We start from the raw sequence: 144,179 nt of genomic DNA on the forward strand, positions 1-144,179 counted from the left end.
CCTGATCTCTCCCCTTCCCTTCCTGCCGTCCCTACCCCTTTGAAACTTTTCTTCATATTTCAAATTATCCATTATTCGTTTTAATCATTTTAATCCTTAATTACACTTTCAGTTTCTCACACTAGAGAAACTATTCAGTATTTACACATGTGTGTCCTATTTATTTCACTTAAGAGGATGGCCTCAATATGCATCCATTTAGCTATAAATGTCTCTAGTTTCTCATTCTTTATGTCTGAGTAGTACTCCATTTTATTAAAAAAAAAAAAAAACACATCTTCTTTATCCAGTTGATGGGCACTTGGGTCGTTTCCAAGCTTTAGCTATTACAAACTGTGTCGCTATAAACATGGGTGCACATATATCACTGTGGTATGATTCTTTTAATTCTTTTGGGAAATACCCAGCAGGGAGATAGCTGGGTCAAATGGGACCTCTAAGCCTACTTCTTTGAGGCATCTCCATATTGATTTCCACAGTGGTTGCACCAATTTGCACTCCCAACAACAATGGAGAAGGGTTCCTTTCTCCCCACACCCCAACCAGCATTTGTTATTGGATGATTTCTTGATAGCAGCCATTCTTTCTGGGGTGAGGTGGAATCTCGGTGTTGCTTTCGTCTGCATCTCTCAAATAACCAGTGATGTTGAACATTTTTTTCATATATTTATTTGCTGCTTTTACTTCTTTGTCTGAGAAATGTCTGTTCATTTCAGATGCCCACTTTTGAATTGGCTCTTTGAATTTGGGAGTTCTGATTTTTTTCAGTTCTTTATATTTCTAGTAGTCCTTTATCTAAGGTGCAGCTGCTGAAAATTTTTTCCCACATTGTAGGTTGTCTCTTAGCTCTGCTGATGGTTTCTCTTGCAATGCAGAAGCTTTTTAATAAGAAGAGATCCCAGTTGTTGATTCTTTGTGCTAGTTCCCGTGCTACTGAGATTTTGTTCATAATGTATTTTCCTATGCCAATGTCTTCAAGAGTTCTACCTAACTTATCTCCAGCAAATTTAATGTTTCTGTCTTAATATTTAGATCTTTAATCCACTTCAACCTTAGTTTAGTGGATGGTGATAGGTATGCGTCTAGTCTTAATCTTTGGCAGGTTGAAATCCAGTTTTTCCAACACCATTTATTAAATAGGGTACCTTTCCTACAATGAGGATGGTTGGCTCCTTTGTCAAAAATGAGGTGGCTGAGTATATCTGTAGTTGTTTCTGTGTCTTCTAATCTATTCCACTGATCCTCGGGTCTGTTTCTTTGCCAGTACCATGCTGTTTTTATCTCAGTAGATTTATAGCATAGTTTCAAGTTGGGGATTGTAATACCCCCAGCCGTGTCTCTGTTGCCTCAAATTTCTTTTGCTATTCTAGGCATCTTCTGGTTCCAAATGAATTTTTGGATTGTTTTCTCTAGCTCTGTGAAATATATTGATGGAATTTCAATTGGGAATGTATTAAATCTATATAGTAATTTTGGAACTATGGCCATTTTCACTATACTGATTCTTCCTACCCAGGAACAAGGGATGTCTTTTCATTTTCTTATATCCTCCTTGATCTCCTTTTTCAGAGTGCTGTACTTTTCAGTGTAAAGATCTTCTGCTTCCTTTGATAGATTGATTCCTAGATATTTCATTTTTTTGGATGCTATTGTAAAAGGAATTGTTTGCCTAATTTCTCTCTCAGTGAGTCTATTATTTGTATATAAAAAGGCTATTTTTTTTTGAGTGTTGACCTTATATCCAGCTACTCTGCTTTATCTGTCAATTAACTCTAGAAGTCTTTTGCAGAGTATTTTGGGTATTCTATGTAAAGTATCATATCATCAGCAAATAATGACAGTCTAACTTCTTCTTTTCCTATCTTTATTCTTTTTATTTCTTTCTCTTTTCTAATTGCTATGGCTAATGTTTCCAGAACAATATTGAACAGGAGTGATGATAGTGGGCATCCTTGTCTTGGTCCTAATTTTAGCCTGAAAGTTCTCAGTTTTTGACCATTTAGTATGATGTTGGCTGTTGGTTTTTCATAGATAGTCTTAATCAGGTTGAGATAAAGACCTTCTATTCCAATTATATGTAGAGTTTTTATCATGGATGGGTGTTGGATTTTGTCAAATGCCTTTTCTGCATCTATTGAAATGATCATATGGTTTTTATCCTTGACTCTGTTAATATGGTGTATTACATTTATTGATTTATGAATGTTGAACCATCCTTGCATCCCTGGGATAAATCCAACTTTGTCAGGGTGTATGATCTTCTTGATGATCCTTTGTATTCTATTTGCCAGTATCATGTTGAGGATTTTTGCATCTATGTTCATTACAGAAATTCCCCTGTAGTTCTCTTTTTGGATTGTGCCTTTCCCTGGTTTTGGAATCAAAGTAATACTTACTTCCAGGAATTAATTTGGAAGACTTGCTTCCCTTTCCATTTCCTTGATGAGTTTATAGAGTAATGGCGATAGTGCTTCTTTAAATGTCTTGTAGAATTCAGCAGTGAAGCCATCAGGACCTGGGATTTTCTTTGTTGATAAATTTTTTATTTCATTTTCAATTTCGCTTATTGTAATTGGGGTGTTTAGAATTTCTATATCTTCTTCATTTAATTTTGGCAATTCATATGTATCTAGGAATCTGTCCATTTCTTCTGTGTTTTCCATTTTATTAGAGTACAGGCTCTTGAAGTAGGTATTGATGATGCTCTTGATTTCTGCTAGGTCTGTTCTGACTTCACCTTTTTCATTCTTAATTGCATGGATTTGAGCCTTTTCTTTCCTTTTTTTGATAAAGTTGATGAAGGGTTTGTTGATTTTATTTATTCTTTTGAAAAACTATCTCTTTGATTCATTGATTTTTTTGTGTCATTCTCTTAGTCTCCATTGCATTGATTTCTGCTCTGATCTTTATAATTTCTTCTCTTGTATGAGCTTTTGGTTTGTTATACTCTTCTTTTTCTAGGAACTTGAAGTTCTGCATTAGGGTATTTATTTGAGTTCTATCTGTTTCCCTAATATGGGCGTTAACTGCTATAAATTTCTCACGTAGAACTGCTTTCATTGTGTCCCATAGATTCCTGTATGTTGTACTGGCATTATCATTTATTTGTGGAAACTGTCTAATTTCTTCTTTAATTTTCTCAGTGACTCATTGGTTGTTCAGGAGGGTGTTGTTTAATTTCCATCTGTTTATGGGAGTTTTGGGGTTTCTTATGTCATTGATCTCCAATTTTATTGCACTATGGTCTGATAATATACAGGGGGTAACTTCAATTCTTTTACATTTACTTAGACATGTTCTATGAGCTAGCATGTGGACTATTTTGGAGAATGACCTGTGTGCAGCCAAAAAGAATGTGTATTCTGTTTTGTGGGGTGGAACACTCTGTAAACATCTATTAAGTCCATTTGTTCAATAGCTTGGTTCACTTCTAGAATTTTGTTGTTAATTTTTTGTCTAAATGATCTGTCTATTAGTGACAGTGGGGTATTGAGGTCCCCTAATACAATTGTATTAGTGATTATTTGGTTTTTTGTGTCCATTAATATTTGTTTTGTACAATTGGGGGCATTAATATTTTGTGCATATATATTTATGTTTGTCATCTCTTCCTCTTGGACTGTTCCCTTCACAAGAATGTAGTGACTATCTTTGTCTCTCTTAATTACTTTTGGTTTGAAGTCTACTTTGCAAATAAAATTGCTACCCCTGCTTTTTTCTGGGTTCCTGTGGCATGGAGAACTATTTTCCATCCTTTTACTTTCAGTGTATGTATTTCTTTTTGAGTTAGGTGTGTTCCTTGTATACAGCATATCATTGGATTTTGCTTCTTAATCCATTCTGTCCATCTATTTCTTTTGATTGGTAAATTGAGATCATTAACATTGATAGTTATAATTGATAGAAATTGAATCATCTTTGTCATGATGTTTTACTATTGTTGGCTCTTTTATTTCTTATTTTTTCCCCTTTCCCTTTAGGTTCTTACCTTGCCTGGTGGCTTCCCTCTGTTGGGTCTTTTGGAGTTGTGACCTTCATTGTCTTTTTCTAGGACATTGCTTAGAATTGTTTGGAGTGCTGGTTGGCTGTTCATGAAATTTCTCAGGTGTTCTTTGTCATGGAAGTATCTAATTTCCCCATTGATTTTGAAAGATAATTTTGCAGGATACAACAGTCTAGGTTGGAAGTTATTTGCTTTTAAGGCTTGAAGTACTTCACTCCAGGCTCTCCTTGATTTGAGGGTTTGTGTTGAAAAATCTGCCATGATTCTGATGGGCTTTCCTTTGTAGGTGATTTGTTTCTTTTCTCCAACTGCCTGTAGGATTTTGTTCTTCTGTTGGGTTTCTGGGATCTTGACTATTATATCTCTAGGCATAGATTTTTTTTTTAATCATAGCTAGTTGGAGTTCTATATTCCTCATTCATCTGTAAGTCCACTTCTCCACCTCTGGCTGGGAAGTTTTCTACCATTACTTCTGTAACAGTTTTTTTTGTCAATTGTACTTTCTCCTGTTTTTTCGTGGACTCCTATCAGTCTTATGTTATTCTTCTTTCCATCATCTAGTAGCTGCTGGGTTGATTTCTCATGATCCCTTACTATTTTTAAGAAATCTGTTTTCATGGTCCTTAACTGCAATACTGTCTTCTATACATGATATTCTACCTTCAGATTCCCTTAATGTGCTATGCATGCTTTCAATGGATTTTTTAATCTCCTGAATATCTGCTTGAATCTGTTTCATGGATGCCATCTCTTTCTTATGCTGGGCATTCATGACTTCCAGCATGTTTCTGAGCTCATCTATTTTTTTAATCTCTTTCTGTTCTAGAGCCTCTAATTATGTCTTTCACTCTGCTCACCATCTCTGTAGTTATCTGGGAGATTATTTCTGCTTTGAATTTTTCTACAGCCTCATTCTTCTGTTTTGTTACTTCCTGTGCTATCAGTTCAGGGTGTCCAGGTGGTTGATTATCAGACTTTTCCACCTTGTGTCCCTCAGAATTTTCCTTTTGTGGGGTGGAAGTCTGAATTTGTGACTTGCTTAAATGTCTTCTAATTTTTGTTTTTGTTACTGTCCTTGGTTTAGTTCCTGGGTTGATACTTTGAAGTTACTTATTGTAAGTATCTTTGTTGATGTATTTAGAACCCTTATGGAATGATTGCTTCTCAGAGGTGTCTTCCAGGTATAGCTGGTCTTTAGGTTTTGAATCTCTAATAGCTCTGAGGCTATCTCATTTTCATTATACCAGGAAGGACATTTGATCAACAGTTAGCCCATGTGATACAATCAACAACACAGTAGCATCAAGTACCTTTTAGAAAATGAATATTTGTGGTGGTTATTAACCTATCACCTTTAACTGTCTGAGTTAAATCAAGAACAAGAACCAATCCAACATATGTTTATAGTGAATAAACTATTCAATGTAGCAATTTTCCCCTTCTGGATGGGGAGTTAGAAGGAGTTGGAGAGGTAGGAATAGGTAGAGGGATAAGGGAAGGTTAGCAGTGAGGCCAGAGGGCACAGGCGAGAGAGGGAGAGAGAAGAAAAGAAAAATAAAGAAGAAATACAAATTAGGCCCAGAACAGGAACACAAAGGGAGATGAAGAACAATGTGCAACAGCAAGGGAGTGACTGAGAGAGAAAGAGAGAAAGAAAAGAGAAAAAGAAGAAAAGGGAAAAAGAAAAAATTTAAAAGAGTAGAAAAAGAAGAGAAAAAAATAAAAAATAAGAGCAAAAATAAAATAGTGGTAATTTTGAAAATAACAAATAAAAGATAAAAATGAAGGGCCTCCTTCAGGGTATATATCTGCTGTCACAATAAACAACGTGGGCAGCAGTGTGCAGTTATAAGTCAATGAGTCTCAGCAAGCCAGTCACAGACCTGTGAGATTCAGGCAGCTTTCTGGCTACAAGTCCGAAGTTGAGCTCCCTGTTCTCCTGCAGGGTTAAACCCTACAAGATTCTGTTACAGGTTCCAGCTGCCTTTCCCCTGCAAATAGTCCCGGTTCAAATGGGAGGTGATGATCCCTCCAACTTACCAAGTACGATGGTCTGGTGTGCCTTTATTGCAGAGATTCTCTTCACTTCTCCAGTGGGCTTCAGTTTTCATCGGGGAGCCTGTGAGAGGCCCTCTTTCTGTTGTTCACTTCTGCAGCTCAGGACAATGACTTTTATGTCCCCCTGTGCCTCTGAAGTGTGGAACCAGATAGCTGCACAGCCAAGAGGCCAGAGGCAGGGAGTAGGGTGAGGCTGTTGTTGCAGGCGCCCACGTGGCTAAGCCGGTGGCTGGTGGGTGAGCCCGGAGGGGTCTCAAAGTCTCATGGATGCAAGTGGGTGGGGCAAGCCGGGCCTGAGTTGTGTTTCTAATGGAAGAATAATTTTACTTTTCTTTTAGAGTTCTCATATAGAAATATACAAGGATTATTGTATATTTTGATGTATAATGATATTCTTAATTGATATAAAAGTTGTGGAAATAAATAGCAGGCTGTTTGTATCTGAAACAGGAACAAAGATATAAAACCAGATATTATTCCTACATGGGGTGTTTACAGAAATACTGGTAGCACGGAATTATTGAGTTTATACATTTTTTCCAAAATACTCATTTTCTTATTTATCATGATAATTTTTCATTGCATGTATTTCTATCCTATGTCTTTAAATAGATGTCCTGCTGGTTTTTATCAAGTCGTTTATCATATAGGACTCTTCTATATGTTCTGTGAACAACATACAGATATTTAAATGTTAATACATACCATTATGTGCACATTACAGTGTTTCTTGACTCAGTATTAGAAACCTTTTTATTATTATCGCACATCCTATTTTAATATTATTTCCTTCATCATTTTTGTTTCATTAAATGCTGTTATTTTCAATCAATATTTCTTGATCTCAACATATCCATGCTATGGCATATTTCTGTTAAAAATGATGACATTGTGACAAGTGATAAGACAAATATAATTGGGGGGATTGCTCTTCTCCACTCTAATATTGAGAATTTCCTCTCATAAGTAATGACAAAAGTTAATTTTGTCATTCTTAGGCAGTGTTAAATTATAAAATATCTTCTCATACTTAATTATTGGAATCCAATGTTTAGAAAAAAATTACACTTTAACAACAATTTCCCCCAATATTTTATATAATGATTCAGCAGAAATAAGAACTATTTAGTTGGTAAAATGTTTGTTAAACTGTGACTGTGGCATTGATTTACCTGCTTTTGTGAAATCAGTGCCTTAGGGGAAAGATACAATATGATGGCTGCCACCAGGTCAAGTGACATTTTGGAATCTATGAGGGGTCTCCTCATTTACAAAATAGTTTAGACAAGATAAGATTTCCCCAAAGGCTTCATGGAATGCTATTAACATGAAATGGAACGAAAAGCAGTGTTTTCTACTGTCTAATATGCTTTGGATAAATGAAGCTCTTTCTGGTAGTTCACATTTAACATAGCATAACATATTATGAGTTCAATAATTTGGCCCCAGACCGTGTATGTGGGAAAAAACAAGATCAGATACCTATTTCACATTACACACAAAATTGAATTGCAAGTAGATTAAAAATCTGCATGTAAAAAACAAATACTTTATACTCCAAAAATATATATGAAAATACTTTTTCTTATCTTAGGGTAGAACAAATTCTTAAGCTATTAAAGCATAATTATAAAAAAGACATAATTATAACTTCTTTTAAAAAGGCTGATAAAGTTGATATTAGAATTTCTACTCAGTCTTTCATATAAGATTACAGAATAGAGAACAGAAAAAAAAATTAAACAACTAAAATTTTTATAATTGACAAAGATTAATATTTAGATTTAAGAGCAATTAATAACTATGAAAACATCAAACAGCATCAATCAATAATTATGAAAACAACAAGCAAAGAAGTAGACAGATACTTCACAGAAGAGATCAGAATTGATGATTAATTGTTTAAAAAATGCAAAACTTGTGGTGGGGGATTTAGCTCAGTGGTGTCGCCACCTGCCTCACAAGCGCAAAGTCCTGAGTTCCATCCCTGGTACCCCCAAATACACAACCTCACCAGTAAACAGGAAAATGTTGGTAAACCAAAATGAGATACCATTTCACTTCGATCATATCAGTGAAGATTAAAATGTTTTCAAGTGCCCAAAATTGATGAGAATGTGGAGAAATATAAGCAGTAAGGAGCAGCTTGACATTATCAAATAATTGATTCAATCCATCAGTGTTCATAAATAGATATGCACAAGAATGTTACTTATACCATTTAAAATATAGCAAAATCCTAGAAACAACCTAACTGTCCATCTAAAGGAAAATAAGTAGACTGTGGTATATTTATGCAATGGAATATTACACAACAGTTAAAGTGAGTGAAACATAGCTTCATGGTCAAATACAAAAACAATGTGGAACAAAAAAGTTTCAGAAGGGCACCAAAAGTATATATACTTTTTACTTAAAATTAGTATGAAATTTTTTAAATAGTATATTTTTAGGTACATTCAGGCTATATTGTAAAAGTAGGCATGGGAGAAATAGCAAATTCAGATTTACAGTTATTCTGCAAGACACTGAAATGTTATTAAGGAAGAACAACACAGGTAGACTCAATTCTATCCGTACTGTTTTAGTGCTTAAAAATACCTGAGGCAAATATGGCAACATTGTAACATTTGATCAGGCTGCCTGGAGAATATATGGGTGTTACGCTATTCTAATTTTTTTTTTTTTTTTTTTGGTACCGGGGATAGAACTTGGGTCCTTGCGCTTGCACAGCAGGCGGCGAAACCACTGAGCTAAATCCCCAGCCCCAATTTTTTTTTATTATATAATCAAATAATTTTTTAAAAATTAGAAAAAACGGTAAAATCTGCTCTGTAGAAATCAAAACAGTAATGAGTGGCTGACCTAGCTAGCGAATACTTACGTGGATCTCAAGGCTAAGACATCACTGACTCTACTTCCTTTTCCGCAATTCTAATTGGATCTTCTTTCAAACACCCCTGCGTTTTGCAGCACCCATCCTTGGCTTCCAACCTCACTTGTTTACTGATCCCTTTTCTTTTACAAATTTTTACAAACCTTTAAAACTTCAGCATCTGATCCTTAGTCCGAGTTTTGAGTGCTGAATAATCCTTGACAGAACCATCCCTACCTTCTTCCCTGGATATGAATAGGCACTGGTGTCTCAAATTGTGAAATATTTCGCTGCAGCTAAAGTGAATGTACTATAACCATAGATCTCAGCACAGATATATCAAAACATAATGGGGAGCAAGAGAAGCAATTGCTTTTCTCACAAATGGTGCATATTGCTCCCCTGATGTAGAGGCTGCCCACACCTGGGCCCCAGCTGGAAGTGGGCATGGCCTTTCCAAAGCTGAAGCAGGGGCAGACTATGAAACAACTCAGGTAAACCTTCTGCTCTAATGTTTATTGAAAAAACATAAATAGAATATGAAATTATACCTCAGCTAGGTTTTAGCATAGTAAAAAATTATATATATGGGCCAAGACTGGAAGCCAATAGAGGAATGAAAATAGATTTTTTAAAAATGCATCAGGACAATTTTCTCTCCTTGCCTTTGCATTCCATCGATACTATTATGTTGTGTGTTTGTGTAACAAGTTATTTTAAAATGTTAAAAAAAAAAAAACACAGGTGGCCAAGCAGATAGAATCAGTCTATAATCGTTCTGATAATGAACAGTGAGTTTTCTCAGAGTTGATAATGGGCTTCAATTCTGCTGTCAAACAGTAGTTTATCTGCAATTCCAGGACAACCATTTCCTAATGATCACATGCTCTGGAAGAAGAATGACAGAGAGAGAGAGAGAGAGAGAGAGAGTGCACTGTGAATTACACAGTTGTCTGATATTTTAATTACAGCTTGCTTTTCAAAGCCTTTTGCAGATTAATTACTTCGTTTGCATTGTAGGAATGGTGAACAAAGGTTACAAGTATTTCAAAAGCAGTTGGTATGTGAATACACTGCTTACCCAAACATATTGGAGTGTTAAGATTCATTTTGGTAGAATGATCATAGGCCAAACAATGCTGGAATCTGAAGGTAATGAACAATTTCTGGGCAGGACTATGATGACTCATCAGGATGATATAGGTTTTGGCAATCACAAGTCCTGAGGTCCAGTCCTAGTTCTGCTCCTCTGATCCTGGGTATTTGAGAGCATGTTATTTGATTCCTTTACTTTCTAGCTTTCTCTTTGGTTATTTAGTTATGCAGGGCTGGCAATGCTTACGTGATGGAGTGGATGTGAACATGAATTGAGATAATGCATATAGAACAGCTAGCTAGAGACCCAGCCTCTAATAGATGCTCAATAAAGAGCAGCTTTTTATTTTTCACTTAGCTCATTTTCCCTGAGCTCTGTTATATGTAGTTCCTAACTAAGTAAATAGATAAACCATTTCCAAGTATGCTTATAGGTAGAATATCATTGATAGGCAATGTAATGGCCATGTAAGTAGCAGGTCTGGTGAGTGCTGTTATTTGAGCAGCAACCACAAAAGTGGATTTACATTACAGCCCAACCCTCTCTTCCATGAGTTTCTTTTTTTCCACCCAGGATAAAGCCATAACTATGTATCCATATCACTCAGTGATGAACTGAGACCATCACAGCATACAGTTCTTTTAATCAGCTGGTAAATCAGTCCTAAACTGACAGTTTGTCAAATGTTTTTCATAGTAAAAGTGTAAAAGCAAAGTATAACAAAATAAAAAAAGATGCAAAGGAAAGCAATCTACTACAAAGACCATGTAAGTCCAGCCCATTGTTATAAAGCAGAATCCATAGGGTTGAGATGAAAGATCTGAAGGATCAATGGGATTTGGGGCTGTCAACCAGAAGAAACCACCTGTTGTCCCTGCCGAAAGCATCAGAAGACCACTTGGTTATCACCCTTACTTTCTTCTTCCTAGCATCCATGCCTGTTTATCCACAAATGCTGCTTTACGGTCAAGGAAGTAAAGGGGGAAAGGAAGGATGGACAAGTAATGCTTGTATCAGTCAGTGCTTACTAGAGGAATAGATTAAATGCAAGATATACAAATATATAAAAATTTACAAGACAGGCTTACAACGGCCACCCACAGTCAGATGTGGAAGAATACAAAGGACTGTCTGCACACTGGATTCTGAAGGATCCAGTCAAAGGCCTGGAGCTCACTGTAGTGTCCTGTGCCAGTCCATATCCGGAGGGCAAGGGTCTGCACTGAAAGCCAGGAGACCAAACAGAAGAAAACAGAAGTGAGCCTCCCTTCTTCATTTCCCTTCTACACAGTTCAGGGGACAAGCCTCCCTAGGGTGAGCCTTCTGTTTTCAGTAAATTCCCTCAGCTACACCCAGAACTATGCTGAATCAATTAGGTTGGGCGTTTCTTACTCAAATTGACACAACCAGTTCACTATCATAATGCTGATCTGAGTTTAGAAAAATATCTGAAGGACAAGGCAGCTGTCTCCACAGATGCATAACACCCTGGAGGCTGCCCCTGTCCTTGGGAATATTCCAAACGCTTTTTCTGTCAGGATATCCCTCCAGTAGGATGCAGGATTATCTAAAGATTCCATATAAGCAAACTTTCCCCTTACCCCAGGTGCTACATTTTCCTGTTTCTGACTGAACTTTGCTCATTTTTACTTAAAAAAAAATACAATAGATCTCACACTAAAGTTCTTATTTTCCTCTAGAGTATTTTTCTTCCATTTATGTGAGGAACAGTGCCCAGAAAATATTTTGAGAATGAAATTATACTAAGCCTGAAATAACTTACAGAGCCGCAACCTTTTGGGGCATGATTTCATATTACTCATTTTAAATAACTGCTGGTGTCTGGGATTGCTATAGATATTTGTCCTGTTGTGTCATTGTGGGACATCTGAAAAATATTTTACCGGTGCTGGCAAAGGAAAGATGTGTGATGGAGATGAGGTGATGGAAAGTGGACAGCGAGGCCCAGCCCCTCTGAGCTCTAGCACTTACCCGAGGGTAGTCATTGCACATGCACCCACAGCCCCCGATCTCTCTCCTGGCAAACAGGGGTATGATATTCTTCCATTTTGTCACTATGGTTGTCATGAATATTTTTAAGAAATCTATATGGAGGTGTTTTAAGAGAAAATATAAAGGTACCCATAAGTCATTACTATTTTCAGTTTTCAAGTTTCATTTGGGAACTTCTATTAAATTTCTGTTCTCCACAGCTGTCCTCTCCCACTTGCCTCTACAAGACTAAAATCATTTAAAGAGTGTTGTGGACTGAATTGTGGTTCCCCCTAACATGAATATGTGGAAACTCTAGCCCCTTGTGTGACTATATCTGGAGATTAGGGTTTGAAGGAAGTAATGGAGGTTAAATGGAGTCATAAGGGTGGGACTGGGGTCCTTCTACTGATGACTGAGGAGATCTCTCTCTCCCACACAGAAAAGAGGCCTCAGAAGGGGACAGGAAGGAGGGCCTCAGAAAACCAAAAGCAAAAAGGGTTCTCTTAGATACTTTCTCATTGTTGAGACATACTACCTGACACCCACAACTCTGAGGAGGAAAGGTTCATGCTTGTTCACACTCTGTGGAGGCTTCAGTCCATACTCAGATGGCTCCAAGGCAGGGCAGCATGGCACAAGGGGCATGGCACACCTCTATGGGCCAATCACTTCCCCATCACCCCACTCGGGAGCACATGAGGCTTTGGGGGGAACATCTAGACATACATCATAACAAAAGCCCTCCCCAGAAGCTGTGCTCTGCCAGCACCTCCACCTTGAGCTTCTGGTCTCCAGAACTGTGAGAAAATAAATGTCTATTGTTTAAGCCATCCAGTCTATGGTTTCTTGTTTAGGAAACCTGAGGTGACTAATACAGAAGAAAATAGGAGATGGAAGTATCTGTGTCCTCCACTGGGCCTCAGGATGTCATTCTCTCACCCTCAGGCCACCTCTACCACAATGTTTCTAAAAGATTATTGGTAAAAGCTAGAGACCCCAGACTCCTCTTCCTTTGTTGTCTTTGTACCACAGCTCTAACAAAGGCAGCCTAAAAACAAACAAGCAAACAAAAAAGGGACCTAATTTTCAGATTGTCATTATTATGCGCATCTTCTCACAGGAGTTGGGAGTCAAATAAAATACTAAACTCAAGGATACTCTTGTATCTATATCCATTGGCTTTATTAATGTAACTCCCTGGCTTGAAAAAAGCAGTCAAGGGCCTCACTGAGAAAGTCCTAAGGCATCTGGATTCTTCAGAGCTAGTTCAAACTTCGAGGTGACTGCTAGTCCTGTACCATGGTTGCTCTTATACTATGGAAAGGTTTCCCCAGCCAATCTGAATGTTTGGTTTTTGTTTTGGCTGAGATTGGAAGTGACACTAGTGTTCAATGATAGAAGACACTGTTAAAATTTTAAATTTTCATTTTATTTCTATGTTTATTAATTCATTTCCCATTGTCCAGATGTATCCAACTGTATTTTACACCCTATTACACCAACACTTGATCTCCTATAACTGCTGACCACGTGGTCATCCTTCCACACATCATGAACATGTTTTGGATCAGAAATAAAATAACAATATTTCTAATAACTCACTGAAATCTATGCATTTACTCTTGATTTTTTTTTTTTCAAGGGAGAGTGGGACATGTTGACATAAATCCCCCAGCAGGTTATTTTGTAAGTCTTAGCATGGTCCGTGCAGTTATCCAGATCAAAGAAAACATCCATTCCATTCCACCTCCATCTCCCTGGCCACGTACCAGCCCTCAAATCAGTGTGACAGAAAGAGAACTTCAGATCAGCACCATAGAAAGGATGCCCTTTTGTGTCTGTCAGAGCTGTTTCCCCTTTCTCTCCTCAGCTGTGCTTTTCCACCTGCAGGAAATGCCCTCTACTTCCTGAAACAAAGCAGGCAGTATGTGAGAAGTCCAAATGTAGCTGCTGTAGCCATAAAGTCAGAATCTGGTAGGCCTGCTGTGAGTGCTGGGTACCTGGGGCCTGACCAAATGGTAGTCCTGTCTTTCCCTCTGCCTTCTGGGCTAGGTCCACATGGCTTGGCAGGCTGCCTCAACTTCCTGCTGGAACACGAGCCTGTTGCCAAGTCACAGCCCTCTGGACAGAGGCCCTACCTACAGCCTGGCTCCTCAAAGATCTTTCCCCAGGGAGGAGAAATATGCTCTATGTTCTGTCTTGTATTCCTTCCTTGCTGTTGAAGCTCACTGACTTTCCAGCCACTGGTGAAGCTTCTGTCTGAACACAGACATCCAGAGGAGAATCGCTGCACTGGAAAGATAAGCATCATGTCTGTGGTGGGCAAAAGGTGACTGCCAATAGTCCCTGTTGATCTGTCAACAGGAGTAGAATAGGAGCAGAAGATTCTCACCCCAAAACATTTTATAACCCAAATCTGTGAAAAATACCATACCCATGAGGAATCTAAGGTTCAAGGGGAAGTCTAGGGCAAGACTAAATGAATCATTCAGTATGCATTAATTTATTCAATAAATGCTCATCAAAGACCTAGTATGTACAAGATGGGCACTGTTGTGATTTCATTCATATTTGAGAAAATTTTCCAGTTTAAAGTAAGTCCCACCCCTTATATAACAAATCTCTGCCTATCAAACACAAGGTGGTCACAGCCCTGAGGGCACTCCAGGAACCCTTTGTGAAAACAGTGTAAGAAGAGCAGAGAGATGGGTCTTCCTTCTACCATCTACAGGAGCCACTTCTGGTATCTAATTGGAGGCCCGAGTCCTTTCCTAACCTTCTTCAGGGGTTTCTGCACTCCATGGTTCATGGATTTTCAACAGGAAATGCATGGGAGGGCAAACTCATACCTGGTAGAAGAGACGGAAAAGGTCTGAGGGAAAATTATGAAACCTTAGGAAAAAAATTCTTTGAACATCAGCTAAATTCCTTGAATGTCAGCTAGTGAAATCTTTGATAACAATATTTCAGAAGCTCTGAAATCATCCAGGCTCATAGTGAATGCCTTTCTGGCAATTCTTAAATTGAGGATTTTCCTGTTAATCCCCATGCCATAGACGAAACACCAGATTTCATGAAGACTTAGAGTAATAATCCTCAAACAAGACTGAAAAATTACACAGTCATGAGAAAATGGAGGCTGGCCAAGTGCGTTATTACTGGAGCAGGGCTTATGCTTGATTATAGTAAAACAGCCCCTGCACACTTTCGTGTCTGTTTGTCCAGTTCTCACACTATTGGTCCCCAAAGACTCCTTTGACTTGTGAAATGATTGCTACAAAAAAGAGGAGGAGAGCCTGAGGCCTCATCAATTTCCTCTGAAATGACTAGAACTGTTTTCTCATTGACCTCTGGTTTCCATTCAGACAGTGTGTAAGTTATTTTCTGTGTATTATTTTAATTTCACTGCAATGACTGGTTCATAGAAGCAACAATAAAGATGCTTCCTCTCAAAAAATTATGCAAATATGTATGTGTGAATATGTATGTATGTACAAGTTCATGTGTCCTCAAAGATAAATAAATATATTCATTAGCATTTATATTAGTTTATATTCAGTCTATAACAAAACTTTTGAATAATAACAAACATTTTTGAGCACACCAATTCCAGATGTCTTCTTAATTGCTTAATCATAATAACTGTCTAAGGCAGGTTCTGTTACTATACCCATTTTACAGACTAGGACATTAAACCTTAGAAGAGTAAAGTAACATATTTACAATGCTGCCATTGGCAAGTGAAAGAGACACTCAGAAATTGCCTTTGCGTTTGGAAATGTATGCAGCCTGCTTAAATGAAGGTATACATTCTTACATCAATTTTGTTGTTTTTTTTCATCTTGAGGGAAACAAGAAGTATTCTCTACTTGTTTGTAAACATTGCATGCATAATAAGATGCAGTTTAATACATACTTTAATATGATTGTGATGATGATCACATTGGGCGGCAGGAACGGATATATTTTCCTGGTAACTTAGATGTTTATCTGATATATTCCATTATACCAGAGAATAGCCAGAAAATAGCAATAGAGACCAGAGCTAGATTTCATCATTTGCAAAACAGCAGTACTCTGACTTTAATAATTTTAAGTACTAGAGTTGAATAAATGAATAAAATGAATAAAAATGGTGTTATCATACATTCTGCTTGTGCTGTCATGACCTCAGTTCCTGTTCTCATAACTAGGTTGTCACATTACCTTACGTCTGCATTTCTACCTTTTACTCATTTTACATAACGCTAATGCTAACAATCAGGAAAGTAGAAGAAAGTGTACATTGGACACCCTTCCCTCTGGCTGTGTCCTATGCAAAGAAAATATGTTTGAGTCTTTATCTAAGTTTTGAATTGATAATAAAAGGTATTACTGTGGTTGACAGGAATTTTCCCTACATACAATGTTAAAAATGGTAGGGGGCTATTTCATAACTACACTATAAACCACCATCCTGCCCTGGGTCTTCCATGTCCTTTGCTTTGCCTGCATGAGATTCTTCTTTTTAGGCACATAAATTGTCAGAATTTACAATTATTTTCAAAGATGAACTCCTACTATATAATCTGCCTGAAGAAGAAAATTCTGGACGGTGTAAAAAGGATCCTAAGCCATCATCTTTATGAAATTCTAAAATTTCCCCTGGATGTTTTTAAAATTATATTTCAAGAAGATAAGAAAAATGAGAAAAATGGAACATCTGCTCAGTGAAACTTTGGGCAGAAAAAGATGAACTCATAGATTAAGCCAATTGACCATAGGCAATTTCTCTTGGCTTTCTTTAATGATTTAGAATTAGTGTTTCCATCTCTTCATTGAGCGATTTTGGTGCCTTCGATTTGCATTACTTTTGGAAGAGGAAAGTTAGTTAATTAAAATCATAAGCCTAGATGAGTTGGGTCCTCGTTCCATGCTGATAGTGATATTGGTATTTCATTGAGTTTCAGTCTTTCTACTAGTGAGAAAGTGACTATTATGTCTTTGAAATATTCCCAATTACTTTCTTATGAGGAATTCAGCTAAAAGAGGGATTTTTTTTTTGTCTATTTGTTTTTAAATGACAAAATTTTCATACTAATAAGAAAAAGTAATCATATTTCTGGATATGTTAACATAAAATCCATAAAACAAATGTTTTGGTAAAATATGTCTTTTCGGCACTGACTTATCTGGCAAGTAAAAGTGTTTACCTGAGAAACAAAAACTTTTGTTGAAGAAACTTCGGGTATTCTACAATTGATTGATTACAGAAATTAAGAAAGTTGTAGAGCTAAGAATGAGAATCCATTTCTCTCTACAAATTGAGAGATGTTTAAGTACTTCATTTAAATTATTTTAATATTTGTAGTTGCATTACCCACTATCCCTGCCCCTCAGTAGTGATCCCCACTCGTGAATCTGTTAAGTGTCTGTTTGCTATGATTTGGATCCTAAATATCTCCTAAAGGGCCATGTGCTAAAGGCTTGGTTGTCAGTCTGTGTTGCTGCTGGGAGATGATGGAAACTTAAAGAGGTGGAGCCTAGTGGAAGGAAGTTAGATCATTGGTGGAGTGCCCTTGAAAAGGACATTGGGATGCTGGCCTTTTCCTCTTACTTCCTTTGTATGTTAAATGTCAGCTGCCATGGGTGACAGCTGTGCTCTACCATGTGTTGCCATCACGATGCTCTGGCATACTAATGGCCCAAAAACAATGGAGCCAACTGACCATGTACTGAAATATATGAAACTGTGAGCCAAAATAAACTTTTTTTTTTTTGAGACAGAGTCTCACTATGTAGCTCAGACTGGCCTTGAACTTACTATGCAGCCCAGGTTGGCCACAAACTCATGGTGATCCTCCTGCCTCATTCTCCCAAATGCTAGGATTATAGGTGTGCATCACCAGGCCTGGAACCTCTTCTTATTTTAAGTTGGTTTTCTGAGATATTTTGTTACAGAAAGAGAAACCTGACTAACACAGCAAATAGAAATCTTGCTAGAATATTGACACTTGACCTCTGGAAGAAAAACAAGATTAAACAAATTTGAATGTCTATGTATCCGAGTTTTCTGATTTTAGTGAATTTAATAAATATAGTCCAAAAATATTCTTAAGTCATAATAGGCTATATTTAATTTTCTCCACTTTCAAACTAGGAGCACAACAAGAAAGTATTAATCATAATAATAACAACCCAAACTTCTACAAAATCTTTTTCTGTTTATTTACTCCAGAAGAAGACAAAACTTCCATGAATGACAACACAGAGGTAAAACAAAGGAGACATTTTAAGATTCATTGAGACTACAGCTTATGCAGTGGAAATAACATTTCAGGAGTACTGGACTTGCATGCTAGCTCCATTATTTAACAGGGCAATGAGCCTGCTTGTTCTCGGTGTTTCATCTGCAAAATAGGTGTATAGTGCCTGTCCTAGCTACCACCACCTTACAGGACTGCTATTTCACAAGAGTCATCATGACTAGAGGTGAGTACTGGTTAGGGTTCTCTAGCAGAAAAGAATCAAGTATACACATGAATGACAGGTTTACAGGAACAGAGGTGGGGTAAGCCACAATGGCCATCTGCACCCCGGAGAGCTAGAAGATCCAGTACCTGCTCAGTTCATGAAACTGGAAGCAGTAGAAAAAGAGAGATCAAGAGTGCAGTGCCAGTTTGAACCTGAAAGCCTGGAAGCTCTCTGGAAAGTCTCTACTATGAGTCCATGTTGGAAGGCTGAGGACACTGGAGTCTGATATCCATAGGTAATGGCAGGAGTGAAATACACTCCTGTTGAAGAAGAATGGAGCTTTTCAAAAGCAAGCCAACCTCCTTTTTCTTCCCCTTTGATTCCCTCTGTACTGAACCCTTGCTGTGGTGGTACCACCCACAGTCAGGATGGGTCTTCCTGAGTTTGCTGGTCATCTCTGGAAACACCCACAGACATACTCAGAAGTGTGTTTTAGTGATCTACTACGAGTTTCACAACTGAGTGAAGTTGACAATCATCATTAGTGGTCACAAAGTGCTTTATAAATATGAAGGTATCCCAGGTTATTTTATTATTATCATTCTTTTTAGGCTATTACTATTTTGGTGATGGTGATGTTATTATTGATGTTTCTAAAATGACAGCTTCTCAGGAGAACCACTTCCATTTTTGCTGAGATTCCAGAGACAATAACCAATGCTATTCAAGTAATCTTTTTGTCATATAATTAGGTCTGCATAGAATGTTAGGTAATCAATAGTCTCTATTCTTTGATCCTGACTAAATGAATTATCAAAGAATTCTAAATAGTCAGTGAACCTGACTCTCTTTAAAAATCTCAAGTATTTCATCACTTCTCACTAGAGTGACTTCCCAAACCACGGAAGGGCAGAGACAGGCGAGTCCATAAAGGAATCAAAAAGGTATCTTTGGGTTAAATCTCTATGAAGAATTGTTAAAATTTTTTGCAAGCATATTTTAAACTATTATATTTCTATCATACTTGTTATTGCAGGTCTTGCAATGTAATAATTTAGGAATGTAAAATAGGGTAGATGGATAGAAGGAAGGATGGATGGGTATATCAAGAGGAGAGCAATGGCAGGAGAAGAGACAGTGTATAGAGATATATAAATTTAAAAATATGTGCTTCCAATAGAGAGTGTAACAATTCAGGAAAATATGCAAAAGGAAAAAAAGTACTCCTAATTCAAATATCTAGAAACAGTAAATATAAATGTTCTCTAGCATTTATTAATGTTCCTCATAGTATTTTATGCATAATTTTTTACTTTACAAAATTGTGTTAACTATGCTATGGGTTGAATGTGTCCCCACAAAATTCATACGTTGAAATCCTAACCCCAAATGGTGATATTAGGAGGTAGGGCCTTCTGTGAAAAGATTAGCTCATGGGGAGGAAAGGCATAAATGGTATTAGAGCTCTTATAAAAATAGACACAACCCTCATATTCTCCTTCTACTCTGTGAGGACATAGCAAGAAGTTATCACCTATAAGCCAGAAAGTAGACTCTTAGCTCATGCCAATCCTCTGGGTCCCTGGATTGTGGACATCTTGCCTTTAAAAGAGTTAAAAATAATCTTTTACCATTTAGAAGCTGTCTAGCTTATGGTATTTTGTTACAGCAGCTTCAACAAAGACAATATACAAGTATTAGATATTAAACTCAAGTTTGTCAGTATATTATTATATAATACAGTATATAATTTTTATATAATACAGTGTATAATTTTTTAAAGTATATAATTTGATAATTAAAAAAAAATATTGTTCTGTAGCCATGACCCCTACCAAGATGTAGAACAAGGGCGGAGGGTATTCCTCAGTGGTGCTGCCCCTGCCTGGCAAGTGCAATGTCCTAAGTTCAATCTCTGGTACTGGGGTGGGGGGGGGGGTATGTAGAACATTTGCATAACTCCAAATGCTTTCTTGTGCCCCTTTGCAATGAGTCCTCTTTAACTCAAGCCATAGGCTAACACTGATCTGTTTTTTGATGCCGTACATCAGTTTTAACTGTTTCAGAAATTCATACATGGAAACATGTATGAGTATGTATTGTTTTGTGTCTGGCTTTCATTAACTAAGCATAATGTTTTGAAGGTTTATTCATACATAAGTCATTTGTTCTTTTTGTTGTTGAACATTATATGAACCTGCAACAGCTTTTGATCTAGTCATCTTCTGAGGAACATTTGGATTTGTTTTAAAATAAGCTATTATGAACATTTTTAAAGCATAAACAACATTTAAGTGTTTTCTAATATAAAACAGCAATATTTATCAATTATTAAAACATATTCAGAAATAGAATTTTAAATATTTGCCTAATTTTCATTCAATGGATATACTATAATTTAATTAAACACTCTTTATATTTGTACATGTAAGTTGTTTCTCAATGTTTTCATTGATAAATAATGGTGCAAGAAACATCTTCCTGTACTTTGGGTGCCAGTAAAGTTTTTCAGAACAGTACAAACTGAAGTGATCACCAAAATATTTAAATAAAGTGCTCAATAATGTTCTTTTCATTCTTTGATCTATAATATACATGAAAACATTGGACATTCTACAAGGATAATTAAAAATGCTTCCAAAATTCTAAATGCTTTCTAAAGAGTTCCTCTCTTACTGGCCTTTTTTCTTTTTCTCTTTTTACTAAGAGCTTCTAAGGAGTGTGAGCTTTGTTTGCTGTTTTGTGTCTTGATGAACAGAGGAAGCAATACATTTCTATTCTTTTGGATTAATTATAAGGAAAGAAAATGCGCAGTGAGGCCAAATGTGTAGGTGTTCAGCATTGTTTTTTCTTAAGTTTGGGAAATGTGCTTATGCAACATAGTAGTCAAGCCCCATATCAAAGAAGCAAAATTTAGAATAATAGAACAAAAATGAAAATCCTTTTCAGGAGCCAAAAAAAAAAAATCAAAACAAAGCTTCAAAGGTAGAACCTATAGATAGAACTGCTGGGAGCTGCAACATTTAAAATACACCTAAGTTTGTGCTAATTGAAAAACTCATATTCACAACCTGAGCAGTCTCTAAACAACCAATGTACTGACTCTGTGTTCTGATCTAAATGTGGTTCCCTATAACATTTTTCTGAGCAAAAGTGCACTGATCAGTTGCCATATTTTACCTTAAAGTAAATGATAATACTTAAGATATTTTAAATTTTACCTCATGCATGTATGTAATGTTCTTCGATTTACCCCTGTCTTTTCTATACCAAAAGGTGGATTACTGAAATACTTCAAACCCTTCAATTCTTTGCAATTGTTGTGATCATACATATTCTTGAGAGTTGTATATTTGCATATCTTGTCTTTCTTTCAGGGATTGTTTGACACATCACTGTATTTTTGTCTGTCCAATCCACATCTCTCTTCAGAATATGGTTTCTCACTAATGCCAGGTAAGCGAATCTGGTATGACAAATACATTCAGTGATGCTAACAAATCTTTGCTGAGTCCCATCCTCAGGCTTTGATAATAAGGACAGCATTATAATGAGATGTGGTTGTGTTAGATGGGAAATAGGAGTTGAGGTGCTTTTGAGACCCAAGTTCTCAGTTTTGTAGTAAAGAATTGAATGCTCAGGGTTTGGAATTGGAAAGACCTAAATTTACCTAGATTCTGGTCTTAAAAATTTTACAGGTTTTTAGAGCCCATTTTTAGGATAGTTTTGTGCCAATCATGTCTGGTAGAGAGGCATAATCTTTCCCTCAAAGAAAACTTCTCCCCTTACCTCCATGTGCTTCTCAGAACCCATGGAAAGTATGTGTGTGTGTGGTTATGCTTACATGTGTGTAACATAAATGTGTGCAAATATATGTGGGTATAAATACATAACAAGCACATACTTGTACATTAATATATATGTAATATTAATATATTAAAATATATATTCTTGACAATTATTTCTAGACTATATCATGTCTGGTGCCTTCTGGTTGCACAGCACTGTTTTATTTTTCAAACTATTTTATAGGCACTTAATCAGATTCTGGAAATTTTGCCTATAACTTGAGTTGAAATTTACCTCAAAGAGAGCAGTAGTTTGGTGATCTCCTCCTAAAATTTGAAAAGATCTGTTCATTATTCCAATTGACATCTTTTATTGATAAAGTGCCCCATAAAGCTTTCATGGGTTATGAATCCATCAATAATTGTGTGATTATAAAGCCTAGAAAGGTGGCAAGTTCTGAAACCAACTTTCTATACAGGGATAGCTAGAGAGATGGATGGATGGATGGATGGATGGATGGATGGATGGATAGGTGGGTGAATGGATGGGGAGGTAATAGGCAGATATAAACAGAGAGATACATGGACACACACGGACACACACACACACACACACACACACACACACATATGAATAATGGCCCAAATGTGGAACAAAATCTCTAGTTTGACAAATGCCTTAGTGTAGGTGGTTTGGGGATTCTGTTACATTAACTTAGTTATGGATCAGGAAATTGTGATGGTTAGTTTTAGCTGTGAACTGTACTAAGTTATACACAGATAACTGGTAAAGCACTATTTCTGAGTCTGTCAGTGAGGGTGTTTCCAAAAGAGAACACTTTTGAATTAGTGGATTAAGTAAGGAAGATCTACTTTCACCCATGTGGATGGATACCATACAATCATCTGAAGGCTCAATTAGAACAATTCATTTCCTCTCTCTCTCTCTCTCTCTCTCTCTCTCTCTCTCTCTCTTTCTCTCTTTCTCTCTCCCCTATAGTTGCCTATAGTTGGACGTTCATCTTCTTTTGCCCTTGGACATCAGAACTCTAGGACATTTGGGCTTTCTAGGATTTGTACCAACAGTCCCTCAACACCCTCTCCCCCCTGCAGCTTCCCAGCCTTTGGCCTTAGACTGAGAATACTCTATCAACTCTTGTAGTTCCTATCTTTTGGACTTAGATTGAGTGAAGCTCCCAGCTTCTCTGATTCTCCAGCTTGCAGACAGTGTCCTGTGTGATCCATCAGCATCCACAATCACATGAGCCCATACACTGAAAAAAATCCCTTTTCATTTGTCTTCATATCTGCCTCCTATAGTTCCTGCTTCTCTGGAGAACCCTGACACAGAAATTATACTAAAATTTTGCCCTTCATTTAAATGAATATTAACTGAGAAAATTTTTCATATTAGAAGACAAGCCATTTATACTTGGATCTCTAAAACAAATCTCCATTTTCAGAGATGTAACCCAAATTTTCATCATTTGAATCAAAGTATTCTAAGAGGTATATTTAATATAATTTGCCAATTTTCAATAAACTTTTATTCTCACAAGTTTATTTGTTGCTTCACAAGAATTTTTTTCCACTAAGTTTATTGTTACATTTTAGGTATACAATCCATTTACATTCATCATTTTGCTTCACAAAATTATATGACAATAAAATCCTTCTTTAAAAAATCTTCCCTAGCTACTTGTTCTTAGTCCTTAATCTTCTAGGACAGCTGTAGCCAAATACTGTGGACTGATTTTCTTAGTAAAGCTCACATTTCTCACAGTTCTGGAGGTTGGAGTGTCCAAGATCAGGGTGCCAGCAAAATCATACTCTTAGTGAAAGCTCTCCTCCTGACTTGCAGATGGCTGCCTTCCTGCCATATCCTCACATCACAGAGAGGAAGCTCTGGTATTTCTTCCTCATCTTGAAGGGGCACTAATTTATCACAGGAGCCCAAGCCTACACCCAACTAACTTTCAAAGGCCCTACCGCTTAGTTCCTTAATCATGGGGATTAGGGTTTCATGTATGGATTTGGGGGAATATATTCAGTCCACAACTTCATCTATGGTCTGAATGTTTGCCCCACCCCGCCATTCATGCACTGAAATCTGATCCCTAATGTTCTAACAAGAGAAAGTGGAGCTTGGGGGAAGTGATTAGAAATGAGGGCTTTTCTCAACTTAAATGAATTTAAGAAACTCAGAAGTAGGAATGAAGTTTATTGGCTTTTCTAATTGAGAAACTCAAGGATCCAAGGTCTGACTACATGTAAGGATTCAAATATTGACCCTAGGCCTAGGGCTCTTTCCATTTCTTAGCTCTCAAGATCTCAGTAAGGCTGGGGATTTAGTTCAGTGGTGCCTCCGCCTGCCTCGAAAGCTCAAGGTCCTGAATTTGATCCCAGGTACCAAAAAAAAAGAAAAGATCTCAGCATCATCTCTGAGAATCACTACCTACACTACCTATACAATGACCTCACAAAACATTCTACTGAACCATGAGGGCCAAGAGGCCATGATATTCTGATTGGGCAGGAGTGAATCATGTGCCTGCCCCAGAAACCATGGGTGGAATCCATCCTACTGGGATCACATGACCTAGGAGTCGGGTCTTGTTCCCTAGAAAAGATAAGAACTTTCTTTTTATAAAGACAGGGAGAATGAATATCATGGTAATGGTTCTCTATGGCTAATTTGTGGCTACAACCTCAGGTAGGCACAGTGCATTGAGACTTCAGGCTCCAGAATCAAACCAAACTATACCACTCTTGGTTCTGACACTTGCTAGTTGTGGGGCTTCAGGCAAGTTACTTAATCTCTCTCTATATGCATCTATAGGAGGGAAATAGTAACTGAACTTAGCTCATAGATTTCTGATGAAGATTATGTGAGATCATACCTGGCAAACATAACTGACTACTAAATATTTAAAGGAGGTAATAGAATTGAAAAGGATAGACAATTTAGAGACAAAATGAACTTTATCCCAGAAAAATCAGAAATTCCCTTTTTAAATCAATGATAGAAGGTAGATGCAAAACCCCAACTAAAGTCATCTGGTGGTAGAAAACATTCTATGTTTACTAAGATGTTTCAAAACTTTCATAAACATTTTCAGTCCTTCATTAAAGAATTTCTTGGGCCGGGGATTTAGCTCAGTGGTTTCACTGCCTGTTGCGCAAGTGCAAGGACCCGAGTTCGATCACCTGTACCAAAAAAAAAAAAAAGAATTTCTCAGTGGTCCTAGGACTTTAGATGGATAACTTCTATTTAGCTTTTGAATCTTTACTAAGGTATAGCCATAATTTTATTTCTTTGTGGTCATCTATAAATGCAGGGTACATACTTATATATTTTGATGGGGAAGAAGGGGAAATATTCAGAACTTACATAAAAGATTGAAGTAAAATCTAATACAAAACCAGGATTGCTAACAAAGCACAGAGATGCCAAAACTGCATGGATAAGTGATTTTGAAAACCATCAAATAGACATTCACAAGGTCAACCAAAATGCAGTGTGTCTGAGAGTAGTGAGTGATTTTAGTCCAATAGTTATTAAAATCCCTGAGAGAAAATATCTCTCTTCTACTGGCTGCCTTCATTTATGGGAGCATATCATTTTATAGATAAATTTCATATTGCCTCTAATTGTCTGGCTTAACTATAAATGCTTTAAATTTTTCCAAAACATTCTTGACAGGCCAGAAGGGAAATCTAGCTGGTGGCTGGAGTCACTTGGGGTCAGTGACAAAGATAAAGGTAGAGCAAGGAAACTAGGAAAACAAAAGGTAAGGAGCTGCAATCCAGAGACCTCCCCTGACTTTATTCATTCTTTCACAACACAAGCAATCTGAAATTTCTATGAAATTTTTACATACAAAAGAGAACAATTTGATAGTATCCCGAAGTCACATGGTATGTGATTATACAGTCTTTTGTATTCAGGCTTTAATTTGCATTATTGATTGCAATGATTTCTGAATCAACTCTGCACCAAAACACCTAGAGGAAAAATCCAGTTGACTCTCTGTGTAGTAGTGTAGTCAAGAGTCACACACTTGCACAACCAAGTATACTTCTCAAAAACCCGTGCAAACACTGCCCACACGGACTTCACATGGAGTAGTTGGCCAGTCTAAAATTGATCACTTCTCCCTTAGCCTAGGGCCTTTATAGATAATAAAGAACTAGTTGAAGTAGTTTTAACCTTTAAGACACACTACCTTTAATTCTGAAGAATGATTATGAAGTTCTTAAAGCACATGGGCTTTTATATCAGACAAATATGAATTCAGCCTCTGATTTGCCACATGACAGCCATGATGTTGTAAAGTTAGTGAATCATTGCAAACTCCGGGATCTTCATCTGTACAGTGAGGATTTTTTAAAAATCTGGTTTTGAGGACTAAATGGCCTATCACCTGTAAAGTGCTCAGCACAGCATCTGACACACTGCAAGTGCATAGTGTACTTAGCCAAAGATATTTGCCTTGCATGGATGTTGAAATTTAGTTTTGTTTGCTTTTGATTCGAAAGGCTTGGATCACTGAATGGTCATTGAACAGCAGATCAAATATTTTCATCTTCAACTCCCATAGCTCATGTAGCTGTGAAGTACAGGGACTGGTTCATTTACCATTTTGTCCCCTGTGCCTTGCATATGGCTGGGACAAAGTACATGGGGAATAAATAGGTGTTGAACTACACTTAATCTGTGTGTGTATCAGATGCTCCCTTGTGGTTAGATGTGACTTTCCACAGTCAACCTTGGTCAGAGTTCAGCAATGCTCTTCAGCCCAGAAAGAAAATCTGCCTATCTGGACATTGGTAAAAATGGATGTTTTGGGCTATGGATTTAGCTCAGTGGTTCTGCCACCTGCCCCGCAAGCGCAAGGTCCTGAGTCCAATCCCCAGTACCAAATAAAAGGATGTTTTCCTGGAGATTTTAGCCGAGGACCAAAATTGGATTTCTTTTCAGACCTCCCCGATCCATTTTGGTTTTAAATCTTATTAGACTCTTGTTTCCAACAAGGCCCCTCCAAGTATACTCTCTTTTTTAGAACCTTCTCACAAGACTACTTTCTCTACCTAGTCCAGCTTCTATCTGACATCCACACTGTGTAATACTCTAAGAGAAATATGCAAAAGACATTCCGTATTTTGGCTTCTGACTTCTCTGGATGGGATACTACAGAAAACAATTGTTATTTCCCTTTACACCTACTTTTCCCTTTCCCTGTAAAAATTATATTCCATCATCTATTTATTTGTGTGACACCAAACTGTAAGCAGTGGGAACACAAAGACTGTGAGTAAGTGTGCCACTGAAGCATCAACCCTGAATACTACAGGCACTCTGCAAAGGCTTATTTGCAATGCACATCACCATAGGGTAAATCAATTTTCTGTCTCATGAGCAGTATGTAATTAACTACTAATATGCTCTATGTCTAGTGATTTTGCCTCACATATCCACGTGTATGTTTATGTGAGTACGTGTGTTATTTTGCTCAGATTTACATTAAAGACTCTTAAGATATTCAATAATCAAAAGCTTGATCAAATTCTGTGATAATTTAGCTAATGAATAGATATTATATCTGATTCCAGATGTTGAATCAAAAACATTTAGGATAGCCTGATCAAAGAAGAACAGTGTTGGTAATAACAACAAAGAAATACTAGTTCTTCTGGAGAAAAAAAAAAAATAATAATGGCATGCCAATTTTCGTTAGATTCAAACAAAGAAGCTTAGAGATATTCAGTCTGATATTTTAATTTTATTTCCTTCATTCACGTTGTCAGTCCTTTTGTTTTCTTGTATTTTAAGTCTCAATCATATCTGTTCTCCTCTCTTGTCCAGTGGCCAAGTCCCCTGATCCTATTTCTTATTCTCTTCCTGTGTTCATTTCCTCCACTTGCTAACTTGATTTATCTTTCTTGCCTGGTATCAGTTTCTAACCTTTTCCCTTATTTTCCTCTGACTTCTTCTTATCCCCCAGCTAATCTCTTGACCTTTTGGTAATCTCTTTTCTTTTTACATTATCTTGTTGTTGAGCTGCCCTTATCTGCTTAGCCCACAGTCAAGTTCAGGGGGACATTCAATCTGAAAAGGCTTCCGCCTATAAATGGATTACCAGTTGTCTCAAAGGCTCCTCAACATACCTGGAAAAGAGCATTTCAGTTTCCGACACCTTTCCTTTCCACCACAGAGAGCCTCTACTTTCTCTCCTCTTCCCCACTTTCCTACCTGCTCATTGTTTTGAATTCTTCAGGCAGAATTTCTAAGTAAAAGAGGCACAGTGGTTAACTCCAGTTTTATCTAATCTTTTATCTTTTACTCTCCACTTCCCCTCTAGCCTCTGTTTTAGGGCTTTTAAGAGTGAGGGGCATGTTGGCACAGGCCTACCTGCATCTTTCAGTTTTAAATTGATATTCTAAAAAGCCTAACCACCTCCAAGGCAAATGTTTCCCAAGTTTCAATTTAGTTTTCATTAGAAACTGGCCAGCCCCGTGCCAGCCTGCCTGCCCATTTCAACAAGGCCTCTCTAGGGATCATGCTGCTGCAAGCTGAAACATCTATATGCAAATGAGCCTTTCTGTATTCGCTATCAGTTACCACAGAAATTTTCCATTCCTTCAAACCTATTTAAAAACCCAGAAAAACACAGAAGAAAGAAAGAAAGGAATCTCTTTAACAGAGGCAGAAACCTTGAAGAAAGAGTGGAGGGCTGGCTCGCACCCAGGCAAGGTCCCTGTCCACTGCACTTCCACCTTTCAACAGCTGCCAGAGATGGACGCTCCCCTCCCCACTGAATTTTGCCTGATTATACTTCAATTTAAATTTATCCAAAAAACATAGTGGGGCATTACAGAAACAGGGAAGCTTTTCTTGAGGTAAAAACGTAAGGAAGATCTAATCAGGTCTAAAGTCAGTAAGTGAAAAGTTCAGTAATTTTAAAAATGTAGAATTAACTCTCTTATTTGCACAAACAGAGGCTGAAAGCATTGTGGTGTGATGCAAACACAGCTATTACTAGGTGTTAACTTCTTTATCTATGAATGAGGGACAACTAGTGGTTTGTAACTTATTAGAAAGTCTCTAACTTTTAAAAATTATTTAGTATGTTGAAACAATTTCAAACTTCAAAGTTATATGACTAATACTAAAAATCCTCATTCTTCTTCTATAGTTCACTTATATTTCACATTTTGTCTTATCTGCTTTATCATTGCCTTCAACTACCTATCTCTCTATCATCTATCTGTTATGTTTCTCATCTGTCCCTCTATAATTTTTTCTGAATCACTTGATAGAAGTTGCATACATAGTGCCACTTTACCCCTAGATACTTCAGTACAGTTTAAATTTTTTCCCTGATTCATGTGTGAATACTCTATTGCAAAATATTTATTATCTTAGATTAAGATCCCAAGGAAAAAAATACATTTACTGATTCCCTGTAAAAGAGAGAGAAAATATATATATCAGGAAAAACAATGTCTTTTTCCTGTGACCAAGAACTCAAACCTGATGTTGACTCCTTAATCCTGTTTTCTGATTTGAAGCTGAGCATAATAGTGAATACCATTTAACGTTGGCTTACTTGGTTCCAAGTAATTGTAAATGCTACTTCAGGTGGCTGTGCAATAGAGCTCAAATTAGACATTATTAAGTAGACACATAAACAGAGGGTGGAGAGCAATGTGTTGTTTTAGATAAGCCAATCAGAAAAGGCTTTTCTGACAAAATGACAGCTAAATGAAGAATTTTAGTCCTGCTGGGAAAAAAATAGTCCCTATTGCCACAGGGACTTTGCACGTAGTTAGGAACAGCATGTAGCAGTTAGAAACTCAGCCTCATAAGTCCAAAGAAAAGAGTGGTTCATTTCTCATCCGTAGGGAAAGTGCACAGATAGGCAGTTCTGAAACTTTTCATTTACTCTACAATCATTTTAGAACTTGGTCTCCCCTGCTTTCATTATTGTTTCGTAGCATTGGTTTCACCCCTAAGGTTACCTTTTTGTCTAAGATAGCTGCTGGCTCTCCAGCTTTTCTGTTTGTATTCTCAACAGGAAATAAAAAGAAAGATAAAAATGTACTATTTTCCTAAGGAGCACCTTAAGTCAGCTGTTGTCTTTTAAATTTTCCCAAAAACTTTACATCTTATTAGGCAGAGTAAGCTTACAAGTATGGGCTTTAGTTGAGGATTTCTACCCAAAATAAAAGCAGGATTGAATTAGCAGAGAATGGATGAGTAATTAGTTTTTGACTCAGGGTTGCAAAAACATTTGAATTTTGTCTTAATATGAATTGTTCCAAAACTGGGCTTGAGACTTGTTTATTTGGTGACTCGGGAAGTGAAGAAGTTGGAAAATGAAAACACTTGCCAGATTTAGCAAATTAAAAAAATAGAATTCCCATTCTGTTTAAAGTTCAAATAAACAAGTCCTAGTATATCTTAAACATTGCATGAGAAATACTTTTTTTTACTAATAAAGTAATTCGTTGTTCATCTAAAATTCAAAATGACTTGTGTCATCTGTAATTTTATCTGACAACATTAGAAGGGGAAAAGTCAATGAAAGGTGCAAAACTGAAGGGTTTATCAAGAAGGTCGATGGATGATCTTACTTGCTGGCCATCTTCTTAGAAATTGTATGAATGGTCCTTAGAAGTGAGCTACAGAAAGCTTGAAGCCCAGGGCCTTTAGCCATTTAGCTCCTATGAGGATTGCCTCTGGGGACTGCATTAATTTCTTAGTACTCCTGAGTGTTTCTAGGTGGTGTGACGCACACCCTCAGCACAGAAGCAGAGTGAAGCATGTACTTAAAGTAGGAAGTTTTCCATAGTGTACCTGAAACCGCCCTACCATCCGCAGGTGCAGGGGAAATCAGAGGTGAGCATGCATCAAGGCGTCAAGAAAGTTACGGGAGTTTCTTTCTACTGGCTCCCTTGCTCTTCTTTTGTATTCATAAAACATTTGTGATTGTCATAGGGCTTCTTGATGATCTGGGAAGGGGGTGGTAGAGGCCTGAGGCCTCCAGGCCTGTCATCTATGGCCTTCAGTGTGTAGAAATCATGGACAGTCTGCCCTATACCATGGCTGTGGAGGCTTAGTTGGAGTATCTGCTCCTGAGATCTGTACCCACTTTCAGTGTGCTGAAGTTTATGTGTGTGGCCCAGTAAGATAGGCCTACCTGCTATTACAAAAAAATGATATCTCCTGATGCCTCTCAAGATAGTTGGCTTCCTACTCACAGTCCAACCTTGCAGAATATTTTGGCGGTCCTTAGTTACATTTCCTCTGTTCTGGATTTTTAAATAAGCCATCATTTTCCAGATGAACAAAGCAGATTTCTGGTAAGGACACTCTTTCCCCAAATCCTTTTTCTTGTGAATTATTATGAAAGGCTTTGACTTGGACTTTAAACTCCAAGTCATTCTTGTCTTAACTAAAAGAACTTGGTTATTATCTAATCCCTCATACTCATGAAGTGTGAGGAAAGGCAGAGACGCTCACATTAGTGGTTTGTCTCACAGCAGAGGCAGAGCACATGTGAGGCTGCTTTGTTTCAGAGCTGTGTCTAATGTTAATAGCTACACCAAATTGGCCTGGGCCCTGGTGTGAAAGCAAAGAACTGCGTGCTCTTGGGATGGATACCTCAGAAACCTTACTCAGCCTTGCTCTGAAACACAGATATACTTGCATTTTCCTTTTTGAAATCGCAATTAGAATACATGCTAGCCTGAATCTTCATAAAGCAGGGTTGCTTTTCCTGCCTTATTTACCTGGTTTCCTGCACTCCATATAAATTCTACCCAGACTACTCCTAATAATCTCTGAACCAGAAGCCCTCTCTCAGGTTCTGCTTCCACGAGTCTGACTGGAGCCTGGAGAGCAAGACAGGCTTCAAGATAGAGCATAAGAGAGAAATGATTCAGAATTTTTAAAAAGTATTATTTTCACTAGAGAACCAGGTTTAAAAGAGATAATTCAACATGTACATAGTAGTGTTTCCCATCATTTAAACTATAAATATAGATACCTGTTTGCTAAACACTCAGTTTAGCTTTAACTCTTAGTGGCTGAAGAATGAAAGGATTAGTAAGCTACCAGCTTCTATGTAACTTCTCAGATACTACAACCTTTAAACTAGAGTCTAACAGCATGTCCATCTTCTTGGTGTGTTTCACTGGTATACAAACCTCACTGGCTGATTTTAATTACAATCTTAGATTTTTATAGCTGGAACAAACTTTAGGGATCATTTAGTCAAATTCTCTTAGGTTATAAACAAAAGGAAGCCAACAAAATCCAATTATTCCCCAGGGTCATGAAGCTACCAAACAGCAGAACTAGAATGGTAATCCATTCTCAGGGGCACCAACCCAACTTTATTTCTACTGATCCACATGATCTAGTTTTCACCAAACTCTATATATTTCAGATGAAGGAAAAGAGTATCCAACTTTTCTACTCATTACTCATTGAGTCATATCAGTGGGCTTGTAAATGACTTACATTAGTACTTGCTTTGGTGCAGTAATGAGTTTGTAATGCTAATTTATAAAACCACCCTCTTTTCTTATTTTTTCTCTGTGTAAGTTTCATCCAATTGTTTCAAATAACAATATACAAGTAACTGTCTATCAGAGAAAAGAGCTCAAAGGAAGAGCTATTGAATACTATATTATTTTATTTAAAATACAGCTAGAATTCATCTGGATGGTACCAAATGGGTACATTCCTAATAAGACTGATGTTGTCTCTAAATGGAATTAGTGATATATCATTGCTGTGTACACCTGTTGTCTTTTGCCTTGTGAAATGAAATTCTGTGAATAAAAGAAATCTCACAGAACTCAGCCATTTCCACGTGATCTAACAAAATCACTGTTTTCTTAGTGTTATTTATAGCTATGTGAGCAAACTGACCCATATGCCCATTAGGTTGGTGGTCAAACACCAGCAACTCTGCCTGTCTGAAAGATTACTTACAGAAAGCCACTGGACATTTGTTTCTTATTGAATTTCTTCATGTGTGTTTGGAACAAAAGTAAGACATCCTAAATGAAACATTTCTCTCCTAAATGATATAATTTGGCTAGTGGGAGTTTGCATTAGATTCCTTTCTGTAATGAACAATTCTACAGGAAAGCAAAGGCTATTTTTCTCTCAGCTATCCAAGGATAATGATACAGTAATCTCTTCCCTATTCAGCGACGGCCATGTCTCGCTGATATTTAGGATGCTCTTGTTTACTACCACTGAGCAAGGGGAAAGAAGTGGTAAAGGATGTAACAACTGAGAAAGTTTCCTTTACCTTTTTAAGTACCTGGAAAAGATAGCCTTCAACAGCTTTGTTTTTTGGCCTGGTTGTTTTGGTAGTTCCTCTGATGGACAATTTGAACCCCATATTAGTGCGAAGATGTTTTGTTATTATCTTCACACCTCCTAAATGATCTCACATTATTAATATGCAACCCCCTCAGTTTCCTGGCCTACATCTCAATCATCCACAGACACATACAGAACTGTGCTTCGCTAATCTCCTAGGCATTTTTAATCCATTCAAATTGATATATCACGATTAATGGTTACACCAATCAAGATGACAATATAGCTTAACTGTCACATTATACACCTTATAAGCTTGATACCTGTTGTGGTTTATATCTAGATATCCCTCAAGGGCTTCATGCATTTATAGATAGGGCTGTGGGAAGAGGATTAGACCTTCAGAGAACTATGGCTGACTGACTGTTAGGAGTTAGGGTCTGGTTGGGGGAGGAAATTCAGTGGGGTGTGAGTGGAAGGGGATATTTCCCTCCCTGGGTCCCTTATCTCTTTTTCTTGGTCACCATGATGTGACCAGCTTTACTCTGCCCAGGGTCTTATAATTTTGCACCCTTAAGCCTTTAATAGGCAGGGTCTTGCTGATTCCTGGGGTGTTCTTCTCCCAGTCCAAAGTACTTGGTTTCTTTTTAATGATAATAGTCTCTTCATAAACCATAGCAGGAGTATTTACTATGAGGCTGCAGCTGTAGTGTCAGAGTAGTCATAGCTATTCTTATTGCCTCTTCCCAGATGCCTTTCTTTGTTCTTTCTGGATTCCAAATAATAGGGGAATATTAAAGATACAGCATTTTTCAGTATGTAATTAGGAGCCCCTCCTTCCTTCAGTGGGAGGAATCTGAGTTCACTTGAGAAGGAATGAGAGATGCCTGTGAAAGCATTGCAAGAGAGTTCTCAGGAGCATGGATTGTTAGACCTTGGCCAGTCTTTGAAACCTACTAATTTGAGTTCATGGAGCTTGTTCATTCCTGACTGTGTGGCCTTTGGTAAGTTACCAAACCTTTCTGTTTCTGAGTTTATTTTTCTATACAGTAAAACAATTCCTTTGCAAAATTGTAATGACGATTCAGTGAGACAAGTTTTCACAGTGAGGCAGTTTTCTCAGTGAGACTCTTCATATTATTTGGCCTCCAGCAGTCATAGGACCACAAGACATGAAAAGCCAACTTCAAGAGGAAGTCGAAAGACTCCTGGTTTTACCTCTACTTTTACACTGAGCCACAGAATGATAATTAGATTTCTGAAAGCAATTTCCCTTGGGGCTGGTGTTAATAAATGCAGCCAGGACAGAAGAGATAATGGATCCTCCCTCCTCACTGGCTCTTAAACTCTTATAGGCCATAACTTTATAAATATGCTCCTGACAAAAATGCACAAAATTTGCCTACAATTTCAGGGAATATACAGACTTCCAGAAATCATCCATAGGGCTTCAAAAGGAGCGGAGAACTCCTGCATGGAGAGCCATTAATGGTAAAACAGGTCACTCAGCTCTTCTCTCTGATGGAAATATACACTGTTTTGTTTTTTTTCTTTCTTTTCCTTTTATGTTTTAAAGTTTTCTCTTTAGAAAAACATTTTAGCGAGGTCAAAGTGCCTGAGACCACTTTAATCTCTGACAACCTTAGGGGCATCTGCCTTTCTCTGTCCTGACCCTGGGACATGGCTCCCTTATCAGCTGTCCCAGAGAGTAGCAAGACTGTGGTCCTCAGGCCACAGCTCTGCAGCCTGCTCAGATGCATTGCACACTCTGATAACCTGTAACCTTTGTTATTCCATGGATCCTGCACCATGGGTCATTACCTCGAGTCTCCAGAATGTCAGGAAGAGGGTGGAGCTGGCAGCACTTCCTTTGTGGTATTGCTGGATGGTACAACTACTGTCCAGGGAGTCTATTCCACTGGGGGACAGAGAGCCAATTTCATTGGAAATTTCTCACAAAAAGAATGTGGTATAAGTAAATATCAGTCTATGGAACAACACTGGGCAAAATCTCACTTATACACTTCCTTCCTTGAGACCAATATTAAAGTTAAGAATTTTGTTTCACAACAGTGAGGGATATTTCACAGTTCTTTATTGTTCTAATTCCGGTAAATTCCATTTCAGCTTTCCATTTGCCAAGATTGGTCAGAGGAGTCTGGTTTTCAAAGATTTCACCCTCAGAATTAGATTGTAGAAAATCCCCTGGGGATTTATATGTCCCAAGATATTGGAAAGTATCTTGGCCCAGAGGCTGTGTGGCCTCCACAGAAACCCATACCACCCATTAAAAGGCAGGCTGGACACCTGCCCTGTCCTGGTGCCCACTGAGATCTGGCAGCTTTGTGCTTAATGATTTTGCAGTGATTGAGAAACAGAAGGCTAGTCTCTTTTTCTTGGTGTGGGGAAGGAGTATAGAGGGGAACAATATCCTTTCTGGGTTCTCAGTGTGTCTGCAGAAGCAAACATGCAAAACAAAATAAGACTCCCTGGTACATATGTAGCAAGTTTTTGGGTCACCTTATTAGGAGGACTACTGCCAATGTGGCAAGTAGTTATTCCCTTTCACTCCAGACTTCACACAATTGTTCTGAGGTTGTTTGGAGCACTGCTGACACTAGAACACAAGGGAATGAGAGTCTGATTATCAAGGACCTAAAGGGAAAAAATCTGGAGAAATGAGAGGAGTGGCTGCAACCAGTTGGCATTTGGAAGATTCCATCACTCCAGTAATATTAACACATTTGTTTGGATTACACAAAAAGTTTATTCTTTCCATTCCCCGTACCATATGATTATTTATAATAATATTTTTAAATGACTTACACTTGGCAGCTTTTGTATTTTTTGACCATGTGATTATTTATAATAAAATTTTAAAATGACTTACACTTGGCAGCTTATGTATTTTTTATTATCTTTCAGGTGGGCCACTAATGTGTAGAAAGTAAATTTACTACTAAATAAATGCTCTTCAGAAGTGACAAGTCACAAATGTATGCAGAAAAATGTTGTGTTACAGCAGAGATTATGACTGCTATGATTACTGTGGTGTCCTATAGTTTACCTAATATTTCTTTTAACTTTTCATTTGACAGCTGAGCAAAAGAAAGGAGAAAGCGTGATATATGTCAGATATCAAGCAGGAACGGTACAACCTGGCGGACTGAAAAGTGAGAGTCGGCTCTCCTTAGTTCTAATGACAGTTTCACTTGACAATAGCCCCAATGTCTCAGTTTTTCCATCCTGGGAAGATTGATGACAGAGAAGCTCTGCCATATCCTGGGAGCAAGTCTGAAATATCAGTGGCTCCTCTTTCCTTAACATGTCTCTTCCCATTTCCTTCCAGTTTCCCTTGAGTGATCACCAATGAAGAACCCTAAAAGGCAGGGGAAGCATGCTATGGGGAGAAGGCATCATTACTTTTCTTTCTTTCACACTTGCATTCTGTTTTACCTCTTTCATTTCCTTCCTTTTCTGTAACCATCCTTTTCTTTGCCCTGTGTGTCTCACAGTTACTCCCTCACAGATAAAGTCAGTGTCACACTTTATTTTCTGTTGTTACACACACAATCTTATGGTAGCCTCTCCCCTTATTTCCCAGTGGTATGCTTCCTGCTATCATTTTATTTTTATACAAGGAAGCTTGGAATGTGGTGGCATAAATAAGGATGTGGAGCTCTTTGTCACAAATTAGCATTTACTGAGTGAATAGTAAGTGTGTGCATTTGCTTCCTAAGGTTGCTGTAACAAATTACCACAAACCTGAAACTTAAAGCAACGAAAATTTATTCTCTTAGGGTTCCGGAGTCCAGAAGTCTGAAATCACTCACTGCCTCTGGATGTCCGGGGGAAACATCTTCCTTTGCCTCTTCAGGCTTCTGCAGTTTTCTCCGTTCTCTGGGATACATCCCTCCAGTCTCTGTCTTCACACGGACATCTCCTATTCTCTCCGAGTCTGTGTGTCCATCATGAGGACACTTGTCTTTGTATTTAAGCGCCCCCCCACACCCAGATAATTCGGAATGATCTTATTTTGAGGTCCTTATATTTTCCAGACCCCTTTTCTAAATAAAGTCATATTTGCAGTTTTAAAACATGGACAGATCTTTCTGTGGAGCCATCATTCAATCCACAACAGTGAGTTTAACATTCATAAAAATCCACCAGGCAGGCAACAGACATTCTAGTTTACAGACTAGAAAACTAGTGTCCATAGTAGGTAAGTAACTCTGTAAGAAACTGTGTACCCAGAATTCAAATTCAAGTCAGTTTAACATCAGAGCTTACTAAACTATATCTGAAAAATACACCAGTTATTTCCTCTGTGGTGTTTCTTATGGCATCCAAAGGCAGTCTCTTAGTCACTTTCCTGTTGGCTGAGACAAATACCTGACTTAAAGGGGGAGCCCACAACTTAAAGGGGTAGAGGGTTATTTGGGCTTATCTCTCAGTCCTTGTGTGGTTTACCAGCTCCAGAAGGGGCATGCAGAAGGGTCTGACAGAAGAAAGCTGCTCGTGGCATGGCCGACAGGAAACAGAGAAGTAATGGAGGAGCTGGGAAGGGAGATGTACCCTCCAAAGTAATGCTCCCAGTGACCCACCTCCTCCACCAGCTATAATGCCCCCCAATCCAATCACCATCCAAACATATAAACATTTGGGGACTGTCTTATATCTAAACCATAGCAGCCAGATACAAAATCACCTCAACAAATTGGAGATATCAATATTTCTAATAAATACAAAGTGTTATTTAGTCTAATATATATTTGTTTAACTTCTGTTATAATGGACTTTTCAGATACAGTTTAGTATATTAAAAAAAAAATCCAAGTATTTAACTTGGGAAAGGTCTCTTTGAAAAGTAAAAGTGTCATGAAAATAAATATTAAATTTCTGACATAAGACTAGAAGGGGGAGAAAAAGTAACTGGGCCTCTTCATTTTCATACATTTAAAAAATTTGGGGGTCATGATCTCAAATGTATTATCTGCTAAATGGAATTTAGAAATCAAAAGATTTCAGCCAACCAACTCAATTTTTCTTTGTTAAAGGAAAGCACACTAACAATGTTTTTCAGCATGCAACCCAATATTTCCAGTGACCTTCTGAACATTTCCACAGGGATATCTTTGCATCATTTTAAATTTAGCACTAGCACTATTTTTCTTCCAACACTGCTATTTTAATTTTTTCCAGTTCTTGTTATCATGCTTCCATTTACCAAGCTAAAAATTCTTTAACTTACTGAATTTTATTTCTCTTTTCTTCAGGGTATTTTATGTGCATTCATTTATTCCTCAAGTGTTTTGAATTATTTCCTCTGGGGCAACCACTGTGCTGTGACTAGAGATACAAAGCTGTAAAAAGGCAAACACAAGCATGTTCTTATTATTTAGCAGCACATGACTACAAATGTGACTCTTGATATAAAAGGTTGGTGAAAGTTGTGCACAGGCATGAGTCCTTGGAGAATGAAATGGCCCTCTCTGCTTTGCTCTGGTTAGGGTCCTTATCATACCTGGCTTTCATGAGGCAAACGCTCTGCCTTGAGTCTGCTTCCCCTAATCCATGCTGAAGGCTTCTCCCTGCCTAAAAGTCCTATACCTCCACTAACCTTATGCTACTCCTCTCTTGAGAGCTCCCAATTACACTTCAGTGCTTACACAGTGCTCTTTTATGTGGCACTTGAAACATTCCTTCTTGTGAACCCAACTCAGTTCCATTATGAGCAGAATTCTTGGGAAAATCAAGAAAGACTTTTTGTGTCCCCCCTAACATCAAGAGCTTGGCATTACTCTATGATAAGTCCTAATGGCCTCATGGAACTTTTACAAAAACCACTCTTCTGTCCTAAGGTGTTGAGCTCTAATCCTGGAACATTTGTTGTAATAATTTTTCCCTAGACCATTCAGTCTTTCCTCTCTTCTGTCTCTCTAATTTCCATCTATACTTCAAACATTACTCTGAAACCTCCCTAATCCCCAAAGCTTTCTCGCTTTCCCCTTTAATTCTGGCACTCATTGACATACCTTTGGCTGAAGGAATCCAACTAGTTTCTATCTATGATGTTATTTTTCTCTGTATGCATTTTTGCTTTGTCTCCACAATGAGACCATGGGCTTCTGAGGAGTGCTAGTACTGCAATCAGTGTTTCTTTGTCTGCAACACCTTCTGCTGAGTGAGCAGTCAGTGTTCCATATAATCATAGTTTTAAGGCTGAGGTGTGAACATAATGAGGCCCAGTGATGTAAAGGATACACAGCTAGTTATACTCATATCAAAAGCTATATATCTCATATGAGTGGATAATGCTCATTTTCCTAAACTGATGCATGAATGCAATTAGTAAATTAACAAGTAATGGATGGATGAGTGCAATAAGGAGAAAAGAAAGTTTCACTTTTGTGAAGGCAGCTCAGCCAGTGCTGAACTCTTTCAGACCCAACGTCATGCCATTGACCTGAGGATGTTGTGGCCACTACTGCTGCATAGTTTGAACCTCTGCTAGTCAGTTTGAGTTCCATTACCCATCTTGGTATCACTGCTGACATTGTTGACTCCTCTCACCTGCTGCCCACCTTTCATTCACACACTGACCTACTCTTGGATATAACTAGGGCAAAGAGACTCTCAAAGCATAAATCCAAAGTGTCAGCTCTACTTTCCATGCTTGAGATTTTTGGTGCAGCAATGTGGGAAGATGCAAGCGCACCCAATGTGTGAGCTAGGCTGTCCGGGGAGACAAAGAAGACACAAGGAAGGTCATCTTGCTATAACTTTTTCCTTCCACACAGACAGGGCTGGTTCCAGTGTTTCCCTAGACTTCTGAGCTGTCAATCAGGAATTCAAAGGCAGGACAGGGGCAACTCAGTAAATCAAGGCCAACTCCATTGTTATCTATCTACTGATAATAACAAAAGCATTTCATTCTTCAGCTCCTCAGAATGGAATTTTGTGGGGGCTGTGAAAAAATTAAAAGTGTGAAAATTTTTAATGAGTACAATTATTGAATCATCAGTCACATAGCCCATCTGCTTCTGAGCTTTCCAGTGACTAGTGAAATTCTAAAATACTGCACTGAATTTTCACATTCCTGTAATCACATAAATGTTCTTTAAGGAATGGCTAATGATATTCATATATCATGCCCATTTCTTCCATAATTCAGCATTCTCCTTTTGTCTGTTTCATTTTATTAGTTACCAATTTCCCATTCTGACATCAGCTTAGTGGGAATTTTCTGGCAACTGCACGGGCAGGAGGCAGCCTAGGGACATAAAGTACTATACTGTGGAATATTTATTCATAGAGATAAACTAGTGCAAAATTTCTCTCAAAGGTCCTGTTTTGCCTGGAGTTTTGAGAGGAGAATGAATTTGGTGTCAAAGTGAACAGAGATGGCTCATTTTAAAAATCTTTTCCCAGAGATGATTACTGAGTGAAGAGATGAAGCAATGGAGCCGTGTTGGAGAGAAGCCTGAGTATTCTAGTGTGACTCAAATGTCCTTGCAAACTCAAGCGATGGATGGGAAGGAAGAAGAGGGAGGTCAAGGAAGGTGGCTGTGATCAACAAATGGTGTATGGAACTGTGGAACTGGGGTCCATCAAGCTTGTTAAAAGTTCAATTGTACTCCTCAGTGAAGCATTGAATTCCTAATCCCTAGGTCCTATGAATGTGGCCTTGTTTAGAAACAGGGTGCATGCAGATGTAATCAAGTTGAGATGAAGATATTAGGGTAGGTTCTTAATCCAATGTGACTGGTGTCTGTATAAGACGGGGAAATGGCCATGTGAAGATATAGACACACAGAAGCAGCACTGTGTGACAAGAGAAGCAGAGACTGAAGTACTACGACTACAGACGAACAAAATCCCAAGACTATAAGAAGCTTGAAAAGGCAAGGAAGGGTCCACTGGGGACATATAGCACATTTTCTATATCTGTTCATCCTTTGATAGATACAAGTTGCTTCCATGTACAATGAAATACAATTAGTCCTTAAAAAGAAGGAAATTCTATCTTTAGTAACAACACAGATGAGCCTGGAGGACATTATGCTAAGTACAGTAAGCTAAGCCAGGCACAGAAAGACAAATATCACATGGTTTCACCTTTGTGGAATCTGAAAACGTTGAACTCATAGAAGTAGGTAACAGTTATGCAAGGCTGGGCAAGGAACGTGGATAGAGAAAGAGATTCGAGTCAAAGAATATAAAGTTTGAGTTCTACAGGAGAAATCAGTCTTAGCAATCAATGATAGTTTATTGTGTATGCAAAGAGGTAAAAGAACAGACCTTAAATGTTTTCACTACAAAAAATTTATACTATGAGGTGATCGATATGTTAATTAGCTTGAGTTAATCACTCAGCAATGGAAACATACACCAAAACATCACATTGTACCTCATTAATATATACAATTATTATTTGCCAATTGAAACTTTTTAAAAAAAATTTTTATAAAAGACAAGGGAAGGATGTTCCTCTAGAGGCTTCTGAGGAATCATGGTCCTGTGGACCCTTGATTTCAAACTTGTGACCTCCAGGGCAGTGTTAGGGCACTCGTTTGTAGCACTTCGCTGTAGCAGCCCTAGGGAACTAATAGAAGGCACAGAGGTATTTGCCGTGATTTTGACCTCTCCGTATCACACATCCATCAAGCACTTGCCCTTCTGTGCCTCATTCTGGGTGCAGCACTGCAAAGCGATGAAGGCGTCCTGGTGCCTTTACTCTGCTCTAAAGGTTAAAGGCACACAGGGTGCCACTTCTCTCAGCCTGGAACATGAATATCTTCTAGTTTTTTATTTGTCCTTGCATTGCTTTTCAGGAATATTTACTGGCTTCGTGCATGATATTATCACCTGAGAATACCTCCCCAATTGAGATAATAGACTTGAAAAGTCTGGAAAAAATCAGCAATAAAGACACAATAGTTAGGGTATCTATGGCAAGCTAGGGTCCTCAGAGAACACAAAGTGCTAAACTGACTACATTCTGTCTGCTTAGTCAAAGATGCTTGTCTCATCACTGAACTACAGCACAAGGGAACTCAGTCTGCATGGGGCTCCTATTCCTGTTCCGCCACTTTCTTGATGTACATTTAGAAAATAACTTCACCTCTTCATGACACAAGTTTTTGCATCTACATTTACCTCAAAACCAAACTTTATCTTAACAACAACAAAAACTTAGCCAATCCATACACATTGGTTAGAATAATATTTGTCCCATAGCAAATGGTCCAAAGGTGTTATCTATTATTTTACATGTAAGTAGCATTGAGATCACAGAAATGCATCTGTGTAACATAGGAATAAGTAAACCAATTTTCTAGAATAAGATGCTTTACTGGGACTAGAAATATTTTTGTTATGTTAATTCATCTTGCTACTCATCAGAGATTCTCATGAGATGGTAGGAACACAACACAAATTAAAAAGTAGAGTTATTCATTATACAACGATTTCATGATACAATACATTTTTTTTGTAATATCTATTAACCCAACAGAGTCTGGAAAGAAAAAAACTGAGGGGAGAAGAAAGGGATAAGAAAGCAAACAAGCTTAATGGAGGAGTGTGTGGATGGGTCTGTACACTGTGCGAATGCATGTGTCTGCATTTTGTATTCAGGGAGTTGGGAATGAGAAGATGGACTATCATAAAGAGGTGGATGCAGATTCATTGTTCCCTTCCCTATCTGGAACTTAGCTAATTCCATTTCTCTCTGTACAGGAATAACCAGAAAACCAATAGATTGTACCTACTTTAAAAAATCATGCTATTATTTACACAGAGTGAATTGAACCAATTTTAAAATGCAGCTCAATATTTTTAAATATCTAAGTAATAAATTGACAGGTCATGATATATAACATTTATAATATTCCAGAAAATTCTCTTTTGCCCTTTTTAACTTAGTAATACCTTAGAGGAAGTTGCCTAAACATAACTGCCGTCATATGTATGAAATCATAAGCTATATACTCTCATGTCTAGCTTCTTCAGTGCTGAGATTTATTCATTTTGTTTCATGTATAAGTACCTTTTATTCCTTTTTAATGCTGAGAAGAACGCTATGGTATAATATATTAAAATTGATTATTGGGCCTGGGATTTAGCTCAGCGATTCCACCACTTGCTTCGCAAGTGCAAGGTCCCAAGTTCACTCCTCGGTTACCGCCCCCTCCAAAAAAAAATTGATTATCTATTCAACCGTTCATGGAAATTTGAGTTGGATCCTATTTTCGTGGTTCCAAACCCAAATAAATGGGGTTAATTCAATGTTCTTCAATCTTTATTTTATCAATAGAACCATTTCCTCAGTTGAATTCTTATTTGTAACGTAATTAACTTCTACAGAAAAAAACCTTTAGAATATGGAAACACAAATTCAACTTTCAGTTCAGCTTTCCTCACTCCTTTCTTACTCTAAATCTGGTATCTGGTAAGGCATCTCTCAAGAGAATAGAGTTAAGTAAAGATTAAAGAAGTAAAAATAAATTGTTTCATTATTTAAACACATCCCGTTATATCTGTTTAGGACCCAAACATTAGTAAAAAATTATGTTACACACTATTTCAAAACCTCAACAGCTCTGTAAGGAGTCATTTCCTGAAGGAGCAGCCCCCATGCACAGGTGAGAACTCAGGCACAAGTGAAGGTTTCATGGCAGGTAACGCAGCTAGATTACCTAAGCACTCTTTCTACCTAGGCTGATGCTGATGGAAGAGCCGAGAGTCAAAACCAGGCTTCCTAGGTCCCAGTCCAATTCTTTGCTCTCTGAAAATTACCTAAAAACTGACACCTGCTCATGTTACAGACTGCACATCCGCACGGCTCCTTGAGTGCTCAGAAACATGTAGATTTTTGTCAGTCTTTGTTCTGCTGTTTGACTTTAATTCAATAATTATTCAAAAAGCATTTATTTAGTGCCCATTAAGAGTAAGATACTATCTGGAGATATTAAGGTATCTGTGAATATAAACCAGACTCTTGGAGTTACTTGTACGTGTTAGTTTCAGGAATCTAATCATACTTATGAAAAACACCCCAATTCCTGCATTCATCTTGGGATGGTGGGGATTCTCATTTTTCTATTCAGTGATGGAAACAATGGTTTATCTGCTGTCCCATACTACCCTCCATTGTCCAGTCTGAGAACACAATGGGAATTGCTTAGCCTATTAGGATTTCCTATGAAGGTAACTCTACCTCTTTCATTGGAAATTATTCAAAAGTATAACTATTTAAAATACATTTCTATGTGGAACTTCCTTATCCCAGATCAGCCTTTCACTCAATAGTGATCAGGTGACTGCATCTTCAGATAAATTTCAGATTCTTTCATCTCCTCTCATAATGAAAGCTGGCAGTGAGTTCCCACTTTTGGCTCATCACTGAAGTAATGATTTGTGATGGTTTCAAGTATCCTGATTTTGTAGAAAGACTACACATGAATGGCTTTCCCCAAATCATCACCCTGTGTAAAGATATCTGGGCTCCAGGCAGTGGTCAATGAACACTTAAGCTTTTTATTTTTGTTGTTTTACTTTTTCTCCCATTGTGCTTGTTTTGTCCTTTGAGGCCTTTTCCAGGAAGGAGACTGACAATGTCCCAACATGTCCAGGTGCTCATGCAAACTTACCCCAAGGTCAGTTTTGGGATAGATGAGAATCAGTATGGAGCTTTTCTTTTTCCCTGGCTTTGCAATGAGAAGCTCAGGAAGTAGCAGCTTAGCACAGTTACTATTTGAGAATAAGTTTGTTAAAAGGTTTGATGCCTTTAAAAAGAACAGGAAAAAGACAAACATATAAGAAGAGAATGCAAAAGTCCCCTGGGTTACCAATGGCTATAGAGCCAGCACTGCAAATGAGCCCTGAAATCTAAATTGATTTAGAAATAGAAGAAACGGCAGTATGCAGTGTCATTGTACAATAAGTGCCACTGCTTAGTGCTCTAGTTTGTTTTTTTATGTATTTATGCAAGTACATTGGGTGTCCATCTGGTTCTTTTAATCTATCCAGTTATATGCTTGGGCATGTTCTCTGCTTAATATCCTTCTTCCCAGACCTCAGGAAATGCATGAACAAATACTGACTTTGGAGAAAAAGAATTTTTGCTGATTAGACAACAAAGCAAGAATGTTAAACCCAGCAGGGGATTTCTATTTGTCTGCCAGGGAAGGGCTGAGTGTTTGCTTTTGGAACATATGGGGCCTACTTGGTCCTGAAGTTTGACCTGCTAAACTCCCATAAAACAACACAAAGCCCTAGGAGGCCAACCTCTGGTCCCTAAATGTGGGAGCCTTGCAATTCCATAAGAAGCAACATTTTCCATCTACAAGTGAGGGTGCCACCATCTCAGACAGTTCTGTGCAGGCCCCTGGCATGCACCCCAAAGTAAATGGCATCACTTAGGAGAACTAGAGAAAGGTGTTAGACAGAAATGATCCAAAGCACCATCTAATATCAGTTGTTTGCTCTCAGTTTCTAGATCAATTTTTAGCTTATCCAGGAAACATCTAGGGATGGGTAACTTGGAAGAAGAAGCAGTTTAGACCGGGGAAGAACGTGGGCTCTGGAGTTCACCACTTGTCCTAATCTCAGCTCTGCTGGTGACTAGCTATAGAACCACCAGCCTTGGGTGTGCACCAAATCCCACAATGCCTTCATTTCCTTAATGAAAACAATGGTGGTCACTGTATATTGTTGCAGTATTAAGTAGTTATATATGCCAAACATGTAGTAAACTCACCATGCATATTAGACACTTTTATTGTTCTTATGCAGTGAAGACATGTATATAAGTAATTATTGAAAACGTTTCAATGCCTCTTTTCTATTAATAGAAAAAAAAAAAAGGTAAGGGGGTAAAAAGGATTATCTGTTTCTTTCCAAGAGTGGATCACTCTGCAAGCACTGCATTTACTTTGAGCAATCAGGCATAAGTGCAGCCTCTTCATTTACTGAAGTAAATTAAAAAGAATGCTTATTTCATGCCAAGAATCCATTTTTGCTTTTTGTGGGATTGATATCATCCAAGAATTTTTTTAAATGTACTGTACCTATGAACAAGTTTTATAACCCACTGTGAGGAGAGCGATCCCATCTGTCTGACTCATTTCGTCGCTTTGCCCTCAAAATGAGCATAGCACAGAGTAGCTTCACTATAAATATTTTCAATTAAATAAACAAATTTATATTTCTTCTATGCTTTGCCCACTCCATTCATAGATACACACCCGTGTACAACACCCCCACACACAAACATACACACACTTGATCTTTCTCTACCTTATCTTCTCAAATCCATCATTTTATTCCTCAAAGCTTAAAAATTGGTCTTCCAAAACGCCTTTTCTTATTTCCCTATTCAAAGAATGCTAAACACTTGAACACTCGTGTGCTTTTTCTGTGTCACTCTTCTGATTTCCCATGTTCACAATTATGCTTGGAAATACCACATATCGCATAATCTATGAGGTCAGGCACTGATTTTATCTTACACAGTGGCTACCACTCAAAATACTTTCATTAAAACTAAGCCAATGTTTAAAATAAGCATATTTATGGGGCTGGGGATTTAGCTCAGTGGTTCTGCAGCCTGCCTTAGGAGCTCAAGTTCCTGAGTTTGATCCCTGATACAAAAACAAAACAAAACAAAAAAACTCACATTTCCTGAAGAACATAGGCAATTTTACTATTTACTTGTCATTTTAAGCTTTTCCAATACTAATCCTACTTACGTTTCAAATTGTGACAATAGGCCCTTTCCTTAGGAGATTTTCTGTGTGCATTGTTCAGAATGTGTTCCATCATCAAGCATTAGAAATGCTGGATGGTGAAGTCAGAGAAGCCATGAGTTCACCACTGGATTGCATGGCTGAACTTGGTCAGTAGCTGCTACATTTACAAGGTCCCAGCAAGCAGCAGCCTTGCTCTGCTCCCTCCCCTCCCCAGAGGGTGTGGCTCAGCCTCAGCAGCACTGCTAAAGAGTCTGGTTAAGCTTCCTCCTTCAGGGATGAAATTTGATCCTGTCACTTCCAATTCTTGTTGGAAGCAGGCCAGGTGTAAATTATAAATAAATTGATTAATGCAATCAGATTAGTTTAGCAATTACTGATTATAGCAATGCATTTTTAAAAGTCATTTAGGGAAAGCAATGAGATTTGATGGAAGGAATTTTATAATAGGATTTTCAAAACATAAATTGAGTCCTGATTCTATCACCAACAGGTTGGCTATTCACTCAGGTTATTCTCTTCTTTAGTCTTGGCCTCCCTATCTGAAAAATGTAGGAGGAAAAATTACTCTATAGGGACATCAAATGGCAGGTACCCTGAGAAATGTCATCTCTTTCAATTCTCACAAAGTGATAGCATTATTATTATATTACTGATAAGGAAGTTGCCTCTTGGAGATGTTACAATGCATACTCAATAGCAGCTACCATGAATGAAGTTAGAATTTGAATCCAGGTCTACTAAACCCTAAACCATAGAATTTCTTTTCACAAATCTCTGCTATATTTCCATTCTCCACACTATAAGGTGGTTAGTCTTTACTCTGCCGAGGTGCATCTGCATTCTTCCCTAGCAATACCACGGGCTCCTCTACTTCCTATCACTGCTGTAACAAATTACTTCAAATGCAGTAGCTTACAACAACATGCATTTCTTACCTTAGAGTTCTGAAGATGAGAGGTCCAAAATGGGACTCACTAGACTAACATTAAAATGTGTTCTTTTCCAGAGGCTGTAGAGGAGATTGTTTTCTTTCCTTTTCCAGTTTCTAGAGAGACCAGTGCCTGGAGCTATGACCAGTGCCACTTCTGCACCTTCAAAGCCAGCCAATTGGTTCAACCTTGGATGTATCTTATTACAGACTTGCCTGCTTCCTTCTTCTGCCTATAAGGACTCTTGTGAATAAATTCAGTCTCCCTGGCTAAGACAGGATAATATTTTTATTTTAGAGTCATCAGTCATCCTCCTTCTAGGCATACGGTTTAGGGACTAAGAGGTAAACACTTTCAGGAGGCTGGTACTCTGCCTGTGACAACTCTCCAGAGGAAGAGCTGGTGCATAGACAGTGTTGGTAACTCAGCATCTAACCACATCCCGGGTACTGTGATGTTCTGGGAACTTGCACAGAGTGTTCTAGTTCAGAGTGTGGCCCCTGGAGACATAAGCCTGGGTTCAAGTCCCAAATCTGCTTCTAGTTGTGTGACCTCAAGCCAATTACCTCTTGATGCTTCTACTTCTTCATCTATAAAGGGGGCAAATGAGAGTAGTAAGAACAAAGACAAGTTAAGGAACCCTTATGTAACATGGTTGGGATCAGAAATGTTTTAATTTTTTTTTTGCATTTTTGAATATTTGCATATATACCATGAGATATTGTCAGGATAAGATCTAAGTGTAAACTCAAAATTCACTTATGTTTCATATATACCATATATGCGTAGCCTGAAGATAGCTTTATACAATATTTTTAGCAATTCTGTGCATGAAGCAAAGTCTCATAATGTGAAATTTTCCACGTGTGCTTCATAAAAACCCTCAAAAGTTTCAGATTTTGGAGGATTTCGGATTTCATACCTTTGGATTAGGGATGCCCAACCCATTCTTATCTGGTGCTTACCACATGACAGGCATTGTTCTAAATCTTCTTATATGTATTTGCTCGTTTATTGCCCAGGACCATCCCCTGAGGTAGTCTCTATTACTTTTTTTTATCAATATATACATACATATATATATATATATATATATATATATATATATATATATATAAAGGAACCGAGATGGTAAGTGGCTTCTCCAAGTTCATGTAACTAATAGAAGCATAATTAGGGTTTTACCAAACAATACCGATTCAAAGTGCTACGTGCCACCTCAAAAATTGGGCAATCATTGCAAGGATTATATGTGTTAATATTTGTTTAGTTTTTAGAATTGCACCTGAATGTTTTAGATCTTAAATGTTAAATTATTACTGCTAATAGTAGTATTCTATTTTTTAAAAACTGTTAAATTGTATATACTTTACGAGAGAAATTTATTGTTAGGTCATCTTCTTCATATCTTTCCCCACATGCTCATCACTTCATTTCTGACCTTTCTGCCTCCATATTCAAAGTTCTAGGCTGTTTTCAAGCCATTTTTCCAGATGTCCCATTACATCAACTCACAAATAAATTCAAAATTTTATTCCTGAATCAAACCTTTTTAGGGAGCCTTAAATGCTAACAAGCTTTCCCCCCACCTCAATCCTGCCTGTCTTTAGGACTGCATTAATTCTTACTCTAAACCAAGGTTCTCTCCAATCCACAAAGCCCATTTCTTCATAACAGATCCCTCTCCTCTCCTGAGTAATGAGCACTTTCTCTCTCCTTACTTTGGTAAAGAAATTCTTCTAACTCTGTCATAAATGGAGAATTGAACTCAAACTCTCAAGGCTGCTGTTGAATGTCTGACAGAACTATTAGCTGGCTATAGACCTTGGATTAAGTATTAGTTTAGCATCCTGATACATAAAATGAAGTATCATTCTTGAAGGAAAATTATTTAAGAATAAAAGGAGAAAATGCATATGAAATTGATAGAGAAAAGTAACATATTTTTCAAATTTCTATAGCATGAATATCAACTCACACGAACAGTGTCAACAGATGCTGGCCACAGTTGCGCCTAAACGTGGTAAACTATAGTTTTAGGGTATAATCTTGGAAACAGTGTATAAAAGTGACAAATCCATCATTATGATCACTTCCTTTCTCTAGTGCTCCAATATAGAAAGACAGAAATAGAGTACAAATTTAGATCCAGGAATTAATTTCTCTGAGCCTCACTTTATGACCCTTAGTAATTGTACCTTCCAGAGTGTTCAGAAGGACTAAATAACATAATATATGTGGATAGCTGCTGTAATGATTGGAACTAGATGCTCCCCTAAAGCCTCGTGAACTCACAAGGGGTGCTTTGGGGAGGTGATTGGATCATGAAGGTGTGATACTCATCAGTTGATTAGCCTACTGGTGAGCTTATAGCTGACTTGCTGTTAGGAAATGGGATCTGGTCAGAACAGGTGACACCACCCCACACCCTGGGGGCATGACCTGGAAGGGTTTATCTCCTTCTCACTCCTCCCATCACTCTCTGCTTCCAGCTGCTATGCCATGGGTTGCTTCTCCTTTTCCATGCCCCTCTGCCATGTTGCCCTGCCTTGGAGCCAGCGGATTACCGACTGAATCCTCCACAAACTGTGACTCAAAATAAACCTTTCCTCCTTAGAGTTGTCGGTGTCAGGTGCTGTGCCTCAGAGATGAGAAAGTAACTAAGACAGCTGCCAAATCTAGAATTTAAGTACTTGCTAAAATGTCCTTTGTCCATGGCCATCATCATATTCTTCTTCTTCTTTGTCTTCATTATCATTATCATCATCATCATCATCATCATCGTCATCGTTTATATCAGAAATATGTAAGGATAAAATAAATATGTTCCCCTTAGCATACAGCCCCAACTGCAGTCTTACCAAATATTTTTTCTTATGACAGGATCTTGCTCTGTAGTCCAGGGCCTCAAAGTCACAGCAATCCTCCTGCCTCAGACTCTGGAGTGCTGGGATTATAGGCATGCGCCACCACTCCTGGCTTGTCTTAACAAATCTTTTGCCATGGGTCACTCTTGTGTTCAGGCCTTTCTGTGACTTAAAAGTCTTTGTCTATAGAGAGGATAATAGAGAAGAAATATGTTTTATCTAGACAATGGGCATTTCAAAATTCTATCAGAATTAGCTTTGCAATAAATTCTCCACAGTTTACCAGATTATCTAAGTCTCAGTTAGTATTTCCTAGTCTTGAAGTCATTGTTCTTCAGAAGTAACTCTGAGACATAAACAAAGAAAATCATAAGGAAATAGAGAGACGTACCAGATTAATGTTGGAAAGCCTTGAGAAATATCTAGTGCTACAACATAAATGAAACTGTATAATCTCCAGCTTCATGGAGTTTATCATACAAAATTTTTATCCATTCATCCATCCATGTATTCATCTATTCATTTGTTTGTTTGCTTTTTGTTATGAAATTAGTCAGCTCTTGCACCCATGGGGGTCCCTAGAGAAGCTATAAGGGTATTTAGATGGAGTTCTTGTCTGTCAAGGGCTCAGAGTCTTGTTGCCACATGACCTGATCATGATGTCATCAGACTAAATGAGTAACATTTGTCTATTTATGAAGTGAGAAATACCTAAAGAAGATACAGCCCCATCAAAACTGTTTACAGATCTCTTGGCAACATCATTCATTCATTTACATATTTCTTTGTTCAGTGATGACATACTCCATGCTGGCATTGCATTGCACTGATAGTCTTTGGCCATACAGGAAGATCAGAACCCTTCCAGTGATGATGCCACAAACATTTTGACAGGAAATTAATATTAGTGAAATGTATGCAAAGTTTCTACTGAGGCTGTGGATGAGTAAGAAAAAGAGGTAAGTTCATTCAAGATAGAAATAATAGAGTATGTAAAGATATAAGAAAATAGGAAATATAAGAAGGAAAATAAGACTACTAGGGAATGATGCTGGAGGAATATAGGTTGGAGCCTCTCTCTGTCTCTCTCTCTCATATTTACTAGTATTTGATACTCACTAGTCAAACACTACAGTAAGGATTAATGCCTTGATCTTCCTAATGCCATTTGCCCTTCCTAGAGGAATGAGCTTGTTGGTGTGAGTGTACATTTCAAGGTTCCTAAAGATTTCCTAAATCAGTGATTTTTAAACCAGGAATGATTTTGCAATATAAGAGCTATCTGACAATGTCTGGAGACACTTTGACATCACTATTTCAGGGAGATTGCTCGTGGCATCTAGATAGCTCCCTACCACATAGAATTATCCTGCCCAAAATGCTAATAGTGCTAGGGTTAACACATTTTGACCTAGCTATCAATTCCTCTTAAAGCTAGCAAAATATAAAAATACTAAGTTACCTGGCATATATTATGAATCTGTGCTATATTAAAAAATAAAGACAGGGATGGGGATTTAGCTCAGTGGTTCTGGACTCTCAAGTGTGAAAGGTCCCTAGTTCGATCTCTGGTACCAAAAAAAAAGACAGAAAGAAACATGGAAACTCCTAGACTAGAAAGAGTGCACCAAAATGCTACTCTTGACTTCTCAAAACTAACAAAAAAGAGCGAAGGGCAGTAGAACAAGGAGTTTGTAATTATAGCACTTCTGAGTTGGAAGCAAGAGCAAAGCCATCCAAAGAAAAGTATAATTTAGTGCCTAATCAATTAGCTGATTGGATTCTGCATGGTTGAAATGGATCACAGCAGTGAACTGGGGCACAGGCTTGAGCAACCATTGGTCATATATGAGGCTGGATTAGTGGGGGTGCGTCAAATATTTAAAAGCATCTGTAATTAATTTAATGAATTACAACAATGGGGCAGATATAAAACTCCTTAACACAAGGACAATCTGGCAAATAATTGCCATCTCACCCTGTTGTGTGTGTGGATTGCAGTACATATGGCTCTGCACCAGGGGTAGCAGAGCAGTGAGAGATTCCAACACCATATGTGTGAAAATCCTGCACCTTGCAGAGAGTGAAGGGGCAGGGAAAGCTTGTCCTTGAATTCTGGACCTTTATGGCCATTTTCCTCTTGGCTCAATATCAGATTTTGCCTGCTCCATATGGTATTTTTAACTTATTGTATTTCACCTTTAATGCAATCTTCTTGGGGGTTTTAATTGCTTATTTCCAATACTAATTTCCATTCCTGTGAATACAGAGGAAGTAGATTTGCTTCCCTTTCAATAATACAAAAAGAAAACAATTATGAAAACTACTCAGCATGAATAGTATTTAGTTTTCCAATGAAAGGTCTGCATTGTGTCAAATTTATGCACATATGCATGTCTTTAAAATTCTGTATTGAGATATCTGGGGGTTGGTTGGAAGGAAATGCACTATTTAAAGCTAAGCTACTATTGTTATTTACCTGATAGTTTGGGACCTGTGGATTTGGATGGGACAATATATTTTTTTTTAACCATCAGAAAAACTTTAATTATTTTTCCTTCCGCATTAAGCTGAAATAGTCAAGGATGGTGACAAAGTAAGAAGCTCAGTTAGTAGAGTTTTAAAGGGAAGCAACATGGAAAGATTTTTAGAGATTTTGCTATAGAATCATCCTAAGATAAAAAGAAAAGAGAATGGAAGAAATAAAACGGTTGTCTGTTGGAGCACTTATTCCCTAATACTTTCAATCCTTGATTGCCCTTTTTTTGGCAGCATCAGCCCAGGTAGTAAAACAACACACAGCAGTAACCATTGATGTGACTCAGGCTCTCGGTTGAGTTGGGGCCCTTAACAGTGTCTTCTCTCTGTCACTTGTGTTGTTGTCCTAAACCTTCAGTGGTTGCCTCAACCCGTGCCAATTTCCATCCCATTGGCATTCTTATGATAATGATCTCAGCTTTTTTTTCTTTTTAAAGAACTGAGGCTATCACCACAAAGTTGCTCAGATTTTGAGTCTTCCCAACTACATGTGCACTTAGTTATGTAATCAGGTTCCCTGTTTTCCTCCAGTCACAAGAAAGCTGTTTAGGACTAGCCCCTTGAAATGACTTGTTTCCATTTCCTCTGGAACCCACTGTGCTCCTTCTATGATCGCTTCCTACAACTTCTCTCTGTCCTTCAATCCAGCTCTTTTTCTATAAACATGCTTAGATCTTTCCTATACTAAAAATTGTAAACTCCCCTCTTACTTGAGTCTTTGTAACTCTCCCCTTCTCAGCATATATCTATTGGAAGTCCTGATGGCTCTTCAAACTCGGATTATGTTCTAATCTGAATTCATTATATGCATAAAATATTCACACCTTCTTTCTTCAACGTGTTGCTCCTTTTCCTACATTCTGATCCAAAGCAATAGAGTCAAAGGCCAATTGGACATCCAAGCTAACTAGAAGTCAATTTAGATTCCTTTCTCCCTCTGTCCACATCTGATCATTCATTTCTGCTTACTTTAATTTGCTAGTATTTTCTGACTCTGTATATATATTATTTGTATGTATGTCAATATTATACGTAATTATGCCATCATCATCATCTTTCATGGTGATATTTCTTGGAGAATCTAATACATGCCTCATATTTCCTAGCAATTTACACAGCAAATTGTGGTTCTAGAAGGTCCATCCTTTGTTTTTCTCAATATCCTTGAAAATTTCTCTTATATTACCATTTTATTTATTAAAAATTGACTGAGTCTCTAGACTATTAGTTTCATCATAAAATTGCTTTGATTATTACATTTAAATCAATATATCTTCTCACAGAAAGTAAGAGAAAATGTTCTTCCATTAGTTTAAGAATAATTTTTCCTTTGCATATTTTTAGGTTCAATGTCTTCCTTTACTGTCCCTGAAGGCAAATCAGTAAAGCTTCCTTCATATCTGGACTAAGTACGTTTGGCAGACTCTCTGCTGTCATTGCAAACAACACAAATGATAAAATATTTAATCTACTTTTCCTCTGCAAGGCTACCTCTTCTTTCTCATAGTTTAAGTCTACTCGTATCATTTAACTTACACACAGAAGCTTTCTCTGAATCTTAAAAATTAAAGTTTTCTCTGTAACTTTATCTATAGACTAATCTATTTATTAATTTACATCTTTATTTTTCTCCCATTGAGTTTTAAGCTCTGTGAAGCCAGGGCTCTTATTCTCTTTTGTATCCCACGTACTAAGCGTTAAACTCCATTTTAAATTAATACGCACAGAGATTCTGTATTCATAACTCTATAGTTGTGGGAAATAATTGCAAAGATTGTATTCTTGCCATTGAATATCTTTCAAGCTAATTGGTATATTAAGGTTAACAATGATGAACTTCTCAAGGAATAAGATGGGACAATGTAGGTGATAAGTCATGTAATGCTAACAAGGATTGAAGGTTTTAGTGCAAAATTACGTACTTTACAAAACACCAAGGAGGAAGCAAGGCCTTGCATCACCCTGGATGAATGGATAAAATTAGATGAGCACAGAAAGAAGAGAAGACAGGGAGACCAATATGAAGGGAAAATAAATGAAATACTGAAAAGGTAGCATTTCTAACTATAGAGATTAGTAGCAACTAAAAAGTGCCAAGAAAGAATCTTGATTAGGGTAAGTGAAAAAGGTGACAAAAATCATATTTATAGTAGCCAAGTAAAGCCACTGAATGTTTTGGGAAATAAAGATCTAATGGGATGGGAGGTTAGCTGATGAAACATTATCCTAATGGTGCTAGGCATTGTGGATTCAATGATAAGTATAATATTTAAAGTAAGAAAAGGCTAGTTCATCGTCATGGAGATGGTCCTTGCATCAGTTCATGTTTACTTCCATCCTCCTGGCCCAAGGCCATTGTGATCCTCCCCATAGGCACCTTCTGAGACATGGAGTCAGAAGTCTGGTGAGGTATTAGTAGTATTGAGACAGTTACCAGGAACCACAGCTGATTCCAAGTTAAACTGGAGCTCAGTATCATACCTCTCACCACTTGTTATGCCTTAAGGATGGGGAATGAATCATTTCACAAAGCTAATGATTATGGTTACTATATTTCATCTATCACCAAAGCTTATAATTACAGTTGCTTGACTTTAAATCAGTGTTTCACATGTAATATACCTCTTACTGGGAACAAGCACTCCCTTTTTCAAGTTTGAGGACTCCTAGGACAATAATTTGCCATAATCTAGCTTGCAGATCGCAGATGTGACCACAGGGCTCAGATTTGTTACTTAGTTTCAACTTTCTATGCCATGGTGTCATTGGGTCTAGCAACATGCATTTATTCAAAGGTGCCTAAAAATACTCAAAATTGTCAGAAACAGACTATGCAAGCTTGAACTGTTAAGAAATAATCGAGCTACTTTGAAATGGCTATAATATAGTACATAGTGCAGGTGTGATAGTCAACTTGAGTAAGAAATGCCCAACTAAATTGGATCAGCATAGTTCTGGATGTGGCTGAATGGATTTACTGAAGACAGAAGACCCACCCTTGGTAGACTTGTCCCCTGAATGCAATAAAAGGAAAAAGAAGAAGGAAGGCACCCTTCTGTTTCTTCAGAGGAGCTCCAGTCTTCACCTTCACCTTGGATGTCATCTCCTGGCTTCCAGCGCAGACCTTTCAGCCTTCCAGTGCAGACCCTTTACCTCCTGATATGGACTGGCACAGGAAACTACAGTGAGCTCCATGCCGTTGACTGGATCCTTCAGATCTGCAGTGCACTTTTCCATACCTGACTCTGTGGGCGGCCATTGTAAGGCTCTTGTAAATTCTTCTGTATCTGTATATCTTGCATTAATCTGTTTCTCTACTAAGCACTGACTGATAACACCAAATAAAAATAAGTTGTTAAAAAATTTAAAAACCATTTGAAGGCATATCTATTTTTGGCTATAATTGTAGCCAAAGTGTAATTAATCTGTAACCCAAAGGAATTAGCTAGAAATCATTTCTTTTGTTAAAATGGGTTCATGCTGGCTTAAAACAATTTGATCCAGTTTTCAACTGATAGATAGTATTTAAAATAGTTTGATATGACTGAATGCAATTTCAACAGGCAAGAATTAGTTTAATCCATTTAAAACTTACTTGCATTATAAAGATATTCTCTGTATAGATATTGTTGCATCTGCAGTATCTCATCCAAGGCTCAATGTAGAGTGGAAACTTAATACAAGTTAACCATGGATAACTAAAGTAAAATTACTGGACATCAGTTTGGTGGACACAAGCACTATGCACCCCAAGACAAAGGTTAGTGACAAGGATTTTTCTTACTGAAGGTACAGAACTACTCTGTACTACATGTGAATAACCACTAGTCACATTTATCTATTCAGTACCTGAAATGTCTCTAGTCTGAATTAAATTGTATAAAAAGTACAAAATACACAATAGATCTCAAAGACTCAGTTGAAAACAAAACCAAAGTAAAATATATCAGTTTTGCTACTCGGTAACTTATTGAAGTTATAATATTCTAGATACATTGGATTAAATCAAATGTATTGTTAATTTTGCTTTTATTTGTTTTGTTTCTTTGTAATAAAATTGTTAGAAAAATGTAAATTACACCTGTGATTCCATCACATTTCTGTTGGGCAGTAACAGATGGAGTCTGTGCACTCAAAGGCCATGTCCTGTCACCAGTCCCTCATCACAATGGTCCCTCCTCACCCTTTCAGCACCTGTGCCCACCACAGGCCAGGAAGCTTTTCCACAAATATCAGGAACTTGCATTTGAGTAAGGACAAGTCATAGCATTCAAGGACTACCTTACCTGTCCCTCTAAAAAGCAAAAACAAAATATTACCTTTATTACTCCACCTTCATCAAATTTTGTTTTGTCTTAAAATGTTTTCCAAACTCGCCTCTATCCCTCACTACTGAATTTGTGCACCCCGTGCTTCACCAAACTCCCCACTTCTGATGTTTATTTTTCTTATGTTTCTCCCTTCTGAATATGTTTCTTAAAATGGAAAAATAAACACATATTAAAGTCAAAGTCACAGGCAATTTTTGACCTTTTGATCCTGCCATGTTTCATTTAACCAATGTGGAGATCACTGTTGTCAGGGACTACTCTAATTTCTAATATCAACTCATTCAGTCCTCACTGTCACTTATGGGAACCATTCTACTATTTTCTCCATTTCATGGATGGAAAAATAGCACAGAAAGGTGGTCACCTGACCAAGATCATATAGCTCCAGCACTGTGTGACAGAGTGGGGAATCACCCTGGTCAATCAGGCTCCAGGGCCATACTCCATATGACTTATTTAGTCTCTTGTGGGAGAGGTGGTCTTCTTCTCTGAGTGGCTTCATTACCTGTTATGCCACGGCTTGCTCTACCCAGCCAGCATGCACAAAGGATCTCATTCTTTTCCCTAAGTGTCATCTCCCTTGCTTTTGTGACTTACCTGTCTTCTACCTCACTGACTTCCAAGATAACAATCATCTAATCTAGATTAATCCATGGTTATTTGACTTTAACTCACTGGCATTAACATTACAATTCTCTTGGTTTATAAAAATCTTCAAATTTACAAAGTACTTGAAAGTACAATCATAAATTACCAAAGAATTGTGGGAGAAAATATGCTCCATTTTATCTGGCTCATCTCAAAGAAGTATCTCTATTCCTGGTCACTAATTGCAATCTCATCTTCTATAACTGAAATTCTGTCCTCACATTGGCTCATTCTGCTGTGTAAACTTTCAGTGGAGTTTTTAACCTCCTGGAAATCTGTTTGGATCTGTTTCATGGATTCCATTTGTTTCCTATGTTAGGATTTCACCATGTTCCTCAGCTCCTCTATTTTTTTATCTGTGTCCTCTCTAGATTTATTAATCATGTCTTGCACTATGGGCACAATCTCTGCTGTTATGTGAGAAATTATTTCTGATTTCATTTTTTCCAGATCTTCTTTTGTTGCTAGTTCAGGGAGTCCAGGTGGTTGAGTATCAGAGTGTTCCATCTTGTTTCCCTTTGGGGTTGCTGTAGGTGATCTGGGAGTCTGGTTCTGAGGCTTGTTTATGTGCCTTCTTATTTCGACGGGGTGGGGGGGTAGTGGTGGTGCTGCTGGTGTCCATGTGGCTCACCTCCTCTGTACTGGGAGCAGTGGTAGGTTGGCCCAGAAGCCTCCTACTCCACACTGGGAGCTATGGCATGTTGATCTGGAAGCCTCCTCCAAAGAAGTATCTTTAGTGGTGAGATTTCAGGCATCGTGATAACTCACCATGTGGGAGGGTTTTGCCATCCCTGGCTATAGGGCTAGTTTACCCCTGATTTTCATGATGATTCTATATTCTTTCATTCATGCATACATATCCTGCTCTCCTCACAAAGAGATTTGAGGCAGTTTTCAAAAATAAATACAATCTAGCAGGATTAAATAAATAGATAAGGAAACCATGGCAGCTATTCATGTTCTCTGTGGCAAGGATCCAAATCTCCATTTCAGTTGCCTAGCACCACCATGAGGGCCATCAGGAGAAACAGAGCCACAAGATATGCTCCAAGGAAACCTGGTTCTTCTTTTCTATGGAGAGCTTTACCCGATCACCTTGGTGAGCAGGACCAGAGCTGTGGTAGGAACCTAGTAACCTTAACTCTTTAAAGATGAAGTTAGAGACCAGCATGATCAATGGACCCAGCTTCCTCTCCTCTGAGCCCAGTCTAGATTCATAATTGGTGCTCCAAAGCCCAGCACCTCCTAGACAGAAGACACTGCCTGTCCCTGATTTACCACTCTAGCTTCTTAGGAAACAAGAGAGGAAAAGAGAAAATAAGGAAATTAAGAGATATAAAAGAAATATTCTTCAGTCTATAATTTGATTAATCCTCTCACTAAAATCCTTCTTCCTCCTGCCAACCGGGTAACATAATTTAGTTACCGTGGAAATTCCATTTTGACATTATGCTACAAAGTATCCACACCTCATGAGGGTTTGACATGGTATGATTGAAATATACGGTGAATCTTTACATTTTAAAAATCATTATAATAGAAGACATATTGCCATCGATCCTCCTAAAAATACAAACAAGCTTATACAAACACACTTTTACTTCCTGAAGCAGTTCTGGAAGTCCTCTTTCATGAATGTCTCTATAAAGTGTGATAAAAGTACATGAATGCTGCTACTGAGCACTATCCAATGGAAAAGCTGGTTCATAAAAACACTTTTAAAAAAGTATTTACTTTTTTCCCAAAATGACACTAAAAAGTAAATACTTTGACTATTTAGGACATTGAGGCAACCACTACAGTGCAACTCAAGACACTCACAAAAAGAGGACTTCTAGAATTACTTTGGATAGTGACAAGAGTGATGGGAAAGTATGTTTGAAGTGAGGGGTAATATTTTGGGAGGGATTAATAGCGATGTGTCTTTTGCTGCAATAAATGTTTAAAATTTTAAAACACACTAGTTTTCGATCACACTGCATATATTTCACCTTCACAGTGCCAAGGTGATATGCACTCAGTAATACTTGAAAATTTGATCTTTTCACAGAGCTCACTGTGATATATGGCTAGGATACCTCTCATAATGCTTGGGAGTGGAAATTATGCCACACCTCTCACCCAGCCACATGATCATGAGGGCAAACTACAAGTATTCTACAGTGTACTGTGAAATATATAGCTAAGCTATATTTGCCAGGTTAGGAATATTAAAAAGCATTTTCAACTTATGTGAGGATAGAGGAGCAGCTGAAATTTACAGCTCCCTTTCCATGGAAAGCAGTAAGGTCTTAAGAGGTCTCATTGGAAATAGAGTTTGGAGACACAATAATGACCATGTGAGTAGGTGAATGAGGAGATCACCCAAGGGAACAACAATAATGGAAGGAATATGAAGTAAAGTTAGATGGCGAATGAACAAATTAGAATACACACCTCATGATAGTATATACTTGATGAATGCTGCCTATAAATTTGTTCCAAGTTTTCTGGCAGCTCAAAGAAAGAGAAAACTAGAATCCTTTATGAGAGTCAAAAGGTCTGTGTAATAAAGTCAACTCAGTTACTCAGAAGTAAGGTAGCTTTTCCTGGAAATGAGAGGATCAAAGAGATTGCTTCTCAAGGTCTCATTAAGGTGCCTATGCAATCAAACTCTGGAACTCTTTGCCATGGTATAAATCAATAAAAACAAACCTAGAAGGGCTATTTTTCCTTCCAGTTACTTTTTTAAATATAGTCAACGTTTTTCCATAACTGATAAGTCATCAAATCACTAACAAATGAGATTAGGGTTTTATGCTTTTTATTTTTTAGCCACTTCTACCAGAGAACATTAATTAACCTTGATAATTTCAGGGCTCATTCCAGCATTGTTTCCCCACTCTTGGAGCTTTGCTTATCAAGCAGCAATGGAATCTTCACTGAATAATCTGTCCACAGATGATTAAAGAAAAGGTAAATACTGGAGTGAAGGAAAGACCCTTGCTAGGCTGAGCTGAGCTAACCAGGTTTTCTCCACTGAAGTAAAACCAAGACACACAAATCCTACTCTAATGATGCATTCTGGAGAAGCAAGCTGAAAGAGCCAAAGTTGGTGTCACAGCCAGCCAAAGCATGGGCACACTGAAGTCTTGGGGAAACAGAAGCCCTAATCCTTGAGAGGAAGCCCCTTCTCATACATCCTTCTGTTTTTCCCCCCATCGTCCCTTGTCAAAGGGAAGCAGAGAGATATATTTCCTTTTCCTGTGTCCTCTTCCTCTCACTTCTCCCAGCCTCCATACAAATCCTTTTTTGGTTATCCTTCCTAGTAAATGGCAGGGATTCTAGGAGCCATTGTCTGGTGAGCACCGAAATAAAGAGGCAGGTGCTGTAGTCAACAAGTAACTGGTTGACTAAGAGATTATACTGGTGATGACATGTATCAGCATCTGACCCTTATACTATTAAATTTATTCACTTCTGAAAAGGCAAATCCAGCACTTTGAAATGACATCTTTAAGAGGACCTCATGCACTGTGGGAGACAATGTCTCAAATTCCTGAAGGATAAAATTGACACTCCACTCTCCAGGAAATAGGATGTCAAGCATTAGCCTGAGCTCTTGCAGATTAAGTTGGCAGTTTGCTACAGCAGGAGACCTGAGAAAAATCAATACTGCAACAATTACCTCTATAGCATGAAAGCACTGGCCAGCATAAGTACCTTTGAGATCCCACTTCATGATACAGAGCAGCAGCTCCATTTCCTAATGAATGAGCATTTCAGCTCCTACTGCTTAAATCTTCAAAACACCAGCATTCTTTCAAGATAGGCTACAAGACAGTCTTTGGTATTCTAGATGGCTGGGAAGCAGCATGCTCTGAGAAGAGGTCTTAGGCCAGATCGAGCAGATGCTCTGTAAGGGAGCAGAGATGCCTGAGTCTTGAGCTTTATAGTCCATTAAAGCTGAAGATACAGCTCACATTCCAAACTCTGAAGGTACTATCTCTCTCCTGATGAAGCACCAATGTCGGCCAAGTGCTTCCTCACATTGGTGACCTTGAACAACTGCTGAGTTCACTAGAGAGTGTCCCTGACTGAGTGGAAGGACCCTGACGTCAGAAGACCCAAACTGACATCTCTGCCTCTCACCCAGGGCACCTCTTTAGTCCTCATCTCAGCAAACCAAACAGTCCCAAAGCAAGTCTCCCATATCTAGGACCCTCAGAGCATGGACCTGCATGATCATTCCCTGAACCCTTCTAATCATCAATTTCAGAAATTCGTAAGACTGATTGCATATTTCTATAATTGAAATGCCATTCTTAAAGTGTTTTTCTTAAATTCCTCCTGGTTTGTCTGTGTCTATGGCTTCAATTATTTCTTCTATGTCTCCTTTTAGCAGTTTCAAAGTTTTGGGTCTTATACCTAGGTTGTTGATCCATTTTGAATTAAGTTTTGTATAGGGTCTGTGGATCTAATTTCACTTTTACAAGTAGACGTGTAGTTTTCCATGTATCATTTGTTAAAGAGGCCATATTTTCTTCAACATATATTTTTGGCTCCCTTGTACAGAATCAGATGACTTCAGTTGAATGAACTTGTTTCTGTGTCCTATATTCAGTTCCATTGGTCTAGGTGTCTATTTCTGTGCATGTGCCATGCTGTTTTTATTACTATGGCTTTATAGTATAATTCAAAATCAGGTATTGTGATGCCTCCCACCTTACTCTTGTTGCTTAGGATTACTTTGGCTATTCTGGGTCTTGTAATCTTCTGTATGAATTTTTAAATTGTTCTTTCTAGTTCTGTGAAGAATAACATTGGTATTTTGATGAGAATTGTATTGAATCTTTCACTCGCTTTTGGTAGTATGGCCATAATAACAACATTAATTCTTCCAATCCATAAACAGGGGAGGTCTTCCTGATATGGAAAACTATGACTCCCATCATTTCTTGGCCTTTTGGCTAAGTTCAAATATGGAAAACTACGATTCCTAACTTGTTAGATGTCAAATTGATATAGGGGAAATAAATGCAACTTCCAACATGCTAGATGTCAGATATGCTGAGTTTGTATTCCCCAAAACTGAAGAATGAATTCTAAGGAACAACAGAGGTTAAGAGTAGGAAAATTTTATTGAGGGAGATAGCTCATGAGAGACAGAAGGGGCCCAAAAAGTGGCCAACAAGTTCACTTCCCAAAAGAAATTTTATAATACAAAATCACAAGGTGGTTACATGTGGGTGGAAACTATGATCAACCAATAAGATTACAAGTATAGTTGTTTAGGTAATATTGATCCAATGGTAAACAGGTCACATAGCAAGAGTACATGAAAAGATCAAAGACCTTTTTAGGAAAAGATGGATCAGAGGTCCTGGTCACCCATCTGGGTGACTGATGTCTATCTAGACTTTATTGGACCGTGTGATACCAGTTATAGTATATTTCTTATCCCTTGGGGAGGCATGTAGTCCTGGTCATTCCATCTTTATCTTGAGGCCTGGCCTCCAACAGATGTGCCTCCAGCCACAGCCATAATGTATTTTCATCCTCTGCACTGACTCCCTCAAGTGCTTAGCCCTATCTGAATGTCTATAATATTTCTATCTAACTTAGCTGTCTATAATAAAATGTGCCACATTTGTGGTCTCACAAAATGAAAGAATGAAATTGTGAACCAAAGGAGGAAGTTAGAAGAGTGGTACCAGAAACGGCAAAAAGCAGACTAGCTCCTGGATTTCCCAGGCGGGTCTTAAGTGAGTGGCCATGGAGACCCTTTTTCAGGGATACTTTATGCAGCAAAATCACAACATGATTACAGTGTTGGTCAAACTACAATCAACCTATAGGATTACAAGTACAGTTGCTTAGCTAATATTGATCCAAGAGGGAAATGAGTCATGCTTCAAGGATATGTGGAAAGAATTTCTGGAAAGAAAGGGGAGTATGGTTCTGAATGTTCTTGTTGCCCACCTATGTGTCTGATACCTATGTGGGTCCACTGGTCCAGGTGGTGCTAGTTTCACTAAAGTTGCTGTTTATCTTTTAGGCCTGGCTTTTACTTCTTCATCCTGAGGACAGGCTTTCTTCAGATTTGCCTCCAGCCATAATCTAGATGTTTTTCTTGTTTTATGCTGACTTCCTTGATGGGCTAATCCCTCTCTGACTACATATTAATCTCCACCTAGTTTAGCTGTCTATAATAATTCCATCTTCAACTGTCTTCTTCAATTTCTTTCTTCATTGTTCTGAAATTTTTATTGTAGAGTTTTTTTCATTTTCGTAGTTAGATTGATTCCCTAGGAATTTTTTTTAACTATTTTGAATGGAATTGTTTTTCTAATTTCTTTCTTAGGTAGTTCATTATTGGGATATGGAAAAGTTATTCATTTTTAAATATTGATTTTATATCCTGTTACTTTGCTGAGTTTATCAGCTCTAAAGGTCTTTTGGTGGAACTTTTAGGGTCTTCTATGTACAGGATCATTTTGTCTCCAAAAAGGGATAATTTTACTTCTGCCTTTCTTATTCATATCATTTTTGTTGCTTTTTTGTGCCTAATTTCTCTAAAACAGGACTCAGTAGCACAAGAAATAATATCAGGAATCAAAAAATGGGACTATATCAAATTTAAAAGTTTCTGCCCAACAAGGGAAACAACAGAGTGAAGAGACCTACTACAAAATGAGAGAAAATCTTTGCAGCTACACATCTGACAGAGGATTAATATCTAGAATATATAAAAACCCCAACTTAAGAGTAACAAGTCAAATAGCCTAATCAAGAAACAGGAAAAACAAATGAACAAATACTTCTCAAAAGAAGAAGAACAAATGGCTAATGTGAATACAAAAAATGTTCAACATCTTTACCCATTAGAGAAATTCAAGTAAAAAATACAGTGAGATTCCATTTCACTGCCTCAGCATGGCTGTCATCAAGAATGCAAAAAACAATAATTTCTGGTGAGAATGTGAGGAATAAGGAGCCCTTCTACACTGCTGATGGAATGTAAATTAGTAGAGCCACTATGGAAATCAATATGGAGCTCCTTCAAAACACTAAAAATAGAGCTATAGTTTGATCAAGATATACTACTCATTGATATATACCTGAAGGAATTTAAATCAGCACACTATGGGGACACCTGAATGCCCGTGTTTATTGTGATGCAGTATACAATAGCCAAGATACGGAACCAACCTTGATGCCCATCAAGAGACGAAAGGATAAAGAATTGTGATATAGAAATACAGGGAAGTATTATTGAACCATTCAAAGAGAACAAAATTATGTCATTTTTAGAAAAACGACGGATCTGGAGTTGGAGATCATCATCCTGAGCAAAATAAGCCAGACTCGGAAAGACAAATATCATATATTCTCCCTGATATATGGACTCTATAAAAGATGACAAGAAGATAGAAGAGAGACTATTCTTAGACAAGAAGAAGGAAAGGAGGGGAAGGGGTGTAAGGGTAGGTAACAGGGGGCATGAATATGACCAAGTACATTTTACACATTGAAACTTCCCCAAATAAAACTGAAACTGAGTGAGAACGGGGCAAGGAAAGGTTTGGCTGGGAGGGGAATGATTAAAGTGCGTTCTATACACCTTCAAATCTGACAAACGAAACCCATTAATCTGTATAACCAATGTGCACTAATATAAAAATGCGGGGATATAAAAGAAAAACAGTCCTCTTGGGTTGGATCTTGTTTAGTTTGGCCAGTGACAGTTGGGAGAGTATATGTTGTAACTATGACTACTTTTTTAGGTGACTGCTTTGGTGACTCCCAAAGAGCTGATGAATGAAGAAGGTGATTGCAGAGACTTTTCAGGGGTGTAGGGAGAATAATGGAGACATATCTGAGTCTCTTGAAAATTTAACAAACTGTCCTATGTGCAGATCCACTTTCACCCCCATACTCTGCCATGACATTAACAAGAAGTATTTAGAAAAGATTATTCTGACATCTGACACTGACTCTCACTCTCACTGAAAAAAATACAGTACTTTGAAACAGTGAAGGAACACTGTCCCTTAACCAACCAATGCACTAGTTGGATCTCAAGAATTAGTTATCAGTGTTGGTAGTGGTGATACAGGCCTGTAATTCCAGGACTCGAGAGGCTGAGGCAGGAGGATCACTGAGAATTTGAGGCCAGCCTGGGAGACATAATGAGTTCAAGGCTAGCCTGAACTACAAAGGGAGACCCTGACTCAAAAAACCGAAAGCCAAAAAAAAAAGAATTATCAACAAAATTAAGATTTATCTTTGTTTATCAACAAAACGAATATTTTTTTTTTAAGAAGAGGGAACTACTCACAGAAAAGACAATGGAGAAAATGTGTAGAGAAAGCAGAGGTGAGATGTGATGCAGCCCATGAGAAGGATCATGAGAAAAGCTGCCTGGGCATCTCCTAGGTACACACCCAGGAAGCCTATATAGCCTTAAGATATTCCCTTTCTTTTGTAGATGAATTTGAGTGAATTTTTTGTATTGACATTAAAGCAGCCCCAACTTCAGCAAAAGTACTAAAATGGGCAAATATTAGGGAACAAGAAGAATACAAGAATATTTGGGTGATCTGCCAAGAGGATATTCTGGACCTGAAAAATGGAAGATGGAGGAACGTAAACACATTGTGACAATGGGCTGAATCATTAGCTGAGCTGCATGACACATTACTCTTTTTAGGAAAAAGCATACACCTTGTGGAGAAAGGTAATTTAATTCAAGTGAAAATGAATGCTGGGTTTTTAAGGCAGTCAAAATTCAAAGTAAGATTCCAAAACATTTGTTTTGGTTTGTGCAAAACCGTAGCAGTGAAATGCTTTGAAAAATGTTCCATCTTTTGTGAAATCTAAGCTTCAAAAAATAGCTCAAAACGTAGTTAAGGGATAGACATGTTATTTGAGGTGAGTAATAACAGCTGTGGCTCTGTAACATACCTTGGGACCATTAGTCGTATGATAAAATCACAATCCATTCTGTACGAAAAGAAAGCATAGAAATAAATAACGTCAAAAGAGTATGCTGGCTGCTCAGATTGTGATTAGAGGAAGCATGATGTAAACAAGATACTGAAACTATGGAGCTGATCCTGTGGTGACTTCTGCCTTTACAACTTCTTGGTCAGGTAACTTTAGGCACATAGCTACTGGTTTGCAAAGAGCATTCATTCCTAGTTTATTTCCCATTTCAATATTGGTTTGATGATGTTAAGATGCACAATCACCACAGTTTCTAGAATCAAAAGGAATAATCAAGACTTCCCAAGAGAAGTCAACCATTCCTTGTCAAACACTTCCATGTTTCCCCTGAAAGAAGAAGCTCCTTCTACAAACACTGAAAAATGTGGTCTTTTGTGTTTGTGGAGCAGCACAGCACGGTGACAGGGGTATAACACAGCCACATTCCCGAGTTCTCACTTACTGACGCTTCCTGATACAATGTTTACACATGTGGCTGCTTTGTTTATAATAGATTTGTCCTCTGTTTTCCTTGGATTCTCATCTCCCGAAGCTTGGTTCTGTTGCCTAGGATGACACCCAAGTTGAATTCTTTTTCTTTTTCCATTAAGTTTATTGGTTCATTTTAGGTCTACAGTACAGTTATATTCATCATTGGGATCTTGTATCTTTACATGATGTGTCTTGGTTCTTATTTTTCCCCCATCCCCCTGCCCTCCATACACCCCCTCCACCCTTTCCTATTTACAAAAACTTTGTTCCCATTTTTTCCTTTTCTCATATTTTTTTCTTTTCCCTTCTTTCCTTTCCCCTACACCTCCCACTTCCCCTACTCTCAAAATGTATAATTGATTATGTGAAATAGGAAGAAAAGGTCCAAGTTGAATGTTTTCATACCCAGTTAGGGTTATGAACTCCTAGGATCTAAAATGAAACATGGGCATTTAAAATTATATGTTCGTCTGACTCACTATGATGTTTTTGGATCCACTAACCATTAACTGTGGTTGTTGCCCGCAGTTAGAAATAATTGATCTCCTCCTGTCAGTGGAAAAAGGACTCCTGAGCAAGGTGTGCAGGAAAAATCTCATCTTTGAGTCACATACTGGTTTCTCCCACAGATGTCTACTTCCCTCTCTGCCTGTTCACAGCGCTTCACAGGATTTAGATGAGAGGAAACACAAACTCTCTGACCAATGCTTCTAGGACGTTCAGTAGCTAGTCTAGCCACTTCCAATTCTACCGAATTTGGGATGAGGCCATGTTTGTAACAGTACATTACTGAACAAGTAGGGCATGTGAGGGAATTGACAAAGTTAGGATCTCGTACCAGGGCAGGGGAATAGCTTAGCAAAGCGCACTCTAAGAAGAGCTTCCCAAGGAAACAAGCTAGCTAAGAAGCTGAATGGGTCCCTTCCTATCTAGAGATACATCAGGTGTCCGAGCCAGGACAGGATGTAGTGGTCTGTCTCACTGGCTAGCTTAAATGTGTGCTGCCAAAGATGACCAGAGATAATTTGTTGGCATTAGAGATGTTCTGTGGAATCATAAAATTCCCCTGGATCTTCTTGTTCCACTCGAGATACCACATCCACAAGCAGGGCAATTGTCAGCTCCATTCAAATAATCTCAGAGACGTTAACACCATCATTTCAGAAAGTTCTAAATGAATGAGGCAATTACTGTCAATGAATAAAATCACAATCTTCAGGAGCTCAGTCATCTTCTTCAATAGTACCATACTTTATTCCACTCACATTCCAATCGCATGGTCTCGATTTGTAAAAAGATCCAGGAAATGCAGCTTTCTATGTGCCTAAGAAAAGGTAATGCAATTGGGGAATATTTAGCCAGACTTTAGTACATTTATTTAATGTTCTTTTCCAACATATTAATTTTCTGTTACATTATACAATGTGTTATTTAAAAGCTCTAATATGGCATTTATCGAAGTTTCATTTTCAGTAATTTTTTGACTCATATATACATATACATTTTCCAAGGCTGTTCTCATTTCAAGAATGCTTTTTCTTTATCTCTTCGAGGATTCTACCCAAAGTAGTTTTAAACAGGTAGGCCATTTGCTTCATACATTTACATTTATTTAAGTGTGGCTTGTCTTACTTCCTATATCTATCAGCTGGTTGTCATTGTTATGGATTTTTAAGTGTATATTTTAATTTTTGTGTGAAAGATGATAGTGCATTAAAAATTTTCCCATTTCTCAGTGAAAACCCATTGTTATCTCAATATTTTTCCTTTGACAAGTTGATTTTTAAATTAATATGGAAATATAAAAAGATCAAGGATAGTCAATATTTAAAAACAGAATAGCTAATAGCTAGAGAATAGTTAGAGAAAAAAACCTCCTCCTCCTCTTCTTCCCCTTCCTTCTCTCCCACTCTCTCCTTTTTCCTTTCTTCCTCTCCTCCCCCTCCCCTTCTTCCTCCTCCTCTTCCTCCTCTTCTTCTTCTTCCTCTTCTTCCATCTTCCTCCCCGCTTACTATCCTCACCCAGAATGTCCAGTATATTGTTTAGTACCATTGGTGATAAAAAGAATCTGTCTATTTTCTGGTCTCAGAGAGATAGCTTTTCTGATTTCACCATAAAGTAAATATTCATTGTAAGCTTCTTGTCATCACCTTTTATCAAATTCTATTTCTTCTATTTCTATTTGCTATGTTTTAAAAACATATGACTAGAAGTTTTTTCAGCATATCAACTAGGAACCCAATGTTAGACATAATACTAAAAGCAGTAATAATGGCTAACATTTATTGATATTTATTTAGGGCAAAGTTTTACTCCAAACATTATTCTTATAATAAATAATCTAATGATCATAACTACCATTGGGGTAGTTTCCAATCATATAAATATCTTACAAATGAAAAGCCTGAGGTCCATTGAAGTTAGGTAATATGTCCATGACCATACACTAATAAGGTGAGGAAGTGGAATTTGAATCTCAGTGTCTCTATGTTTAAAATTTTTGTGCATGGCTGTCACCTCCATAATCCTCCTACACAGTACTAATCTAGGAAATAGATTATATTAAGTTCTGGACAGAGAACCAGGTGTAAAATAGGGACTTGATAAATGCCAGTTCTTTTTGACTCGATAATATTTTCTGAGTCACCAAAAGAAGTCCAAGATTCCAGAGTTGAAGGCTTAATTTGAGTTGACTGGACCTTAACATTTCTCTCTTTCAGGGCTGTAAGAAACGAACACATAATCCTGAAGTTATTCCTTTTAAATTTATAAAACTTCCTGACTCAGAGCCATAGAGGTCCTGACTACACACCATCTCTCCTTCATTGTTCACTCCATCCCAAGTGCAGCACAGTTACAAGACAAGACACGTGTCACTCTAGTAACACAGCTCATCTTTAGAACTCACGTTCTAGCTAAATGCAGCATCACAGTAAGATGATATCTGAATGGTAACATACTGAACAAGTTCTCAATATTTTATTAAAACTGGCGAGATAGTCATACTAACTTTCCATCAAGTATTCTTACAGACTGCCTTTGCTGTCTTTCTCTGTTCCATATTCACACAGTTTCAAGTGCTGTTTATCAGGGTTTCTTCTAAATGCTTCCATGACTCTTCACGTGCTTACTATCTGCACTTTCACATACCATTTTGATAATATTTACTATCATGTCTGCCTCTGCCTGGGAATGTATGCACCATGAGGAAGACACTGTGTCATGCTTATCTTTATATTCCCATCACATAGCACAGTGACAAACAGTAATGGCAAAATGAATACTAGTTGATGCATAGATGGGTGGATGACTTTGGACAAGAGTAATTCCTTGGAACACCATTGTGAGTCTTCTATTTACCTTCACTTGTGTTCCTCAGAGCACCATGGTCATGAAAATATATCTGTCTGCCTCAGAAATATTGCCTTTTTCTTCATATTGTTATGTTGAAATTGCTTCCCAGATGAAGCTTGCTTTTATTTTTTCATGGTTTAACTTGACTTTCTGTAACCTTAAAAATGTTGCCAGTCTCTTTTCCCTTTCATTCCTTTGCTTTCTAATTTGCCTTCAGCAAGAGAATAAAAACAAGAAACCAGTTCAAAGGCACCTAAACTCTACCATGCTGCTAGGAATTACAGGCTATGCCTCAGTGTAGTTCTCTGCAAATAAGCATCTAAATACTACTGAAGTCAGTGCTTGCTTACACAATTTTAAAGCTTTAAATAAGAATAAGGAACAGATATTGTTTCTCTCTGATCAATTCAATTCTCAACAAAAATTTGTGTTATGTTGCATGGGACCACTTTGATCACTTTTGGCTCAACATCTGAAGTCCTGGATTTGGAACCTGGGCAGATAGATAGAGGGCACCAAAAAGTCATTCTTTTTGCTCTACTTTCAACCTAACAATGTATATTTTAAAATTTAGTGTGTTGTGCACGCAGCCATTGAGGGAGTATTTGTGTGTGTTTAGTTGAAATATAGATGTTTTCTTTCATTCAGCTTGAATGCAAAAGCAGCTCTCTAAATCACCTCAGGGTACTTTTCAAATTCTCTCTGATATCCAGTTGGAATTATGCACACTCATTTTCTAAATTCTGCAAAGAAAATTGTTGAATTCTCTGTGACATTTACCATAACTCTGTAAATTTATGCTCCTTTTTTCCTTTTTCTCAATTCTATCTCCCTTTCAAAAGTGTGCTCTTTCTCCTGGCTGCATCTTCTTGAGTGTTAAATGCTTTTTTGAAATATTTCATTTTTATTATCAGCCATCTTGCTCTGTTTTATTTGCCACAGAATTATTCCATGTTCTAGACTGATTCTTGGCTGTAAAAGGGAATACTATTGTTTGAGATGAGATTCTGTCTCATACGTGTTAAGTTTAGCTCATCAATATCAAAATCCTACCCAGATGGATAAAATACACTTTAAAGTCTTAAAGTAAAAGAAACCCATTCCACAGAGTCCTAACATCTCATTTCCTTATGATTACTCCACTTAAACATTTTCCTTGGCTTTCTTTGCTTTAACAGGAGTTCTTACATTTTAAAGTGATTTGAAATCCTTCGTGAGATTGTAAAAGCTATAGATTGCCCGTGCCCTGCACTTAGAGATTCTGATTAAGAAAGTCTACACTGAGGCCCAGGAATTGCCTTTCAAGGAGATTTTCCTGATGACTTGAATGCAGGAGGCATAGGGATCACATTTTAAAAAGCACTATTACTGGGTGAAGTCCACACTCTTTAAACACCTTTCATCACCTATTTCCTATCTGTTACTTTCTTCTCATTGTCTGACACTGCCCGATATGTCCACTGTCCATCTTTTCTGCTTTTTATCACCTCTCCAGATATCCCCATGGCCTTATCACTTCTTCACCTTTGAATGTGCTGGAATGTTCTTCCGTTGTGACCTGAGGTGCACCAACTCACCCTTCAAGAGCTATTTCCCATATCTCCTTTTCTGTATGGCCAAGACTGAGGTGGTCATTCCCTCTTTTATAAATAAATAAATGAATGAATCAACAATCATTTATGAAACACCTGTTAAAAGTACTAAATGCTTCAATAAACACAATCTCATCAACTTCTCCCAATCCTATAAGAACTATTCGTTTTTCTCCCTTTGCAGACGATGATACTGAATGTTGGAGATAATAAGTGACTTATCCAAAGTTACAGACTTGTTAGATATTAGAACAGAAATTCAGTTCAAACTCTAATAACTCCACATCTGATACTCTTTCTTCTGTCTTCAATGCTGTTCACTGAGTTTCCTTATCATTGTCATGACTCATCATGACCCTAATTGCATGCACTTCCATGTCCTTCTTTCTTTACAGGCTTCTCTTACCCACTAGATACATCCTCTTCAAGGTTATGCTCTTTGCCCAGGAGGCAGACACATAGACATGCATGATGTTCGTCTACTCACTGTCTGAATGAAGCACTAGATTAACACAAACCTGTATTTCTGAGCACTTATTATGTCAGATATTTGTCTCTTTGAGGCCACTCAGTATACATTCCCTACATAAGCACCCTGATTTCCTACAGGAATAATGGCTTTTCCCCACTGCATGTAATTTTGTAGGGTGTATAATTATAAGCAATTCCCTTACACCAGAAGAAAGATCACTCCTCAGCGAGTGGCTGCAAGAGTCAGGAAAGCTTGTCAGTTCTTCATTTTAGGAACAGTAGCCTGGATCCTTGGTCAGACAGTTTAGGTTACACACCAACTGCAGGATCCCTACCTCCTGCTTTCTGGAGCTTTGCTATTTCCCATTCGACAATCTCTGATGCCCACCATCCCAGATTCCCTGTGACTCCTCTATTCCAGGTGATAAATTCTCTTTTATTAGACAAAGACTGTTTCTGTTAATTGCAGACAGAAGTTATAACTCATACAACTGTTAGTCAGAGAAGCCATTTTGCTTCCTTTGCTCCACAGCACAAGGTTAACTATTGAAACTTATGAAATAGAGCTAAAGAAGTAAAATATGAATGCTGCTCATAGGATTTTAACTGTGATAAGAAACCTTTAACATCAAAATGAATTTAAAGGCTAGTTTTGAGTTGATTATTCATGCTGACCCTTCTTATGGGATAGTAAGCAGAATCTTCACTCATGTTATATGAGACAGGCCATTTACAATGTCCAGAGGCAATGTAAATTTGTGATTCATTCTTATAAATGGCAATAGTGGCCACTGAGTTTGATATCACTTACCCAGAGGGAATAATAGTATTTTATGAGTTTTTGCCAATATTTGCTTACTTGCAGATGTGATTACACAAGGCAAGTGTCTTCTTGATAGAGATTTGTGGGGGGACAAAGCATTGAAGTACACCACATCATAATAACAATAACAAAAAGCTTATGATGATTAATATACTTTGGAGTATGTAAATCCCCAGATGAAAAGCTCAGATTTGAGAAGTATTTTCTTGATTCTTAAGAGATGAAATTATTTTAAATAAATCCAGATGCTAGTAAGAGCTGTCAAAGCAGAGGATTTTTCTTAGCCCATTCTTTCAACCAACCTATTTGAACATTTACCATGTGCTTGATAGTGAAAATAAAAAGATGACCAAAATGTTGACCCACAGAACAGTTAAAATATTATCTGAGTTTACATACGTGAGGAATTTGTTTTCAGCCCACACAGTGTGGTGCCGTGGAACCATTAGTTCCATTTTTAATATTGCATCAAGAATATGTAGTTAGCGTCTTCTCTGAGCCCATGACTGCTTGTTTTTTTGACATAACATGATAGGCACACCGAAAAAGTCTAAATCATGCTTCTGGCCCTAGAAAAATATATGGTTCATCAGTAGAAGTAATACTGAAATTTTACAAAGCAAAAGAGAATGATACAAGAGTCAGTTCTCAGTAGCTGACCTAGTAGTACAGGCTGAAAGTGCTGTAAGAGTTCAGAAAAGTGAAGTTAGTCCAAGGTGTAATGTTTGGGGAGGACATCATGAAGTAGGTGGGAACAATAAAGAATAGAAAGGGAACAAAAATCCTCAAGAACTGGGAAGAAACTTAATGTACCTGCCCATCCATGTTCTTCAACCTCTCAGTTTTACAAAGTTAGAATCTAAGAGTTATGAAGATTAGGTAATTTGTCCAATGTAAACAGTCGTAGATTTACAGAACCAAGATAGGGCTCCCAAACTTAAAAGATGTTGATAGGAAGACAGGAAAGGAAGAAGCTAAACTGTGTTGGGAGTCAGAGGAACAAAGAAGGATGGAGAGGGGACATTTCCCAGGTGACATATGAGGGCTCTGAAAGCAGGCAGCCTTGCTAAGACTTGAGGTTTTAGGAAGAAGACAAAACTGAAAATTCTGACGATACAGTGGTCGCAGCAATTTGGGAAGGGGCGTTGTTTGGGAAAGATAAAAAACAAGAGGAGGTTAATGTCAGATAAATATAGTGTAAAGTCGTGGCAACGAATTAAGTGAGTGGCCAGCTCTTTTCCCCATGTATTATATTATATCCCGAGCAGGGCCGGAGATTTAGCTCAGTAGTTCGGTCACCTGCCTTGCAAACGCAAGGACCTGAGTTCGATCCCCGGTACCCCCCCCCAAAAAATTATATTATAACCGAGCATTTGACAATATCCAAGAGAACTGGAAGTGTTTACATATCACTTAGGCTTTCATTGGATCTAAAACTTTCATGCCTTCTCATTCAGAAATCCAACCCCAGAAAAGGTGTAGCATTATCACGTAGAAGAACGTGTATGATCAGTGTGGCAGAAGGGAAGAATTACAATGATAAATGCTTTAAAAACCCAAGTGTTTGCCTACATTCTGGTAAAATGTAGAGTTTAAAAGAGAGAAAATATATATATTTAACTATAAAAATTGCATTATACTTAATAAACACTTATTTTATAGTTTCTTGATAGATGTCATTTATTGAAGAGGCACCACCATTTAATGTACCATGAAAGAAAGAAAAATCACAGTGGTTAAAATATGACACAGGTAAGAGGGTTTACAGATCTAAGCTAATTTTAGAAGCATTAAAATATAAAAACCAAATGTTAGAGCAAATGAAATACCATAAGTATCTAGTATTCATTGGGCCACAACTAATAAGTTTGTCATTTCCTTACTACTCCTATAAATTAGATTAAGGAAACAGCCCAATGTGGAGGAATAAGGCAAGCTTCAGTCAAGACAGACATAAAAAAACCTAGATTATCCCCTAATGGGAGAGTGTTTTTTGTTTTGTTTGCTTTTTGCCTTTATTATTATCACATATTAATTGTACAAGTTCATGAGTTTCACTGCGCTATTTCCCCCACGCACATATTGTGCCTTGATCATTCCACTCCCTCCCTTCTCTGCCTCTTTCTCTCTCCTTCCACTGTCCTTTCTTTTGCCCTAAAAGTTGGCCCTCTATTTTCAATTCACGTTTTTTTCCATATATGAGAGGAAACATGATACTTGTCTTCCTATGTCCGGCTAATTTTACTTAACATGATCCATTTTTCTGAAAAGGACATGATTTCATTCCTCTTTATGACTAAATATATACTATTTTCTTTATCCTTGCATCTGTTGATGGACACCTATCTTGGTTATTGTGAAGAGTGCCACAGTACACGCGGATATATGCAGATATCTCCTCTGCATGCTAACTTCGATTCCTTTGAATATATATCCAGCAGTAGTATAACTGATCATATGGTAGCTCTATTTTATGAGAAATCTCCATACTATTTGCCAAGTGCTGAGCTAATTTACATTCCCACCAATTGTGTGTAAGAATTCCTTTTTCTCCACATCCTCACCTGTATTTGGTATTGTTAGTTTTTCCATCTTAGCCATTCTGATTGAGGTTAGATGGAATCTCAGTGTAGATTTGGTTTGCATTTCCTTGATAATTAAAGATATTAAGATTATCCATTTTTTGTAGTACTGGGGATTGGACCCAGGGCTTTCACACAAAGCTACATCTCCATCCCTTTATTTAATTTTTTTTTATTTACTTACTTTGAGATAGACTCTCCCTAAGTTGCTAAGTTGCCAGACTGGGCTTGAACTTGCAATTCTCCTGCCTCAGCCTCCCAGAGTGCTGGGATTACAAGTGTGTGCCACTTTGCCCAGCTTTATATATTTATTAGTAATTTTTATTTCTTCATTTGAGAAATGTGTTCATGTCATGTACTCATTTCTTATAGAATTATTTATTCTTTTGTTATTATGTTTTGAATTCTTTATATAATCTTGTTATTCATCCTCTGCCAGATGAGTAGCTATTGAAGATTTTTTTTCCAGTTCTGTAGGTTGTGTCTTCATTCTGTTGTTTCCTTTGCTGTGCAGAAACTTTTAAATTTGATGTCATCCTGTTTGTAAACTCTTGCTTTTGTTTCCTGAGCTATTAGAGTCCTATTCAGAAAGACATTTCATGTAAAACTATCTTGAAGTGTTTCCCTTGTAGCTTACTTGACTAGTTCAAGTAGAGTAATGACCTTGAACCAAGTTAGTTAAGTTCCCTAAGCTTCAGTTTTTACATAAGCAAAACATGACAGTGATCCCACAAGATATTATAAGGATAGAAATGAGTTGAGTATAATGGCTACAGTAATAGCAGTACATTGTAAATAGTGTTCAAAAATTATTAGCTTTAATGTGTTAATTCTTCTCATGTTCTGTGACATCCATGAATCAGAAAAGAATTAAGAAAAGATCAATTTGTTTTTAAATTACAGACTTGTGACACAATATTTCTCATAATAGCATCTTTACAAATATAAACCAGTTTTAGAAAACTGGGACTATAAAATTTTATGTGACAGAAAACATAAGTTATAGCATAAATGTGTACATCACCAAATGAATTCTTGCTTTACAACAGGTGTGATTTTTGGATGCCTTTAAAAAGCAATCCTTCCAACAAATTGTATTTAAAGTGTCATGAATTTTACTAATATTTGATTTAAGCAAAACTTTTTGAAAGCATATCATTTTAAACAAAGAGAAATAAATCTTAAAGCTTATTGACATATGGTTTCAAAACCAGAGCAAGATAATACAATGGAAAGAGAAAAGATTTTTGCTGGAAACAGACCACAGTTTGAAATTGGAATCTTTGGCAAGTTAACTACTCCAAACCTCACTCAGTTAACTCATCTGTGAAATGAACATAACAGTCCTTACATCTTATAGTTACATGGATTGATATTAATGAAATAAAACATACAAAGTGTAGACCTACTGCCAGATTCACACTAGAGTCTCAAAAATGATGAAATGGCAACTGATTCCTCATTTGTATTTTATCTTCTGAACCATAGAAGTTACCGAGCCTAGAAGTATGTCCATCCTTAATGGGCTTTTTAAAACGTTAGGGATGTTTCAGATACCAAATACACAATAATTAAATCTGTACTTCACTATTTATGCTACTTATGGTTATGGGGAAATTATTATTTTTCCTGCCCTTGTTGTGGTAAGTTCACTGTCTAGTTTAATCTCCTGAGGGGGCAGACTGGAAGAACAATCCCTTGATGATACAGTTTGCACCAGCTTGAAGCTACTACTTTTCTGCACCAGAGAAAGAAACCAACAATAAGCATCCTAGATTTCTCTGTAGTAGCTACACTTTACAACTATTTTCTATAGGAATCTGAGTTTTATTAATGTACCTATCTACCCCCTAGCATCAACAGAGATGAGTTTCTAGAAAAGAAGCCAAAGGATCAAATTTCTTTATAATTTCCTTATAATATTATGTATAATTTATCATAGTGGTTGTTGAACAAATAGCCATTTGGATGAACATGTGGATGGGTGGAGGGAGGATGGATGATGTGACAAACACTCCCTCTTTTGACAAAATTTAAGACAGATTCTTTGAATACTCCATGAGACCTGACCTTGAGCTTTCCTCTCTGTTTTGGGAGAATCTAATTTGATCATCAATCTGCTAAGTCTCCCACCTGTAAGTATCTGTCCACAGTCCTTACCCTCAATGTGGGGCCACCCTTTACCTGCCTTCTACCTTCCTTTAACAAGAATTCTGTTGAGCAAGAATCTCCCTTTCCTCTTGTGTTTTCCCCTAGTAATTTTCTATCCATTTACTCACATCTCACTGCTTGACTATAAATCCACATTTGTCCTTGTTGGACTTTGAATCAAGTTCATTATCCCTTTGCCATTGCAAGACATCATTCCATGGATCTCCATACTCATGCAATAGTCCACTCTTGGTAAAGTCTTGCTTACTATCACTAATAAGCATTGTAAATAATGGGTTTTTTTAACTAATAGAAAGGCAAATATGAATGGAAAGTCACAACAGAAAAGTCAAAGTTTATCAAACCAATTCCTTAAATATTATCTTGCTGTGGTGGCAAATTTTGTGTTTGCTCTCAAAAGTTAGAAACATTAATATGCATTTGCTCTTAAAACAGATACTCAGGAAGAATGAGTTTTATGGGGATTTTAATTGGTGCTTACTTGATCACACTCTTCTAGCAAGAAAAAAGAAAGAAAGGATAAATTAGTTAACTCTGCAGTCATAAACTATGAAATAAACCATAAATGTTTCAAGGGAATGTTTTGGTCTAAGAAAGTTTAGGACCCTTTGCCGCATAGAAATATCTTATTGATTTTGCATGAAAACATTGATGAAGATAATACAAAATGTTCCCAAGGATACATGGAATTTCTATTGCAAATACTTCAGTGTCTCATGGAGAAAAATAGAGTAAACTGATAGTTAAAAAAAGAAAAAACAACTTAGGAAAATTTAAGCTTTTAGTAGCTACTGGATAAAATAGATATATAAGATTAGGTACTGAGAAACCAATTTTAATGTCTTACCATAATATTTGACTTGTTTTCCATAATTTTTTAGCTTGTTTAGTTCCATTTAATACCTATAAAATGTAATCACACAGTAGTTACGAATGTCATTTTGAGTTTATTTAAAATCACCCAGGTTTACTCTACACTACATAGGTCCTAAATCACAATGGAGCTCTTAGAATAATCAATGTTTAATTAAGTTTTAATTACTCATAGTAAGTGCTTTTTAAATGTCAATTGAATGGTATTATGTGACATTTTCAGAGATTATCACCTTTCCAATTAGATCATTGTATGTGTTTCTTGATATAATTTGTCCTTACTGCAGGTGAGAGTATTTATAGTCTCCGAAGATACATAAATTTGTGAAACATTAAGAAAAACAAGGTATTAAATCTACAATTTAGAAGAATATATTTTTTAACTGAACAATTAAAATTTACCGATTGCTTGCTGCTCCAACTTCCCATGAAGTCAAACAAGATCCCACCTCTTACTCACAGCAAATACCCTGGGATCCCATACAGTAGTAAACAGCTGGACTCCAGGTGTGACTGTGTTACTCTGATCCGGTTCAGACAATACTCTTCACTTGCTGCTTCCATACTTGGAGAGCTGTAGAAGTTCTTTCAGGCTTTGGGGTGCCATTGAGGAGAGAGCTGCTTCCCGTGCACTGAATGATGCTCCATGGGTTAGAAAGCATTGATCAAGAGCCCAGAGTGGTGGAATGCTAAGTAAGAGATGGCCTCCATTGGAAGATTGGAAATGCCTTCTAATTAGATTACTAATTTCTGTGAGGGGTAGTAATCAGTCTTGTCTTTGATATCCTCCTGGTGCCTAGATCTGTGGCTGGCCTAGTAGGGCATGGATATATAGCCTAATGTGCTACACAATGGAAATTTTTTAAAGCTCTTTACATCCAGCACAAATCCACTTTAGCATTTAATGTTACGCTATGTTTAAGAAAGTTAAAGTCAAAGACGCCTTCAAAATAAAGAGATTGGGAGGAAATGCCGTAATTTTCAACAGGGAGAGCCATGCCCTCACATCACAAAAAAAATTAACTCCAATGAGGACAGCAACTGGCTACAAGTTCAGGAGGGGCTGCATGTGTGGAGAAGCCCTTGGGTGACATAAATACACAATGGTATTATGACTTCTGACACTATGTGTACTTCAGCATTGCAGAAACATGAGGGACAGTCAGTGATTGTGATGACCAGGCAAGTACATGCCTCATCCACAAGGAACAGCTGTTGCTAACTGCAGCTAACTGCTTGAACACCATCTTCTAATTTTTTCAAAAAGCTACAAATATCCAGATTTGTATGAGAATGTGATCATATGTTGGGTAATTTGAATTTTTAAGCACATTATATGATCTAACAATGTGGAGGCAACAGAAAATACAACCCTGCATTCTATTTGGCTTGTGGATGATCAATTAGCAACTGTGGTTCTGTTGGGTTTAATACTCCTTTTTGCTGCATTCCAGCAGCCTCACGACAGAGCTCCAAGTCCCTCACCACCCATACTCACTGTTTCTCTGCAACATGTTCAGATCAAATCATTTAACTCATTAGCTTAGACTCCTTCAGTGTTCCCTTTTTATTCAGACTACCAGAATAAAGTCAAATTCCTAGGCAAGAATTCAATCTACAACCTCTTCTTACAATCCTCGGGCTCATGGACACTATACTCAAAAACTCCAAACAACTAACAACCTCCCAAGTTTGCTATGTTGTTTTGCACACATATGTGACATTCATCCTCTTCTGTTTATGTGAAATGTCTCCCTGCTCCTAGTTCCTCTACTTGGCAAAATCCTGCTGATTCTCTGGGTCCCACAGCCAGTGATTCCTCCTTCACCACTTCACTACTTGTTCATTTAGTTTACCCTTAGTCTGTGTGGCCCCATTAGCACTAATTACATCAGACTGTAAATATGTACTTACACATCCTTCCTTACTAAATTGTGGATTCTTTGGGAGTAAAATGTTCTCTTCATCTTTTCACTCTTAGTGCCTTTGGAACCAGAGAGCCTGGTGTTTTGTTTTTTGTTTTTGTTTTTTGGGGGGGGTACCAGGGATTGAATTCAGTACTTTGTGCTTGCCAGGCAGGCACTATGCCATTGAGCTAAATCCACAGCCCTCAGAGAGCCTAGTTTTTATTACTATTTTATGAATAAATAGATGAATCTAATACTAACACTTTGACATTTCATGGGCAAACGATAGATCTTACAAGATACAAACTTTAGTTTTAGAATATGCATTAGATTTGTATATATTTATGGGGAAAAACCAAGTTAACAAGTACTATGGGAAAAACTGTATCAGCCAAACGATAGCAGATGGGCTGCGAGAACTACGTGCCAAGTCCTGGACATTCCAATGATATGCTGAAATGGCTTGGAAGCCGGCAGAAGAAGATGGTGAAGTAAGTCTGGCTTTAAGGCAGAATGAATGGCCATAAGATAAACTCACATATCCAAGTGTGAGAGAATGAAAAACAGTCTGTGGGAGAATGAAATGCCAAGCAATATCCTGAGCTAAGCATTCCACAACCTGCCACGCTGTTGAAGAAATATTTCTGGAATTTTGTGCAAAACCTTGAGACTCATCCATGAGAACAGGAAATAGGGGTGGATGGCAGAACAGCTGGTGGGGTGGGAGGATGGAGTGGCTATGTGGGTGGGACTGGAGAGAGGGTGATGGACACTTGAGTACTAGACTGGGACCTAAGACTTAAGCTACACTGACTGTGGAATTTGGGCAGATCATGTCATTTTTCATGGCCTTTACTTATCTACTTGTGAAGTAAAGAGTTTCATCAAATATTCACTGAGATCTATTTCATCTCACTAGTCTGTGATTTTATTTGGTCTACAATGTCTAAAACACATATGGAGAAAACGTCCCTCAGCCTAGACTCACACAACCTGCAACCCTGGGAACTAAAGACACAGCGTGCTGCAGTACACCAGGGGGCAGGGACTTTGTCTGTTAGGCTCATTCTTCTGCCTCCAGAGTATAATTGACTCATAGCCAGCTCTTGGTGAATATCTGCTTACTGAATAAATTGGTAAATATCTTACCCATGTTCTAAGTATGAACATACTATCTATTAATAACTCTCAGAGTGTGTTTGCGTGTGTGTGTGTGTGTGTGTGTGTATGTAAGGAGAGTGAAATTGTACTTATCTGAAATTCAAGGTCATTTTTTTCTTTCACCAGTTTATGGTAAAAACACTTTATCACATCTTGAAATGATTCTATGCAGTAGGCAGTTACTTCTGCTATACACCAGCAACATGAGCGATGGTACAACCATGTATAATACGAGTCTCACTCTGTCCATGGGCTATCTCCAAGTGTCCATCAAGACTGACCTAAGCACTGTAGGCTCCAATTCTGGAACCCAGATGAATAGGTAACACCACTCTATTTTAATACTGACCATCAAATGTAAGCACTCCTTGCTGGCTTAGATTCATTTTGGCTTCTGGAAGTCTCCCTAGCAATTTTGCATGACTTGTCTTGATGCACAAAACTTCCAACAAAAATGAGAACTGTACGTACCCAGAAATTTCAAAACAATACTTTGTTCCATTTTTCTCATACTAGAATTAAGTTAGTTTGGAACTTGAATTCATCATACTGGCACTTAGGCAAGAAGATTTAACCTAAGATACAGACAGCACTTCCTCTATCTACCTAAGCGGCTATACAAATACTCATGGCCATGCACTTGTTAATCGGTGGTGATGAGCTAGTGACACTCTAAATTGCTCCTGGCAACTCCCCTAGATTTCCAGGTCACTGTAAATTCTCAGCTCTATTCCATCTTGCGATCTGACCTACAACTTTGGCTCTGCTTCCTGACTTGCCAGTAGCTGATGGGCTCAGACCTTGCCAGTCACCGAGGGCCTTGGATTTGGCTTGCCTCTGTCTGCCCACAGCCAAGTACTCTTATGCTGGAATCCAGGTTTACTCTCTGTCTTTTGGATACAGTTATTAGCCCTGACCAGCACCTCAGTCCTGGATGCTGGAGTTCCTCTCCCCTAGGCTGTACTTCCAAGATGCTCTCCTTTTCTGATCCACATTGTAGCCTACTCCAGCTCACTGGGATCAACATGATTGCATCATCTGAGTAATGTCAGTGAGACTGAACAAGTCGTTTAGGAACTCCAAAACTAAAATGGTTGTAGAGGAAACTGAGGAAATGAAGTTGGATTTCCTCATTTCTAACCATAAACAACTATAGAGGCTTTTTTCCCAATTTTTTCTATTATGACACTTTTGCAGTATCTAACAATTACATTCCCTGTGGGGGAGTTGGTACATATTCATCACACATCTTCATTTTTTTCATCTCCTTTCTCCACCCCACCCCATGTCATGATCCCCTGCCCATTTGCAAAAGATTGGTGTCCCCATTTCCTGGTGGCATTTCAAATCCAAGAATCAGAAGAAACTGAAAACTAAAGCGCATTCTGGGAAAGTCTCTTAAAATTCCAGGATGGGGTGCTAAATGCAGCCATCCCACAGATACTGACAGTTAATATTACTCTTGTTTTGTGTTATGTAATCATGGTAATTTAAAGATCTCAACTTGGAATAGATAACTCCAAAACTGTCAGGCTTTATATTTAGTAACATAGTAACTGCTCTCCCTGATGAATATATATAAAGAATAACATGAAGATCTTTTTGTGTGCCATTTTTTCCTAATAGTCAATAAACTAGACCACACCATGTATAAAGGCCTTTCTTAAAAATAATCTAAATTTTTGATCTGCCTTTAGTACTTGAGGTAATCTCAGGAATTTTATAAAAATTGTATCTGAATTATTATTTTGAATTAAATATTTACAGTTCATCTGGCTTCTACTGATCCTCAACTCTTCAGCCAGATGAGAGTCAGGATAATAGAAAATGGTCAGATGGATCTCACTGAATATAGAATTCTATGAATTTGGAACTGTCTTTTCTAGGCCCAAAGGCATTCAGTTTGATGCACAACTACTTACTGCAGCGTCATAGGAAGAAAAAATTGGGCTTAGGATGTAGGGAGAATATACTCCATTAGAGAATTAAAGTGGCCTATGTTCTCAGCTAACCTGTGGTGACTTTAGTCCAAGTGTGATGCTGACAGAATCAGTGTGCCTGCCTGTTATGCATTAAAGGAAGCACTTGAGTTACAGTTTTAATAAATGATTGTCTAAAGTTTGCTCCTGCTGCATCAGTAGAGTTTATTTTACTTTATTGGGCTGCAATATTTAAAACATGTGACTGCTGAAAGCAACCTGAGACACAGTCATAATTAGAAGAAATAATAGAAAGGGGATGCAAGGTTTTTGAGGACGCTTATTTTTCTTTCAGAATAGGTCAGGTAGAAGTGGCATTAGCCCATTGGAAACCCTACTAATTCTGGACACTGTTCTACACATTTGTCACAGTCATGAAAAGATGGCTCTCAGATGTCTTACTGTGAGGAGCATGGTTGATCTAGGCCTCAGCTGCTGTGCCCTGATCCATCACTGCCTTCTCATGGAAGCCAGGCTTCCCATGAGCTACACCTAGCCAGTAAGTGGGCATGGCTGGGTATCAGGCTGTGCCCATTCCTGGAAGATGGGGACTTCTCTGGTGGGAGACTTTAACTCAAGAACTTTCTTAGAACCGTGTGGCAGCTTAAGAGTCTTCACATCTCCCTCCTTTCTTCACAAGTAGTGTAGTGCTGGTCTTCACTGTAATCCAAGTCTGATGGCTCTCCCAGCTTCCTCTGACTCCTTTCCCTTTCCCCTAGGTCATTTCCTCTAAGTATCTTCAACATCTAACCTCATTTCACTGTCTGCTTCTCCAAACTGGCACATTGTTTTTATATACACTGATTCAGTTTACTTCTCACAAATGGAGCCCATTATAGTTCCAAGAGACACAGCTTCAAACACCATAAACCCAAATGATGAAATCCCAAAAGCTAGAAATCCTTGGTGTTTTAAATCCTGAAAGCCGAAATCCCTAAAACCACAACTCACAGGGCATGGGAGCTATAGAAGAGTGGCAGAAACTCGAAATCTGAGAAGAGGTTGGCCAAACAACATGGCAACAATGAAATCTTCAGTTTAAAAATGTGCCCTGTGCACTGGTATTCCTTCCAGCCATTGAAATTCCCAGGATCTTCTGATGAATTAGAGCCACATTTCCCTCGAGAATTCAACAAAGCTACTGATTGGTTCACAAGTAATTTTTTGCCCAGTAGTGTAAGAAGACACTTTTGCAGCCATGTTGCTGCTTGATCACTCCTATTATTTCTACCAAATTTATGGTCTGCACATGAAATGGATTTCTGCATACACCAAACAACCTAGGACATGGGAAAATTCAGTTGGGAATGCACATGTTGTACATTGAGTCACAGAAGAGTTACACAATGAGCAGCACCATGTAGAAAATCAATGGGACTATATTCTCTTAGGACAGCGAGGCCCTTCTGCTCAGAGCAACTATTCATCCTGATGCAAGCCTTGAAAATATAGTAAACAGTTATGAGAGTCACCCGCTCTTACCGACTGCATCTATGAAATTGCCCATAGTCTATCTCTGTAAAACATTGTTTTATATGTCGTCTTCTTTTTAGTACTTTTTTCTTTTTTCATATTTCCCACTCTTGATTATTGGCAATAGCTTTTTTGAATTGCTATGCCATATATTTCATCTTCACATCATTTTCAACATGTGAGGTATAAATTGCGTAAAGGCTTTTTACGAGTTACAATTTTTTAGTGTATTTTTGCAGTTTGATGCTGTGAAAGTCCATTATGACAACACTGATTTGTGTTTAATCACTGTGTAAGTATGTGTAAAAATATTGAAGCTTAAAAAAAATACTGAAGCTTCCTCAATAAAGAAAGAGACTTCTTTTTTATACTTCTGCATTTGTGAAAGACAAAATTTCTCAAGGTCTCAGATCTTCAGGCATTCTTGATAATTGACTCATCACAGTTTTTGATCAATATCCTCAAAAGACTTGTATTTTTCGTCATGGTATTTCAGGTGAGCTCAGTTATAAAGTTGGGTGCACAGAATTACCAGCCATAATAAGATGTTTATATATCTCACTTTCTGACTTATGTCTAAACTTCTGTTCTTCTGTTCATAACTACTATACCCATGTGACTGTCATTAGTATACCTGAGTTTTATGCTTGCAAGAATATGTGTGTTACTGTAGCCTATTTAATTTTGTTAAGTGGCCTATGAAATCTATCATGGTTTTATACATTTGTCAAATAAATCCTCTTTTAAAAGTGTAAATAAATGTCTTTTAACTAATCTTCTTCAGAGTTATATTTTCAAGATTTTAAGATTTTAGGGATTTTAATCTTCTGGGATGTCAACATTTAAGATTATTGTATTCAGGATTGTGTCTTTTAGAAAAATGGCTAAATACCTTATAAAAATGTCTCATGAAATAGTTTATTAATCAGAGTTTATGTTACAAAGTAGAAATTCTCCAGAGGAAGATTTTTAAGCATGGCTTGGTCTAAGGATTCATTCATTGTAATAGAACTTGGTTTCTGTCCTTTCAATGACTCTGAAGTTCTGTTGAAGTCTATTCCGAGAGCTTCTGCTCTTGTAGTAACTCCAAATTTATATTCTCCTCTTAGCAGCTCTAGTGTGGAGAGTATCCTTCTTCCTCGACATACAGCAAACTTCTTGGATATGGCTTGCATTGACCTGCATCAGAGCATGGGTCCACACCTGAAGTAATCGCAATGGGGTAATTGAGAGCCACTGATTGGTGTAGCCCTAGAACAGGAACCCAATCCAGGGCAGGGGTAATATAGGTCCCATCCAAATGTATAGAGTGAAAAAAAGGAAAAGTTGGTTGTGTTTTTCTTTTTATTCATCATAATGTACACTTTAATAACTGACTTGCTGAAAACTCAAGGCCATCATGACAGTAGTAATAACCATGATAATTGTAGCTATTGTTTTGAAGATTCTATGCCAAACATTTTATGTAGAGGACTTAATTTTCACAATAATTTATCCAGCATATAACTGTTGTTCTCATTTTATTGATTGAAAAGACTGAGGCTTAGAGAAATCTGAAGCCATTTCCAGTTCCATTTGCATCAGAGAATGGTGTTTATTGTTATTATTATTTATTATGAATTAGGAAGAACATGCCTTTAGTTTACTTTCAGCCAGGTTTATTTAGAGAGAGAGTTCAGATGTCTTTGGTGCCTTTGTGAGCCCAACAATCAGTGTCTAGACCCCCCTCAACAGAGACTGCCTTTATTTATTTTTAATCCTTTTTATTTATCAATTGAGAAGTATTCATATTTTTTAAAATATAACAAATATAAAGCAAATATAAAAACATAGATTAATTAGAAAATTATGCAAACAGATATACTAGCCAAATGTTGACTCAAAAATACACACTGAAACTATGTTAATTTGACACTATTCAATTTATACTTCAAAGTAAAAATGGATTATAGTGATCATATAATGATTTTAAAAAGCAATTCTGTAAAAAGAACTAATAGTTCTTAACATGTATTGCACTAAACACAGCACCTAACTACCTAAAACAAAAACATGAAATTGACAGGAGAATCATAGATCCACAAATATTAATGAAAATTTTAAAACATCTCCCTCAGTAATTGACAGCTAATGAAGGTAGAAAAATCTGCAATGGAAGGGTTAAAATCAACAACATCATGCCGTAAGTGAAGCATTATACTTTACACCAGAACTGGAGAGTACACAATCCTCTCAAAATCATGATAAATATTCACTCAAATAGACAATGTTTATAGCAACAGTAAAGATTTTAATATATCCAAAGAAATGGAAAACCAGCAAAGTAAGCTCTCTCACCATATTAGAGTGAAACTAGAAAAGGAAAGCAGAAACATACTTAGAATATAATAATTTTTCTCTCTCTTTTTTCCTATTATCTGTCTTTTATTTTGTACCGTATATATTAAGTTTTTCATATGAGAAACTATGTAGCATATAAGCTTGTGTATTTGACTTACTTCACTTAACATTATGATCTCAAGGTTCTTTTTCCTGCAAATGCCTCAAGTTTATCTTTCTTTTTTGCAAAGTAGTACTCCTCTGTGTGTAAATATCATATTTTCTTTATGCATTCATCCATTAATGAACATATAGGCTGTTGAAAGCTTTCCTTCTAAAGACAAGGATGTCTGCTCTCAACATTTCTGTTCAATACAATTCTCAAAACACTAACCAGACCAATTAGACAAGAGAAAGAAAAAAAAGGGATATGGATAGGCAAGGAAGAAGATAAATTACCATTACTTGCAGATGACATGATCTTCTACATAGAAGACCCCAAAAAACTCCACCTAAAGTCTTCTAGAACTAATAATGAAATTCAGTAGTGTAGCATAATACAAAGTCAACACTCAAAAATCAACAGCATTCCTGTATACCAATAACAAACTCACTAAGAAAAAAATTAGGAAAAAAATACCTTTCATAATAGCATCAAGAAAAAACTAAATGATTAAGAATTAACCTAACCAAGGAAGTAAAAGAGTGCTACTATGAAAACTATAGTATTCTGAAAAAGGGGATTGAAGAAAATCAGACAATGGAAAGATATCCCGTTTCTGGATAGACAGAACCAATATAATCAAAATGGCCATATTTCAAAAATTGTAACATAGGTGTGATGCAATCCCAATCAAACTACCAATAAAATTTCTTACAGAATTGGAGAAAGCAATCCTAAAATCCATATGGAACCAGAAGAGACATAGAATAGCAAAAGCAACACTGGGCAACAAGGGCAAGGCAGGGGGCATCACAATCCTGGACTTCAAGTTTTACTACAAAGCTACAATCATAAAAACAGCATATTGCCAAAAAAAACCAGACTCGTGGATCAGTGAAACAAAAGACAGGGAAACAACTCCAGCCACACTCAGCTATGTCATCTTTGACAAAGGAGCCAATCCCTTCACTGAAGAAAAGATAGCCTCTTTAACAAATGATGCCAGGAAAACTGGCTTTCCACATGCACAAGATTGAACTTAGACCCATATCTCTCACCATGCACTGAACTAAAATCAAAGTGGATCAAAGATCTAAACATTAGAACAGAAACGCTTAACTTCTGGGTGTCGAATATTTTGTTGCAGCAAAGACAGAAGTGTTTATACATCAGTGCTCATTTCCATTCTGTACAACGTATGGGGCTATATAATAAATTATTTGTAATAAGTACTTTCCAAATAAAAAGTCTGGTACCATTCTTTATCAAAGAAATACAGTTCCTGAATTAAAATCATAGTTCATAACATTCAGAGACTGATGTCCTGATTGTCATTCGTTGTTTTCTTTTCCTTTCACATCTGACCTTTGTGGTTTTCCTGTTGCAACTTCAGGGTGGTTGCAGGTTAGGGTTAATAAATTTTTATGACTGTTTAAATAACTGTGAAGTTGTGTTTGCAGAAAGGCTGTACCATGAGTTGCCATGGTAATTTCTTCTTTAAAAATCCAATAAACCTTTAAAGAAACTAGGAATTCCACCCTCTAGATCAGTGGTGATGAACCTATGGCACACATGCCGCAGTAGGCTGTTTGCCTATCGAATGCTCTAAAAGATTCACCACCACTGCTCTAGATGAACTTTTTATATTATGAATAACAATGCCAGTGGTTTTCTGAAAAAATTAAGCAGGTAGTGAAAATGCTTAGTTGCCATGAACTGAAATATAACCACTCAGAATTTTGAGTGCATAATTCCTGAGCATTATTTCATGAGATAGGTTTAGGTCTCTGTTAAGAATATGCTTCTTCTTGCATTAGAAACTAGATAAAAAGAAACAGTTGTTTGTGACTGTTACATATTTGATAAGGTATTAAAAATTTGCACTGCAGCAGTTCCTCAAGGAGAAGAAATATCTGACAGAGACATATTTTTGTTGGCTCTATGGTCTGGATTCTAGTCTAGGTTATAAATTAGGATGAAAGTTAATATTTTTATAACCTGTATGTGCTTGGGATTTATAACTAACATGGATTATCTTGGAGAATTGATTGTTTATTATTTTTAAACTTTGGACCACGTAGGCCGTGGATAACCCAATAACTGCGAACTAGTTGATGTTTGTCTTACGTAGGCAGATGTCGTCTTCCTGTATCTTAGAAAAACTTATTTTAGAAGCTGTTTGAGTTTCAGTTCTGGCTTTGACAGATTCCAATGTATGTATCTTTGGTAAAGTCACTTAATCTTTTAAAACAGCTTCCTTAACCTCTGTAACTTCCTATTATTATTGTAAAAATTAAATAAGGTAATGTATGGAAAGCTTATGACCCTGCCTGAAACTTAGCAATTTCTTTAAAAAGTTAAGGTTTTTATTTATTCAGAGCAATAGTTCTTAAAGTGTGAGAATCATAGACCAGCCAGAACATGACGAGGAACTTGCTAGAAGTACAAATTCCTGTAGCTCAGTGCAGACTTAGTGAGAAACTCTGAGGGACCCCAGATTTTTTTTTTTTTTGCTACACTGGGTATTGAACCCACAGCCTTTACACTGAGCTATATCCCCAGCCTATTTTCTGCTGTTTATTTTGAGACAAGATCTTTTTTTTATTATTCTTTTTAATTAGCACATATTTTCAGTATGCATATTTTACAGTCATATTGGGGAGTTGGTATGTGTACATAGAGAGTCTTTCTAAGTCACTAAATTGCCCAGCCTGGGTTTGAAATTGCAATTTTCTTGCCTCAGCCTCCTATAGTTCTGGGACTACAGACATGTACCACCATGCCTTGCTCAGAAATCTGCTTTTTTTTTAGTACTGGGGATTGAACTCGGGTCCTTGCGCTTACTCTGCAGGTGGCGAAACCACTGAGCTAAATCCCCGGCCCACAGAAATCTGTTTAAATAACCCTTCCAAGTAGTTCTGAGGATAAAGTTTAAGAACTACTGACTGGTGAAAATGGTTCCACTTTCTGTTTTGCAATATGTAGTACATTTCTATGGTAAATATATGAAATTGCTCCTCTTCTTTTGAAAAGTGCATCCTAATTTTCCATTATGAAAATCAACTTTTCCTATTATTAATTGTGCTGCTATGAACATGGGTATGCATACTTCACTGTGGTGTGATGTTTTTAATTCTTTTGGGAAGATACACAGAAGGGAAATAGATGGATCAAATGGAATTTTTATTTTCAGTTTTTTGAGAAATCTTCATACTGAAAATCAGTTTACACTGCCACCAACAATGTAGAAGTGTTCCTTCTCCCCACCCTTCACCAGCATTTGTTATTGGTTGATTTATTGATGATAGCCATTCTATCTGGAGTGAGATGGAATCATAGGTTGTTTTAATTTGCACTTCCCAAATGGCCATCAATGATGAACATTTTTTATGTATTTATTGTCCATTTGTATTTCTTCACCTGAGAAGTGTCTATTTATTTCAGAGGCCCACTTTTAATTGGGTCTTTAAATTTGGAGCAGCTAATTTTATATTCTAGATAATAGTGTTTGGTCAGTGGAGTAGCTGGCAAAACTTTTTTCCCATTCTGTATGTTGTCTCTTCACTCTGTTGGTGACTTCCTTTGTTATGCAGAAGCTTTTTAATTTGGTGTAATCCTACTTGTTGATTATTGTGCAACTAGGGTTTTTTTCAGAACATCTTTGCCTACACCTATCTCTTCAAGAGTTTTACCTATTCTGTTTTCCAGCAGATGAAGGAAGGAGAGCTTTATTTTAGCTCAGAATTTACGGAGAAGAGATTTTAGTCCATAGTGAGCTGGCTGTAAGCCAGGACAACATGGCAGAGAGAAATGGTAGAGGAGAAACAGTTCATGGCATGGCAGGCAGGAAGCAGCAAGACTTCCTTCTTCTTTCCCTTTATAGTCCATTCAGGATACAAGCCCATTGGTTGGTGCCACCAACACAGAGTGGATCTTCCTTCTTCAGTAAATTATCATCCACACCCAGAACTATGCTAAACCAATCAATGGACTGATCCAGCATCACACACCCATGATCAAGTCATTCCCAAAAGCCAAACTTATGAGTGCATGGTTCTCTGGGGAGACATCTAGATACAAGCCATAACAATTTCCTTCAAATAAAGCATAGGGTGATACAGAAATTGACATGTGCCCATTATTTGTTATGTAAACACCTATGAGTAGCTGTATCTCATTCTAGACTCTAAAGGGCTCTAGTGTACTAACAAGGACATTAAAATGTGCAAAGTTCAAACAAGAGGAAGTATATTTCTCATGTAAATGCAAGGGACTCAGGCCTACAGAGACACACCTGCCTTCTGCCAGACCCCTAGAATCTAAGGCATTGTCATCTGCATGGACAAAGCATCAAAGTTTCTCTAGGTCTTGGGTCTACTTAAAAGGAAGAAGGTGAAGCCAAGGAGGTAGCAGGTTCATTGCCTTAATTTGGAGACCCAGAAATGGCACATATTCTTTCTGTTCAGATTCATAGAAAAGAATTTAGTCACACAGCCCCACCTAGCCACAAGGAAGACAGAAAATGAGGCTTAGTGATGATCCAAGAGAAAGTGGAGAATAAATTTTGGTGGACAACAAGCACTACCTTCTATAGTACCGTATTTACACTATCTTACTCAATCCTTGCAACTACTTAGTGACATAAATATTATTATATATACTTTATGTTGGATGTAAGTGAGTCTTAAAGAGATTAAACATCTAAGGTACATTAAACTACTGAATATTGAGCTCAAATTCACACCACAATGCATCTGGCTGCACTGTATGATGGGGATCTATGATGGTACATTATATTCTTATCATTCTAAACATAGGAATGGCTATAATATTGGATACAATGTGTAAAGTCTGAGAGTATTTAATAGTAATGAAATACACGTAAGTTCATAAAAATTTTGAATCTTGGCAAGAGGCCAAAAAGGTGTGCTCCATGACCCTCCCATGAGGCAGAAAAAATTTTTTGAAATAGTTTATCTTCTACAAATTTTTCAACCATTTTTATATTCTATTGGGTGTGATATAGATCAATGTTGTTACAATTAAGTAGTTTCTAAATAGAAGGTGTTAATGGCCAGCACAAAGAGTAATTGCACTTAAGGCAGAGCAGGCTGTGAATGCTACTTTGAAAACTACAGCTAAGCTTCATGGCATTTGAAAGATTAGGGAGTTGTTTTTATTGTCGTTTTGTTCCACAAGTGCAATTTGATTTCCACAGTCTTTTTTATTCACCATGTTTCAAATGTCTGCCACCACATACCAAAGTAGACAGATATGTGCTGCCTGCAAAGGGAATCTTGGCTTGCCTGCCCCTTGGAATGTGAAGACAGACAAAATGCCTCTTTGTTCCAAAAGGATATCGGCCACTTTCTGAAGGTACATGAACATCTGTAGGACTGGGAATACAAAGTGGGAAAGAAAAAGAAGGACGAGGAGGAAGCTGTGTGCTAGAGCCAAAAGACAGGAAATTCTGGCACATAACAGCATTTTTTAAAATGTCGAAATACATGTTAAAGAACTGAAGAATCATTTTGGATTTCTCAGATTCTTTATCTTCTCCTCTGCTGCCGCCTCCTCCTCCTCCTCCTCCTCCTCCTCCTCCTCCTCCTCCTCTTCCTCCTCCTCCTTCTCCTTCTCCTTTTAGTTCTTTAAGATGAGAGAGAATTCAGAACCTGTTGATTTTTTACTAGGCAGCTCGCCTCTTCTTTCTTGGGAGCAGCATCTGCTAGGCAGCTTGCATTCAGAACTGGAAGGAGCAGTCATCTTGGGCTCATGGCAGCACCGTCCTAGAGCCCATCCACCGCTGCCAAAATACCTCTCAGTGGAAGAGCACTGGCAGCCCTGGCTTCTCACTGAACAAGGAGGGGATGCTACTGTCTGTTAGGAGACAGAAGGCTGAGACCTGGCCATTTACCATTTGAAAAATTCTAACAAACAACAAGAAGTGCAGCAGCTGTGCAACTCTGGGATAATTCAGTTGAAATAACCCATCACACCTTGGCCTCCATAATGCACAGATGCGTCCTGAGCAATGGACTTCCCTTAGGACCATGACACATTTCCACTATGTCCTAGAAGGCAAGTGTACAATCTTGCTCTTTCTCCTCCCAGTATCCTCTCTATTTGGGGAGGCAGGAGAAACACTGGTGAGCAAATGGCTTTCTTCAGAGAAATCAAATGTCATCAGTGCAAAGAAGTGCAGTTGTTCAGAATAAGTGAATAGTTTTTCTGACTCTCCACATTTCTTTTCCCAAAATACAAAGGTTTTTCCTTATTACTTAGATTGTGCACACTTATTTTTAGCTATAACAACAACTATTGCTTTGTGTGTCCTATCTAGTTACCCACACTCTATTCTGGGGAGTTCTACATAAAATAATTGCATGTCTTCATCTTGACTGTGGAGTCTGCATCTCCACCAGTTGTTCTTTTTGTGTTTTTTGGTTTTGGTACCAGTACTGGGGATCAAAACTTGGGACCTTGCACTTGTGGGGCAGGTGCCGGAACCACTGAGCTAAATCCCTGGCCCTCCACCAAACAGTTTTGACAAAAATTAAATTGCTGTTCTTATTCTTTTCAAGAAACTTATAGTACCAAGAAAGTAGGACTGGTCCAGCTTGCGCAACTTCCACACAAAAGGCCAGTCCAGATTTCTGCTCCACCTCTATGCCTGAAGCTGCTCAGTCATCCTATGGGTCAGTGAATGCCCCCTACAATGACAACATAGGTCTGGGGCACTCTAGGGCCAGGACAAGGGCAACACTGAAGCTACCCTCATCTAACTATTAGAGTCTAGTAGCTTTAGATAAATGTTTTATGAGACAAATTAAAAGTATTTGATCTCATTACCCAGAGGCAAAATTAATAGAAGTGCCAAGATGGTGTACAGAGAGTAGATATTGTCAGATGACAGCTCTTCATAGATCTCTCACATGTCTAATCTTAAAAGTAGAAGCACTAGCAGATTTTGTTCCAAACTATCTTTTCAAAAATGTCTATTTTTGCAAAGAGCCTTTGAAGATAGAGATAATTTATTGTTCTGGAGCAGAGCTGAGGTTTGCTTACTCTCCAGTGTAATATAGTATAGCACCTCTCCCTGGATAGAGGTTGGGAAGATCTGTTTGCAGCCCATTATAAAACAATTCAGTTTTCCTAAGGTTGGAGTTATTCAGCAGTGACACAAATCCACTGTTCTCCAGGATCCATGGAATGCCCTGTGGGACTTGGGCAGAAAACACAATGGAAACCAAAGGAAACATGAAGCTCAGCTTGTAGTGCCATGAGTAATAAAGTTCTTTGACTCTGATCTGGGGGTCTAGTGTTTTCTGCTTGCATCCAGGAAATTATACTGGGATAACTTGTTAGGCTGCCAGTGTGGTAAAATCACCAGACCTTCAGACTCTAATGACTACTACTATAATCTTATTTCTGTAGTTTTGTCTACTAACTTAATCTCATTTCTTCTGCCAGATGATTGTATTTTCCCCTCATTTATGTACTTCTGATGTTACAAATCCAACTGCAGCAATTTTCAAAGATGATTTATATCTAAGTAAATGTCTTTCTTTCTCTCATTTGGCTCTAGGCTTCTGAGGCAAAGATCCATGCCTTACTCATCTTTGAAGCCTCAACTATTAGTATAAAATAGATGCTTAATAAATGAGTTGAATTGGGGTATTTGAAACAGCAAAGCTGAGTCCTTAAGATATCAGTTGTCTTTTGGGCATGGCAAATGCTCCATCAGGTTCTTATTTAGGGATGATGTTATACTTTGGTCCAACTGCAGATTCAACCACCATGACAACTTGGGCATAACCACTCAACTACCCCTGGTTTCCTGTGCTGTCTGCAACACTATAAGAATAGCCCAGAACTAAGAGGTAGGGAGAGGCTATTGCAGGGATCCTGAATGTCAGAAAGTCCCAGCAAAAAGTTCTTCCATAGTTAAGCATTTCTCCAAATGCCATTGCCTATATTTTAAGGAAAATACAGACCTACAAGAAACTATTCTAACCAAAAATATGACATCTTTCCCAAGACTCAAATGTCTCTACCACAGAGGAGATAAGAGTAGCATGGGTTCTAAAAACTAATGTGGTTTTTCTGCAACTTTCCCAAGAAAGATAATCTCAGTTTTTCATCTCCCTGTAGCTGTCAATTCCCTTTAGCACCCTTTTCTCCCCACAGCTAATGGGTAGATTTAAATGACAGACGCTCCAGGAGGCAACAGTGGTTCTCACCAACAAAATGTGGTGTCATTTTCTAAAAGGGGGCAGCAAGTGAGAACAAATCTCTGTGGGAAAAGATTTATAGTTAGAATGAAATTGGAAACTTTTCTTCTCTCAAGTTTTTTTTAAGGGAAATAAAAATTCCTTCTATGCAAGCATAGTTTGGGCATAACTATTGTATTTGGCACACTTTTAAAAACTCATTTTCTACGAAAGTGAAGAAATGTATTTGAAACAGCTTCTCCAGTCCTCCCCTCACACTCTCAGGAAAGAACAGAGGGTATAAAATTTTCCAGATTCTACAATGTTCCTTACTTAAAAGAAACTAGGCACGTGTATAAAACAAACTTTTTAAATCATGTATAATCAGATTTTTTAGATGGAGTCAAACATTCCCCATATTCTGTAAAAAAATATTTATAAGCAGTGATGAAAGTGTGGTTATTTCACCTTTGACAGAGATTATGCCTTAATTAAACAATTTCACTCAGATGACCATGTTGTGAGAATAAATAAGTCACTTTCCGGCTGCTTCCATTCACTGTCTCTCCCTGTCCACTCTGGTTGAAATCCTTTGGAACACTGCTGCTTTCTAATATGAAATATATAAGCAAAAACAAATAACTAGTATAACATAATAATTTCAGAGCCAGAGGCTGGCTCTTACCTACTCTGGAGAAAGTTTTAGTTTCCTTATTTTAGTTAAATATAACACCAACTTTAAACATTTTCTGAGGATTCAGTAAAACAACATTGTTATCTTTCAGGTCTAAAATGTCCCCCCAGTGTCTCATGTGTGTGGAAGGTGATGAGATCATGGGCCTGAAATAGCAGACGTGCTGTTAGGACGTGGGACCTCTTGGGAGGTGTGTCACGGGGATCTGACCCAGAAGGGTGGATTCTCACCCTCCTGCTCTCTCTCTCTGCTTCCCAGCTGCCATGGGTTAGAGAGCTTTCCTCCGCCAGGCCCTCCACCATGTTATCTCTGCCTGGCACTGGCTGACCATGGACTGAAACCATGAACCATAATAAACTCACCCTCCTTTAAATTGTGGATGTTTAGTGTTTTGTCCTAGTAATGGGAAAGTAAGTGAGACAAATGCTAAAGTGTTTCTATAGTAACTGTTACATATAGCCATTTAAAAATTAATTCCACCCATTATTTTGTGAGCACTTACTACATGCCAGGAAAAATCTAATTCTCACTATAACTCTCTGAAATAGGTAAAAGTCCTATTTTATTGGAACTTAAGAAATTATATGTTACCGAAGGCCATAGAACTAACACAAGTAACAGAGTGAGGATACAAGACCAGCAAGATTTTCTGACTATGGGTCCAGTGCTCTTTTCAGTAAATATAAATAACTGGGCATCAATACAAACTGGTTCCTGGTATTTCAGTCTGTGTTATAGCCACGCACAAACTGCCATTTGCTTTCCCACAAACATACCACGTAGTGTCTCACCTCTGTAAATTTCATGAACAAATTTTATTTGGGATAACTTCTGATTCAGAGAGAGGATTTTACTGGTCTCTGCAGTCACTTTTGGTTCCCGAGGCAGAAACTGAGATTGCTCAAGGGCACCTGTGGTAAGAAAAGATAATATCCACCCTTAGATCTGTGTTCAGGAAAACATCAAAATCCCCGAGGAAAGCTTCATCCTTGTCTATTTGCTCCTGAACCTTAATAAAACCAAGTGGACCTATTTTTCTCATTTATTCTCTTTATGTTGAAGGGCTTTCTTCCTGTCAATCACATTCCTCTGAACACATTTCATGCCTCTTAGATACCCTGGACCTCTTACAGCCGTCTTGTCACTAGTGCAGATGCTGTCCACGCACCCTATCCTTTGTTCTTGACTGTGTTTTCCCAGGTGTTTATATCAAATCTATAAAGTCCAGCCTGGTCACTCCATGATCAAGGTCTAGTTCCCTTTTTATAAGTTTCATGATTATTTAAAAATTGTATGTAAGATTTTTGTAGTAAAAATTTATATGTACTTCTTGGAAACCTTTCCAACAGTTCAGATTAAAAAAAATGTGTCATGCCTTCCCAATCCTATTCTACTCTGCGAAGGTGAATATTACTAATTTAGCGTGTACCCTTCTAGACTCTTCTACATATAGTCATCTACCTAATTGTACATATAACTATGAATATACGTATGGTTTATTTAGAAAAATGGAATCATACTTCCGTAACTTGCTTTTTCCTAATAAATAATCTATCTAGGAAACGTTTTCTTTCTTACAGTCTTAGTCATAAATATTCTACTTTGAACTTACAGCCCATCAAATATTAATGAAACTCAGTGGTATCCTTTTAATTCTACCTCGGCATGGAACTCACCTTAATTTTAATGTATGTCTCCAGCTGATGTCCCAGCCAATTTGATCCATCACTACCTTGGTGATGTATACTGTAAGATCATCTACTCCTCCACCATTGTATAGAAGAACTAAAACCCGGAGAAGTCAGGTGATGAGCCTGTGCTATACTTTGTGAAATTGAAGCACATGTCAATGCAATTACTTTCTTTCCAGTTACTAGTTACTGTACTTGGCAGATTCTATATTTTATTTATTTTTGTGTTCCTCTAGTGTGTCTAGGATAGCACAACAAGTACTAAGTAATTGTAATAAAAAATTCCTTTCTTCTCTGTTGGTAAGAAGATAAACTAGTAGATTATCTCTATTGATTACAATATTAAAGCCAAAAAGAATACTAAGAATTTTTTCCTGTTACATTATATCTAAACCATATTTGTGCAGATGTAGAAAAAAATAGACACTTCCAAATATTTAACAGAATTATTCAATGAAGCAACTAAATAAAAATTACTTAAGAGTGTCAGATTTTATTTAAAAGCCAAGCCCTCAGTTACTGTTCCTACGTAAGGGAGAAGTAGACCCCAGGGCCACAGGAGAAAAAAAAAACGTGGGTCAAAGAATCTGTTTGAATTTTTTGAAATAAAAGATCATCATTATTATGTCAATTTTTCTTAAAAGAAGTCAGAAGAATAAAGTGGAGAGAATCTAGGTGTAAGTGCAGACAGGCAGCTGTGCTCCAGAGAACCAGCTGGGCCTTGGGCCCGAAAACTCCCTGCCCCTTTCCACTTCCTTTAACCCACTCACCACACCAGCCTCCTGCGTTCCACAGTGTGCTACCACCAATGTCACTCCCTTTGTTTTAAAAGGATACCGATTGTATTAGGGTTGATGACTACAAAACAAATACCACAAATTTAGTGGTTTAGATCAATGCCCAGTTATCACCTCACCATTTTGTACATCAGAAATCTGGCATTGGCATGACTGCCAAGCTCACAGTCTCTCTCACAAGGCTGAAATCAAGGTGTCAGTTGGAATGTTTTTCTCATGTGGATCATGGCATCTTCTTCCAAGTCCATTCAGGCAGAATTGTAGGCAGAATTCAGTTCTTGTGAGAGTAGGATTGGGGTCCTGTTCTCATCCTAGCCATCTGCCAGGGTTTACTCTTAGCCCTTAGAAGCTATGCTCAGTTGACAGCCATGTGGCTCTTTTACAACATGGCATCTCACTCCTTCAAAGTCAGCCTAAGCATCTCTCTTCAGCTTACTGTGAAAGTAATATGTCTAATAGAAGATAACCACAGTAACTACCCCAACCCCTTTGTCACTCCATGTAACCCCAGGATGTAGCTGTCCATCATTTTCACAGTTCCCACCCACATGAAAGGGAAGAGGATTATAGAAATTAGGAACTCCATAGTGCAGGGATCTCAGAGGTCAATTCAGTGGACTGCCTGCCTGAGGACTGCAGCAGATAAAGCCCAAAGTGACTGACAAAATATAACCATGCAAAACACATGACTAGTGAACATAAAAAATGGATGCTCAACCTTGTTACCAGCATATGAAAAAAGAGTCATAACAATCTAGCAGGACCTTGGAAGGGTTTAGACAAATGAGAGATGTGGTCAGAAAAGATGGGAGATATTTTGTTGGTCTGAATATAACAATCTTCAAATGATAATCTTCTGTGCATCTTTTGACACAAATATTTAGATTTCAGATTTTTCAAGACAAAAACCAATGGCATTACAACAATAGAGATGACAGGATTTCATTATAAAAATAATTCAGGATTTTGAAAATTCAGAATACTAAAAACCAATCTTTCGCTTTGCTTTGTTTTTGTTGCTGCTGAGCATTTGGGGCCAGCCTTATGCATGCCAGAGATACATTCTACCACAGACTTGGGGAAATAAATAAGACTCCATATTTATAAATATTCTCTATGAAAAGGATTAAATAAACATTAAATAAACTTATTCATTTCTAAATATATAGGCTTTTATCACACCTAAGAATACTATGCCCTATTCTTAGGCAGCTCACATTCTTTTCCAATTCACAATGAAGCATTTTTCTCTTTTTTTGTGCTCTTTTATATTTCATTAAATCTGTTCTCTCATTCTCCTCTTTTTGGTTTTTAATGAAGTCAGCCCTTCTTCTTCCTAGTTAATTTTTTTTAATAGAATTTCACTGATGCTGAAACACCCACAGCCTGCTGTTACCTACAGGCAAACTATTTGCTGCCCATGGGAAATGAATGAACATTTCAAATAAGCATGAACAGCTGAACTTGGATTGAGAACTCCATGGTTCTGCTGCATCCTTGTTGAGGCTGAGTCTAATGACTAGACCCATCCTTCCCGAGTGGCATCAATGTAGTGATGGTTCTATGAGGAACACACTGGAGCTGCCAAGGACAATTTCTTTCATCCTTGCCCTCAAATTATGCATTACTACTCATGAGTCTTTAAAAAGTCACTATTCTTTTTCTGTTCTATTTCATTTTAAAGTTTTATCATTGATATTTTCAAACATCAACAGCTGTAGGAATGCTATTATCATTCTGAGATACCCACTCCATTACACAACTTCAGTAGCTATTAACACATAACCAATTTTTTTCATCTGTATTCTTTCACCTATACATTTTCCTACTCCATTTATTTCTTAAAAATAAGTTATGGTATTTCACATCATGGAGATAGTTCAGCACATATCTCTAGAAAATAAAATTCTTTTTTTTTTTGGTACCGGGGATCGAACTCAGGTCCTTGCGCTTGCGCAGCAGGCAATGAAACCACTGAGCTAAATCCCCGGCTAGAAAATAAAATTCTTTTTGGAAGGGATAATAATATAATTATACTTACTAAATCAATAATTTCATCAAATATCCATAGTATTCAGATATCTCTGGTTATCTTATAAATTTTTAACTTGCATTAGAGAGTTTACTCATATTATAAACAATCAAATGGAAGAAATGCATGAGATAAAGTTTGAAGAAGTAGGGGTGGAAGGTATTACTTCCTAGTCACTCTGGGGGCCACACTGTCCCAGGACATTGGTGTATATAGTGATAGCTCATTTTTCTCCATCCCATTAATATTTCATATAATGAAAACATTGGATGGATGAAAAATGTTCACCATGTGGAAGCCCTATACACTTTTTAAACAGAATATTCACTTTAATCAGGATGCAAATAAAGTCTATACTTGGAGGTAGGTTGGATCTGCCCACAACACCTCTTCCCTTACATTTTTGTTTTGTTTTGTTTTGTTTTTGTTTCTTGGTTTTCTCTTTGTTGCTGTTAAGGAAATTAGTTCATTTATCCTGTAGAGTTTTCCAATGTTATTTTGTTATTTTGTTTATGATGCCATTTGTTGAGTTCTTTTTCACTTACATTTCTTATAAATGAATAGATAAATCAGTATGCTTGATCAGATTCACATAAATTTTTTCTTTCCTGGGCAATTTTCCTTCACAGGTAATACTATATACTTTCATCAGAATCCATATGGTTATCTCTCTTTTTTGATGTTATCAGCTACTGATGATTGTAAGTTAGATCCATCATTTCATTAGGGGTTGAGTATTTGTATTTGTCACTTTTCATTTATTAGCTAGAATTCTTTTATACAGTCACATTCCCCTTTATTTGTTATTTTGTTATCTCAAGGTAGTCATGTAATAACAGAGAATAAAGGCTCCATTCTTGCTCTTTAGAAGTTTAAAATAAATCAACAGAAGGAATCAACAAAGGTCAACAATGAGTTATTTTGGAACTATTATGCACCCATGGATTTAAACATTTGCTGTAATTCAACCCATTTCAGTTTTTGTCTTAACTGATGCCTAACTTATTTCATCTTTGACTAGTGGGAGCTTCTGTTTACCTCCTGATTCATTTTGGCAAGTCTCAACTAATCTTTGATAGCCATTTTGATTTCCAATATAAAAAGATTTTCCAGGCTCATTTTATATGTTTCATTTTGCCCTAAACCAAGAATTAGCTATTTCTTTAAAATGCACGAGTTCCTTTTAATAGAATTGGTAGAAAACACAATTTGGGTACTAAAAGTAGAGTTTGCTTTTATATTGATCATGATTTAGATTGAGAATGTCCCCCAAAGGCCTCATGCACTCACAGGCAGGGATCTTGGAGGGACATCTAGGTACAAGACATAACATGTATATACCATACTTGTGTATCCATTTATAAGTTGGTGAATATTTGGGATGTTCCCACCATTTGACCATTATGAATAAAGTTGTTATAAACTTTAATTACAAGTTTTTATGTGAATATATATTTTCATTTCTCTTGTGTAAAAACCTGAAGTAAAATTGCTGAGAAGCCTTCCTCAGATGAACTTCAGAAGATGGCAATCCACTTACCTTAATATATACGTATATATTATATATAACGTATGTCCTATCCTTATCCCTGTATATTGTTTACATGAGTAGAAATTAACTATGGGATAATCTACATGCTATTGGCTTCAAAGGAAATAGTTCCTTCAAAGGAAATAGTTTTCCTTCGAAGGAAATAGAAAAAGTTAAAAAAAAAATGGCTCATGAAAATAAAAGAAAATACCTTCCTGATGGATGTAGAACTTGAGGTAGAATCTGATGTAAATTAGAGATTATCTCTCTTCAAACATTTTCTTACACATTCTAATGGTAGGTAATACTCATCCTCTTGCTAACTGTATTCAAAGTTTAACCTATTTCTTAAGGTACAGATTTAGGAAGAATAAGTACAACTCATCCGTAACTTCTCTCTATGTATGCAAACTCTTATTAAATTACTTACAGTCAATGTTTTTCTTCAGGCTATGTTCAGCTCACATCTCTAATGCTCACTCATGTCCTTTAAAATGCCTACTAGGATCTCAGCTATTCCAGTTCTACAATAATCACCTAGCCCAGGCATGTGGTTACCTTTGTTTAAGAGCTGAAAATGGCCACCTTACTGAACCTATGGAACACAGCACAGCCTGTTGGTTCTTGTGTGTCATCAGATGGGTTCAACTTTCCAGAATTTAATCTCTTCTGTTCTCCCTTTAAAAAATAAATGTGTTGTACGTTAAAACTTAGGTGAGACTGTAATTCTGTATTTTCAATCTGCAAAATCTTTTAGGATCTTGATATGCAGTTTTTATGATTGAAGAAATATGTTAACATGCAGGAACCAGGTGCTCTCCCATGTCTAATCTTGCCAGTACTTCAAATAAACTTCCATGTTTCTATTCTTTCTAGAAGTAAATTTCTGTAGTTAAAAAGAAAGCACAAAAACAAAAAGTAGCTGTGGTTAGTAGAGAATAGTAGATACTCAAGAACTAGGAAAGAGGGTTTTCTGTTTCTTAGATCAGTTAGTCTCCCAGTGTGTGTACTTCAGGCAAAGCTCACAATTAATACTGATTCCACTTCTCCATTCATGTAAGGAAGTAAGAATAAGTAACTATGGGAGCATTCCTTTATGTTTCCCCTCAGAAAATGTGCTTTCTACTTTCACTCATGGAAATTTTTCAGTATATATATACACATATATATACATATATATACGTATATATATACATATATACATATATATACGTGTATATATATATATATATATATATATATATATATATTTGGATCCACAGGTGATTATTCAGTTGAGTAAAACTCTTAACATTCAAGTGCCTCCAAGTTACCACCTATTTTGGTCAAGTCAATTATCTGATCACAAGTTTTTAATTCCCAAGTAGTTAGGCAAACCAAAGAATAGTCATAAAGCTTAGGAACCAATCATTTTCCTCATCATATGTGGTCATCAACATAGGAATCTAAGAGACTCTTTTGCAAGAACTCTCAAGGATTTCCAACTTCTGCATAATTTAGTAATCCAACAGTATCTCACACCACTGCCATCAACACCGGGGTACATCCTGGCCTGTGATGAATGGAATTCAGCAGTTGCCACTCTGTCCTACAAATGGGTAAAAGGCTGAACAAATGGAAAAAATAAACAACCTCTGGGATGCGTAGAGAAGTGAGGCTACGGGGCAAATTTCTGTGCCATAATTAGAGAGATAGTATCACACAGAGAATATTAATAAAGGACTGTTATCCAAAATATGCAAAGAACACTTAAAATTCCACAATAAGAAAACAAATATTTCAATAAAAAAGTGAGACCTTAACAGACATCTCCCTAAAAAGATATACAGATGGAAGGTAATCATATGAAATTATCTTTGATAACATATTCCATCAGGGAAATGCAAATTTTAACAACTATAAAATATTATTAGGTACTAGAATGCTCAAAATCCATAACACTGACAACACTAACTGAGGGAAAAGATTTAGGACAACAGGAGTTCTCATCCTTTGTTCATGGAAATGCAAACTGGTGTAGCCACTTTGTAAGACAGGCAGTTTCTTATCACACCAAACATTGTTATCATGCGTTACAGAAATTGTTCTCTTGGCATTTACCTAGAGGATATATTTTTTTCTCTTTTCTTCTATTAGTACATGTTTGCATACATGATGTTTACATTCATTTGGGGAGTGGGTACATGTACATAATACAGCTTCTTTTAAAATTTTCTTCCACTTCCCACCCACCTCCTTCCTTCCACCTCTGAATCCCCTATCACCATTTTCAGGCTTATTGCTATTATTATTCTTAGCTCGTGTTTATGACATATAATGTTTGCATTCATTTAGGTTAGTAGGTTTCTGTACATGACCTATCTTGATTCTACTTACTTCTCCTTCCCCTCAGCCTTTGCATTTGGTCTCCTGTACCCATTGTTTTCTTCTGTCCATCCTTTATTATCTTCTGTTTGTATTTTGTCTTACTCAAATAAGAAATCATATAGTATTTAAAGTTCTGTGACTGGTTGATTTTACTCAACATTACATTTTCCAGATGCATTCATTTTCCTACAAATGTCTCAAATTTATCCTTCTTCATAGCTGAGTAGTATTCCATCATGTATAGATACCACATTTTTTTTATCCATTCACCTATTGATGGGTATACTGGCTGCTTTGAGGATAGAGCTATTATGAATTGTGCTGATATGAACATTGGTATACAGATATCTATGTAGTATGATGTCTTTAGTTCTTTGGGGAAGATACCTAGAAGGGGAAACTTGGGTTATATGGAATTCCTAATTTTAGTTCTTTGAGAAGTTTCCATACTGATTTCCAAATTGGTTGCTCTAGTTTGCATTCCCATGAACGTACAAGGGTTCCTTTTTCATCACAGGTGCTCCAGCATTTGTTACCCTTTGAATTCTTGATAACTGCATCCTTTCTGGAGGATTTTAAAACAAATGCACCCAAAAACCTTGACACAAATGTTTAAAGTAATTTTATTCATAATTATCAAACTCAGAAGCAATAAAGATATCCTTTAGTAAGGAAATGGATAAATGCTGATAGATCAAGACATGAAATATGACGCAGTGCTAAAAGGAAATTAGCTATCAAGTTACCAAAAGATGCAGGGGAAACTTAAATGCATTTTGCTAAGTGAAAGAAGCAAGGCAGGACCTTCTACCTGGCAAGGCAGGTAGGATGTAACAAAGCAGAAGCATAAAGGCACCCTTTCTCTTTTATTCCATCCAGGCTACAAGCCTGTTGGATGGTGCCACACCCAGAATGAGCCTTTCTATTATCTACACTCAAAACTATGCTACAACAATCTGTGAACTAATTTAGTTATTACACACCTTTAATCCACATTCACACACCCTAGATCCTGCCACCTCAAAGAAGCCTCATTTATGAGCACATGAGTCTTTGAGAGGACTAGATACAAGCCATAACAATATTCTTGTCTGCTAACTCTAATATCTGTCATTTCTGAGTTAGTTTTTTTTCCCCATTAAGTTTATTGGTACATTTTAGGTATAAAATACATTTACATACATCATTGGGATCTTGTACCATTACATGAGCATCTTGGTTCTTATTTTTCCCCCTTCCCCTGCCCTCCCTTCCCTATTTGCAAAGATTTTGTTTCCATTTTTTTCCTTTTCTCATATTTTTTATTTTCCCTTCTTTCCTTTCCCCTACCCCTCCCACTTCCCCTCCTCCTTTAGACCTTTACTTCCTATTACACAATATCAATTATACATTTTTTAAATTAAAATATCAAGACTTAGGAGACATTACCACAGATTTTACAAAATTTAAAAGGATATAGAAAGCATATTACAAAAATCTGTTTTGAAATAAATTTGACAACTTCTAAGAAGTACCTTGGAAGACAAATTAATGAAACTAACTCTGGAGGAAATATAAAATTTGAATAGCACCTATTAAAGAAAGTATATTCCTAGCTTGAAAACTTACCCATATGACAACAGGCTCATATACATTTAACTGATAAATTACATCAAACATTTAAAGCAGAGAAAAAAAGGAATACTTCTCCCATCATTTTAGGAAATCAACATTGTGCTAATCCTAAAACTGGATAAAGATAATAGAAGGAAAAAGTATGAACATAGATAGAAATTTGTTTAACAAAAAAAACTATTAGAAGTCAGATCTGGCAGTATGTAGAAAGTGGTTTTAATATAGGGATGGCAGTGTTGGTTCAGCATTGGAAGATCCACCCCCATAAGTCATCACTTTAACAGAGGAAAGGAAAAAGCCATATGATCCTGTCACTAGTTGGAGAAAAAATATTGGATTAAATTCCACAGCTGTTCATGGTAAAAGCTATCAAGAGACTAGAAGTAGAAAAGAACCTTCTCAACAGATTAAAGGCATGTACTCCATACTTCCAGTGAGAATGCCTTATATAAATGGAGAAGATACAATGCTTTCTTCTTAAGGTAGGGAACAAGGGCAGATATGCTTACTCTTCATCTGTCCATTAAACTTTGAAATATAGGCCCAAACCAAAATAGTCTGACAATAAAATGACACAATTAGGATAGGATTGGCAAGGTAGAAACAAAATCTTTATATGTAGATGAAATGATCATCTACAGAGAATATACTAAGAAATCTCTAGGAGCCCCTAGAACTTGTACTTGAATTTAGCAGGATTAGAAAACACAAGGTATATATAAAAATTCAGGTCTATGTATACTTGCTGTAAATGAAGGATTGGATAATGAAATTTAAAAGTTATGTAGGAGTACAAAGGACCTAAAAAAGTAAAAAGAAAAAAGAAAAAAATGGTGTTGGAAGACGTTTAGTACCTAATTTTAAGACTTCTAAAGCTACAGTAATCAAGGCAGTGTTGGTGTAAGGAAAGACATATAGATCATTGGAATAAAACAGAGAATCTAGAAATAGAACCACACATATATGGTCCACTGAGTTTTGAAAGATTTTTTAACATTAACATTTTATAGAATATAAACTCAATTCAAGAGTCGAGGAAAAGATAGTGTTTTCAGCAAACGGCATTAGAACACCTGGTATTCGTCTATAAAAAATTAACCTCAACCCTTTATTTCCATACATAAAAATAACTTGAAGGGATCTATGAACCTAAATAAGAAAGCCTAAAAGTATAAAACTTTAAGAAGAAATTATAAGGGAAAATACTTATGAATCAGGGTAGGCAAGAACTTCCTAGGATACAAAAGACATGATGTATAAAAGAAACAAATTGATCAATGAGATTCCATCAAAATGTAGAACTTTAAATGACATCATTAAAATGAAAAGTAGTCCTTAAACAGACCATATTTCCAATGCATATAACCTATGACCAGAATATATAAAGAATTCTTAGAGCTCATTAATAGACAACCCAATTAAAATGTAGACATAAGAAGATGATAAATAGCCAGCATAGCACAAGGAAAGGTGTGCAACTCTAGAATCAGAAAAATACTAATCAGTACAATAATAAGATTGAATTATTACACTCATTAGGGAGATGAAGTTAAAAGTTTTAAAAGCCTTGCCATGAGTTTTTCTTGTTGTTGGATTCTCACCCTTTGCTTTTAATTTCTTGTCATGCCTGGTGGATTAATTCTGCTGGGGTTCCTGGGGTTATGATCCTCATTGTCTTTTCCTAGGATATTATCTAAAATATTTTGAAGTGCCCGTTTGGTATTCATGAAGTTCCTGAGGTGCTCTTTATCATGAAAGTACCTTATTTCTCCATCAATTTTGAAAGATAGTTTTGCAGGATACATCAATCTGGGTTGGAGGCTGTTTTCCTTTAGGGCTTGAAATACATCACTCCAAGCTCTTCTTGCCTTGAGTGTTTGCATTGAGAAGTATACTGTGATTCTGATGGGCTTTCCTTTGTATGTGATTTGTTTCTTTTCTCTCACTGCTTGTCAAATTTTTTTCTTTTGTTGGGTTTCTGGAATCCTAACTATTATATGCCTATGTATAGATTTTTTTTGATCAAGGCTAGCTGGAGTCCTATATGCCTCACTTATCTGTATGTCAAGTTCTTTTCCCCTGCTTGGGAAGTTTTCTGCCATCACTTCTGTGAACAGTTTTTTAAATGTCATCAGCACTCTCTCCTCTTTCTTCCTTGACTCCAATCAGTCTTATGTTATTCTTCTTTGCATCACCTAGCAGCCACTGGATTGATTTCTCATGTTCCCTCACAATTTTAAAACAATTTTTCTTTTCCTCCTCACTAATTGCAATCTTATCTTCTATATCTGCAATTCTATCCTCACATTGGTTCGTTCTGCTGCGCAGACTTTCGATGGAGTTTTTAATCACCTGGAAATCTGTTTGCATCTGTTTTATGGATTCCATTTGTTTTCTATGTTGGGATTCCATCATGTTCCTCAGATCCTCTATTTTTTCATCTGTGTCCTCTCTAGATTTATTAATCATGTCTTGCACTATAAGCACAATCTTTGCTGTTATCTGAGAAATTATTTTTGATTTCATTTTTCCCAGATCCTCTTTTGTTGCCAGTTCAGAGAGTCCAGGTTGTTGAGTATCAGATATGTTCCATCTCATTTCCCTTTGGTGTTGCTGTAGGTGATCTGAAAGTCTGTTTTTGAGGCTTGTTTACATGTCTTCTCATTTCCACGGGGCAGGGGGTGTTTCTGGTTCCTGCGCGCCGCACCTTCTCTGCCCTAGGAGCATGGAATGGTGGTAGGGGTACCTCCTTCTGGGTGCTAGGACTGGCTCACCTTCTCTGCCCTAGGAGTGTGGAATGGCTGTAGGGGAGCCTCCTTCCAGGTGCTGATTTCTGAGTTAGTTTTGATTGATTTATTCTCTTTATTGTGGCTTATGTTTTCCTTCATTTTCTTTTGTATACCTACTGATTATTAATTGCTGCAAGCATCAGAAACATTACCTTCTCGGGTGCCAGATATTTTTATGCTCCCATAAATTATTCTTGAGCTTTGTTCTAAAGCACAAAAGCAATTTAATTTTTTCTTTTCATGCTTTTAAATTTTCTTAAGTGGGACCAGAGGAATCTGGTCCTCTTTGTGCAGCAATCTTTTCTCTAGTGCTCTGTCTTTTATAATGTAGTTTCCTTGGGCTCTTTAGCCTAATTCCTCAATTTATCAAGATCCCTAGGGTATTTCTAGATTCCTTCTCTCTGTTCTACTTCTTGGGAACTGGGGAAGACTGATTGTTTTTAGACCTGTGGTGGGCAAGGGTAGGGGACAACACATTATGGCAGGAGTATTAGTACAGGAAAATCATTCACCTGATGGCCAGGGAAAAAGATAAGGGAGTGGGCTTGGTTTTCACTATCCCTTCCAAGGACATGCTGTTTGTGTCCGTTGACTGGAACACCTTCACCTAGGCCCCAATTCTTAATTTGCACCACCTCAAAACAGTGCTTAGTTGGAGAATAAACCTTTATTTAATATATGGGCACTTGGGAGACATATGCCAACTATAGCACACACACATACACAGTACCATATATTTTTCACATTTTACTCAGTTATTTATTATTTGTTTTAAATTTTATTTTATTGGTACAATTTAGGTATACAATATAATGACATTCATCATTGGAAATTTGCACCTTTACATAATCTCTCTTGGTTCTTATTTTTCACACTTTCCCTGCCCTCCCTTCAACCCCTCTATCCCTCCCTATTTTTTTTTTTTTTTTTTTTTTTTTTTTTTTTTTTTTTTTTTTGTACCAGGGATCAAACTCGGGTCCTTGTGCTTGCGAGGCAGGTGGCAGAACCACTGAGCTAAATCCCCGGCCTTATCCCTCCCTATTTATAAAGACTTTGTTTTCAATTTCTTCTTCTCATATTAATTCCATTCCCTTCTTTCCTTTCTTCTAACCCTCCCACTTCCCCTTCCCCTTTGCCCCTTTTCTTCCTATTTCACATTATCTATTATACCTTTTAGACCTTCTTGACACTTTCAGTTTCTCACACTAGAGAAACTATTAGGTATTTACATGTGTGTCCTATTTATTTCACTTAAGAGGATCACCTCAATGTGCATCCATTTAGCTATAAATATCTCTAATTTCTCATTTTTTATGGCTGAGTAGTACTCCATTTTATTAAAAAAAAAAATATTTTCTTTATCCAGTCTCCAGTTGATGGGCATTTAGGCTGTTTCCTAAAGCTTTAGCTATCACGAATTTTGCTGCTATGAACATGGGTGCACAGATATTACTGTGGCATGATACTTTTAATTCTTTGGGGCAGATACCCAGCAGTGGAACAGCTGGGTCAAATGGGACTTCTAGTCCTAGTTATTTGAGGTATCTCCATACTGACTTCCACAGTGGTTGAACCAGTCTACATTCCCACCAGCAGTGGAGCAGTGTTCCTTTTCCCCACAGCCCTGCCAGCATTTGTTATTTGTTGATTTCTTGATAGCAGCCATTCTTTCTGGGGTGAGGTGGAATCTCAGCATTGTTTTCATTTGCATCTCATGAATGACTAGTGATGTTGAACATTTTTTCATATATTTCTTTGCTATTTCTACTTCTTTGTCTGAGAAATGTCTGTTCATTTCAGATGCCCATTTTTGGATTGGGTCTTTAAATTTGGGAGGTATGATTTTTTTAAGTTCTTTAGAGATTCTGGATAGTAGACTTTTGTCTGCGGAAGAGCAGGTGAAAACTATTTCCCATATTGTGGTTGTCTCTTCACACTGCTGGTGGTTTCTCTTGCTGTGCAGAAGCTTTTCAGTAAGAGGAGATTCCACTTCTTGATTGTTTGTGCAAGTTCACAGGCAAGTGAGCTTTTGTTCATAAAATCTTTTCCTATACCTATGTCTTCAAGAGTTCTACCTAACCTCTCTTCCAGCAGGTTCAGTGTTTCTGTTTTAATATTTATATCTTTAATCCATTTTGATTTTAGTTTATTGCATGGTGAGAGATATAGGTCTAGTTTTAGTCTTTGGCAAGTTGAAACCCAATTTTTCTAGCACCATTTATTAAAGAGGCTATCTTTCCTCCAGTGAGGGTGTTTGGCTCCTTTGTTGAAGATGAGGTGGCTGAATGTGTGGAGTTGATTCTGCATCTTCTAATCTGTTCCACTGGTCCTCAGGTCTGTTTCTTTGCCAGTACCATGCAGTTTTTATCACAGTGGCTTTGTAGTACAGTTTCAAGTTGGGGGTTGTGATACCCCCCGCCATGCCTCTGTTACCTAGAACTGCTTTTGCTATTATAGGTCTCTTCTTGTTCCAAATGAATTTTTGGATTATTTTCTCCAGGTCTGTGAAGTATGCTGGTGGGATTTCAATTGGAATTGCATTGAACCTATATAGCAGTTTTGGAAGGATGGCCATTTTACTCATTTATATTATCTTCAGTTACATGTAGTCTTCTCTTTTGTCCGTATGCTATAAATATCTGAAATTATCAGAGAGGTCTTGTATGACTTCACTGATTTCTACTGATGGATTTTATTTCAGTATAACCTTTCCTAATTATATAGTCATAATACCAATCTTTAGAACAATTAAACAGGGAGGATAAAGAGAGGAATGTATGTATCAGAATCAACTGTTGTACCTTTGCCAAACTACATGCTCTTTAGCTGCCCCAGGATTCTTTGTCCCTGGTGGGAGCTCTGTCCCTTTCAACAATCTCTGCATTGTTACTGACTAGAATGAAACTCATCTTTTAGTGTTTTTCAAGATGTGGCCATGTTTGTTTAAAAGCATACTACACTTTCTGGAGAATCTTTAGAAATGGTGCCAGAAATCCTATTTTTAACTATCTCCCCAAGTGATTCTCCCTGTACAGTGAGGTTTGAAAACTACTGCCTTGGTGAAAGAGCTTAATATCACTTTGAAACATGTCTGATTTTGGTACATCTAACCATAAAAGCTCATCTTTTTGCCTCTAAATGTTTCAAATCTCCTTTTCTATGGTTTACAGTCAATGTTCAACTATTCCCATTATTCTTTTATTTTTGGAATTCCAAATAAGGATACCCATATAATTATAGCCATTATAAATATATAGAAACATGATACATAGTTATAAGAACAGATGGGAATAATGATTCTCTGAACTTCCAAATTTCTGACAAGCTTTATAAAAAGCTCATATTTTATTGTACAAAATGAATTTTTCAACCATTTTTGTATACAAAGTTTCCAAAAATGCACTGTGTACAATTTCAGGAGACAGGATTCACCTCAGAGTATTAAATGACTAATTTAGAAAGCAATTTTTGATAAATGTTCATCATTTTATATATCAAATTACCTCGACATTACTAAACGCTGTAGTTATCCAGTCGAAATGATGTGTCTTCCAAATGGGAGTATATACTGGGCTTCAAATGTGATCATCAAAATCATTAAATAATTTATATTAGTAATGTTAACAGTTTTGATATTGTCCTTTATACTATTCTTTAAAAGTGTTTCTAAGTGAAAGTACAATATTTGGAAAATCCACTGAACACATTCATTATTTATACCTATAATTAAAAGCTAACTAAATTTCCACCTCCATAATTAATGCTTTAGTCTCTTATTTATTCTTTTAATGATTATAATTCAGGGTAAAATTTAATAAATATTAAAAAACCTTAAATTTCAGGTGGAAGCATTATTATTTTACTCTCAAGCAAAGAAAAGCACTGAGTCATTGGCTATCAAATAAAGAAATGCTTTATGGTAAATAATGCCTCTTTTTATTATTGATATAAAAGTCGTCACTCTGAGAATAACCTAGGAGGCAATTTGAGCAGTTTTCTATTCAAGGAAATAAAACTAAATGATTAATCCACAGGCTGAAGTGTAACCTAGACTTGGGGTGAAGCAGGAAACCCCATATTCTAGTGTTTACAGCCAACCTGCCAAGAGTGAGCTAGGAATGAGGACATCATCAAAGACTTTTGGCTTGGTATTCTCCCTTTCAAAGAAGTGAGGCGATCTTTCAAGGATGTTTGTATTACTGTTTGATTATACATTCAAAGTGCTTCACTGAATTATACAGGCTTATTAAATCTCTACAAGAATAAAACACTCTCTAAGATATTTCTGTGATTTCTTTGTTTTAAAAGGACCAAACAGAAAATGGAAAGATCTTTGATCAGAGTGTTTTGACATTTCTAGTCTAACTGATTCCAAGTAATACCAGGATTTCTGCACAACATTTCATGTTTAAAAGGTAATACATTAAACATTTTGTTGGAAAGATTCAAGTACTTATTCATTTAACAAAATTGTCTTCAATGACTCCAATGCCCTTCTACAAGGTACTGGGAGATTTAAATCTCCTACTTCTTATTTTAATTAGACTACTTTATCCATGTTGCTATAAAAAACAACAAGAAATCTTCATTACTTACCTGTCATTAAACAAATGCTTCCATGAAGCTTTCCTTGATCATTCCAACTAGAAATAATCACATATTAGTTTCATATTTTTATGAGATTGATTTCCATATCTTATTTCTCAGTATAGCCCATAAGCTCTGGGAGAGCTGGGTTCCTCACTTTATATCCCACCAATTTATTCAAAAAATAAAATACTGGGTCAGGGATTGTGGGAAATGTAAAATAATTAAGACACAGCTGCCATCACAAACTTGACTGTAGCATAATTGGTTAGGTAAGATATGTAATTAACTTGACATGATATTTATAAACTTTTTTACATCTAAAAATATGTGAACTTGAGCTGAAGGCTTTTCCCAACATTCCTGGTCCCTGCCTTGTTATAAACCTAAAATAATTTAATACAATGTCATGCACAATGTAGGGGCTAAATAAATACATGTATTGGATGAGTATTTGTTGAAAGAAGTTTTTTAAGAATTCAGTATTTAATCCACCAAAGTTCTCTTTTTGCTCATGTATTTCATAAAGCTACCCACTGTGATACTTCATTGCATTCACATTTTCAGATTCTGGTGGTTCATACAAGGATGGAAATCTTAATGCAAGTATGAGGCACCAATGTTTAGGGCAAAAAACATTGAATTTCAAGTAAGGAAATGGTTTTGGCTCTTAGTTGGGTAAACTGGGTCATTAGTTAACCTCTGACTTTGGATCTCAGTTTTCTTTTTAGTAAAACAAGGACAATAATAGCCCTATGTGTTGTGAGGCATAAGTGAAAGAATGTGTTTGAAAGCATTTGGTAAACCGCAAAGCATTTAAAAAATGACATTGTGAGCTCACAGATTGTTTGGTCAGTAAACGTGTACCATGTAGTCAAGCACAGTAAGAACTTTCTGCTACATCTTGCCAGCCTTACTTGACTTTTAGAAAAGTCACTCTTTGTCAGTGAATCTCAGTCTTTCTGTCTACAACCTGAAAGGGTGCCTTAGACAGAGGGAAAGCACAGTAGAATCTAGCATTCCATGACTCCTACCATAGGTATCAAATCTTCAGAACTCTTTATAATAAAAGTAACAGGCAACTGTATCACTGAAATTCATACATTACTAGTAGCTCCCATATTATGAAATGTGTTTGATGTGCCAGACAGTGTGCAAAGCACTTTATAGACATTATCATGACTTCATACATAGACAGACATCTCAAACTGCAGTTAGAAGATCCCACACTGAAGCTGGACTGCATCACAACAAAAATGTTAAGAATAGGTTCTAGAGCCTAAAAGGGTAGGTTAAAAATCAGGCTTTAAACCTTAAACTAAATGATCTCTACTACCTAGTTCCTCATCTGTTTAAGTTCCTCACAGGTTGTTCAGAAGATTACATTCACACAGATACCTAGAGTACATGCAGTTTCTGGCACAATGTTAGATTTTTTTGTTATTCTTTTTGTTTTGTTTTCAACATCTTTACCCATGAGCAAATACTTCAGGCAATATACCTTAGCCTTCTAGACCTCAGTTCTCTACCTTTAAAATGAGGATAAGAATTCCTAATGTCATTATACTATTATGAGTATTAGATAATGTATAAACTGGAAAACACCAGAGACAAGTTAGTTTATCACCAAATATCTTTTTTTATATACTTTGTGCTTTACACAAATCCTAGTAAGTGACTCAGCATGCTCTGGTAGGGAATTCTGGAATAAATTAAAATTCCAAGAAAGCTGTGCATTTTATCACCAAGAACAGTGATCTCTCTTGGGCTATCTGTGCTTCACATCAACTGCCTCCCCAGAGTCATTTAACTTGGCAGTGTGATGCTGTGAGGATTAGTATCAGCAATCCTTAAGATTCAATGGGCTGCAAGACACCTGCGACCCATCTCCTCTTCTGTTGATTCACCAGACAGCAAAGAACAACATTCCCGAATGTTCATCCATCCAATACCCAATGGGTCTAAAAAGATTACAAGTGGTATCAATATGAGTTCCTTCCTCATGACAGTAAGAAGGAGCAAGGGAGTGGAGAGGTATCTTGTTGAAGTGAATAAGTGTTATTGAAAGAAATGAAATAATTAAACTATTTTAGGCTCAGAATTCTTAAGGACTGTACTCTTTGACATATATTTGAACAGCTTATTTCTCATTTTAACTATAATTATATATTATACTTTTATAAGTTATGCAAATTCAATACATTATGAAGATGCTATTTCTTGAATAAAAAGCAGCATATGTGTTTCACATTTAATCAATATAAGTACAAGCCAAAGGAAATATACTGCTTACCAGCCCATATCAACTCCTTTAATTCAACAAATATAAACACTAGTATTAGGCCATATGAGTTTTATTTATAATATAATTCATTAAAAAATTTTAAATGATGTTTTTATCTTTGGTTCTGTAATGAGATATTGCAAGGGGTCAGTGTCAGTGGACTGAAGCGATGTCCAGAGGATACAATTTGGAGGACACAACCATCCTAGACATACACACTTCTGCAATTGGAAGTTGAGAATCAATGAGAAATTATTGCATGTACCATAATTTTTAAAGCCTTCAAATTTGCAATTTTCATGTTTTAAAGACATAAACCCTCAATTCATACTAATACAGCCATATGAATAACGTATGCAACAGCATCATTTACCAATGGTACCAAAACATTTTCCAATGTTAGTCATTAATTCTTAACTTCAACTTAAGGTAAGGGAATCTGCATTATTTACATATTTTTCAGTGACTTGTATTAGCCTTTTAAGATTCAATTTACAGCGTCTTTGGTTTTAAATTCAACTCACTATTCCATCCTATTAGAAATAATCTCCTTTTTTTCCCTACATCAAGCTAAATTTTCTTACTACCTCCGTTAAAACATTTGTCTATAGATATTGAATGTCTTTATTGTATGGGTTGTTCCCAGATAAGACTCTAACAGCCTAGAAGACAAACTCTATCCTCTTTCCCACTGCACTCTCTTCTCCATGAGGAGTTTGCACCTAGTTGGTAGTTAATCATTTCATTTTTTAGTGATAAAAAATGCCAATTACCTCAGTGATTTTTAACTATGGTGCTATTTTTTCTGACCCTTAATGTTGGATAATTATGTCTTCCCTCCACACTTCTTATATAAAAACCTGTGGTTACCTGCTACAAGCCAGATTTCTTTTGCTTCCTTCTTTCAGCAGCACAGGGCAGTCCCTCCTGCAGTTCTTAGGGTAATACTTTCTCTCCATGCTGTCTGTGGTAAGTGGCATGCAGTGCTTTTCCCTAGTGAGAAGGAAGTCAATAGGCTGTATTTACTGTGACAGCTGGCCCATTTGATTTGAGCCTTATTACACTCGATGGTTACCTTTAGGGAATGTCTTTTTCAATTGTTTATTTTTCAAGTTTCTTGTCAGTTCAAACTACAGAAAACAAAAGGGGAACCCTGAATTTACTAATGTGCACCTAGAATACAGAAAGAATTTTATCAAACATGGACTCTAGGTGACACATTAGTCTAATTAAATACATAGGTATTTACTGAGTATCAATTTGGTCCAAGGTACCATGCTAGGCTATGTGACAATGTGTCAAAAATGAATAAAGTCTGTTGGTCCATTCATTGATACTATATTCAGGAAAATAATACACATACAAATTATATATGATAGTATATTTAGAAATATATATGTGTATATACACATTTCTAAATATGTGTGTATATACATATAGAAATATACATTTCTAAAATATGATAGTATATTTAGAAATATATATGTGTGTATATATACATTTCTAAATATGTGTGCATATACATATAGAAATATACATTTCTAAATATGTGTATATACATACACACCCATATATAGTAATATAGTGTGTATACATATAGTGTGTGTGTATATATAGTAATTATATGAATGACCTAAAAGAGAAGCTAATAAAAGATACCAAAATTATCTAATTTGAGCAAGACTTCAGTATCAGGCATTCATTTCCGGAAAGCAACTTGGCTATATTTGTCAAGTCAGTGAGTTTTTCACTGAAGGTACAAGTAACATTTCAGGCAAAGCAATCTTTATTGAGTAGGACTGTTGTAAGCATTACTAGAGATTTAGTATCTTTGGCTTCTGGGTACTGCCATTGAGGCAACCAAAAATGTTTCCATATATTTCCAAATGCTCTCAAGGGTAGAAATCTCAGTTGTGAACCAACAGTGTGAGTCAAAATGGTGCCAATTCACTGAAGATTCTTTTGCTAGATTCAGATAAAGTCATGAACTGGCGAAGGGTAGCTCTGCTGGTAGCCTTGATGACACCAGATGACACCAGATAGTGCTGGATGCCAACAGTTGACAAGTGGCTGCTGGATAATACAGATGTGAGCCACTGCTGGCCACTGCCAGCTTCTGCCAGAAGCTATAGGTTGATTCTGCTGGGTGCTGGTTTCTGCTGCCCCTCTTCATTGGGTGTGATTTCTAGAGCTCTTCAGGGCAAACGCCCCTTGTGTTTATTACTCTTTCTTTCTTTCAAGAAGGCTGTATAATCCACACTACTCAGGATTTTTATCCTGAGTAGATTTAAGAACTTTTGGCAAGCAGATTTATAAGACTACCAAACCAAGTCATTATTTTAATAAGGTTTGTCATGCATCACATCACAGAGGAGAGGCAGTAGGCTGGAGGGAGCCCTCCTAGACTAACCCAAGAAATACATGGGGAGTAGTGCTTATATAGCATCTGTAGACCTCTGATCGGTCCAAGTGCAGGCCCACAATTGGTTCAAATTTGGACCTGATGATTGGTCAAAGTGCAGTCCAGTGATTGATCCAGATGTGTGCAGGGCTCCAGGACAGCCATAGCCATCATGGCAGTGAAGGGTGGGGGTGGGGTAACATGAGCTATTTGATAACCTTTGGATCTCTAAGAAAAATGAGGGAACTGAAACCAAGGAATCTTCATGAAGGCTAGCCTCATTCAATCACAGCTAATAGGAATTTTAGGAGGTTGGAAATATTAATAATGGGCCCAGATCTTTCCCTTCCTGATGTTAGCCACATTAAGATACCCCTCTCACCCACCTTCTTCAAAGAGGTAGCAGCAGCATCTGAAGTGACAGGAGCAGAGGAGGGACCAAGTTGCATTTATTTTGGTTGGAGCAGCCTGGAGAAAAGGGGCTGCTAAACTACCTGGTAGCTCACTGAAGCAAGTCCTCCAGCCCATTGTTGTGGGGAGGGTGAGGGAAGAGAAGAGGAGGGAAGCAATAGCTGTAGACCAAGCCATGCCCCCTCCGACCAGCATGGGAAAAGTGGGAGAGATAGGAGTTTCTCCTCTGTCTCAGAGACAGGTAAATTATGCTAACGTAACAGGCAGGTTTACATCTTCAAATGTACTAAAATTTTATTTCTCACTCTACATAACTAAACCAGGTCATGAGTAGTATTTGCTCACTCTAATTATAAGAGACAGAGACAGCTGAACCTCTAGTGCAGTATATAGATCTGCAAGTCAAGAGTAGTGTCTGCTAATTCTAATTAGGGTCTCTTGCAATTTGTACACCTACACTCACTATGGCCGGTGGTGATCACACCAGTGTGTGTTAAGAGAGGAATTATCAGAGCAAAGGCACTGAAGCTCCAGATTACAGAGCTAGCAAAGGATAATTCTTTAAGGCAAAGCATAAACTTCAAGTTGCAAAACATAAATGCCTAGATTTCATAGACCCAGTTCTGACCCAAGAGAGAAAATCAAGATAGAAGTGAAGAAGAAAACCCATTAAGAAGGCATGTATACAGCAAGCATACATTCTCTTTGGTAGTGTAGGAGAAGAGACTGATAGCTGGCTATTCCATTTGCTGAGGAGGAGACAAGGAGGAAACAAGGAGATGGCATGAACACGCACACCAGTCCTTGATGATCCCAGCTGCAGGAAACAATGTCAACTCTATCCTGATATAAATCTCCTCTTGATAGCTAGGAAAAAACTCACCCTTTAGAACATGCTTAATTTAAAAAAATGAACGAAAATAAGACAAAGATACAGTAAGAAAACAAGAAAATAATAGAAAAAAGCAATGAAAATAAATGGTGGATTCATAATAACTTTCAGAGAAATACAGACATGGAGCATATAAGAACCATGATCAAAATCTCTCCCTGAATTTTAAACCCATTAGGGAGTGATCAAGTCTATGAACCAAGAGTTCAAAGCACAAATAAAAGATCTTGGGAATGAGATGATTCGATAGCAGGAGAAGATAAAATGTGAGTTGTCAAAGCTCAATAAAAACAGTGAGAGAAAAAAATGAAACCACTACATTGTATTACAAGGACAGAAATAGGACTATGAATGAGAAAAGACTTTTCCATAAACATATTAAGGAACAAAGATAAAATAAAAAGATGAGAAGAATTAATGCAAAAAACATATAGTAGTATATATTTTTGGAATTTCTGAAGAAAAAGAGAATAGAACAAATATTTACAGTGCAGGCCCATGTGGGCAATAGTATAAGAAAAAGTCACGTGGCTGTTACTGCTCTGGACCCACACTTGGCTCCCAGGGCCCAAGAATGGGGCCACAGCACATTTCTTGCTATTTCTCCTCGTGCTGCTAATGCTACAGCCTACCATTGCAGCCTACCACCGTCCACCCTGATATCTATGGAAATAACAAAGATCCTCTCAAACACACTCAGCAACAAAGAAAAGAAACAGACTCTTTGCTTCAGGGAAACGTGTAGAGGCTATTTCTTTTCACAAAAGGGTGGTATCTTTCTGAACCCATGAGCTGACATGATCCAGACAAGCTCATTTATCACTGGAATGATAAAGGGATCCTCACATGAAGCAGCGACTGCAATTCTGGAGGGGTAGGAAAAAGAAAATCATGTGAAGAGGAAGTCCAACAGGATATGGACAAAGATGTAGCTCCCACCCCTCCGCTGAAGAAATTACAAGCCCAAGTCTCTTTTTTAGAAATTGAGGCTCACCATAGAAACTCAGGAAGATCTTTTAAAGGATGTATTTTTTACTTCAGCAGGAGGAATAAGCCAGGAGATCCATACACTAGAAACAATGTTTACAAAGAAGTTCTCTTACAAATGAGCAGATCACAAATTGAATATTTAAGGGGGAGTTCCTTGAACTTACAGGAAGAGAAAGAAAAGAAGATAAACAACCAAAGGCTCAAAAGGCCAGTCTTCAAAAAAAAAAAAAATCCGATAAGAAAGGATATATAGATGTGAAGATAACGTGGTATGTACACACAGTGAAGAACTACTCTGCAATAAGGAAGGATAAATGTGAGTTGTTTGTGGAAAATGGATGCGCCTTGAGACAATAATGTTAGGTGAAATAAATCAGACAGAAAAGTTTAAATAACAAAAATATGAGAAACCCAAAGTATTAATGAATTAAAGAGAAAAATAAAAGACATATAACAGGAAACAGGAGATAGGTCTTTGTCAAAAGGGAAGAGAACCGAAAGATGGAGAGAAGGGAGAGGGAAGGGAGAGGAAAGGGATGAAGAAAGAATCAGGATGTGTTATGCACATGTGCCAACTCCCCATGTTGAATGTGATCAGTATGTACAGCAAACATATACTAATCAAAAAAAAAACACTGAAAAAAGGATCCGTAGGTAGATGTTGACCTTGCAGAAAAAAAATCAGAGTTATGGAGCATAGCATCATATTTAGACACATCCACTCCACCGTGGATCTGGCAGGTGTTTGCAGCGAGTACAAGGACAGCCAAAGGCACTCTAATGCTCATTCCTCCTATTTTGGATTTTCCATCCCTCAAATTTTTGTAGAAAAATTCTTACAGGAACATTCTTCTGGAGAATATTCTGGAAGGCATTTAATTAAGTAAAATGGAAGGGCATATAAAAAAAGGAGGAAAAATAATGTATTTCATACACAATAAGAACATGTGAAAAGCTACCACGTCAAGAATATTCTAGGCTTGCATAAATTGTCAATATTTCAGAGAAAAAGCAAATTCTTAGCTTAAGGAATGCAGCATATCTGATTTGCTGACTCAAGCTAAGGAGTGTAGATTTAGTAGACAATAAACTCTTTCAGACTCAGCTGTTATATCACAAACACATGGCCACTTGGATACTTTTTTCAAGAAACAATGATCTTTCTTTCTTAGGGTTATAAATGTGTAAAATTATTTTATGTAATAATTTATAATGTTACAAAAGATAATTTAACATAAACTTTTAATATGAAAGCCTAGGGATGTCTTATTCATTTTGCAATGCAAATATTATTAATTCATATGAGCAGTGGAGATTATACCTTTCTAAGTGAAACCCTATGTACCACAGTTTGCATGACTTTAACACAAAGATCATTTAAGAATTCTTTCTATTTCTATTGTATAAGAGAAAAACCTCAAATGATTAGCTCTGCTCTGCTTTTGATCACCAATATACATAATTAATCAAGGTGCGTTTTAAATTTTTTTGTTTATTGTATAGTGCATTTAAAAAAAATCCAACAAATTATCTTTCAAATTTAGTGAGTAGAAAAATGCTAGATGGGTATACTGGGTTATAAGAAAGCAAGAAAATAATTATGCTTTAAAAAGATATAATTTAGGTAAATAAAAGATAAAAGAAATAAAAAGAAATAAAATATAAGAATCTATTCACATATAAAAAATACTGCTATGCCTAGGAAAAGTGAACAAGAATAGTCAGAAATGATGTTATTGGATTTTGGGAAGGGAAGGTGGAGAGGAAAGAAAATTATTTGGACATCTGAGCAAAAAGATCTAGTCACTTATATTAAAAATGAATTCCCTGGTTTCATAATTCTCTAAAGCAATATTCAGAGTCAGAAAATCTTGGAATGGAGTAACTCCAAATCCTTAAAAAAAAAGTGTGGACCAAGGAGTGATACTTCCTATCTTAGCCTAGGGCTCATTGGTGAACAGCAGAGACAAGTTTAATGAAGTGTTTGTATTATATTCCCATGGCTGTTGTAACAACTTTCCAGAAACTTAATGGCTTAAAATTTAAAATGTATTCTCTCATAATCATGGAAGCCAGAATCCACAATCAAGATGTCAGCTGTGTCAAGTTCCCTCCTGAGGGTTTTGGGGGGTGAATTTGTTCCTTACCTCTTTCAGCTTCCTTCCGGTGGCTGCCAGCACTCCTTAACTTGTGGCCCTGAGATCCTGATCTGTGCTTCTGTAGCCACACTGCCTTATCTTCTGTGTGTATTCTCTCTGTGCATGTCTCTCATAAGGACTCTTGGGATTGGATATAGGGCCTAACCAGGTAATCCATCACAATGAATCTCAATATCCTTAATCATGACAGCAAAGTCCCTTTCCCCACATAGATTTATTAACAAGAGGAGGGCAACCCACTCAGGACCTGTCCTGTCTCTCGGGAGTTATTCCTATTCCCCAATAAGTTTTCCTACTCTTAAGCTCTGTAGTTCTTTAGAATTTCTTTTTGACTTCAGGGAGCATGAACTCGGTGTATCTGACATCCAGCAGCACCAGACTCCACACCAAGCACTCGAGATGCTGAGCAAGGCCACAATGGAAGTGGAGCCTCTCCCACACATACACCCAGTGAGTCCACAGGGCTCTGCTGTCCACCCACGGAGGAGGACACAAACACCTTAAGACACAGTCTCTGTGGGCTTGCATGGGGCCAGATCCAGGTGTGTGGGGCCTACATCATGTTTGATTCCATGGGCCCTCATTAAAAAAAAAAGAAAAATAAAAAACACAATTAAGAATAAACAATGGGCTAGGTGTGGATCACGCCTATGATCCCAGCACTTGAGAGGCTGAGGCAAGAGGATTGCTGTGAGCTTGAGGCCAGCCTAGGCTACATAGCAAGACTCTGTCTCTATTTTTTTTTTTTTTTTTGGTACCAGGGATCGAGCTCAGGACCTTGTGCTTACAAGGAAGGTACCAGAACCACTGAGCTAAATCCCTGGCCCCAACTCTGTCTCTAAATAAATGAATAGAGGGCTGGGAATTTAGCTCAGTGGCACCATGCCTGCCTTGCAAGTGCAAGGTCCTAAGTTCAATCCCTAGTACTGAAAACAAACAAACAAACACATAAACGTATAGAAAAGGAATTATATGAGATGTCTCTGAATTCAATGCAAACAAATTGAAAATTTAGTATGAAACAGTCAATATTCAGAAATTCATAATTTACCAAAACTATTGCCAACAGAAAATTCAATTTTCAAAAATGCAAACGGTCAAAGAGGCTTCTTCTTCCCTCAAAGTAATAAAATGCCTGAACTGACAATTTCACAGTACAATTCTACCAAAACTTTTTTAAAGAAGTTAATTCTAATGGCATTTGGTATTTAAACTAATCCACAGTACCAAAAAGGAAGAAATGTCCCCAAATTTTTTAATGAAAAAGGCATACTAATAAACCTCCAAGTCACCAAGGAGTGAACAAAAACGAAAACTACCAGGCACATATCAGAGGCATACCTGCATGCATTTTTATTAGCCAGCACTCGTGTTTCTGGGACACAGTATTTGATATCCATAGCTGAAAGTAGGAGAGGTTTCAGTGTACAGAGATGGAAATAACATGGCAGAAGGGTGTGGTGGAGCAAAGCTGTTTAGTTCTTGGTGACCAGGAAGTGGAGCACTGGAAAAGAGCACCACACAGGAAGGGGCCAGGACGGATGTACACCCCAAGGTCATGCCTGCATGACCTTCCCAGGTACATCAGAAATGTCTTTGATTATTCCCCCAGGCAGCTTCCAAGCCAATCAAGTGGACAATTAAGCTTAACCAACCCTGCACTGATCATCCAATATTAGGATTTGTGGAAATAAAGAGCCTTCTTATACTTAAATAACAATAATAAGATACAATAGAGAAACAATCCCTTATTTTCAATAACAATGCAAAGGATAAAGTGTCTGAAAAGAAATGCGTAAAATCATAATAAAAAGACTATAAAATGCTGCACAGGAATACAAAAGATGTAAACAAAAGAAAAGGTATTCCATGTCCCTAGATGACTCAGTATTATGCAGATGTCGCTTTTCCCTAAATTAACCTACAATTTTAATACAAGTCTAGGAAGAAAGGTGTCAGGAACATTTTGTCAAAATAATCAGACCAAGTCAAATGTTCATATGGAATAAATGCTAGCATGAACTTCATCTTTTTATCTATAGGGATGTGTGATCTAAATGTTTGGTAAGTGAGGATTTTCCCCATATAAATAAGAAGAAATTACATACTGTATGGAATGTTATATCGGACATAGTGAGAAGCAGTAGTCATAAATTATGGTTTGAATTCATATGATATGGGACTTGGGACAGTGTTAATGGAGGACATATTCCTAATAATAAAATTTTTAGGTCAGAAAGAAAATTAGAAACCACCTACTCCAGATCTCATTTTAGACATGAGGTAACGAAGGATCAGACAGGATAACATTCTCTGTGTACCACAGCTGGCTTATAGTAAGAAAGCTCAACTTTCCTAAACATTTGTCTTTCTGAAACAAAACACATGGAGATATATACAACTATCTATGGCTAGATATCTACAGAAAATATATACAGAGATATTCAGAAATAAGTATAGCTTTATCATCTGCATACATATATATCAAAATGGAGAGCATCTTTGAAATTAAGCAGTAGGCCAACCCAGTGTCCTATTTTATTTTTACCCATTTGTCTGCCTTTATTTTTTCCCCTTTTCAGCCTTCTCAAAATCACATTCTATCTTAGAATTTGGAAGAGTGAGTTTCTTTTTATCATGTTAATTTTTAATCTAATCTAAAGAAGAAAAAGTTAAAAACTGTAGTCCTGTTTTATGCATTTCTTCTAACTGAAACAATCTCTGCACTCTAAATGTCTTTCTTACCAGTAATCACTTGAGACCAACTGGGCACAAGATTCATTCCCAGCTCTACCCAAAGAAAATGAATGGGCAAATGAGTTGGGCATATACCGTACAGAAGTTGACTTTCAAAGACACAATCAAAATGAAAAGGTCATTCTGTGGAATGATAAGCTTTAAACTTGTAAGAACAAATCCTAACATTAACTCCTGAAATCTATTAATCTGATTTTGAACTGAGTTTTCTACAAGTTTCTCAAAGAAAAAAGAATACATGAATAAGATCAAATTGACAGCATGTATTTAAGAAAAAAAAGGTAAAGATATTAAAAGCATTTATACAGGTAATTAAAATCCATTTCTAATACCTTGATTTACATTTGTATATTTCTTTCACAATACGTAGAGGTAGAGTTTAAGAGATTTGACTCTTTTTGCAGAAATTGTTTTCAATTATGGCTATGTCATTTAACCAGATTAGCTATGTACTGAGATAAATGCCCCACTGAGGAAATGCCACCATGCAAATAACTGCTTAACAAAGTATCTAGCATGTACTGTAGTTAAGGATATATAAAACAGCTTTTTAATTCACAGGCCTAAAGTAGGTGAAGTAATATAGCCCATGCCTAAGGCGACTTTAGCTGGAGACATTGAGAAAGCAGGCTAAATCAGTACTTCTAGAATAATAAGGGTGGAGAGTTTACGTTGAGACATTCAGAACGCAGGCTAAGTTAGGACTTCTAAAATAATAAGAGCTGGAGGCAGATTGGGCCTCAGCAACCCAATACATTGCTATAGCAGAAATCCACAATAGCTCCGCCTCTCTTTCCCTTTCGAAACAGGAGAAAACTACATTTTCCAGCAGCCCTCGGGCTTCTTCCGGCGCAATTCTCTGGCGCTCTGCTTTCCGGCTGCTTTTACGTTAGATCGAAACGAAGGCTTTTACGGCTGGGCTGACATCCAAATAATGGGTTCTACGTGGGCACGGCCTGTTGAATTTTCAGATCCCCTCAAGATCCCTGTGCCACGTGAAGTCGCCCCTCCCGCCAATCCTACGACCACAGATGCTTCGGAAGTGCAGAACTCTCCGGCGCAAACCCCGTTATTTAAAAACTGCTGGAGCTGTCGCCTGGTGTCCGCGTCGGGCCTGATAGCGGCGGGCGCTTATGTGTACTTAGTGTCACGGAGGTCCCTGAAGCAGGGATTCGCCCCCGGCCCGGGAACTCTAGCAAAAATGACCTTCGGCATCAGTGAGAGCCAGGCACACCCTCTTGGTCTGGGCGGTGGGGTGAGGAGGGAAAGGAGCAGCCACGTGGGTGGAGCGGGGGTGCGAGAGAGTCGGGGGGGGGGAGGGGCGCTCGCACAAGGTGCACCCTTGAGCGTAAAAGTTGTTGAAACGCTTTTTTTTTTTTTTTTTTAATCCCAACTCTTTTTCTAATGAGCAGACTGAGGCAGACTGAGGCAAAGAGACCAGGTAGTTAGGAAGTGACAGATCTGGCTTTTCATCCTAGGTTTGTCTTGCCCCAAAGTCAGTGTCTTTTCTCCAGATCCTGCAGAAAGCCAGAGCTCAGACACTTGACCTCAGTTTAAGAAATTGGGCTTTGAAACCATGTTTTAGACGTGGGTTCAAAGCCTCACATTTGGTGTACCGCTCGGATGTGGCCCGCAGTTCTGATCCATAGATCATTAAGTGATTATCAAGATATCTTCCAGTAAGAAGGCGCGGTTCTTTTACCTTTTCAAACATGTTAGAGGGAGTAAGAGTGTTGGGTTTTCAGATTTCTTATCTTAACCAGGCTGTCTAAATCGGTTATCTTTGTTAAATGGTTTTGTTGGGGATTGGGATAATGGGATGTTCTTTCTCTTTCTGAACTTCTTTGTCCTTTTCTGAGCTTTACTTTCCCCTAAGCAAGATACAGTGATAATGCAGTCTCCAGAACTGTAAGGGTTAAATAAGATGCCATATAAAGCACTTGGTAAACTAAACATAGGATACTGTTGTTTTTTTCCTAGGCATTGCCTGTTGGGGCATAATTATCCTGACAGACCCCAAAGGAAAGGCCTTCCGCGTTTGAAGTACCACCAGTGAATTCATGTCCTGCCCCTGGCCCACTGACACACTGATCAAGCATGAGGTTTATGGATGTTCTGCACAGACATAGATATGGATAGACTTCACTGTTTTGGATGCTACAAGACTACAGGAGCATTAAAAACGTGGGTTGTCATTCTTTGCTTGTGCATGTGTCTGGCTTTTTTCTCAGGTTACATGGGGACCAATAAATCCTGAGAAGAAAATGTTTCTGTCTTGCCTGAGGGAAGTAAAATTTAAATTACAATTAAATATAATTTAAATTGTAATTCTTTACTAAAATAGAAGAACTTATAAACCAATGGGGAATGAGCTATTTAGTTTAATTACTATAAGTAGTTCTTTTTGGTTCTCACATAACTGTGTCAGTTATTATTACCAACCTAACCCTGGGCTAGGCATATAGAACTAGATCTAAATACTGCTCATACTTTCCAAGGCATTTTCAAACCATCACCTCATGAGAGCTTCACAGCTAGTCTGATTTGTTTTTTCATTAGTAAACCTTAAAACACAAGAGTACAGGTGGTTTCATTCAGCAAGTTGCTGATGGTACTAGGACTTGTCTGGTTTGTTCTAGTCTTTCAGAACTAGGATGATTCCAAGAAGGCAAGTACTAACTCTATGAAACAATTACAAGTGTCAGCATACAATAAAGACTTAAGTGCTAAAGTATTTGAGAAAAATTCAGAACCTAGTAAAAAGAAAACCCTTTTTGTGCTATTTTCTCAAGTACCAGAAATGTTTCTATGATGGAATTAAGATGCTTTTGAGATACAGACTCATAATTAGTTCATTTGTAAGGGAAATCAGTGGTTGATACCAGTGGGGTTTTTTAGTTCTCAATAACTGGCTTCCCTGTAAAGATATAGGTAGCTGTTTTTTAAAGCAGAAAAATGAGCTCAAGTTCAACTGTCAAAGTATGAGTTTAGAGTATATGTTGAGCAAGTAGTGCCTTTCAGGCTGTTAACTTTTTGTTGTAGTATGTAGAAGTGCTTAACTCTTTAATGAATATATAACTTTAAATTGGATTATAGACCACCCAAAGTAGGTTACACATGGCTATTCGTTCCCTACAATGCCTATGAAAACATGTTCCCAACTTTAGAAGACAAACCATTCTGTTAATGGGTAGCTGTAAGTTTGAATGTCTTCTTAGGTTAAGCCCAAAACACCGAAGCTTAACATTCTCATCTTGACCAGGGCCGGGGATTTAGCTCAGTGGTTTTGCCACCTGCTGCGCAAGCGCAAGGACCTGAGTTCGATCCCTGGTACCAAAAAAAAAAAAAATTCTCACCTTGACCTACTAGATAGAGTAATTCTTAAACTTATATAGGCAACCCTGGTGGTATTGTGTGTTGGTAAAGTGATGGGTAAATTTTTTGGTTTCCCAAACCATATAAAAGTTACATGCATACCACACTGTAGTTTCATAAGTGTAATAGCATCTCTAAAAGGATTATTAAAAATATTATTAAAAAAGTGCTTAAGACCATCTTGGCCTTCAGTAAGTTGTAATCTTTTTGCTGGTGGGTAGTCTTGCCTTGTTAGTAGCTGCTGACTGATCAAGGTGGTAATTGCTGAAAATTGAGATGGCTGTAGCAAGTTTTAATAATAAAACACCAGTGAAGGTTGCCACATCATTTGTTCCTTTCACAAAAAGATTGCTCTGTAGCATGCAGTGTATATTCATCTTACCCAGGAGTAGAACTTCAAAATTGGAGTCAGTCCTCTCAAGCTCTGCCACTGTTTTTTGGGGGGTTTTTTTGGTACCGGGGATCGAACTCAGGTCCTTGCACTTGCGAGGCAGGCGGTGGAACCACTGAGCTGAATCCCCAAATTAATGAGTTTTCTTTTTTTTTTTTGGTACCGGAGATCGAACTCGGCTCCTTGTGCTTGCAAGGCAGGCAGTGGAACCACTGAGCTAAATCTCTGGCCTCTGCCACTGTTTTATCAACTAAGTATATGTAGTACAACAGATCCTTTGTCATTTCAACAGTGCTTCTAGCATCCTCACTAGGAGTGAATCCCATAAGCAAGCGCTTTCTTTCTTCATCCAGAAGCAACTCATCCATTACAATTTTATGATGAAATTGCAGCAATTCAGTCACATCCTCATGCTCCATTTCTAAGTCTAGTTCTCTTGCTATTTCCACCACATCTGCAGTTACTTGCTGCACTGCAGTCTTGAACCCCTCAAAGTCATTCATGAGGGCTGGAATTAACCTCTTCCAAACTCCTCTTAATGTTCATCTTTTGACCTCTCACAAATGTTCTTAGTGCCATCTAGAATTACGAATCCTTTCTGGAAAGTTTTCAGTTTACTTTGCCCAGATCCATTAGAGGAGTCACTAAGGCAGTGACACTCACGGAATGTATTAACAAGACTTGAAAATGAGAATTACTTTGTGATGCCTGGGCTCTAGAAGGCAGACATGAAAACATCAGCCTTGTATGTCTCCATCAGAGCTCTTGAGAAGTGCATTGTTAATAAGCAACAATTTGAAAGGTATATTTTTCTGAGCAGTACATCTCAACAGTGGACTTAAAATATTCAGTAAACCATCTTGTTAGCAGATACACTATCATCCAGTGTCCCATTTACAGTGCAATGGAGTAGATTTAGTGTAATTCTTAAAAGTGACAGGAGACTCAGAATGGTAAATGAGTGTTGGCTTCAAGTCGCCAGCTACATTAGCCCTTGACAAGGGAGTCAGCCTGCCCTTTCAAGCTTTGGGCCAGAATTTGACTTCTTTCTGGCTGTGAAGGTCCAGTACTATATCTTTTCCCAATATAAGACTCTTTTGTCTGCATTGAAAATCTTTTATTTAGCATAACCATCCTCATCAGTGATCTCAGATCTTCTAAATACCTTCCTGTATCTTTTGCATCAGTACTGGCTGCTTCAATTTGCACTTTTATGTTACAGAAATAGCTTCTTTCCTTACACCTCTTGAATCAGTCTCTATTAGCTTTAAAATTATCTTATGCTACTTCCTCATAGAACTGAGAAGAGCTAGGGCTTTACTATGGATTGGGCTACTATGGATTATGGAAATATGTGGCTAGTTCAATCTATATGAACTGTACCCCAGTCCTTTGAAATTTTTTGAGACAGGATTTTACTAAATTGCTCAATTGTCTAGGATGGGCTCAAACTTGTGATTCTCTTGCTTAAGCCTTCCAGAGTGCTGAGATTACAGTCATGTTCCACTGTCAAAACATGTTCCAGTCAAAACTTCATATCAGTAGGAAGGCTGCTTTACTTTCTTATCATTTGTATGTTCACTGGTGTAGCATTTTAAATTGTCTTCAAGAACTTTTCCTTTACATGCAGTTTGGCTAACAATTTGGTGCAAGTCAACCTCGCTTTCTGCCTGTCATGGCTGTCAGCATTGGCTTCCTCATAAAGCTTAGTAATTTCTAGCTTTTGATGTAAAGTGAGAGAAGTGACTTCCTTTCACTTCAACACTTGAGGGCTTTGTATGATTATTGTACTAATTTCAATATTGTGCCTTAGGAAATGGGCAGACCCTAGGAGAGGAAGGAATTGGGGAATAGCTGGTTTTTGGAGCCATCAAAAGAGATTTTTAAATTTAGTTTACCATCTTAAATGGGTGTGATTAGTGGTGCCCCAAAACAATTGCACGATAATGTCAAAGGTCACTGATCACAGATCACCATAACTGATAATAATAATAATAATAATGAAAAAGTATGAGATAGGATGAGAATTACCCAGATGTGACTCAGACACACTGAGATCATGATGTTGGAAAAATGGCACTGAGAGATCAATGTAGGGTAACCACAAACTCAATTTATTAAAAAATGCAATCTCTGTAAAGTGCAGTAAAATGAACTATAATAAAATGAGGTATGTCTAAATTATAGTATTCCTTTGATGTTTCTCTTTAAATTTTATGTGTAAATATGTAAACAAATATGAGCTTTTTCCAAGTACATTTTCCTGCTCACCAAATATATTTGATTCTTCCCAATTTGGATGAACATTTCAACTGGGTATGATCAAAGGGTTGTTCTGTCATGTCCATAGGCAGTTCAGTAGGAATAAACAAAAGAAGAAAAGGTCAGAATTTGTAAATAGTTTTTTGTTTTTGTCTTTTGATATATATTCCAAAATTTGTTTTCTGTCTCTGCTAAACAGAAATCCTAGTGATTTTTAGGGATGAATCTGATCTTCACAGAGTAGTTTTGGGTAGAAAAGACATCACTTTAATCCTACTATATAGAACGTGCACTCATTTTCTTCCCTTTTATTGAGGATGACATAAGGTGATCCCAATAAACAGGCTCAAAAATCAGTAGATTATTACTCAGTAGTGTAAGAATGCCAGCTTAATTATGATTTATGAGCTCTAGAATCCATTTACAGCATGGAAATGAGAGCCTGTGAAGGTTCATAATTACCATTAGTAGGAAGGAGAAGAGAAAAAAAAGTACAAAAATTAGTAACTTAAAATGCACTTACAGTTTTCCTTGGGACCCAGAAACCAAATTGTTAATACACATGTAAACACGGACATTTTTATCAGTATTCAAGATATCTGTTTGCTCAACCTTTACACCGTGAGTATAAACTGGCATTTGGAGATAATAACATTATGCCATCTTTTATTCCCGTTGTGTATTGCATTGAGCTGTCTGGTATCCTGTGACCAGCTAGCAATACATGTAAACATTAAAAGACCCAGATATAGATTGACCCCCCCCCCAAAGGATCTTAGTAGAGTAGGGGGGAGGTGGGGTGAGAGATTTCTTTTTTCCTAGGCCAATTGTTGAGACAGATGTTGCTTGCCACTCTGGAGGTTCAAAAAACAGGCCTATCTTGGAAGTTCTGGAGTTTAATCTGGCTGAGGCTATTCGGGGATCCTTGTTTCTGGTAGCCCTAGAAGCCGAACACTTCAGTCATGATTGGTGCTTCCCCTCCACCTTGAGTTTAGCATCGACTCATCATTCCTTTTTATTACTGGTTTCTCAGCCTCATTGTGTCTGAAGTAGGAATTTCATGAATAAAACCAGTTGATTTAACAACATAAAATATAATTCTGTTAAATATATATTCAGGAAAAGCACATGTTCAAGTACTCCCTCAAACCAGGCCTGGCCTCAACTGATTTGTCACCAAGACTACACCAATCAAACTGACACTTCCCAAATCTTGAAGGAAGGAATAGTAAGCAATTTTGAGTGGGAAATCTGTTTACTTTTTTTTAATGACAGATTTTTTTAAAAAATGACAGATCCTTGCCTTGATCCAGTGATTTCATAGGTTTTAGAAGCGCAGAGTCAGAGGTGAAAGACACATAATTACACACATCATTCAGAGGTATCGTAAGAGCATGGGGCAAAAATATGCCACTTTTCTAATATTCATGTCTCTTGGCCTTTGAGATATTCAACAACTTGTCATTCAAATGAAAATTGAGTATAGAGAAATAAAGGGGCAAATGTTAAATTCAGCAGTACCATTAAAAATCACTGCTCAGTCTTGTGACTGAATTTGCGTGTGCTTCAGGAATGTGGTGGACAGGATCTTGTGGTCCCCAGCATTCCCAACCAACCCCCTAGTGTACACACACACTTTCTCAGTTATTCAAATACCATTCTGGATGCTGCTATGAAGGGATTTTCAGATGTAATTAAGGCACCAGATCAGCTGACCTTAAAAATAAGATTATTCAGATGGGTTAATCGTATGACCCCATTAAATCTTGCTTTGGAGGTCAGAGTCAGAGAAACCAGAAATTAGAAGCATGAGTGGGATTCAATGCCCGCCAAGTTTTTTGTTGGCTGGAAAGAAAGCAGGCATACATATGAACTTCCTATGGGGACCATGGAATAAGAAACTGCAGACAGCCTGAAATTTCTGAGAGTAGAACTCAGCTGACAGCTAGAAGGGAAATAAGGACCTCAATTCTACAAGTGCTAGGAATGTGATTTCTACCAATAACTTGTGAACTTGGAAGAGGCCCCCTTGAGAAGCAGGAGTCATAGCCATCACATTGATTTCGGCCTGGTAAGATCCTATCAGATGATAAATTTGTGTGAATTTGCTGAATTTCTGGTAGTTTGTTGCACAGCAATAGAAAATTATGAGGAAGCAGGAGTATTTATGAGTTTATAGTTATAGTAGGTATGCTGTGCCAAATACATGTCCCCATTCTAGGTATTCAGAAAGTAGCAAGAAGAGACCATTGTTTTGAATAGTGTTTTTATTCTCTAGCTCAATTTTTCCATCACTAAATACAATGTTAAAAATTACAATAGCCTTTCTATGTGTGTCTTAGTTACTTTTTCATTGTTGGGACATAATACCCAATATCCACAAAAACAGATTTATTTTAGCCACAGTTTGTAGAGGTTTCAGCCCATAGTCTGCTGGCTCCAGGGCAGGGTGGCCGGGCCGAAGGAGATGGCAGGGGAGAAACAGTCCATAGCATGGCAGGCAGGAGGCAGGAAGCAGAAAGTCTTCCTATGTTTTTATTCCATCCAGGCTACAAGCCTATTGTTTGGGGCCACCCATACCAAGAATGGGCTTTCCCATAGTCCATACCCAGAACTATATTAAACCAATATTTGGACTTATCTAGTTATCACACACCCTTAATTCAGTATCACACACCCATGATCCAGCCACCTCCCCAAAGCCCTACTTATAAGCACATGAGTCTTTGAGGGAACATCTAGATATAAGCCACAACAAGGTGCTAAGCATTATACTATAGCCTTTACATGAATTGTTTTTATTCAATCTTTTCAGCAACCTTGCTTTACTGGTTACATAATTGAGGTGTGGCGCAGTAAACACTTGGAGCAAGGAAGTTTTCAAGTGATTAACTAGTAGTGCTTGGCAAAGAGCACTAACTGCAAATACGCATTGATGCAAGAGTTTATTTTCCATATCTGCTGTAATTTAGATCTTAAATGTTCCCAAAAGATCCATGTGTTGGAGGCTTAATCCCTCATTTGGTGCTATTGGGATACTCTAGGGGCAGATTTTAGGTCATTGGGAACATTCCATCGAAGGGACTATAGGATTTTGGTATATCCCTCTCTCTCTGACTTTCTGGCCAGGAGGTGAATGGGCCACTAACACATACTCCCACCATGGTACATTGTGCCACCACAGGTCCAAAGCAATCCAGCCAGTCAGTCATGGGCTAAATCCTCCAAAACAATGAGCCAAAACAAACCTTTTCTCAGATATTTGGATGTCAGAATTCAAAATTTTGAATTCAGATTTTCACTTTTCCTTGGTTATGCCTCAAAAAGGGTATCATTACTTTCTTGGTTTCCTGTTCTTTATTGTCTCACTTATTACTCTGATAGAAATGTATGTGTTAATCCAAGACAAGTAATTCATCTCAACTCCTTGAGTGCCTCCATGACTTCAAAACCCATCCTTACCTTCAATCATTCTCCTAAACCTCAAATGATATTTCACAATCATACCAAAATATCTCTACCAATCATAGCAAGTTATCTCTGCTTGTCTGTCTTCAGACACCAGAGTCCCAAGAAGGCCCCAGTGAACCTATTTTCTCCCTCCAACCTATTTCCCCTCTATTTTCTCTCTCTGTTTGTAGCATTTCCATCTCATCAGCTGGCAAAGCTAGAAATCATGGAATTACCTGACTCCCTGCTTATTCATTCTTATAATCTGTTAATAAATCCTGGTTGTTTTAACCCTTTCATGCTCTTTTCTCCCCTCCTCACTGCTATTGTTTTGGTCAAACAATATTTCTCACATAGATTTTTAATTTCTCATGCTTCTAGGGAACACCTCTTCTTTCCTCCAGTATAGCCAGAATTACCATAAAACGTGACCTTCCTTAAACCTTTCAGTATCCTTGCTGCCCATAGGATGAACCCCTGATTCTTTGGCCAGCACTATAAGATGCCTTTCCTTTGTTTACCCTCAGTAGCTTTGCATCTTTATCTTCTACTTCCTGACTTCATGTTCCTATCACTCTTACTTACCAATTCTCTGTAAAATGCCATTTTCCATGCCTTTGCTCATGCTATCTGGGCTAGACTATCTTTTTCTTCTTGCCTCACCTGGAGAAATCCCATTTGCCCTTCGTGACCATGCCCAAATGTTGCCTCTTTTGTGAAGCCTTCCCCTTCTGTGACCTTTAGAACTGTACCCGTTAATTCTATACTGATTCTGTCACTGCATTTGAAAGAGTCCTTAGTAATTGCCTATTGATACATAAGCACACACACACACACACACACACACACACACACACACACACATGAGCTCATCAAGAAGACTGTTTTGTTAGTCTTCATGTTTTCTACTCATATTTCCCATTCCTAGCACCAAACATTCAAGACACTTGATAGTGTTCAATATTTGATGAATGAGTGATAAAAGCCTAAATGAATGAATAGAATGATAAAAGAAAGAAAAATATTTCTTGTTTTTAATAACTTTAAGTTGTTGATTCTCAAGATTTGATCTCTAGATCAAACCTACTGTCAGCAGTAGCACCAGAGAACTCATTTGAAATGCAAATTTTCAGCTCCTTCCTAGCTGCTTTTACTGCAGAATCAGAAGCACTGAGGGTGGAGCCCACCTATCTGTGTTTTAAACTCTCCAGGGTTAACACTAAGTTTGGTGAACCTCAGTGTAACTGGACCTGAATGACCTTTGGACAGCACATCTCAATTATAATTGTGATGTAATGGAAAGAACATGATTGCAGCCCGGAGACCGAGGTTCTAATCCCAGTTCTGCCAATAGTTCCTAATGTGTTCTTGGACAAATCACTTATCAATTTAGAACATACATTTTATCCTCTACAAAGTAAGATGATCAGACCACATCATTTCTAAACTCTTCAGCACTAAGATTCTCACTCCCCATAATCTTTGTTTAAAGGTAATGTACTGTTATGATTCCAAAGGACAGAGACACCAGTAGGTAACTAAGAAAAAATGAAAAGAAAAGAAAACATAGCACTTTCCACAGCAACCATTGCTCTATCAAGTCTACCCCTAGCATACTGCAGCTGCAAGTACCTGATGCTTCACAGGAATTTAGCCACCTCTCACCCCAATTAGTGCACCTGGTCAAGCAAACAATTCTGCAGGGGAGGAAGGAGGTCTTTCCTGACCCTTTCATGATCAGATCAAGTCCTAAAGCATAAAATGTGATAATCCTCTCATAACTTGCTTAACTAGAAGCTCAGGCATTCAAAAATTGGGGAAGTGGAAGGCAAGAGATTGCTGGTGGTAGTGATTTTGCATGTGTACATCCGTGCGCGTGTGCACATGTGCTCTGTGTGTGTGTGTGTGTGTGTGTGTGTGTGTGTGTGTGTGTGTGTAGGGAGTAGGGAGAGTGTCCCTTTCTATTTCTAAAGAACCCAAATTGGAAAATCCTTCCTTAAGTTTCACCCTGCATAATACTGGTTTCATGGTGTGAATTGAATTAAACACTTTATGTCATGCAAGCCGTGTCTAGAACAACAAGCTTCAGCAAAGAAGAGATGCTATCAGTGAGTGGGCAGGGTGGGGATTTAGCTCAGTGGTGCTGCCACCTGCCTCACAAGGGCAAGATCTCAAATTCGATCCCCAGTACCAAAAAAAAAGCTTCTGCACAGTGAGTGGACAAAGCAGACAATGCACATTCTGCCCAATACCTGGAAGTATCTGATTATGTGTGTGTGTGGTGCTCAGGATCAAATCCAGGGTCTCACACATCCCAGGCAAGTGTTCTACTACTGAGCTACCTCCAAAGCTCCTTGATATTATGGTAAAATGGAGTACACTTATTTGTGAAAGTGAGTGAACGTAGTCCAACCTTTAACCTTGAGACCAGGAATCTGAGTCCAAGACCCAGATTCTGACCATGTTATCACCAAGAAGGTTTCAATGACTGTAAGAAAGCTGGCCTCATTTTCTTCAAGGAAACTGCCATTTTCACCTAAGTAGATATATTATATTAGTATTCAGTTTGATATACATTTATTAGCCCTTGCTAAATACCATTGTTAAAATAATTAATTAGGAGGACTTTAGGCTGAGACAGCTCCAGCACATTGGGTTCCTGCATAAGCAAACTGAAACCTAAATTAGAGTGAATGGTGATATCCCAGGCAAATGAAACAGAACCAATCAGAAACTGCCAACTAACCTTCAACTAGGGACTTAACACTTTAATCAAAATTTTTTTGTCTTGCTTGCCTAAACACCTTATAAAGTTTGCTCCTCTTGGCCTTTCCTTGGGGTCCAAGCCACCCATGGTTTGGCACTGCTGGATTTATGAATCACTGTCTGCTCCAATAAATTCCTTAAAAACTTAAGGTGCCTAAATTCATCTTTCAACACGACACTCTGCTATGTGTGTTGGGTTATTCTTAGGACTCTGCTCCAAGGAGTGGAGAGTCTAGTTAGGGAAACAGACACTAAAAAGTATAACTACAATATAGATAAGAGTACAAATCAAGGATATTTCAAAGAAAATACCCTTAAACAGTGACAAAAATCAAACCTAACATTTAACCCAGAAAAGATCATAATCGCTAGTGGGACAAACTATTAACCTCTGTGCCCACCCTTCAAAACGATGAATGAAGTAGACATATGACAAGAGGAAGGGCTACCCACACTCTGAGTATGTCACCAAGCAGAAACTCTAAGGCGGCATTCTCAGAGTTCCTTGACTTGAGGTTGCTTTAAGCAGCCTGCTGTGCAGCCATGCTTGAAACTGTGTGACAGAGAACTGCAAAATGCCTGTCAAAGCCCTTGATAAGTGAAAGACAGACAAATTGGAGGGGAGGCTCTCTCTCCTTTCTCACCAGCCTCTGAACACCTGTTACTGATGGAGCAAGCTGAGAGACACATTTGGCACATGTTGGCAGCACCAGCAGATTCAGCTCCTCCTCATAACAGAGTCAAAGCGTGATCTCTCTTTGTGGCTTCTGCCACACAAACCCATTTCCATTTCTTTTCCAGTGTAGTTATTAAAAGTGAGGAGAGAGAAATAAGCTCTTCTAGTAGTTTACACCATGGCCGAATGTGGGGATGATGAAAATGTTGCTAGCATTCTTTTTTAGATGAAGAATATTATACCAAATTTATTTGCAGAGAGATTTTAAATCAATGAGGTACTTTCATTCATTCACATGTTTGACTTTGCAGTAACACAGGAAAGTGGGCAGGGCATTTTTCACAGCTCTCGTTGTACCAAGAAGAAAAAATAATTTGAGATGGTTCAGGGACTGCAATCACTCAAAGCAGCGGATCTGCTCACATGAACTCAGTCAAGGGGCACCATCGTGAGAGGTCCTTTCCACACCAACTGGCAAAGAGGACGTGTGCATTCTATCCCAAACATCTAGGTAGGGGACAGGTTAGGACTTCCTTTTCCTAAAGCAACAGAAATTTAATTTGTCTCCCTCAGAGGAAGCACTTTGACTGTTGATGGAGATTCAGAAAAACCAGAGTAATGCAGGCAAAAAGTGTGCAGTTGGAACCAGCCAGTTGGAAGCTTTTTGTTCCTAACCAAATTACCTTTTCTAAGTCTCAGCTTGCTAACTTGCAAAATATGAATAGTCATCCCTACCAGGTTTTGTGGAGGACTCAAATATATTTAGTGACTGTGCGATGTAGTGCGTACTTAATGAGTGATCATCATTATCTTTGCTTTAATGGTATAAATAATGCATCTTGTCTCCTTTTGCCAGCTCACTGGGGACTCAAGGCCTGGAGATGGTAAGAGGCTGGCCCATGAATGTATGTGGGTCATGCTGTGCATCCCAAGCAGGTACTAGGAAGGCAGAATTTAAAAACAAATTGAAAACCTCCACATCATTCAAGTCATTTTTGTTTGCAATCTAGTTCAGTTCCTCCACATTTTGTTCTTTAAAATGTTTTCTGTCCCTAGAAATGTGACTTTAAAGTAAACAACAAATGAAAACTAAAAAAAAAAAAAAGAAGAGAAAAACTCTATCTAGAAAAATCTTTTCTTGTGAGGGGGCTCCAGAATTGGCATTATGAAAGTGCCAGCTGCCAGTTTGTTTTATTATTGCTTGGTTTAAATATATCTATGGCTGAGGGGGAGGAGGGCAATTGACAGCAGTTTTGGCTTCCTGTGATGCTTTGATGCTTATTTCTCCCCGTTGATTGCAGGACTGACATGCTTTCTCTTAGCACACATTCTAATTAAAGCCCCTACATTGAATATTATCTCCATCATTTATTGAGTGGCTGCTTCATCATCTGGAAAACAGGAATGATCTTACCTGCCTTGTCTGTCTCACAGAGAGGAAGATATGGAAGTTTTTGAAGATGTTCATCATACCTTACCTAGTTCTTCCATCCAACTACACTTTTTCAAAAGTGTGCAGTGAAACTCATAAAAAGGAGTCACCCATCCAGCAACACCATTAAGTAATATAAAACCAGGATTTTCTATACATAACTGAACATTCTTTCTCCTTTGCAACCAGCAAAATTTCCAAAAATACTACTATAATACAGATCCCTAAGGAAGTATCATGACCTCTTGGAACTTGCTTTCGAAAAAACAACTTCATTCAATAAACTTTTCACTTTCGAACTCCTGAGCCAGAGGGTAAAACCTCAGGCCTGCTTCTTCATTCTCTCCAATACTCTATGTACTGCACTGTTTCTCTGACCTTTGCCTTGTAACAGGGCAGTTCTTTCCAGGACATTTCTACCCAGAGCCCTACCACTTCGATGGCATAGCCAGCAGCTCCTTCTCGAAACTGGAGTCAAATGAAATATCCACCCTGCATGTGGCAGGTTACAATATACTCCAGGCACACTTTGGTGACATTATTCTCTAAAACCATATGTTATCTTGACATCAGTTGACACTGATACTAGTTCTCTAACTCAAATCTCTCTTAGGCCAAAAGTCTGCTAAGAAACAACAACTAATTTTCTCTATTCTTGAACTTTAGTTGAAACATCATATCTAGTTGACCATTTTACTTTTATTTTATAGTTCTGAAATTTCTACTATTTTCAAGTCATTGTTAGATCTCTTATAATCAAGGGTTTCCTCTACTGAATTTACTTTTAACTTTCACACACATAAACACACACACACACACACACACACGGACAATAATACTCAAACAACATGTCAATTTCTGCCAAGACTGTTTTATCTTAATAAGTCATTTGGAGACAGCCAGAAAGGGAGTAAAAACAAGGGTGAAATTTAGGTATCTCAGGTCTGCCAAGGGTGACTTTAGATAAGCCAATGATAATGGTTCTCAAATTTCATTTCTAGATCCCAACTCTTCCTGACTTCCAGAGTTGTATCCAACTTCCTCTTGACATCACTGGTTGGAAGTCTTGAGTTTAGAATGTCCAAAATCAAACTTTTTTGGAGGTGGGGTGGAGCTGAGAATTGAACTCAGGACCTCACACATGCTAGGAAGAGTTCTACCACTGAGCTATATATATCGCCAGACCTTTTTAAATTTTTCTTTGAGACTAGATCTCCTAAAGTTGCCCAGGCTATCCTCTAAGTTGTGATTTTCCTACCTCAGCCTCCTGAGTGACTGGGATTACAGACATGCACCACCATACCTAGCTAACACTGAACTGTTGATTTCTCTTTACTCTGCCCAAATGTATTGTTTCTTTGTTCCCATTTTAAGACATGACGTCTCCATCCTCCAAGGTGCTCAGGTTAAAAAGCTGATGATTCTCTCTTGGCTTTCTGCTTCTTCTTTTGCCTCCCTACCCCCAATAGCAGCCAGAATGACCAATGTAAATAGGAATGGATCTTGTCACTGTCTTTCTTAAAACCTGCCAATTGCCAATTTTTTTCCTATCACACATAATACATTCGAGACATGTCTAAGCCTTCAAGGTCTATAAAAGTCTTGAATCCTGAATACTTCTCTGATCACATTTTTTCACTTTTTTTTTATTGGTTATACAGATTAATGGGTTCCATTACCCCCACCCCTCACTCCAGCTTACCCCTAATTTTATATTAGGGGAAGTTTGAATGCATATATTTTGCTCACATCCATCCTTCTTATTACCCCTCCTTTCCCTCTTATTCCCTTCCTCTTATCTCATAATAGTCTTCCTTCTTTTTTGGGAGGCATGCTGGTACCGGGGATCAAACTCACGACCTTGCACTTGCGAGGCAAGCACTGGAACCACTGAGCTAAATCCCCAGCCCCTATTCTTTCTTCTAATTTCTTGTCATCTTTCTTGGATTCCAGATATTAGAGAGAACATGTCATATTTGTTTTTCCCAGTCTGGCTTATTTTACTCAACGTGATGGGGTCCAGATCATCCACACCTCCTGCTGCCTGTGAAGTGCACACACTGTCTTCTTAGTCAGAGCTTTTTCTCCTGAGACTTCTCCTCAGAACTGACGAAGGAACTTTGTGCCTCAATAAGTTAGATGTCTGCCCGACTCCTCAGAAGGTTTTCCATCAGGTGCAGAAGAGCTTTCACTTCCTATACTATTACCCTGTTTCTTTATTGTACTCCTTGACGTTCTGCTCAAACATATACAGACACTTCTTCACTCCTCTCTTAAATCCATCTGTCACAAGGACAGACACTTGATTTATTTTGTTCACCACTTTATAGAATAGTGTCCTGATTAAAGTAGGACTCAATAAATATTCCAGTGAATGAAAGCATGCAGATCTGGGCCTGTTTCTTTTTCTGTACAATACAGGACTTAACCAGATGATTTCTAAACTCACCATGACCTTTAAAAGCCCCTGATTCCTTGCTTCATGTTTTGGTTTATCATCTTGCTTTATTATGCATGGAAAAACAATTTGGCAGAAAACAGTGGCATAAGAGCCAGTGAGTTGGACCAAATAGCACTATCTTACCAGAACCTTTAAGGACTGATCACAAATTTT

This window comes from Heterocephalus glaber, unplaced genomic scaffold (assembly GCF_053883595.1).
Source record: "Heterocephalus glaber isolate CG9 unplaced genomic scaffold, H.glaber_assembly_v1.0 deba00001481, whole genome shotgun sequence".
Taxonomy (NCBI): Eukaryota; Metazoa; Chordata; class Mammalia; order Rodentia; family Bathyergidae; genus Heterocephalus; species Heterocephalus glaber.